The sequence below is a fragment of the Pseudochaenichthys georgianus genome, chromosome 11 (genome assembly GCF_902827115.2).
Source record: "Pseudochaenichthys georgianus chromosome 11, fPseGeo1.2, whole genome shotgun sequence".
NCBI lineage: Eukaryota > Metazoa > Chordata > Actinopteri > Perciformes > Channichthyidae > Pseudochaenichthys > Pseudochaenichthys georgianus.
Window position 1 is genome coordinate 10,895,175 of NC_047513.1, and position 142,677 is coordinate 11,037,851.

General features: G+C 41.8%; 6 protein-coding genes across 14 annotated transcripts in view; 3 read left to right on the forward strand and 3 right to left on the reverse strand.

The window, feature by feature from the left end:
• Positions 1-504, reverse strand: part of LOC117454779 (protein FAM131B-like) — a 53,293-nt gene extending 52,789 nt beyond the window's left edge. For all 4 annotated transcript variants that reach the window (XM_034093957.2, XM_034093958.2, XM_034093959.2 and 1 more), the window contains exon 1: positions 243-504. In XM_034093957.2, coding sequence (XP_033949848.1) covers positions 243-270 — 28 coding nt within the window. In that variant the 5' untranslated portion in view covers positions 271-504. The remainder of the gene's footprint in view (positions 1-242) is intronic.
• A 24,788-nt stretch (positions 505-25,292) lies between these two features.
• Positions 25,293-34,306, forward strand: LOC117454959 (glyceraldehyde-3-phosphate dehydrogenase-like). The gene is made up of 12 exons (XM_034094261.2): positions 25,293-25,397; positions 25,706-25,754; positions 30,021-30,120; positions 30,490-30,599; positions 30,698-30,788; positions 31,212-31,327; positions 31,534-31,615; positions 32,257-32,408; positions 32,919-32,997; positions 33,300-33,383; positions 33,762-33,859; positions 33,952-34,306. Exons 2-12 carry the CDS (start codon positions 25,732-25,734, stop codon positions 34,019-34,021), a joined length of 1,005 nt encoding a protein of 334 aa, XP_033950152.1. The 5' UTR covers positions 25,293-25,397; positions 25,706-25,731; the 3' UTR covers positions 34,022-34,306.
• A 1,367-nt stretch (positions 34,307-35,673) lies between these two features.
• iffo1a (intermediate filament family orphan 1a) lies at positions 35,674-54,515 on the forward strand. Of its 3 annotated transcripts, XM_034094662.2 has the most exons (10): positions 35,685-35,772; positions 36,095-37,230; positions 44,241-44,301; positions 44,632-44,727; positions 44,940-45,080; positions 45,148-45,335; positions 45,701-45,818; positions 52,319-52,420; positions 53,557-53,687; positions 54,320-54,515. In XM_034094662.2, exons 2-10 carry the CDS (start codon positions 36,248-36,250, stop codon positions 54,459-54,461), a joined length of 1,962 nt encoding a protein of 653 aa, XP_033950553.1. In that variant the 5' UTR covers positions 35,685-35,772; positions 36,095-36,247; the 3' UTR covers positions 54,462-54,515. The 3 variants fall into 3 exon arrangements, with proteins under 3 accessions (XP_033950552.1, XP_033950555.1, XP_033950553.1); XM_034094661.2 differs by having other exon boundaries at positions 35,674-37,230; XM_034094664.2 differs by having other exon boundaries at positions 35,674-37,230; positions 45,151-45,335.
• Positions 54,516-59,688: 5,173 nt separating this feature from the next.
• On the forward strand, positions 59,689-70,176 carry LOC117454834 (vesicle-associated membrane protein 1-like). Its single transcript, XM_034094039.1, has 5 exons — positions 59,689-59,735; positions 61,722-61,830; positions 62,034-62,192; positions 64,839-64,890; positions 69,078-70,176. Coding segments are annotated over exons 1-5 (339 nt in total). The 5' UTR covers positions 59,689-59,733; the 3' UTR covers positions 69,095-70,176.
• A 741-nt stretch (positions 70,177-70,917) lies between these two features.
• Positions 70,918-95,153, reverse strand: chd4a (chromodomain helicase DNA binding protein 4a). Of its 4 annotated transcripts, none has more exons than XM_034094038.2 (41): positions 94,901-95,153; positions 94,224-94,385; positions 90,958-91,067; positions 89,976-90,233; positions 87,865-87,983; positions 87,451-87,716; positions 87,182-87,312; positions 86,935-87,073; positions 85,965-86,134; positions 85,345-85,575; positions 85,008-85,211; positions 84,503-84,717; positions 83,936-84,067; positions 83,744-83,843; positions 83,229-83,420; positions 82,402-82,602; positions 82,167-82,304; positions 81,680-81,801; positions 81,192-81,365; positions 80,935-81,076; positions 80,697-80,828; positions 80,388-80,505; positions 79,902-80,026; positions 79,576-79,668; positions 79,289-79,436; positions 79,013-79,188; positions 78,177-78,366; positions 77,273-77,362; positions 77,052-77,143; positions 76,789-76,922; positions 76,224-76,368; positions 75,591-75,744; positions 75,361-75,485; positions 75,002-75,275; positions 74,547-74,618; positions 74,193-74,405; positions 73,983-74,091; positions 73,726-73,858; positions 73,431-73,626; positions 72,740-72,933; positions 70,918-71,301 (listed from the first exon to the last, which is right to left on the reverse strand). In XM_034094038.2, the coding sequence occupies exons 2-41, from the start codon at positions 94,282-94,284 to the stop codon at positions 71,206-71,208; spliced, it is 6,114 nt and encodes a 2,037-aa protein (XP_033949929.1). In that variant the 5' UTR covers positions 94,285-94,385; positions 94,901-95,153; the 3' UTR covers positions 70,918-71,205. The 4 variants fall into 4 exon arrangements, with proteins under 4 accessions (XP_033949929.1, XP_033949927.1, XP_033949928.1 ...); XM_034094036.2 differs by having other exon boundaries at positions 74,547-74,621; positions 95,007-95,151; XM_034094037.2 differs by having other exon boundaries at positions 74,547-74,621; positions 85,965-86,131; positions 94,901-95,151.
• A 24,813-nt stretch (positions 95,154-119,966) lies between these two features.
• LOC117454985 (cell division control protein 42 homolog) lies at positions 119,967-135,220 on the reverse strand. Its single transcript, XM_034094303.1, has 6 exons — positions 135,133-135,220; positions 131,805-131,909; positions 123,430-123,502; positions 122,673-122,782; positions 122,164-122,361; positions 119,967-120,713 (listed from the first exon to the last, which is right to left on the reverse strand). Exons 2-6 carry the CDS (start codon positions 131,907-131,909, stop codon positions 120,624-120,626), a joined length of 576 nt encoding a protein of 191 aa, XP_033950194.1. The 5' UTR covers positions 135,133-135,220; the 3' UTR covers positions 119,967-120,623.
• Positions 135,221-142,677: the final 7,457 nt, after the last annotated feature.

Genomic DNA, 142,677 nt, shown 5'->3' on the forward strand with positions numbered 1-142,677 from the left:
CACACCCTAAAAAAGACCCCTGGTGTTACAGAAAAAGCGCAAAAGAATTATTTAAAAGCGCAGCAACTCCCTGCAGGAATTGTCCTAAAAGTATGATATCTGCCGGTGCCTCCTCTCTCATTCTGACCTTTTTAATTTCCTCAACATCTCCACCCTGCAAACGCACGGTCACGCATTCCTCTATCTTTTCATGTCTACCCATCTCTACCTCCACATGGCAAAATATAAAGCGGGGTGCTTACTGATGGTCCGGGATCCTATGCAGCCCATGTTGTCTTACAGAGGCTGGTACAGCTCGGGGAAAATAAAATCCATCCGTCCAGCGGGCATTTCTCCCCGGATTTGTCTCTCTGCGCTTTCCCCTCTCCTCCTCTTCTTCTTCTTCACCTCCTTCTCTCAGTGTCTTCTTCTTCTTCGCTGTCCTCTCCTGTGTGTGTGAGAAAGAGAGTGTGTGTGCGTGTCATCCGCGTCGCTTCCTCTCTCTAGCTGCCGCCGTCACACACACACACCGATTCCCCTCAGTCATTGTCCATGTCGCTTTACCACCCTCTCTCTCTCTCTCTCTCTCTCTCTCTCTCTCTCTCTCTCTCTCTCTGGACTCGCACACTCACATATTAAGAAACACACATGCATGAGCACAATGCAAATATAGATTAGATGCACTCATTGAGCACCTGGTTGGAGTGCAGCTCTTTGAGGGATCACTGAGAGTTTAATTAATAATCAAATACAACTTTATTTATCCAGAGGGAATTTGCTGCGCAGTTGCAATACTAAGTGGAACGAGTCGAATGCACATGTACAAATAGATATCTTATGGCCTACAATGCAAAAAGCATGTTAACAGTATGGATAATTGACAATATGCATTCTTGAACGATTTTGCAGATTGTAATTTAAATGTTCGTATCCTACGAAAGAACTTTGAAAAGGGTGTCCCTCAATAATGTTTTCAGTCAAGCATTCCCTGAGTGAACTTTTGTGAAATAAACCCACAGCGCTTTTCCATCAGTGTCTGACTACAATCTTGTAATAAAAATCATTGCTACATTCTAAATCTAGTTCATAGCAAACACTTTTTTTTTGTCTTCATGCAATGTCACTATCACGCCATAGATTGAACTATGTCGATTTTCTCGATTTTCGTATATCATTCAAATGAAAACTATAGCTTCCCGGCCACGCCGAAAAAAACGAATCGTTACGTTATTGCGTTTGCTGCAGAACTTCAACTTTATGGCAGTTAATGATTGCATTTGCATTGCCAATTGGTATATAACATTTACCTGTTTTTTTTATTAAAACAAATTGTAAACGAACTTGCTACAATCTACCACTAGGGGTGCACCTACCCCACTGCTTACAGGGTTCTGACACGAAATCTGACCGTTTGAACCTCCAGTTTTCCTGTGGTTGTAGTTGAGGTCAATGTTTTATTTGTTTATGAATATCCCTTCATTTACTCAATATACCAAGTGCCTACATCCTTATTCATCATACCCTCTCAGGAGCTGCCTTCGGATAAACAGTCGAATGTATCATTTGAACGTTTTATTATGCTTGAGTAAAAGCGAACCAGTGTTGATGCGAGCGATATCTGATGCATGTCATTTGTGTCACCAGCCTGTTAAGGTCTGCAGCTGGGCTTTCCTCTCTAACAATGAACTACAGCTGTTCTCCAAACATGCCCGCCCTCCATCTCTCTCTCACACAATATGAATATGAAAACACAGTGATTCAACTCTAAGGAGTGCATGTGAGGAAGGGCGGCGCTCTTAACTCCATTAACTCCATCTCAGACGGAGAGCTGAACTCTACTCTGAACTGCACACTCCATAAATACACAGACGGATTGACTGCAGACTGGAGCCTGGCACCGTTTTAAAGCTTTTACAACCAAATTAGAGAGTTTAAAGCATACAAAACCTCTGCCCTTCATATTGAAAGACTTCAAATGTCACTCAGATTACAGTGCACACTTTATTTTTAATTTCCTTCTAGCACAACACCAAACACAAACTAAACATTTGTGTCTTCCATACAGTTACAAATCACTGTTGCAAGCATAAAGAAATGTCCTGATATGGGTTTGCAATGGTACAAAAAGGCACAAAAAACGACTAGGTTAAGAAAAGATGGTGGCTTGGTTCAAATAATGACTGGGTTATTGAACAATCATCTAGTGTTAACTGTCAGGAAGAAACAGAAACTAAATAGCAGTCAAAGGCAGATCGTTTTTGCGTTAAGCAATATGTTGACCTATTGCACGAGAGCAATACATTTTCGAGTTTTGTCACTAAGGATGTTGTTTCAGGGTCTTTTTTGGACGCGAGGACAGTATTAATATGCACCTAGCGAACCATGATGTGCAAATAATGAGTATTTCTGATGTATTAGCCATTGGCTTTGTAGTTTTGGCATTCAATATAAATTGTTATACATTAGTGTCATCATTGCTCTCACTTAGGTCATTGAGATCTCGGAACATCGCAACATAACGAAGGATGAAAGAGTAAGACACAAAAAGCAATATCACAGAATGTTATAAAGCTAACACATCTAAATCATATTTATTTAGAGCACAGAATAAGGAATTTGAGGAGTTCAGAGTAAACAAATGATGATGATTGATTGATTTCACACATCTAGAAGCTTTTGTTCCTAGACATGAGGTCCCAATGAGAGAGAAACACGTTTTGTGTTTTAGTTTAGAGGACTTGGATCCAACCTGTTTTACCCGACAAGTCTTCTTTTTAGCAATGGCTCCCTGTTCCTAAACATTAGTACTTAACTTGGTGATCACATAATTCAATAGAAATGCCAGGTCCATGAAAAATGAGAAAATGTGTAATAAACTATAATGATGTGCCTTGAGTCAAATGTTTTAATGCCAAAGAAAGGAGCATTGATGTCCTGAGATCCAGAAACATTTAAAATGACTACTTTTGAAGATGTATGCTTTGAAAGTATAACATAAAACCAAAAAAGCCCCAAAATAATACTTATTTATACCTTCACATATATACAATATGTAATGAATGAGACTTGTGTCGCTACTAGAAAAATAGTAAACATGACCTAAAAAATAATAATGTTAATGGCTGAAGACTTGGATCCTGCTTTTATTTGTATGTTCTTTAAGTCATTTTGTAGATTAAATTCAGCTGAAACAAAGTGTCCAGCCTTGAACTAGTTCACGTCTGTAAAAAGCTGCATCATCCCCTCAGGTTTTATTAAAAGCGGCCTGTTGCTGTGGCAGCTCTTCATCTGGACTTTTAATTACAGCTGGCCCATCAGACCAGGCAGTATAATTCACCTTAACGCCAGCACGCGGTGCCAAACTGTGAATGTGTCATCCTTATCTGTCATCACACCAGCACAGTCTGAGAGGTTCGACAGATGTACAGTCTCCACTGCCTCGCTGACGTCATCTGATGAGGAGAAAAACCCATTTGCTTCTGCTCCATTGAATGCAGCCATTTCTTTAAACACGTAGAGGTTATGTCGTTCAAACAGGGGATAATCTAATCAGAAAGTGAACACATCAATTAACAATAGCAGCTATATATTTAGAAGTCTGTTCTGTGAAATAACTAAATAGATGTTAAAGTGTATTGACCTGTTTTTCTTGTTCAAGTCACACTACATTTGAGTGATTCAATCAAGTAGTATTTATTTGCACTGCAGACTGTCTGTAAATGGTAACACAATCAGAAACCTTTATTAGTCCCACGGAGGGGAAATGTGCGTAGTTACAGCAGGACAAAGAGCCACAGGCAGCTTAATGTTACATATGTTAAATATGTGACATGCATTAAAAAAAGGACTAAGTTATGATATAATAAAAAATATAATAAAAAATAAAAAAGTTACATAATTAAAAAAAATACACATCCTGTAGCAGTTCTTAGGATGTAGGTCAACCTGATCTCACCAGAATGCGTGACTCCACCACGACTCCTTAACACTGCATTGCGTGGTGGAGTCACGAACTGTGTTACATTTACGTGTCTGCACCACGCAAACAACCCCAATGTAAAGTGAATGAGGCTCCTTTGTCGTGGTGCACACACGCATTTCTACCACATCCTGCAGTGAGCTTTTATTCTATAAAACGTTTTTAAAATCTACTTTATAGCTTGTAGTAACTCACGGGAGGCTTCTTTTATTTTATTTGTATTCATAATAATTTTCATTTTTTGTCAGAATGTATTATGGTGCATTAGTTACGCATTTGTGTTCTCAAAAAACAGTGCATTGTGTGTAATACAACTGTGATTTTTATTACATTAGTTTGTTTTTAAGGAAGGCCAGAGCTTCAGCTGTGTCAAATAGATTGTTCCCTTTAGTTAACGTTTTTTAAAAGAACATTATATTCCGATTTGATCATGTCCCCTTTATTGTATTACGGAGAGCAATGTGAGCGTCCATTCCCATTGGATAACGGAGGATTTTACACCCGGAAGTAAGTATTCCCCTTACTGTCGATTGATTTTACAGTGATATCTGCACTACTCATCAACTCAAAAACACCAGATTATCCTTGTTGATTACACAACATTGGTTGGTTTAAATTGTTTTCAATGATTTTGTAATTTCCCCCTTCGATTCGGAGAAACAAATATTTGTTCAGTTTAGGATGGCCGAAGACACTACACTACCCAGAATCCTCAGCTATTGTTCCACGTTGCCTCAAGCTCTGTGATTGGTTGATTGGTTGATATTCTGTACACACTGTGAAGTCCACTGAGACAAATGTAACATTTGTGATATTGGGCTATATAAATAAACATTGATTGATTGATTGATTGATTGACCTCCAACTGCATTCCATAATGAAAAAAACGTTTCGTAAAAGAGAAAATCATACTTTATTCAGCAGTGCTTGCTTTACTCTTTGAAAGTCATCACATGAATGCATTGTAATAAATGGTTTGGCTGCATTAAATATTACACATCTGTCGTAGTTCTTTATTTGTATTTATCTACAGAGATCGGGCTCAGAATAGACCGGAAACTATTCTTTTACCGTTCTGTTTTAATTTCACAATAAAGTTAGTAGTAATTTGTTTTGATATTATTGTTTTTTATTAACTACTAGACCGCTGGGTCATGTTAAGACCATTTTTTCTGTGTTGCTGTGGGTTTTTTCCATCGCTTTTGTGTTACAAATATCAAAACAATAACTAAATATATCCGTCGTAAACTAAACCAGAAACAGCAGTATATTTTATTTTGTTAACACTGTAAACTTGACAGCTTTTTAACCCAAACCACCTACTGGTTAAAGCACGTTATTACACGTTTAGAGTAATATTGAAATCTTGAAAAGGGATGTCCAAAATAGCAATTATATACAGTTTTTAATTAACTATTTGTAGAGAATAACGAGTAATGTATATACTTTATAGGGATCTGCAGATACATATTTAGTCTTCTCAAGCACCAACAATCATTACATTGCATTTAGCTGACGCTTTTATCCAAAGCGATTTACAATAAGTGCGTTCGACCAACAAAATACAACCTTGAAGAAAACAGAATCATAATAAGTACATCAGGTTTCATAGAGCCAAAACATTTCAAGTGCTACTCAACTGGCTTTATCAAATATCTCTCCTGATTGTTGGCACTTGACAATCACCTTCCCTGAATTTTACTCAGGTGTAACTAAAGTCTGCTTTAAGGGGTGTTTATATTTTACATCATTAATCAGAATCTGTAAAGTAACTAAAATAAATGTAGTGGAGTAAAAATACCAGGTTAACCTTAAAGAAAGCCCTCAGGATTATAAAAGACCCCCATCACCCCAGCCACAAACTGTTCTGTCTGCTGCCATCTGTCAAAACAGCCGCATTCTAGGAGAGGATGTGGCTGTTGTGGAGGACTACAAGTACCTGGGAGTGCACTTATGGGCTGAACTGGAGGATCAACACTGACGCTGTGTACAAGAAGGGCAGCATAAGAGCCGGTGACACCAGCAGGATCAATAAACTGATCAGGAACGCTGGGTCTGTCATCGGCATCAAGCTGGACCCCTTTGAAGCTGTGGTGGAGAGGAGGACACTGAACAGGCTGTTGTCCATGATGGATAACCCACCCATCCTCTCCACCTGCAGCTGGACAGTCAACGGAGCTCCTTCTCCAACAGACTGCTGCAGCTCCGCTGTCACAAGGACCGATACCGGAACACATTCCTGCCCACTGCAATAACTCTGTACAGTAAATCACCTCTGGCTGGAAGAGAACTCTCTGCTCCATAGTTTCTCTAATACAACATCGCTGTACATTGTACACATATATAATCTGTTCAATATTTGATATTGCATATTTCATTGTCATATATTTTTGAATATGTATATTTGCATATATAATATCTACATGTATGTTTTCTATTTCAACACGTAGCCTATATTTTCTATTTTCTTTTCTTTCTATTCTTGTTTATTTGTGGTTTTGTTTTATTGTAAAATGCCTTGTCTTTTATGCTGCTGCAACAAAAACAATGTCCCAAATTGGGATCAATAAAGTACCATCTTATCTTATCTTATCTTATCTTACATCCGGACTAAAACCACCAGACTCAGGGACAGTTTTATCCCACAGGCCATAAGACTATTAAACATCTGAACTTTGAAATAACATTCATAGCATTAATCTGGCTGCTACTTAGAAATGATTTGTCTAATATATCATATATTCCAATCACTTGTATAGACTCTTATTGCACTATTTCACTTTTTACTATTTTACTATTTTTCTTTTTGTATTGACTTGCACTATTTTTTCTGTTTATCTGTTTTATTGTGTTGCACTGGAGCCTGTGACCTAAGGGGGGGGGGGGGGTAGGAGACGTTCGATTCCTGTTTTGAATAGTGTGGCGTCGATGGGTTTCATTCCATTTCAAAATGCTGTTTGTCGCTCAGCGTACACTTCAGCATCCAATCACAGAGCTTGAGGACAAACCAGGGGTTTGTCAAGCAAAAAGCACATGGTGTAGTCCCAAACGATAGCTGAGGATTCTGGGTAGTATAGTGTCTTCGGCCATCATAAACTGAACAAATGTTTGTTTCTCCGAATCGAAGGGGAACATTACAAAAGCATTGTACACAATTTAAACCAATCAATGTTGTGTAATCAATAAGGATAATCTGGTGTTTTTGAGTTGATGAGTAGTGCAGATATCACTGTAAAATCAATCGACAGTAAAGAGAATACTTACTTCCGGGTGTAAAATCCTCCGTTATCCAATGGGAATGGACGCTCACATTGCTCTCCGTAATACAATAAAGGGGACATGATCAAATCGGAATATAATGTTCTTTTAAAAAACGTTAACTAAAGGGAACAATCTATTTGACACAGCTGAAGCTCTGGCCTTCCTTAAAAACAAACTAATGTAATAAAAATCACAGTTCTATTACACACAATGCACTGTTTTTTGAGAACAAAAATTCGTAACTAATGCACCATAATACATTCTGACGAAAAATAAAAATTATTATGAATACAAATAAAATAAAAGAAGCCTCCCGTGAGTTACTACAAGCTATAAAGTAGATTTAAAAAACGTTTTATAGAATAAAAGCTCACTGCATGATGTGGTAGAAATGCGTGTGTGCACAACGACAAAGGAGCCTCATTCACTTTACATTGGGGTTGTTTGCGTAGTGCAGACACGTAAATGTAACAAAGTTCGTGACTCCACCACGCAATGCGGTGTTAAGGAGTCGTGGTGGAGTCACGCATTCTGGTGAGATCAGGTTGATTTAGGTTGTGATTTATTGTGGTTTTATCATCATACAACTAAGCTGAAACTTTGATATACACTCATTAAATCATAATCCCACACCATTGTGCACCATATTTATTTATTCGTGACCATTTGGGCTGCAGTTGGTTACTTTATTTAACAAATAACTGTCACAATATCCTGACCGTAGTGAATGAGATAGAGAATCTGGGGGTGGAAATGAAGTGTCTGCCCCTTGCAATAACTTCAATCAAACTGCCACACTATAAGCAGCCATGATCAAATAAGAAGCAAGATGATGTTCCTGAATTGCATCTTTCTCTCCTCAATGTTCCAGAAACACATTTTAGTTTACTGTTTACCTCAAATATAAGAACATGACCTGGTTGCCATGTTGAAAGCAATCGATCCAAAACCAAGCATCAGATAGAGAAAAGTTTTCATTTTCCATCTACACAGTACACTTAAATATGTTTCCGCAACATTAGAGGGGGAAAATAAGCAATCCAGTACCAACATCTTGATTTATAGTGAATTTAGTACTGCCTAGTTTGACAGTTTGAACAGAGTTCACCAGCAGCCATTCTTCTGTGCTGATTGGTAGCTTTCTGTTAAGAAAAGTGACCGTTTCAGCAAATAGGACATGAAAGTTATAGAATAAAGTTACCAACTGCCTATTTTAAAGTAGCATTTACACTTTATAAATACTAGGTTGCTGATCTCAAGCAGTCTTTAAAGTTTTTTTTAAGACTTGACAAAGACTGTGAAGAGTTAAAACTTTTAAGCAATCACACTTTCTGTACCTGCTTTCAGAGTCCAACAATGGACTGCAGTTGTCCAAAAAGGAATGAGTCATTTCAATTTAAGGTTTCAGAACCAAAAATAAATGTAGTGGGGGGGTGGATTTATTTATGAATACAAATGTTCAAATCGCAGATAAAGACAGTCACGTGATGAGTCATGCAAACACTTTAAATTCACAGACAGACTTCACCATGATAACATCGCCTCAAAGAATAGTTGTAAATCCAGCACTTTACTCACATATCAAAGTTAAAATGGTGATTCAAATTTAAAGTTGGGGAAGAGATGGAGAGCATGCGGGTGTATTTCAGTAATGTGTCTGTATGGAAGAGAATAAAGAGGGAAGATACAAAGACAGTGCGGGAGGTAGAACCCAGGCATCAGCGGATGCTTTTCAAATATAGAGAGTGAAGGAAGGATGGAAATGGGGGGATGAAGGGAGGAGGAGGATAAGTCTATGAGTCATGCTGAGAGATGAGGACAACGAATTCAAGCAGGGAAAATATATGGGAAATATGAGCTTCTTTAAGAATAAAAAACTTGAGAGAAGAGAAGGAGGTATATTAGTATTCTGGCTGAGAGTGGAAATGAAAGACAAGAAAGAGAAGAGGAGTTGGAGAGGTAAGGTGAGAGCAAAGCTAGAAACAGGGAGCTGACAAAAAGGAGAAATGTTATGTATCTGCATCTGAAGACAAACACGTAGCCTACTATTTATAGCTGTGAGTGTACAGCTGGTTGGTTTTGTGTTTGTGAGGGGACGTATGAGGACAAAAGACAATGATGAAAGGCTCTTCAGTGGACAATGGTTGTGAAATTGCTTTTTACTTTCGAAACAAAAAGGAAAAATCACATGAAGAATTACAATTTTCTGTCTGTGTTGAAGCAGTTTCCCATTTGTTTTGTCTTTTCTTTCTCCCGCAGCCCAGGTGCCTCACAAGGATAGAGGTAGAAGATACCTCACCCATCGTGAAGCATTATAGGGCTGAGGTAAGGCTGATTTTATTTCATAATTTTGAAATATGAAAAGACCAAAACCAATAACATTTCAGTTTGTCTTTAAATCCTCTCTGACTTCCTGTCTATGGCTCTCAGCTCAACAAATGCAATGTCATTGTCATAGTGTTTATCAAACAATGAGGAGGAAAGTGCATTTGTTTGGGACTATTTTCAGCAGCTGATTATGCCACATTTGGTGCTCTAGTAGTGAGTAGAGGACCATTTGCTTCAGTCTGAATAAACTTCAGTGTGTTCATGAAGGCAACATGTCACATGTCACCCAGTGCAACAGTATAATGTTTTAAACAACAATGGAGGTTTGATATCAGTTTCATTTGGTTTCTATTAGCTGATCAGTTCTTATTATGTTATTAAGTGTGTCGTCACAACTCCTTAGTTGTCCTCAAAAAACAACAGCTATATAAAACCTGTTAACATATAACAGATGCTGTAAACCTCATTACAGTCTGTCTCAATGGAAAACACAGTACAACTGTATGTTATATCTCTCACAGGCTCCGCCCTCTACTGGACTCTATGGGTACTCCCCTTGATCCTATCATGCAAGCATTCATCCACTGAGACTTGCTAGACGTAGCCGGCCCCGGGGCGGGCCTACCTGAATGCGCGCGCATCTCACCACATAAACCGTCATCCCTTTCTCTTCAGCGAGCAAGAGAGACACACTGAGTGAAGAGAGACGGATACATTTAAGCAAAACAACGAAGAAAATGGACTCACCATTGCTGGAGCAGCGGCCCTGTCCTTCGTGTGCGGACGCCATTGCAGGCGCCGACCTCCACCGCCAGTGCATTGAATGCCTGGGGTCCGACCACGCAGCAGCCAACCTGGGCTTGCTTACGGTCTGCAGCGCCTGCCATCTAATTCCTCGGCTCAACCGCCTTCAGCGGCTGGCGCAGTTTGAGGACTGCTACGTCTCGCCGGTGGAGGACCCAGAGCTCTACGTGGTGGAGATGGAGGACCACGAGGAGGGAGTGCCCTTCGTATTCGCCATACCAGCGGACCGGGCGGGTCCGCTCGTCGGGGAGAGGAACAACGATGGCGACACCTCGTCGTCTGATGTTTCCGGCGACCGCCAGGAAGGCCAGTAGCACAGGTCTGCGCGACAGGACTTCCCGGCGGTGATGACTATGGCGGCGGAGCATGTGGGCTTACCGCTCCCCCCACCGGTGAGCCGCCTACGTCAGGGCTTCTACCGCCCGGCCCGTCCGGCGCAGCCGGCCTTCGTTTCACCCCCCCCCACCTCGTCCTGCCATGAGGGATTTGACGGTAGGTCAGCCTTTTCTCAGCCACTAATGTTGCGGTTTTTACGGGGGGTCAGGAAGCTGCGCCCAGTAGTGCACGCCCCGCAGTGGGACCTGCCGCTGGTGCTCGAGGCTCTGGTCTCAGAACCATTTGAGCCTCTGGAGCTCTCCTCCCTGAAAGCACTGTCGTGGAAGACAGCGTTGCTACTTGCCTTAACATCAGCCAAAAGAGTGTCCGAGTTAACCGCTCTATCGGTGCACCCGAGTTGTTTGATGATCCGGGGTGACCGGAGCAGTGCGACACTCAGACCGAATCCCTCCTTTTTGCCCAAGAGCCTAAGGAGTGCGTTCAGGTCAAGGGTTATTCAGTTGGGGGGTTTTAGTCTTCCCCCCCATAGTGGGGCGAGGGAGGCTAAATTGCACCTCCTCTGCCCGGTGCGTGCGCTAGCGTGTTATGTGGAGCGCACGGCCCTTAGATGCACTGAACAGCTGTTTGTGTGCTTCGGGGGCGGGGTGATCGGGAAAGCCCTGTCCAAGAAACGCCTGGCAGGCTGGCTCTGCGAGTGCATTGCACATGCCTACGGACGGGCGGGGAGAGCCTTCCCCACGGGGGTCCATACGCACTCTACACGGGCTGTAGCTGTGTCAACAGCCTTATTTAACGGCGTGAGTGTGGAGGACATATGCACGGCTACATCTAGAAAGTCTCAGTGGATGAATGCTTGCATAATAGGATCAAGGGGAGTACCCATAGAGTACCCATAGAGTCCAGTAGAGGGCGGAGCCTGTGTTTATGACAAGGGTTACCATACGTAACCCCTCGTTATATTACGTATTTTATTAAGAAATTCAAATTGATGGTGAATTACCAGCTGATGTGGTTTCCAGAAAAGCCTTGCAAAAAATAGGGTAAAATACATTACAAATTACAGTAGAATTGCTTATGGTAAATTACAATGGCAAAAAACAATAAGGGGCACACTCAGGACTTAATTATCTCAAAGGGTCTGAATATCTCTAAGGTTGTGGTGACTGATGTTGCACTCTCTGACCATTCCTGTGTTTTCTTTGAGAGCTCTATTTCTGTTGACACAAGTGTTCAAAAAGAGGTAACCACAAAGCGATATTTAACTGAAAATACTAGGGAAATGTTTACTCAGAATTTTTCTTCCACACTTGCCCCTGCTAACATCTCAGTAAATGAGCTAGTAGATCATTTTAATTCAAAAATTAAAAATGTTATAGATGCCATTGCTCCAACTAAGGTAAAGGAAGTGTCTGGCAAGAAAATATCTCCATGGAGAAAGGCCATGACCGTGAAAACAGAAAAAAGAGAATGTCGAAAAGCTGAACGCAGGTGGCGAAAAACAAATCTCCAGGTTCACTTTAAATCTATAAAGAGAGACTCTGCCTTTATAATATGGAATTGAAAAACGCACGACAGTCTTTCTTCTCTGACATCATTACCAAAAACAAAAACAACGCACGTGCCTTGTTTGCTACCGTCGACAGACTAACTAACCCCCCAGTGTCAGTTGCCTTTCTATCCACCAGGGCGTGCAATGATTTTGCCTCCTTTTTCACTGACAAAATTCAGAAAATCAGACAAGCAGTCAGTGCCTCTGCATCAGGAACAGCAAATGTGTTGTCTCTGTGTCTACCTAATAACAATTCAAGCACCATGACACAATTCCATCAGATTAATGATAAAAACCTAGAGGACATTATACAACTTCTGAAATCCTCCTCCTGCTGCCTTGATATTATTCCAACAGGATTTTTCAAAGATGTTTTGCCCTGCATGGCCTCAGATCTACTTCATATAGTAAACAAATCTCTTCACTCAGGTATTTTTCCACAGGCCCTGAAAACTGCAGTCATTAAACCGCTCTTAAAAAAGAATAATCTAGATGCTTCAGTAATGAACAATTACAGGCCCATATCAAACCTCCCATTTCTAGGTAAAATCATTGAAAAAGTTGTTTTTCAACAGTTGAGTAATTTCTTGCATTTAAATAACTGTTTCGATGTGTTCCAGTCAGGCTTTCGTCCAAACCACAGCACTGAGACTGCTCTTGTAAAGGTCTTTAATGACATCCACTTAAACACAGACAGTGGCAGAACTTCAGTGTTAGTATTATTAGATCTCAGTGCTGCGTTTGACACTGTTGACCACAACATATTACTGGACCGACTGGAAAACTGGGTGGGACTTTCGGAAACAGTTCTAAATTGGTTTGAATCCTACTTAAAGGACAGAAACAACTTTGTTTCTATAGGTAAATACACATCTGAGTTGACAAATATGACATGTGGGGTTCGTCAAGGCTCCATCTTGGGGCCTCTTCTCTTTAACATCTACATGCTACCACTGACTCAGATAATGAAAAACAACAAAATAAGTTACCATAGCTATGCAGATGACACACACATTTACGTAACAATTTCACCAGGAGACTATGCTCCAATTCAAACACTGAGTAAGTGCATTGAACAAATCAATGACTGGATGTGTCAGAACGTATAAAAGTTAGCGCTGAGCTTCAGCCTGCAATGTTCAAAACAACAGATAAAGCCAGAAATCTAGGTGTAGTCATGGACTATTAGGAAGCTGCAGCTGATTCAGAACGCTGCTGCTCGAGTCCTCACTAACACTAAGAAAGTGGATCACATCACTCCTGTTCTGAAGTCTTTACACTGGCTTCCTGTGTGTCAAAGAATATATTTCAAAATACTGCTGCTGGTTTATAAAGCACTGAATGGTTTAGGCCCAAAATACATTTCTGACCTCCTGCTAAATGATTAACCATCCAGATCTCTCAGGTCTTCAGGGACTGGTCAGCTTTCTGTCCCCAGAATCAGAACTAAACATGGTAAAGCAGCGTTCAGTTATTATGCTCCAAATATCTGGAACAAACTCCCAGAAAACTGCAGGTCCGCTGCAACTCTGACTACTTTTAAATCCAGGCTGAAGACTTTTCTTTTTGTCGCTGCTTTTAATTGAACTATTCATATCTTAGACTGCACTGTAACTTTTATCCATGTATTTTTTCTTTTAATGTTTAATTGCTTTTCTTTTTAATGACTGATTTTAAATGCCTTTTTCTTAATGTCTTTCATTTTTTGAAAAGCACTTTGAATTGCCTTGTGTTGAAAAGTGCTATATAAATAAACTTGCCTTGCCTTGCCTATATTCTGTGTTGTAGTAAAAAGAAATCGTCACAAATGCTGTTAATTATTTTTGGCAGTTTTCAACTACTGATTTTGAAAACTGAGAATTCAAACATTGAAAAAACTAATATTTACTTTTTAACTTGCTGTGTTGTGTAGCTTTGGAGCAATCCCTCTCAAAAGCAACTCATTAGAATACCTTCAACATCAAGCCTAATAGAGTTTGAGAAAGAAAATCCTAAGAGTAACTGATTTCTTATCATGGTTTTACCTCCAACAAGTAATCTTATTACAAAATAGTATCAATCAGGGGGTAATAGTATGTGTATTTACTTACTTTTGGTTCATTTTGCTAGTATAAAGCATCACAGACTGACCTACTGACATCTCAACTCCAACAGTCACGTCTGGCTGCCATGCAGAGGCTTAAGGTTAGCTTTAGGATTAGCTCCAGGTTAAAGGTGTTGAGCGTCTTAAGAAGTTTCTCTGCAGATGGGTCAGGACCGGGACAGCAGCAGAGTGGCGGTCCGCTGGGTAATCCTCTCCTGGCAGTGGGAGAGGAGGACTCAATCATTGCTGTTCCAATACACTTCAGCATTGTGAAACAGCAGATATTAAAGAGGCCCTATTATGCTTTTTGGGGTTTCCCTTTCCTGTAGTGTGTTATAGGTTTGTGTGCATGTAAATGGTGTGCAAAGGCTGAAGTCCCAAAGGTCCCTCCAGAAGGAGTTTCTCACCCACACAATCCCCCTCCTGCCTGAAACGCCTTCATTTCATTCCTTTTACAGTAACATAATGACATCACTATGTAACATGCACGCTTCTATTGGCTAGCGCTCCAACACATTGAACGTGATAGGCTAAGGGGCGGGATATCTCTAAGCAGTTGACCAGAGCCAGCCAGCTAACCAATCAGAGCAGACTGGGCTCTGGTTTCAGACAGAGGGTGAAAAGAGGTGCTGCAGTATGAGAAACGTAAAGATTTTTGAACGTTAAAGAAGGTAAACATGTCGCAATCGAGGCATGAAATACAAATATGAACCTGAAAATGAGCAGAATATGTCCTCTTTAAATATTTCTCAGTATGTATTGATGTATAACCTTTCTCTATTTGGCACAGTAAAGGCTGTGGCTTCAGTTCAGCCTTCACACAACACATGACACATCAGTGCTATGTTTTCTCATTAGGAGTCACTGGAGCATCATGACATGAATGATGATATTCACACACAGATCACACAGTCACATACTGACACTCTCTCACTCACACACACACACACACACACACACACACACACACACACACACACACACACACACACACACACACACACACACACACACACACACACACACACACACACACACACACACACCACACACACACACACACACACACACAGACACACAGAGAGAGAGAGAGAGAGAGAGAGAGAGAGAGAGAGAGAGAGAGAGAGAGAGAGAGAGAGAGTCCAGCAGCAGCTCATGGCTTCACAGAGCTCATAACGATTGATCCCACACTTGAGTCCGGCCTGATCGATACTCCTTGTTTTTTCTGCTCGCTGCTCGGATCCTGGCTGCTGAGCAAAGTTCTCTGAGCTTCATCTGGGCTGCATGTCAGGCTTCTGTGGCAAAACAAAGGACTCTCTGAGGGTTCACTGCCTCTGTGCATAGCAGGAAATCACAGCTATGTAATGTCAACTCTAAAGTGCTTATAAGGTAGGAAATAAACAATTGAAACAAGTTCCCAAACATTAACAGAAACTCTCATTTCATATTCACAGGAAATAATCTGCCAAATTTGGAATCAAGGATTATTATTAAACTTTTCGGTTAGAGCAACAAGCTTTTTCTTCTCATCTTTCTTCAGCTGATCTGAAAAATCCCCAAATCTGGAGATACTAAGTGAAACTAAGCTCAATGTTTCCTCTCCTTCACAGAAGACCTGCATAATCCATTCATCCATTTCAGTAATACACAGAATGTATTTTATTCGCAATATATCTTCCAGTATGGTAGTGATCATTTAACTTCACAGGATTTCTGTGTATTATACAAATGTTTAAACTTGCTTTTTTCCGGAGCTAATAATGTGCAAAGTGCCTTTACTGCAGTTTAAGAGTGTTCTTAAGTAATAGCTGACACGTATTTTCCTCACATAAAAATAGAACATATGAAGAATGTTCCATATTAGAGGATTTATCCCTCATGTTGTCCTCTCAGCGGCTGAAGCGGCTCTTTACTCGCAGGAGACGGCAGATAAGCTGTGGAGCTGACAGGCTCCTCGACACCTCAGCAAAAAGTCTGACAGAGGCTGAGACAACACAAAGCCCAGGTGACACACACAGTGGCAGGTCAAAGTGTGTGTGGGTTATTACTCTGTGTGTAGGTTGTCGCGATTCATGACCCAACATGTGTATTTATCCAACTGCAGAAATAATTATTTACAACAATTATGTGGATAAAATAGAATTTCTTTACATTTGTAATGATAAAGCTACTTGCAAATGACAGGGCAGTACAATGTTTGGTAGGTTTAATTCGTACCTCTTCACTTAAGATTTCATTCAAATAATGTATTTTATTGTTATATTATAGTTATTTTATAATAATTGTTACTTTAATAATTGTATTCAGAGTTGAGTCAGCGATTCTGTATAACAATTAATGACCCAAACTACATTTCAAAAATCAGCATCCCTCTTGTTCCAACCCAAGGCCTCTCAGCTGTGCTGGCTGGAAAAATATAGTTTGAGTCATTTAGTTTGTTACAGAGCCAGGGTTGTGTGTGAGCTTTTTTTCCAGAGCACACACATAGAATGGCAGGTAGTGACTGTGAGGAAAGTCCCTGATTTTCCCTAAAAGAGAAAGTGTAGTGGATTGGAGTTGCTGTCCTTAAACCTTTTCTTTTGTAATATGTCAGTGCATTATGCATTTTTATTTCGGTATATTCTTGACTATATTTGATAACCTCAAAGAATTGAGGCAGATAATGATACCTTATCCAACCGCATCTGCAGTTAAAAAAACTCAAGGCAAGTTTTAAACTGGGCTTAAATCATTATTTTACAAAATACGTTGTTTTGGAAATATTGTTATTTTATTCCACTGGTAGATATATCGTCTTGAGACGTATGCGACTAAATTACAGACTAAAGGGGCATTCTTTTGCTCATTTTCAGGTTAATAATTGTAATGTGTGCCTCTGTCACATGTTCAAAACGGTCTTTATTCTTCTCCTACTGCCTCTTTTCACCCTCTGTCTGAAACCAGAGCCCAGTCTGCTCTGATTGGTTAGCTGGCCGGCTCTGTTGTGATTGGTCAACCGTTTCGAGATGTGACGTACATGTTGGAGCGCTAGCCGATCTAAACATGTTTTACAGACTAAAGACTTTTCTTTTTGCCGCTGCTTTTAATTGAACTATTCACATCTTAAACTGCACTGTAACTTTTATCCATGTATTTTTTCTTTTAATGTTTATTTTATTAACTTTTCTTTTGATTTTAAATTCCATTTTCTTAATGTCTTACATTTTTTGTAAAGCACTTTGAATTGCCTTGTGCTATATAGGTGCTATATAAATAAACTTGTCTTACAGTATGTCACTATGTTATGGAAGTAAACAAAGGAGTCCAATGGAGGCATTTCAGGAAGGGCGCAAGTGTTGGAGAGAAACTCCCTCTGGAGGGAACTTTGGGATTTTAGCCTTTGCAGACCATTTACATGCACAGAAACCTATATAACTCACCACAGGAAGGGGAAATCCAAAACGCATAATAGGGATCCTTCAATTGGATACATAGATTAAGATAATAAAAGAATGATCAGTTATTGGCAGCGTAGGGATGGGTTACCAAGCATGTGAAATAAACCCTTTGCCATCTGTATATACAGTTTAATAATGACAATTATTAAGATCTGCAAAAGGCTCCTGGTTATACTCCTCTCTCTCCAACATTGTAAACCCCATACCTTCCACCTAGTCAGAAGTAAAGAAAGATTAGCAGCCTTTGTATACAAAATGTTACACCTGATGGATTTCTGTGAGCTTTCATAATGAAAATCCAGGGAAAAGGCACTCTTTTTCTGATACTGAGTGCCAGCCTCAGTATCTTCAGCATCAGCTGGTAAGAAGCTTTTCTCTCCTCTTCTTAGCGCGTGGAATTAATTCATGTATAAAAGGCAGAATTAAATAGTTTGATAACCTCGTGTGACCTAACATAACCGTGAAAAGGTTGAGCCACTTAAGTATACAGGGACAGAATGAATGAATACAATGGTGAATGAGTCGACAGGAAATCAATGAAAGAAGAAGAAAAGAAGAGAAATTATGAGAAATTACATTTTATGTAAGCGAACAAAACACTCTGTGCCAGTGTTGTCGATTTTACAATTCTTTGAATGTCATTTATTTTAGATGTCAACCTTTTCCAAATGCACAATTCTTGCAGTCTGAACTACCAACAACTAAGTGAATGAATTATGAATGGAAAATACCACACTGCCCACCTCAGCAGCGTCTCATTTACCTCTCCTCACCTGGTTTCCTGCCAGTTCTCCCAGCATCCTCTCTGAGAGCTGATTAGAGGCCCCTTCCTGTAGCAGAGGACGAGACAAGGACACTCCGTCTGCCACAGAGCTCTCAGACTCTGGGCTGCAGCTGGATGAAGACGGATGATCTAATCCTGCCAGGCGAAGGTGGGCTGAGATGGCCGCCTGCGAGGTGACAGTCACACAGGTCTTCATTTGATCAGGTAATCACAAACCCCTGGAGTTGTGATAGTTGTTTAATTTACGATTTTCTCACGCCAAGCGTTTTATTTGACCTCTGTGCCACCTAAAACAATTATGTCTGTTTTTGTTTGCCCAATTTATCAGCTGTTTATCAAAATGAAACAGCCTCAGGAAATGATACCAGGGGAGAAAATGTGTCTGATAACTGCAGCAGTTTCTTCTTTTGCAATTTGTCATCCAAATGCATTGATGCTAATGAGGGAAATGTATTGCAAAGTTTTACATAACTCACCAAAATACGACATTTCATTCACCTCCCCAAAACCTTGGGTATATTGCCTGTTTTGCTTGCCTGGTTGAAAAGGTAAGGTTCTGGTTATGAATTGAAGGGGCAATCTTACACCACAAATACAACAAGTAAAATCAAAGAGGTCTTACCAGAAATCATTTCTGAGTATTTGTTGGAGTGTCTGTTTTTTTTGGTGTTAGAGATTATTTTGTTACACATTAATTTTCTAAAAGTGAAGGATGAACTTGATGGTCTCCGGATGTCTTCACTAGAGGGCGCCACACAGCAGTGGGAGAGGACGCTCGGTACTTTTCCCACTTCTTTAATTGTGCGGGTCACTGGAGGCACAGTTCTGTTTTCCGAGACTTTTGCTCTTTTTGTATAATATATTTTTCCTGACAGTTTATCAATCTTTTCTTACACCTCTTTCCTTCCTGAAAAGCATCTTCTCTCTTCATACTCCAGCCTGTGGGATCATTTCACTGCCTCTTTCAGTGCCTCTCACTGACTGATCAGTCAACACACAAAATCAACAATAATCCTAAAGGAATCATTATTTACCTCAAAGCATGCATGAAATTCAGATTTCTGAAGCAGACTTGATCATATCTGTAATGCCCTCCATGCTCTTGAGGCCTTTTCTATTTTTTACTTTTAAGTCACAGATGTTTAGTTTAGACATAAGGGTATATCTAATCACGCTTTAAAAATGCCACTTTCTATATATATATATTTCTATATATGTTATAACAAATATATTTATTGGCATCGGTTTTTCCAATACATTTACAAATGTTTACCCCTCACCCCCAAATTAAAAAAAAGTTACCAGCCATTATCATACTAAACCAAGTATTTAAGTAAATATACAAATAATAGTTTAAATAAACATGTAAAAATAAAATCTTAAGTTAAATACATAATTAAATCAGAATGATGCCAATGGACATGTGAAATAGTTTTTTTTGTACGTTTTAATAGTGAGTTATAGTGAGGTAAACAAGAGGCTTTCCATAGATATTAAATGTAGGAATGTCCTCCATTGTGCCACTGCCTTTATGATGGAGGAGTGAGACATGCAGATGCTCACCAGACTCGTTGTGGCGTCCCCGCAGGTGTTATCGCCCGCTCCCTTCGTCTGCTACTTGACCTTTGGGGTGCCTATTTCTCTTTCCTTTCCCCCACATCCTCTGTCAATTCCATTCTTTAATACGATGAAATGTTATAAATGTCATCAGCTTAAAATGAAATGATTAAAGGTCATCTCCATAAACAGTTTGAACCTCCTGGGGCAACCGGGATCTAATCATTTCTTGGGGAATGATAAAGAAAAAACGCAACATGAAAGGATTTCATTTGATTTCTAACTTTGGTGCAGCTTTTTGTTTGATACGACCCTCATTGTTTTCAGGAGAATCCTGCCTGCCTGCTGATTTCTGACTTGACTATACATGTTACTAAATTCATAAATGTCTTTGTATGGTTATTTATTTATTTGTTTCCTGCATTTTCTTGTAATCCCCTTCTCTTAAAGACATGAGACAGCCACACAAAACAAGAACATCCCATGACAAATCATAAAGTACAGCTAAATCTGCATTATATAAAGTAAATGTCCTTTTATAAAGGTCACAATGCTCAGTACCAACCTACAGTAACATGTGCCCAAAATAATCAGTATTTGGTCAGCATCACTCAAGTTATTTATATATTTGCAGAGACAGAAGAGAAACAATTATATCTTAAAATGAAATGTAAATGTCAGTAAAATCATTCAGAGTTGAGGGATCTCAAAGAAAATATAACGTGATCATTTTTAGGAGACACATACCATATCTTCTGACAAGACACTGTGCTCACACAATGTTTGGAGAGGTGCAGTCCAACATAACAATGAATGATATGATTGAGAATAAGTGTGATGCTCTCTCAACACCAAATGGAATCTTCTTAACCAGGTGTTTATATTGGGTACTCCAAGAATACATGTGAGCATGTGAATGTATCAAATACAAATGAAAAGGATACTGGGGAAGTAAGGTGCGTTACAATCGTAAATATAAAACTGCTTCTTCAATGTACCTTTTCATATCAATAGAAAAATGCTGACACTGTAGGCATTATTGCTAAACAAATAGCTAAACAGTCTGAATAAAGAGGCAAGAGTGCGGGAGGGGAGAGCGGGGTATTGTGAGACATCGGGTAATGTGAGACACCCCCTGTATCTAGGCAACGGAACACAATTGTGGTCATGTGACCATTATGTTTTCAAGCCCCTCCCATTCCCCCCTTGCCAGGAAGGTGAAGTTGGTGCTGGTGCTGTGGTAAGTATGTTTTTTTCACAAAAATGTGTTTTTTGCATGTAAAAGTAAATGTTCTTGCTATGAACTTAATCAACTATTGTGTCAAAGCAAATTGATTCAGGTAGAAAAACTTAAATCATACATGTTGATGAACTTCCAACATATAAAACCATGTGATTGATGCTAGTTGAAGATTAGCCTGAATTGCTAGAGATGTTGTTTTTTCTAAAATGGTGGCTGTGAGACAAATGCTGTGGGGTAAAGTGAGGCAGTGTCTCACTTTACCCCACCATGAAGCACAAGTTAAGTTTAGTCTTAAACATATTTTGTGTAATATTACATTACATATGTTTTATTTGTAATGTCATCAACATTGTAGAAAAGCCATCATGCCAAGAAACTACACAAGAAAGACAACCTGGGGCCAAACACCCCTCGCAGAGATGGAGAGTGCAGCCACTGAGGTCATGCAAGGAAAGAAGTCCTTTAGAAAAACTGGAAGGGATAGAAATATTATTTTTATTACAATTATTGAGTTGGGACAAGTCATTTGTTCAGTTTTGTGTGCAAGTCGTGGAATACCAGACAATATTACACTCTCTACGAAAAGTAGGGCAGCACAGTTTCACATAAAATAAGTTCAAACACGAGAGGAGTTAATCACAATTTGCAGTGAAAAATCGAACGGAGAGCAACAGTAAAAAATGTGTATGAGAGATGGGTCTCCATGATGGAAGAGCTTTGCCTTCACCAGAGAGAATCATGAACATGTTAGAGCCAGAAAACAATCTGAGCGGCAGAAACAAACATATCAGACAGGAGAGGCCGAGACCTGAATTACTAACCTGCTGTGTAATCACTGGGGTTGTCATAGCAACCAGGTTTGGAGACCGCATGGCGGTTGTGGATCATGGGAGCTAGAACTTGTATAAACTGCAGGTATGAACACCATCACATGCACGTGCTGAAAATAAACGCACATTTACTTGGAACTTGTGTTTTGTTTTTCAAACATTCAAACTAACCTTAAGGCAAATCTTGTTTTACAGACGGTCTCGCTCCTGACAATGTTAACCTTCGACCCCGACCTGCGATGCCTGGCTTAGCGTGTCGTCCTGCCAAATGTCACACCCCCTCACATATTGATGCCATATGAAGAGAGCTCAGGCTCAGCGCGTGAGAAGGTTGGATGTAATATTTATAGGTTGACCTTTACTTCACCCTGCAGGGACTAGTCTTAAAGAACTGCATGTTCATCTGCCCAGAGCATTGTGGGAACTCAACATGTCTCAGGTTTGAATCCCACCTATGACTCATGTTGCCCATTGTCGCATGTGTAAGGGTCACTCTTGGACTCAAATTGGATTAAGAGGTAAATTAGACTTGATTTGGATTATTTTCTCAAAACCAACAATGAATGTATCCTACTAACAAATAGTGTATACATAGTGCTCTGTTGTTGTCAATAAACTATTAAAAAACACAACAATGAGCCACACTGTTGCACTTGGACATATTACCCAAAACACATAAACACATGCTTATTCGAACTCAATTCCAAAAATATAGGGACAAGATGTTGTAGGGTTTGAAAATAAAAAATGTGTAAATAAAAAGTTATATTCATTTTCAGTAAAAGCCACTAAGTTTGTAGATGAGAACCACAGACAGGAAGTCACAAAATAGTGAGGGACAGACTAAGACACTGATTGCTTTTGTGTTTTTATGGAAAATTGTCGACTGTCAGAGAATAACAACAGCTAGTAAATATCATGCTTTTAAATTGACCGACCATGCCCTTGTACATCTGTACCTGAGCAAATGCCAATTAAAAGTCTTGAATGTTTATTATGTGTTTTGCCACAAAAGGCGTGGCATCGTGAAACAGCTTCAAAATAGCATGATAAGCACTTTATGTAAAGAACACAATCACAGCTATATGAAAATCCAATCACAGGAGACACCTTTAACCGTAACCAGTCATCCCTGAGGAAAAGGACTAGAGAGATGACTTGCACCGACTTGAAGGGCCAAGAGGTAATGAGAGTTTCATGATGAACAATGGATATGTTTTTTCTGCATACGGCTGGGATTGATAACCAAAGGTTATTTGTCATATTGTCATTGACACTCTTCCAATCTATACTTGTCAGTTGGGCCCGGTCATGTTGCTTAATAAACTGCCCTGCCTACACCATAAATAACAGACTAGACAGATGTTGCTACATTGTGTTCCAACAGCACATCGACAGAGTATAATGGATGTGAATTATGATCTGTGAGAATCTAGGCCTGCAGTCTGATTATCCAAGAATAGACCTAGATAGTCTCCGTGCAGGGTACACAGGAGAGTTCAGAGAGATCAGGCTATCAATCAACAGACACATCACAACATTTGTCCTCGTCTCTTTTTGGTTTGGTTGAATAAAAATGAATGATCCTTGTTTACGGAGTGTTAGGTTTCGCATGGATTTGGCGATTCATGAGGCTAAACGTGGAGGTCTTATTGTGTTGTAATACAGTATTCAACCAAATGTAGCAATGTTAGCATCGACCTCAATAAATGTTTTGACCTTAACTTGTTTATCACGATTAAAAAAGAGTGACAGTATAAACTTTCTCATAGAAGTGTTTTATGTTCATTGTTATTCTTTTCTGCTACTTCAGGACTTTTTGCTACATGACCAAACATGAATATGCTGATTATGATTTAATCCATTTTATTGCAAAAACGTGCAGCTGCAGGGGAGCGCAGTGGTTGCTCTAAGTGCTCCTTGATTACAACACTCAGAGCCTGAGCTTGGTGGAAAGATCACCCAGCAGGCCTCCAGCTATCACAGACACACAAGAAACACACAGCAGAAAGGGACAAATGATATTCAAAACTACTTTATATCACTCGTACTTTCATAGATAAGTAGGTCATTCATTACTTTTAATACCAATGTTATCTGCTTATCAGAATTCTTCATTGATTTCCTAATGATTACTTTTTTTGTTCTTTGTGGGGACTTACAAATGAGTTTTTGCAATGCACAACTATAAACAACTTAAATAAACAAATAACAACAACAACAATTTGAAACAAGTTCTCAGCTGAAAAAGATTTTTGCTTCCCAATTCCAGAGATGAGTGTAATGATTTGAGTACTAAAGAAAATGTACTGCTAGGGACTAAATAAGGTCCACCCCATGGTTATCTTGTGAAGCTTTAGTCAATTATACACATGTGTAAATATGACTGTTGGCAGAGAAAGCTACATGACATAATGGGATAAAACCATAAGGCAGCTTGACATTTCCTATCCACCTCCCCAGTGTGCATGCTGTGGTTCACGTAGCAGTGGCTCCACAGCATCACATGACTATTGGTGTCAAACACTGAACATGAGACAGGTGGGTGGGGGGGGGGGGGGGCTTGAGTGGTCTGGTTTTGGACTGAGTATCAGTAAAAAGATTAGATACAGTGGAAGCATCAGACAGACTTCAAACTAATGAATGTTCAAGTGCCAATGGCTTGTATTTCTTAATCAATGGTGCTACATTACATCGGATGCTTGCATGTACATTGATGACGCTAAATGTAAAATAATAATATGATATGTAAATACGTTTATTTTGTAGGTTAGTTAGTTGGGTTAGTCTTTTTAGACATATTTACCTGTTGCATTGTTTTTTATATTACACAATGACCTGAAATCAACCCCTAGTATACTGTGGGGTAGGCCGTTGTCGCTGAGCAACTGTGCATCTCCCTCCGCTGGAACTACTTTTCTTTGCGGAGGTTTGATTTTTATGGAAATAGACCGTTATAAAACATCCAGTCGAAATAAAAGTGTTTTTACCGGAGTTCAAATGGGTTTGGTACTGTTGTATTGCTCATAGACGGTGCATTAACCTCTGTAAACTTCTTGTCTCGTGGTTTAAATAAATTATTTGGCAGGCAGCTGCACGGCACCTTGAAATTGTGAGGGGGGCGTGCCCGGCCGCGCGCTGCGGAGATAAATTCGGGGGACACCTCAGCTCGTCCCCCGCTCTCTCTCCCCCCTGAGGACTGACAGACTGAGGTGCCTTCACAAACGGTACATTTACCTCTTCTCGTTTCCAGTTTGAATTAAGTTGTCAAAACTTTTGAATTATGAGAGTTAATCTGTCATTTTGATGTGTGACACACTGTCAAAAAACGGACATTTCTGGGACCTCATTTTATAATTCCTGTCATTTGGTCTTCTAACTCGTCTGCATGTTGCTTCTATAACTTTTAAATAGCTTAAAGTTCGAAGTATTTGTCAAGCAGTGCAATACGTTTTCTGAATTACTTGTTGCAGGATGCCCAGTTTTGTGTTGCTTTTGAAGAAAAATGCATTAAATGTGTCTATTTACCTTTCAGTGACGACTAAGACCATATCAGACAACATGGTGAAGATTGGAATCAATGGGTGAGTTAGTGTTTTTAGATTGTAGTCGCTATCATCATTTCAAAACATTATCTCATTATTTGTCACCGTCTCCACTGGCATGCATTAGTCTCCAGAAAACAACAACAATCACTGAGTGCAGTATAATTGGTATGGCTCTGAAAACCTAAAATGGGATGGTAAATAAGCAGATCTGTAAGGAGGAGTATTTGCAAACAAATAAGGTGGCTTTTATTAATAAATGTGCATGAAATAGGACAAGAATGCAAATAAGTAATAGGAAAATAACTTTCATAAATGTAACTTGATAGGGGGCAATGACCTTTTAGGCTGCAGGTTATGGTCTCCTGCAGAGTGTGTCTGATGTTTGCTGAAATGCTGCAGCATACACAACCTCTCCGGTTTACTGGACATTATTAACAGGCTTGTTATTTTCCTTAGCTGCATTTCTATTCAGAGCAATGTGAGGGCAAGTGTCAACTCTTCATTTCCTAAATCACTCATATAGCAAGCATCCAGTTGCTGGCAGTATAAAGGTCTTCCATCCTCAGGACCCCGACACTGTTTCTGAGACCCTCGAATTATGATCTGTGCTCAGAGATTGTATTTTAATTAAAAGAGCATAATAGAGTCAGTTGAAAAGAGGATTAAATCATATACAATTATTTTTCTCTAAAAGATTAAGTAATTTATTATTTGGGCATCTTATAAAGAACATGTCAATTAATGACATTGCGTACAATATATACATGACATGCCAAACAACAGTGCAGTATTATAACTTTAAAAACTTAAATTATATTAAATGTAATAAATGAACAACATTACATAAATGCAAAATAAACATAAAGTCCCCCTTGATAAACTTTTTAATACATTTTATTTTCGGACAATCTCCTCCAACACATTTCTTACAAGTGAAGTTATTTGCCCTTTATGTGAGACTCCTTCTCTGAGTCAGTGCTGTTGGAGAGGGGTCAGGCTCTGGACAGGACCCGTCTATTCTCTGGTTATTTATAGTCGGGGTGGTGTTGTGTTGTCACAGTTGTCGTCCCCTCTTCTTCCACACCCCCCGTCAGACCCCTCCGATCCCCCCTCTGTCTGTACTGCTGCCCTCCTCAGCTGTCACATTCCTTTTTATTCTCCACTTGTCTATTTTTAACCCTCTAACCTTTCCGCTGAAGTTCAGGGATCATCCGGCCGGAGGTTTTAGGCGCTGCTCACACTTTGAGATCTCCAGTTAAACATTTCCTCCTCCTCCTCCTCCTCCTCCTCCTCCTCCTCCTCCTCCTCCTCCTCCTCCTCCTCCTCCTCCTCCTCCTCCTCCTCCTCCTCCTCCTCCTCCTCTGTGAAGCAGCTGCTGTGGAGCTGCAGGAGATTTAGCTCCTTGATTCTGGGCATCTCTGAGCCTCAGAAACTGAAGATGGGCTCCGGTCCATGTTGGCCTTGAGCAAGGAAGCACTATAGTTGAACCCATGGCCCTGCACTGTGGCATTCCACTGCTACTAAATAGTTATTATGGTTCAAAAACAGAGGAAACTATTTGTTTAAGTCCAGTTTAAAGCAGTTATATTGTGTATTGTCATTAAATTACCAGATATTTCCGACTTTTGGAAATACATAGACTACACGGATTAGACTGTGAGCGTGCAAACTTCTCCTCAGATAAATCATCAAACCGAAGAAAATCAGTTGCTTCAGTTTTAAGTTAAATGCATGTTTTTCTTTAATCGGCAATCCCCTTTTTTCGCCTTTCTCCAGATAACTCTCACAGCCTTACTATGGTATTTAGTAGAACTCAAGAACAATTTGTTTTCCTGACAAAGAGAAGATAAAGTCAATGATAACATATTATAGTAAGCACACAAATGCATACAATAATAATAATAAGATTATTTGGATAAAAAAGATCCATTAAAGATTGCAAATACCCAGAATTGATTCCAAAAATGAAAATAGAATTGTAATAATACTCCCACCATCAGTGACAACCTTGTTACTGGAAACTTTTTTATCTCCCCGCCGGTGCACCTTTCTAGTTCAGATAGAGACTGTTATTTCGGAGTATGTGATTGTCTGAGTCTTAGAGTTAAGTTTCAATCTGTCGCATGATTACTTACAGTAATGTGACTCCTGAGCGCTGGAGCCATGTGACCTTACATAACAGGGCTCAGTCTGAACATGTGAAGCAGAGACTGTGGAGCCACTTTTTATCCCCACTGGCCCCTGTGAGTGCCATTGAGCAAGGCTCTAACCCCCCGTATACTTCCCTCTACTATCAGCTTGATTATTATACATAGACACTTGCTGCTACACCAAATAGTCTCGTATGCTGTTATCGGGACACATTGGGCTGCAGCTAGCGATTATTACAGTAATCGGATACAAAAAAACTTCAACAAAGCCTAAGACTTTTAATAATCAGGTTATTATAAGTTGATTGATGAATAGTTATTGCCCTATAACGACACAATGACTTCTGGAACCGTCGTACAGAAGTGCAGTTATGAATGAGTTATTTGCACACATTTGCATATATAGTGTTACGTGAGGTTTGTTCCAGCTGGAATGTTAAATACTTTTTTCAATCACAAAAATAAATGTAACTAAAGGAAAGTGCCGCAGCCTCGCCCCTTTGCTCTTAGAAAGGTCAAACCGTATGTTAATATCAGATTTCCATCATGTTGTTTTACGCACAAACAACTATTACCAGGTGAACTTTACTGTTTGTGTGGCAACTCTGCTCTCTGGATGTAGATTCATTATTCCTTTATTAGCATTAAGCTTAGGGGAAAAGCACAGGTTGAGCTAGGTCAGTCAGACAGTATCACAACGGCAGCGAGCGCAGCAGCAGTGAGCGCAGCAGCAGCGAGCGCAGCAGCAGCGAGCCGGCACCCAGACCCCACGCAGCATTCTCATCTGTTTGTCCTTACTGGTGTCATTTCCTGGTTGCTAACAAACGCCATTGTAACACATAATCACTGATGTTCCGCTGTAAGGAACAGAGTGGGCGAGCTGACCAATCAGAGCACAGAGGGCTCACAGGGAGGGAGGAGGGGGCAGGATCTCCAACAAGCCGTTTAGGACAGAGAGTGAATACACATACTATACAGAGATGCTGTGAGAAACCAATGTGAGTTTGGAACATTAAACAATATAAATCTATTCTAGTAGACCTCAACAATGGAATTATGATCAGTAGAAATGGCCATGACATGGGACCTTTAAGATTAGGACTGTGTCATGTCTTCCTTTTTCCATCCTTCAAACACCACCTGTCTTCAGGCGCAACATTGCGTTACTCAGGCTATCACATGTCCCCTTAAGCCACAGTGCACCCGGACAGTTCTCCTGCAGTGCATTTCTATTTAACTGCTAATATGTGACCTTTAAAAGTCATTCAGTGTCTGGGAGTTAACATCGCCCTTCTCCACACATCCTCCTCCTCCCTCCTCCTGCGAGATGAAAGGAAGAGATTCCTCCTCTCACGCTCTCTCAGATGATCACTCATTATGAGAGCCCGCTGTTATCTCTTTCTTCCAGTGAAGTGGTTAATATGAAACTGTGTCCTCCTAACATCCTCCGCTCTCTGGTTTCAGTCCCCTCGCTGTTTGACCTGCTGTGACGGCAGCCATATTAGGCGTAAACAGGCTTTCAGTTGCCGGTGCCAGCCATTGTTATCTTCAGTCAAGGTTGGCAGGCCTTGTATGGCCCTGCTGTCCTCCACTGTCACTCTTAAGTTAGTCTTTCAGTGCCACCTTCTGGTTGGCCAGAGGCGATGTGGCATGAGACGTATGGAGCAGTCTTGCACAAAAGCCGCTCTAAATAAAAACAAAACATAAAAGAGGTTTCGAAATGATTCGATTTGGACGCGTCAAGATTGGCCTAAGGGATTTTTCAGACTTTACAGAGAAGAGGAATCAGAAATCAGAAACAGGTTTATTACCAAGTAGGTTGACACGAACGAGGAATTTGACTTGGTGTCGTGGTGCATACATAAAAGTAAAACAAAAATAAAAAATACAGATAGAGAACTATTTTAAGAAAACTATAATAACATTACAAAATAATAATAAATATAGTAAAATAAAATATAGCAGTATTTACATTGAAATAGAATGTAATAAAATATGTGCATTCCCTTAAGAGGTGTGTGTGATATATAATCTTGTTTTATTTATCCATTCTTCACGACCTGCTGTCTGTCTTTGAATGACCTTACAGTCAAATAAAAGGGTTTTCCACTTGCTGCCATTTTGCTAAGTTTTCTCTTCTCTACCTCTTTAGATTTGGACGTATCGGCCGTCTGGTGACCCGCGCCGCCGCCACTGGAGGCAAGGTGGAGGTCGTGGCCATCAACGACCCCTTCATCGATCTGGAGTACATGGTAAGAAGACCACCTGTACTCCATTTTCCTCCTGACAGTTTGTCATGATCATTTTGTATTTCTCAAAGCCTTCCAAAGTCCACTCAGGGTCAAATATAGTTTCGGGGACCGAGTTTAGTCAGAAATTCATATTTGGGTAATAAGAGGTTACAAAATAATGGGTTTTAAAGCATTAAGAAAAGACAGAGAGCTACAGTAGTACAAAGGTGTGAACGCCTACCTGTGGAGAAGCATGTTACAACTACACTTCAGACCCTGCTTTTCTTTTTTTTATATATATATATATATTTTAAATACTTAGGTATTTTCCTGTTAGAATCAGGTGTTCATAGCTTTGGTTTTAAATGTTCCTCTTCTATCTGCCTGCAGGTCTACATGTTCAAGTACGACTCCACCCACGGAGTGTGGAAGCACGGAGAGGTGAAGGCAGACGGCGGCAAGCTGATCATCGGCAACATGAGCATCATGGTCTTCCACGAGTACGCACACTGTTAGATTTACATTTCTTTCAGCGTTCTCCCTATGAGTGTGTGACCAGCACAGTCTAACCTCTCCAATGGGTGATCTATTTACACAGGAGGGACCCCGCCAACATCAAGTGGAGCGATGCTGGGGCTGACTATGTTGTGGAGTCCACCGGTGTGTTCACCACCATTGAAAAAGCATCTGTAAGTTTACCATCTGCCTCCCACTTATTTCACTGGGAGACGGTTATAAGGACAGGAAGTTACAGCGAGAACGTTTTAAATTGTTGAGAATGGACAAAAAAATCATACAAATGTATTTTCATCTGTTTGTATCTCAATGAAGTAACAAACATTATGCTGTGTTGGCCTGCAACGCCAGTTTTATATAAATATTTATTTCAGTCTCTTCTTGTATTTCAATAGTGTAAACCGTAGAAGGTCACACCAGAAAAAGCAGCATACACTTCATTTACAGTCAAATGTTTCATTCTATAGCATGCAGGGAATTACAAATGACTGTTTGATGATATATTTTTAAAGCTACATCATTTCTAGTCTTAATTCAAATGAAATAAATATTATAACATTTTTCCTTTGACCTCTGACCTCTTTTGTGTTCCTTAGGCTCACCTGGCTGGCGGTGCTAAGAGGGTGGTGATCTCCGCTCCCAGTGCCGACGCTCCTATGTTCGTCATGGGCGTCAACCACGAGAAGTACGATAGCTCCATGAAGGTTGTCAGGTGAGTCGCCACCTTTCTCCATGTTCCTAGTTCTAATCGCAGCTTTAATTAATGTTTCTGACCTCAAGTGATGACTTTAGATGCTCTGCCAATGAGAAACAAAAGTCAAACCAAGCTCATCTCCTAAAATAAGCTCTGAGTGTATGTGCAGTAATACCTTAACTTTGTGTCGTTGGTTAAATGTAGTCTCCTTCTTGTCTCCATAGCAACGCCTCCTGCACAACCAACTGCCTGGCTCCCATTGCCAAGGTCATCCACGATAACTTCGGCATCATTGAGGGTCTCATGGTAAACAGCTCAGACATTCTAATGGAATACAATCTGTTATTGATGAGCACTTAAGGATGAATGGAAAATAGTTTGAAAATTACATTTAAAGATATCTGATCACAGTTTGAACTTAGTATTTAAAACATAAAACTGACTGTTTTTGTAATGACTTTATCTATTCCTTTTTTTTAAATGATTTTCTAATTGTATAGCCCTAACTTAGAAATGCTCATTTCCAAGTAAGGGCTATACAATTATAAAACAAAGTTCTCGGAGCGCGACGTGATGTTCTGTGATTGGATTACTTGGTGTAAGCTGCAGCCAAAAAGCCAAGGAAAACACAACATGTTTAAAAAGCTGAAACTAGCAAACGTTTTTCAATCGTTTTTTTAATTAAAATCATACATCATCACACAGTGGTTTATTAACCAATATTCTTCTGGGAAATTGTATTTCCTAGCAGAGCCAAAATGTTTAGACTAGCTTCTTTCCACAGCTAAAACGCACTAACTTGAGGATTTCTTAGATCACTGTTAAGAGTAGCCCGGTAAAATGAAATGCTCTGTTGTTATTTAATAGTTTGTAGCTAGTAACTTAAAAATCCTATTTAATAGATACATTATAAATCTGTAATGCTTCCCTCTGCTCCCTCTCCTCAGAGCACAGTCCACGCCATCACGGCCACACAGAAGACCGTAGACGGCCCCTCCGGTAAGCTGTGGAGGGACGGGCGCGGCGCCTCTCAGAACATCATCCCCGCCTCCACCGGGGCCGCCAAGGCCGTGGGCAAGGTCATCCCCGACCTCAACGGGTACGAGCAACTTTCAGATCATTTTATATAGGGTTGTGACCAGGGTTATCACTGTTAACTAAAACTAAATAACAAAGACATCCTTGAAGAAAAACTACAACTAAACTGATGCTCCCAAAAGTGAATCTAAGCTACGAAGCAATTGAAACATCCAAACTAAAATAATTGAAAATAGAGACCAATTGAAACTTTGGTTGTGACTTTAGGAAGCAGTCGTCAACCAGGAGGACATTTAATGTATGTATGTGAGCTACACGATGATCCCATTGATAAAAAGTGGCATGTCCCCACACTCTAGAAATATTTCATAAAAGTAGGCAGCACATGCAAAAACGGTTTGCATTGAGGCTGATCATATACTGTATGGGACGGACCAGAGTTCGACTTTTGACCTTCCTTTGGAGGAGATCATCAAGGAGACGTCACCAAGAGGAATAAAACAATAATACACGATCATCTGTTTTGATGTTTTTACTTTGTGTCTGATTGTTGACGGTCCTGTTTTTACAGCAAAATCACCGGTATGGCTTTCCGTGTCCCCACCCCCAACGTCTCCGTCGTTGATCTGACTGTCCGTCTGGAGAAGCCCGTAAGTATCTTCTAACTTTGATTAAATATAAAGGTTTAACCAAGTGGCTGCTTAACTTTGGAACCAATATACAGATGAAAACATTCTTATTCAGCTATTAACTAGATCCCACATCTTTATTTTGTACTGTATGTTTGGGGTCGGAGAGGAAGAAAACTTGAGCTCAACCATCCACTGAATTTCCATACATTTTAATTCATAACACTCTGTAGCATTGAGGCATAATTATGTTACTTAGACTTGCACCTATATAAAGCTTTAACACCTTTAGTTTAAATTAATAAAAATATCTCGCCCTTCAGGCCAAGTACGACGACATCAAGAAGGTGATGAAGGCCGCTGCTGAGGGACCCATGAAGGGAATTCTGGGATACACAGAGGACCAGGTACGGACAAATGTCAACATATTCTCTTACTATGTTTAATTATAGACGTGTCTGAACATAACAACAGTCTGATGCCATTTCTATGGGTGTGTGTATAGCAATACAAAATCCACTAGATGTCAGCACATCTATTCTGCTACAATATGGTCTCAACTTAATTAAGAACTCATAAGGTATATTTAAAGTAAAAAGAAAACTATTTATAATCCATAAAGCCAGATGTGCAGATATTTGTAATTACTTATTCATCCCTATGTTGCTGCACGGCCTGCCTTATAGATGAAATGACATACTGGTGATGAGTTTATGTCAGACACTAATCTGTATTCACTGACCCCCTGCCTGTATAAACATCTGTGTTCCTCTCTTTCTGCTCAGGTTGTGTCCACAGACTTCAACGGCGACACTCGTTCCTCCATCTTTGATGCTGGCGCCGGCATTGCACTGAATGAGCACTTTGTTAAGCTGGTTTCATGGTGAGTTAAAGCACACCAAAAATAGGACATGATTCTCCATTCCTAAATATTCTATAATGCAACTTCAATCTCTGCTCACTGTTTGTCTGCAGGTACGACAATGAGTTTGCATACAGCTGCCGTGTGTGTGACCTGGTCCTGCACATGTTCTCCCAGGAGTAAAGCCCCGTCACGACTCGTAGTTTCCTTCCCATGATTCCCTCATGCTTCACCTATGCATGGTGTGTCATCCGCCCAAGGAGCAAACATCTTCCTCAACAAACGTCTATAATAATATAAATAATATGATTCATAGATTTTTATATGATAAAGTCGCCTCTGCTCAGTCCAGCAGTGAAGTCTGCACGAAGCAGTGTTTGCAGAGAGGATGTTCCATCACTGAACTGTATTGTACTGAATGGTCTTGTTGCACTTGACACGATAATAAAGTCCTCAGTTTGTGGAAGAGTTTGTTGTAGAGTGCATCTCTCTCTAGACATATGTTTATTTGTAATTATTATAATAAATACAAATCAGTGGGCTGTTGAACATTCCCATCCAGGACCCTAAAGCTGTTAATCTAGTGCCCAGACAAATGACTTTGAGTTTGGTGCAGAATACAAAATTAATAATTTCTGGGATGGCGGCCAAAATCTAGTCCGGAAGGCAGGAGGAGAGTTAGGAGAAAGCCATACAGGAAGTGTACTTTTCTGGGGCGACATGTCACTCTTGATCATTTTATATAAATAATGTGTCTCTCTTATTTACCTCTGACAATTGATAATGACAGTCTCGCCCCTCCTCAGACTATGAGGGTGGTTTACACGTCATTTTAAATTCACACATTTGTATTGCAACAAATAGATTTGTATCTGGAAATGTCTATAGTCCTATATGTTGTATAAAGGTAGTGTAAAATTAAATTAAAATATATTTTGATATGTCAAATCAAAGATTTAAATGTCCAATTCCCAGGGTTTACAAACAAGTTAATTGCTTTCCTTTCATTGTCTGTAGTCGATTGTAGCCAAACTTAATTTAAAGAAGTAGCTGTTAAAACCAATTTGAATCCAGGATCTTACAGCTTTTTAGTTGGAGCTGTTGATACCGGCCCAGGCAAGTGCCATTGAGTTTATTTCAGAATATCCAATTAGTATTAGGGATAAATATAATCAGCTGGCCAGTGGCAACGATAGTCAAAAGGGAAACAGGGAGGAACACCTCCAATGTCTGACAACTGAAATAACTTATTGTCACCAAAGCCCAGAAAGTTAATCATCAATTAAGTCAGAATCATTTTCATATTTCTTTTGATAACCTTTTTCAAATGTATTGGCTGTTAAATGTAAAAAGGATACATGTTATTGTTGCAATATAGTGAATAAGAAATTCAGAATGCTAGCTTACTTAAGTGTACTACTTGTAATGCAAAGTGTTTTGTAGTCACTAAACATGTATTAAGAAGGATGGGTGATTTGTGTGAGAAGGTTAATTGGTTACCTATCAAGCTAAAATCCTGTAAACATTATTCATGTGTGCTACATAATGCTTCCTTGGTAGAAGGAGTTAGCTAATAGTTTATTCAGCTGCAACCACTGTTAAGTCTGGGAAATATATGGATATTTGTCTTTAACGTTTTTATTTTAAAACACTTTCCTTTATGTAACGTTACCATCCATTCACCATATCCAGGAAGTTTTAAATCCCCCTGGGCTGCTTTACCACAGGTGCACCTCTACTTTAGTCACTACGGTATCTGAGCCAGACTGCACACTGATCACTGCTCCTCTTCTACAGTCAGTCTGGTAAGTGAACGCATCATTCAGTCATTTGTGTTTATCGCTGAGCTCTGCTGCACCGCTGCTACACTCTCCTCGGGCTCATTCACCTCATTATCTGGTGCCAAAGTGAATGCTTCCTCCTCGGTCTGGCAGGTGCGTACATTTTGGTTGTGGCTTCAATAAATCTTCATTCTAGGGGCTTAGAATAAACAGTTTGTGATAGTGCGCGTCGCCACTGAGATCTCTCGACTAGAATTTAGTCCTGCGTAAAAGTAAACTCAGTCATCTTATTTTGCTGCAGCGACCAGCGGTGTGTCTGCGAGTTTAGAGGCTTCTATTTGTACTTTATTATAACATTTATACTTCACAGCTCATCGCGATAGGTTTACTATAATATCCTATTGGGGGGTTGTTATTTTTGCTGCGATTTTAGACCCGTAAAGAATCATTTTTAACCCCCGTCATCTGACTTTAGGCCACAGCTCCTCTGCGTAAAGGTGAGCATCTGGTGTGACCAGTAAGGGGGGCAAAAACAAGGCAGCTGGGCCTCATTCCGGTTTGGGACTATAATTAGTTTATAGACAAAACAATTTGAACTGTTGACGATAGACTGCAGAAGTCTGGGTTCATGCCGGATTTCGAGCACTTCAGATTTTCCTATTCGAGCATGAATCTGGCCCTGGGGGATAGCGGCTTCCTGGCCCCGCAGCAGCACCACCACCAGATGCCGGGCCAGAACGACTCCGCTATGATGGAGCCGGGCTACTTCCTGGGGGACCACGGAGGCTTCGGGCCTGATGGGTTGTCCGGGCTGGACCTGGGCTCCTTGCCGCCGTCGGGCCTCACCTACCTGCACCTGAGCAACCCCTTGCACCGCGGACCCCCCGCGGCCACGGCGCTGCGCAACGACCTGGGCTCCAACATCAGCGTCCTGAAGACCCTGAACCTGCGCTTCCGCTGCTTCCTGGCCAAAGTGCACGAGCTGGAGCGCAGAAACAAAGTGCTGGAGAAGCAGCTGCAGCAGGCTCTGGAGGATAACGGTGGGGGGGATGGACACCAGAAGCCGCAGACTAAAGACATGGGGGTCCAGACTGGATTTATCGGGCCTATCCAAGCCAGACCGGGACTCATCTCGCTCCACAACGCCAACAACTCGGCCTACCTGCCCGGCGGCCTCCTCTCCCCCACCCTGAACCCCCATCCTCTCTTTGACAACAAACACCTGCTGGGGAATAACCTGAACCCGAGCTCACTGTCCATGGATTCAAACTCCAACCTCACCACTTCCGGCTTCTCCATCAGCCCGGCCCTGAGTCCAATGGACCCTTCCAAAACCTTCACCAACATCAACGAGAAGTACACCTCTCACTCCGGGACGAACACCAACTTCATCACCGCGCCGCCCCCCCGCTTCCTCCCCGGGACGCTCTGGTCCTTCAACCACAGCCGCCGGTTTGGCTCCGGGAGGGAGTCCTGCGCCACGGGCCCTGGGGCCCCCTGGACACAGCCGGACGGGGTTGGGGTCCAGGTCGACACCATCACACCGGAGATCAGGGCCCTGAACAACGTGCTGGCCAAGGTGAAGAGGGAGAGAGACGAGTACAAGAGAAGGTAAGGGTTGTTTTTAACCTTAAAGTGTGTCACATGTACACTTTTAACATGACTGGATTGTTTGATTCATAGAATATAATGCAGACATTTTAGCATTCAAGTGTCTGATTTCTGATGCAGTGTAAACTTTAAGTGACTTTGAGTTTCTTGGTATGGCTTATTTTTGTGGGTATACTTTATTGATCCCAAATCGGGAAATGTTTTCGTTGCAGCAGCATAAAAATTCAAACATTTCCCAAATTGGGATCAATAAAGTACATCTTATCTTACCTTAAATCAAGGCATTGCACATAAGTAGAAATTAAAAGAGTAGAAATAAACTATTCTAAAATGTGAACATCTCAAAATAGGGAAAAAAACAGCATTCAAAAAAATATACAAGTTGGCTGTGAAGATTATAACACACAAATATGAACACCTGACTAATAGCATACACATTTGAATTAGTTTGCCTTGATATTCAGGGAAATAATAAGTGGATATTACAATAACAGTGATCCTATTGTCATGATCTAACTCAGAGAGATGGTATGGAAATATTGGTCATTTCCTTTATGGGGGTAATTGTGAACATCCCCAGGGAATTCAAAAAGCTGTATTAGTACATTTTATTTTTTTGATATTATCATCTTCATATTTTTTGTATGCAGGGATACCTTATTTAAGATGTTCAGTTGCATCTCATCTTGGTTGGTCATCAGCTCTCAACAACATATTTATACTCTTATTGTACTCATGTTGTGTTTCAGGAACTTATTTGTCTTGCTTCATGTTGTATAGATGTTCAAAATGTAAAGTCTGTCAGTGGCATGTATTTTATTAGAGCTGATTTCCCACCTTACTGCAAAGGTGTAGCTCCCGCTCCACCATTTATTTTGAGGTTTTTATCCACCAATGGCTCTGAAGAGCTGAACTATAATTGACTGATATGAATGTGTCACCCCACACAAGGATGTTGCCAAACAGTTTGCTGAGGTAGCAATCACTTCCTCTGCTTGTATTGAGTCATCGGCAGAAGTGCAGCAAAATGCTGAGCAGGCCTGCTACTGTAAGGCAAGGTTTACAGGATGTGTACATTACATTTATTTCACAGATGATTTTGCCTAAAGCAACCTAATAAGTGCATCCTCTCAAAGCAAGGGCATTTATTATTGCATGCATGTGACATTGATTTGTTCTACTGTAAACAGTTCCTCACTTTTAATGTGCATCTTTGTACTTTAAGGTCTATAAGGAATAGTGGTATTATATATACAGTATTATTGAACCCATATACTTTGTCGCATCTGTTTTACTAGATATTATAGGTTTGACAGAAAGAACAACAAAAACAAAGAACAAAATCTTTGTGTGCCGAGCAGAATGTCATGAATTATTCATAAAGTATATCAATACAAGGCAACTGTTTTAATTTGAAGTGTTTAGGTCTATGACACACAAACCTATTGGTCTGAGAGGGGTTTTGCTCAGCATGCAGTTTCTGTTTTGTTCGCACTGACCTGTTTCAACACACTCTGCTGCTTTATGCTAAAAAGCACTGACCTCAGTGCTTTTGCTTCAGTCTGCTGAGGTAGGACGCCACTGCAGGACAAACCCTCAGTCACATCGATTTCAGAGCGAGCAACAGCAACACTCTGGGTGTTGTGCTTTTCAAGGGATCTGGAGATAGAAAAGGTTCACAGTTCCTTCAATTTGGCAGCATTTCACAGAGTGCTGCTTTTATAATCTCTACCATACAAAATGAGTTGTAAGCACAAAACAGATCATATAAATATTGCCTTTGAAACATTTACTTTTTTTTTCCTAAACATTTGCACCTGCCGAAGAGCCGATAAGGGCTTGAAACATAGGCTATGTTATTTTATTTGTTTATAAAGTTAGACATACTTTAAGGTTACATTGTATGAGTCATTAGGAACGCAGATGTGCACGTTGCTATAGTTTGTATTTCACATCATGAGGTCATCATAGAGTTGTGATTTAAGGACTTCCAGGTGTCCATTCCACGTGAACAGCTTATGTTAAATGATTCAAGTTGGTCTAATTCAAGTTGGATGATACAAAGATACCCCGCTTGACTCATCAGTAAAAAAAGATGATCCACTGTATTTTCAAATAATGTGTCTTTTGAAAAAAACCTGGAAATGCAAGATAAAAGTCAACTATAAGTCATTGACACAACCAATCAGAGAGGTTCATTTTGCTGCATGCTCAATTATCGATAAGTACCTCATATAGAAACCTAATTAAGAATCTTTCTACAGTTTTGATTTGTTGACTCTCGGATTCTGAAATAAAAGATAAACCTAAGATATTCTTAAAATATCCAGGAGCCTTTTGTGTTAATATGTAGGCTGGAGCCATGTCATTTAGAACAACAGAAGACATGAGTCCATTATGACACCCCGACGGAGCCCTGGAGGGTTCATAGAGAGAACAAATAAATAAAACGAGGCCACGTTTTATTAATTTGTGCGCACGAGATGTAATTCGTGGCCTCAATTTAAATAAAACGAGGCTTATTAATTTGTGCGCACGATACTACGAGAACCGGCACGAGATAATTTTTTGTGCGCACAAGATAGTTTTTCGTGCGCCAAATAGGAAGTGGAGCGCACCGGAGACAACCGTTTCATTGCAGACTGTTATGTTTATGTGGGGAAATGGCAGTGCATACATTATTTGAGATATATTTCAAACTCGGACTTCATTTTAGGGACATTTCGGCCAGACGTGTAGAGCTATATTTGTTTAAGCACCGGATTCGCAAAACAGGAGAGTCTGTGAACCAGTCTGCCTTGATCTATGAATTCATGTCCGTGGCTCTCAGAGTATCTGCTATCTGCGCGCAGAGAGCTGTGTCTTTTACGCAGCGCCTTCACTGTGTTTACCTTCATTAGAACAGCTGAATAGAGATCGAGGCTGCTACGTTTTAAGGTCCTTACACACCGAGCGGATTTTCGGCGTCGATAGATGTCGGGCCGTCGATGAGCGTCCTGTCGCCCTACTCAGATTGGTGTTTACTGCACCGTCGTGTCTTTTCGGCCGTGCAGACACCTTCCGCCACCAATTCGACATGTTGAATCGGTAGGCTGTCGGCCAAAGGCCGTCGGCTAAAAGAAATCACTCTGATTCCGATTGGCTGTTCAGCTAGCGAATCAGAGCATGAGAAGCGAAATGGAAGTGAGGGACCAAAACAAACTATTAAGAAGGCAAATCTGAGATTTCATTGAACTCCAGCTCTCGACACAGGTTCGGGAAAGCCCCATGAGCTTCTCGCTGTAGAGTGAAAATGGAACGCACACGCTATTTGTTGTTTGTTTATATCAAGCAGTCTGTCGTCCGGTTGTTGCCTCTTTTGAATGACGAATACACACTACCGCCGCCTGCTGGTAAGGAGAGTTATTGCCACTCACGCATGCGCAGTCCGTAAGTGCAACTTGGCCGTCGGCTGAAGTCTTTGCGGTGTGTTCCAGTGCGAAACATGGCCAAGACGCAGGAGACGTGAGGCGACGTGAGGCGACGTAGGGACGTGTTCTTTGGTGTCAGTTTGGTGTGTAAGGAGCTTTAGCCACACACACACACACACACACACACACACACACACACACACACACACACACACACACACACACACACACACACACACACACACACACACACACACACACACCTCGAACTGTCCGTTTATTCCCCCTATTACTCGTTTTATGAAGGAGATAATAATAATCCAATTTGTGTTCTGGGAAACTGAAAAGGATATGACATTGTTTTTGTTACTTTCGTTGCAGTTGCATAATAGTCTTAAATGTAATTTAGGTTAACTTCCTGTTTTATTTAGATGCTTTTATTTTGAAGGCGAGTTTACGCTGTTGACAGGAAGTTGTTGTTGCTATGGGTGAAATGATACATGATGTGTTTGTGCTCTGCTCAACTCAGCTCTGTGTGGATGTGTGTGTTCGGTGTATGTGTGTGTCCGACACCGACATTTGTTTTCAAATGACCATGAACAGTAATTTACACACATCTTGCTAACTCCATATGTGTATTCCCAAGTGAAAGAAGTTTGTTTAATCTTAATCTCGATGTAGGCTAGTGCTAAATGCTGTCGGAGTGCACCGGAATGAACGCCACTATCATAATATCTTCGGAAAACAAATGCGCAAAAAATGTATTTATTTAAATTGAGGCCACGAATTACATCTTGTGCGCACGAATTAATTAAACGTGGCCTCGTTTTATGTATTTGTTCTCTCTATGAACCCTCCAGGGCTCCGTACACCCCAGACAATTTGACAAAAAAACGAAATGGCCTTCTCTAAACTGCTAGGAATAAAATACTGACAGAGAAATCAGATAAAGAGCCATATTTCGGTAGATAAGTTGTCAAATGTAAACTCATTTGACCTAAAGCACTGGAACTTACTCATAAGTATATCCCCTGGTTATTAACCATAGAATATAAACTATGATTTCTAAAAACACCAATTTGACAAAACTAATATCAGAACTGATTTACTTAAGAACACGACCTCCCTGCCCTTGATTGAAGTCAGAGCTGTGTTTCTAAGTATTTCTGAGAACCAGCAGCTTCCTCCGTATCACAACTTTATTATTATCAATCCATTAAGCTGAAAAAAAGAGTGTCTTAATTCAGCTCCGAGTGTTTTGCTGCCTGTGTGTCTGAAGGGAGGAACTGTCTGTCCTGATCGTCCTCACACTGCAGGCTCCCCTCTTCCTCTCCTTTCTTTCCTGCTCTTCTTCTTCCTCTTGTCTTTCTCCATCTCCTCTTCTTCTTCCTCTCAGCTGGGTGTTGTCCTGCTACCTGCAATGCAGCACTAGCCTGTGAACGCCAACAGTGATGTCAGTCTGCCATCTCTCCTCTCTGCTTTATCTCTTACCCCGTGCCTCCCTCTCAGTGTTCTCTCTCTGTCTCTCCCTCTCTGCGGCCTTGTTCTGTTTTCTCCTGAATTGTTTGCTACTGTCCCTGTTGACTCCTCATCCATCTCCCTCACCCTTCTGCCTGCACGCACCTTGTGTCACCCCCTCCCCCCCTCTCCTCCTCTCTGTCCCATGTGAGCCTCTGCAGCGTCAGCCCAGCACTGACATCATCATCACGCTATCATCCACATCCCCAAACCCCACCACCCTAAGGTTTTATTTTTGTCTTTGATTCAATTCAGTCCAATGAGGCTTGTGTATTCCAATACACTGCTACATGGCAAAAATAAATCCATATGTGATTCAAAACACCATGCATTCACCACCATGCATTAGCCTACAGGAGGTAGAGGTTGAATTTACGTCATCCTCTTCATGACACACTATTTGCTGACATCACATAGCTCAAGTGTGCAGTGCAGCAGCCCGGTCTCCTTATGACAGGGGAACATCTCAGATAAAACACACAATGGGTAGTGAAAATAATGTAAATGTCTTTATTTTTTGGAAGGACCTTTTGCTAAATGTTAGCTCTTGCATGAGTTTTAGATGAGCCGGCTTCTGAGTGCCCAGTCTAACAGAATGACAGCCTGCAGACTCACTGCAGAGCCACGTGTTGGGACTGACAAACAGAGAGAGCAATACAACATGTCAGCTCTCTCAATGTAACACAATCTGCGCATCACATCTGTGTCTGAGTCCCTCTCTGAATGAACCAGATGTGATGCTATCCTCCTCATATCCAACACAAGTCTCTCTCAGCACGCAGCCTCCCTGTGACTTGTAGTTGAACACACACATTGGAAATCATCTCTGTTGACATGGAGACAATCTGATCTGAGGTCGTCCCCCAGAGACATGATGTCATCATTTCAGTGCTCCAGCTGAGCATTGTTATTGTGAAGGACAAAGAGGACTCAAACATGGGAAAGAAGCCAGAAGAGCAGAGATGATTAACAGCATATAAGGAAATGCACCAATTTATTTTACAGAGACACACATTCGATACTGACCTCTACATATGGATTGGATGCCAATCATAACATGCAGGTTCACATTAAATGCTGTTTATTTGTGAATGTCATTATACATTTAGTATCTGTTTTGCGCTCAGTGACAGTCATCATGTCACATCTACTTTCTACTACTTTTTAGTGCCACAATAATATCTGGCAAATCTCTGAGGTGTAGAGATACTAAACATGGGACAAAGAAGGCTCTGGTGTTGGATCGGTATAATCAGAGACCTTGAGTTTTAGAAACGAGACACAATTTTACAATAAAGATTCAGTCTCTCTGGACCTGGAGTTCATTCACTGAGAAATATGATGATATGAATGTCATCAAAGTCTAACAGTTGTACTTTACTCAGGACAAAAGAGCACCCCCTCAGTCGGCCCTTTGTTGTGCTAATGCGGTGTCTTTGTCTCCTGTGTTGTTTCGCTTTTATAAATGTACATTGTCCTGAGATCACATTTCATTAGAGGGACAATCAATCAGGAATAATAAGTCTTGCATTTCAGAACGCCCGTAGTCCTGCAGTGTAATGTCGGCCTCGGCCTCGTCACTCTGTTATTTCTGTCTCCTCTCCTCAGGGTTACAGCTTGCTCTTCTTACTGTTCGTGCTCTACATGCACACCGCATGGTTTCCTTTATGTAACACCTGCTGAGTAATACTCTCGCTGGTAAGAGGCGCGTTCATGCTGTAGGTCAGTCAGGAGGTAACATGGAGTGTTTGCCTGAAAGCTGCAGAGAGGAAGACCAGGAAGCTTCACAGGCTAAATGTTATCCCACCTCAGCTGACCTGATGATAAGCCAGGAGTATTCCACATTCAACTGTTATCTGCTGAGATTCAAATGATCTGTTACAATCAAATCATTGTTGGATCTCCTATTGGTTTAGAGGTCAGCTGAAAAATAAAAAAGATACCAAGATAACAAACAGGAAAAAAGAGGGGAAAAGTACCAATAGTGTGTGGTCATCTTAGTCTTTAGTTTTGCTACAAAGATAAGATGCAAGATATGCAAAGTTCTCTCTGAATTATGCCATTGATATTTTGTGTATGTAGATGGGAAGAGGAGTACACAGCCAGGATGGACATGCAGGAGAAAGTGGCTGAACTGGAGGAGGTAAGGGGACTCGTGTTGAAAACCTTACTCTATATATTCCATTTTATAAATGAAATGATCAAAGCGGTCTGAGCTATAGCTGCACCTTCAGTTATCATCTTACTCAAATATTCAGGATGTGTGTGTGTGTGTGTGTGTGTGTGTGTGTGTGTGTGTGTGTGTGTGTGTGTGTGTGTGTGTGTGTGTGTGTGTGTGTGTGTGTGTGTGTGTGTGTGTGTGTGTGTGTGTGTGTGTGTGTGTGTGTGTGTGTGTGTGTGTGTGTGTGTGTGTGTGTGTGTGTGTGTGTGTGTGTGTGTGTGTGTGTGTGTGTGTGTGTGTGTGTGTGTGTAGGACCTGCAGGAGAGTGAGGTGTGTCAGGATGAGCTGGCGATGAGGGTGAAGCAGCTGAAGGCCGAACTGGTTCTCTTCAAAGGACTCGTCAGCAACGTAAGTCTGCTGCCAGCTGTGGTTAGCATCATTTTTTTTTCAAATGTTTAAAACTGACTATCGGATTCAGAAATGTAGAAGAATTTGGATTCCATAATCTATGTTTTCCCTTTTGATCAATTTATTTGTTATGCCTCTATCCAATGGCCTACTGTTTCAAGTTGTCAGAAATGAACACAAATGGAAGAAGTAATCCGTTCTCTCTCCATTAGAACCTGTCAGATCTGGACAGTAAGATCCAGGAGAAGGCCATGAAGGTGGACATGGACATCTGCCGCCGCATCGACATCACCGCCCGTCTGTGTGACGTCGCCCAGCAGAGGAACTGTGAGGACATGGTCCAGATGTTCCAGGTATGTGAGGGCTGGTAAAAGGCCTGAAACAAGCCCTCCACCTTTAAACCAACACGCGTCCTTTCAGCAGGTGGCCACGCCCCCCTCCACTCTGAGTGGCCGGTCCAGGAAACCGAGCGGCCAGACGGCGAAGGGCGGAGACGGAGACGAACTGAGCATGTCCGAGAGCGAGGGAGGCGGGGCTAAAGACGAGGAGTCCTGTAGCACGTCGGCCAATCAGATCAACGAGCAGATGCAGAGGATGCTGAATCAGCTGTAGGTTTGTTTGCTTATAATTCACACACATACTGATGTTCAACCATTTTGATTACATGCCTATTGTGTGTGTGTGTGTGTGTGTGTGTGTGTGTGTGTGTGTGTGTGTGTGTGTGTGTGTGCGTGTGTGTGTGTGTGTGTGTGTGTGTGTGTGTGTGTGTGTGTGTGTGTGTGTGTGTGTGTGTGTGTGTGTGTGTGTGTGTGTGTGTGTGTGTGTGTGTGTGTGTGTGTGTGTGTGTGTGTGTGTGTGTGTGTGTGTGTGTGTGTGTGTGTGTGTGTGTGTGTGTGTGTGTGTGTGTGTGTGTGTGTGTGTGTGTGTGTGTGTGTGTGTGTGTGTGTGTGTGTGTGTGTGTGTGTGTGTGCAGGAGGGAGTGTGAGTTTGACGATGACTGTGACAGCCTGGCCTGGGAGGAAACAGAGGAAACCCTTCTGCTCTGGGAGGATTTCCCTGGATACCCACTGGGAGTGGAAACACAGGGAGAGGTGCGTGCACACTAATCCTGACAGGCACAAATAGAGTTCAGTTTGCCTTTATTATTCTGAAATAGCTCAAATATGATTTACATATTGGGCTTCCACAACAAGAATGTAAAACAGGTAACGCAGTTTTCTGTTTTTACTGTGTTTAGTCACAGACAGGGCCGCCTTAATGCACGGGATGACCTGGGCTGAAGCCCAAGGGCCTACGGAGATTGGGGGCCTCTCATGAGCCAAAAAAAAAAAAAAAAAAATTGTTTTATTTTTTATTTCGTGTGTTTCTTTTTTATTTTAAATAAACAAAGTCTTGGCTTTCAGAATATGAAACTTTTATTTCCAAAATCACGCGATAAATACATTTTTGAAGCTTGTAAAGGGAAGAAGACAGCTCTCCCTCCCACTCTGCTCTTCCACAGCGCCGCTTCCCCTCCCTCCACTGAAATTATGAATGTAAGGCATATAGTAATCATAGATAACATGGCAGGGTCCGTTACAGTTTGTTTTCATCTGATTTCAAATGAACAAAGTCTTGGCTTTCAGAATATTAAACTTGTTTCGGCAAATTCAGATGATAAATACAACTTTGAAGCTTTTAACACACATTACAAGCGGAGAACGGAGTAACTTTACGTCACAGCAGGCATAACAACAGCATAAAAGATGATGACTCCGTAACAGTCAGTGGGCACCACTTAACAGCCAATCAGAATGAGAATATGTTTCACATGTGACTTATTCAAATTGCGAGTGATTGAGTGACAGATGAAGGTTGTTTAGGAGAAAATGTCGGAGAAGAAAAAGTTTGAGAGTGGCGCTCGGAAAAGGAAATTGTTGAGGGAAAAGGAGTTTCGAGACAAGCAGCTATTACAAAAAATGCCGAAGCTTACAGGTTATTTGAAACCTGTAAACCTGGATGAGGAGGAAGGACAGATTAGTTCTGTACCGAGTGGCAGCGGTGGCGGCGATGCCGGGCGCGGGGCCTCGGAGCCAAGTAGGCCGTCTGGTTCTGATAGCGATGGAGTAGCGGGACAGGAAAACAGACAGGAGGGACGTTATCTGTTGGAGGAGATGGAGAGGACGACGAGGACTTGCTACGTGGAGAGGAGCCAACGGCATCCGGACAAATACACGAGGGAGGCCCGATACGTCACTCATCTGGAGCAAAGGACCAGGCGCGCGTAGAGCAGAGTGGAGAAGACAAGCGGGAAAATGAGGATACAGGAGAACTAGACGACCCCTACAGCACTGACCCAGGTCTCTGGGGCAACAACATGGACAAACAGGTGCTTCTCTACTGGGCGAAATTGGGTCCGGAATTGTGTCAAAACAGAGAAGCTGACCTCTCTGCCTCAGAGCAGCAGTACAAGCATCAGAAGAGATACTTCTCCAGAAGCTTATTCAAGCGCAAGCTGGGTAACGGGGAGTGTATGCTCAGGGAGTGGCTTTGTTACTCACCATCCCGAGGTAGTGTCTTCTGCTTTGCATGCAAACTATTTGGTGATAAGAGAGACACGTCATTTGGCAGCGTGGGATACTCTAATTGGAAGCACGCAAATGAACGGATAGCCGAATATGAAAGCTGTGATATGCACAGGAAAGCCAGGTATCCTTCATTAATCAGACAGCTGACCGTGGAACAGTGGATTCAGAACTAAAACAACAGTGAAATGAGGAGTGTGAGTATTGGACACAGGTGCTGCAGAGGGTTGTCACTGTAGTCAAGTATCTGGCAGAGCGGGGACTTGCTTTTAGGGGTGACAGCCACAGGTTTGGGGACACCAACAATGGCAACTATTTGGGTAGCATGGAGCTGATCAGTCAGTTTGATCCTTTTTTAAAAGCCCATATTCAGAAATACGGAAATGCCGGCAGAGGAAATCCATCCTACCTCTCACTAAATGTGTGTGAGGAATTCATACAGCTGATGGGACAGGGATTGCTGGATGAAGTCATCAGCAGAGTAAAACTGGTAAGTATTTCTCTGTCAGTGTGGACTCCACGCCAGATATCACACATGTGGACCAGCTGACATTCATCCTGCGGTACGTATCACCAGAGGGCTGTGTAGAGAGCGTTTTGTCAAATTCCTCCCCATTTCCAGCCACACCGGAGAAGCGCTGTTCAATTCAGTAATTGGTGTTTTAGGAGACATGGGCATTGCCATCAATAACTGTAGAGGACAGTGTTATGACAATGCTAGCAATATGTCAGGCACATACAAAGGCGTGCAGGCCCGCATCAAACAGATGAACCCACTGGCAGAGTGGAATGCCATTCTCCAACGTTTCCAGGGCGTGAGCGCTGCACTACAGGCAGTGGAATTGGACCTCTGCAATGCTGTGGATCTAGTCAGGTCATTACGTGAATATGTAGCAGGCCTACGGGATCAGTTTGACAACTTTGAGACAGCAGCAAAGAACATGTCCCCCACCGTGTCCGATGAGTACAGAGCAGACACTCAACGAAAGAGAAAAAGAAAGAGCCAGGCTGATGATCCATCTGAGCCGCGAGCTGTCAGGCCGCAGTCGCTTCCGTACATCAGTCTTTATCCGTGTGATTGACCGGCTAGTGTCAGAGCTGGACCGAGGATATCAGTCATATAATGACGTGTGTGAAAACTTTGGGTTTTTAAACAGATTTCACTCGATTTCCCCCCAAGACCTGCGCTCAGCAGCGCGGAGCCTGCAACAAAAATACTCCAGTGACTTGGAAGTAGGGTGACCAGATGTCCCGCTTTGCGCGGGACTGCACAGCATTTTCACGACTTTTGGTGCGTCCCGCAAATTGAGACGATGTCCCGCATATTTCATTTTGATTGGCTAAAACGCTTTTCTTTAAAATCAGATTCATCCAATGGCTGTTGAGAAAGCAGGGTTTGCGTTTGCTGTCAATCAAACTGTAACACACGGCGGGTGCTGGTCAAGTGTTAACCAATGAGAGTAACTCACTCACACACCCCCCCCCCACCCGCCAAACAACAACAACGAACGCAGGCGACGCAGCAGGTTATGGAAAATGGAGGAAACTGAAACTACAGCTAAGAAGATGCACATACAACAAAGACTGGGAAGACACTTACCCGTGGGTGCAGCCAGTGCAGGGCGACTCTCAGAGATTTTTTTGCAATCTTTGCAAGAGTAATTTTTAAATTTCACATGGCAGTGAATACGACGTCAAAAGACACAGAGAATGCGATTCTCACAAGAAACGTGTCGCTCAAAAAGAGACATCCCACTCTATGGAGACATTCCTCCTCAAACCAAAAAATGATGGTCACTCAGACAAGGTAACAGCAGCAGAAATAACCAGTGTTTACCATACAGTGCAACACTCCCATCATACCGGTCAAATGACTGGTAACAAGCTAGCGCCGACCATTTTTCCAGACTCTGAGATAGTAAAGAAAATGTCATGTGGTCGTACAAAAGCAGCGTCCATAATAACAGATGTGCTTGCCCCTGCCTCTGTGGAGAGTTGTTTGACAGAGTCAAAGACACCAGTGGTTCTAGGTGACAGAAGGCCCACCTTCTGTTGCTGTGATGGACAAAACTGAAAGCTATTTTATTTTATGTATTATTATGTTTCTGTTCCCTCCTGGCCAGTGTTGGTTTTATTTTATCTATTAATTTATGTTGTGCCTACTTGTACAGGTAATACACTAGTTGAATTAAGAAGATGCATTTCTAAACACTTGAAGTGAATAATGCCTGCTGCCTTGGTTAGCCTTAGTTTACTTTTCTTTATTAAAAAACTGCATTTTGACTTCACTTTCTGCTCTGTTGTTATATATTTGTTACGGTTTTTTTCCGGGGGTTGGGGGGTGCTGTTGAGAGGGTGTCCCACATTGTCCCACATTGTCCCACACAACCATACTCCTTGTCCCACATTTGGTTTGTTGGGATCTGGTCACCCTACTTGGAAGAGGAATTTGTGGAGGAAGCTGTACACTTCAGGGAGTTGGTACGAAATGAGAAGTTGAGCAGCACGTCTGCGGTGGAGTTACAGAAAATGTTAAGAAGGAGAAAACTCCATACAGTGTTTCCCAACACAGACATAGCTCTACGGCTCTTCCTAACTTTGCCAGTGACCAACGTGAGCGGAGAGCGTTCATTCTCAAAACTGGCCTTGGTGAAAAACAGACTGCGCTCAAGCATGCAGCAAGACAGAGTCAGTAACCTCACACTGATGTCAATTGAGCATGACATTCTTCGTGAGATGGATTTTAAGAACATCATAAAGGCTTTTTCTTCAAATAAAACCAGACGGAAGCACTTCTAAAGGGGTTAGGCAATGCTTCCCATTGATTCCCAGTAGCCTGCAGGTTTAAATGTGTTGTGCATCGTTTTACATAACTAGGTTTGTGTTAATCTGATACCTGGCATTGAGGCCATATGTTGCTGTTCATGGTGCTGAATTAGTGGTGTGTGTGCGTGTGTGTGTGTGTGTGTGTGTGTGTGTGTGTGTGTGTGTGTGTGTGTGTGTGTGTGTGTGTGTGTGTGTGTGTGTGTGTGTGTGTGTGTGTGTGTGTGTGCGTGTGTGCGTGCATGCGTGTGTGCGTGCGTGCGTGTTCAATGGCATATTCAGCAGCTAATCTCCTTTTCCGTTTCCTTTCCTATCAGCACCACAGAACAAACAGCTGCACATAAACAGTCCAGTCCCTGCAAATACTTTTGAATGTTTGTTGCTACAATATGTTGTAGATTTTGTTATCAGACAGCAGCAGATACAAAAAAAACGTTAAACTAGAGTGTATGGCTTTATGTAGATTAAGAACTTAAACGTTGTATTTAAACTTTAGTAACTCAATAACTAAATAAAAACAATAGGAGATTATCAATGTTTTACTTTATTATTTGGGTGTGCAAGAAAACTACTTCCAATGTTATATCGTTCAAGTAATATTTTGAGCAGTAATCCTCATAAGCAAACCCAATATGGAAACGTTTTTTGTTATAATAGGATTTGGTATTAGCCCAAAAAAATAAAGACTATTTTTGATATGATGAGTCATGAATTATTGCTGTGATGCAGGCCTTTCTTCTGCTTTTTTGGCCGCTCCAAGTACTGCTGCGGTAACAACATGAATAGTGCAGTGTGTGTGTGTGTGTGTGTGTGTGTGTGTGTGTGTGTGTGTGTGTGTGTGTGTGTGTGTGTGTGTGTGTGTGTGTGTGTGTGTGTGTGTGTGTGTGTGTGTGTGTGTGTGTGTGTGTGTGTGTGTGTGTGTGTGTGTGTGTTGTGTGCGATCACTGAGCCTGCCGAGGCTAGAAATGACTTTGATTTGTTGTTTAAATACAATAATAAAAAAATAATAATAAAAAAAAATAGGGGGCCTACAAAACCTATCAGCCCCAGGGCCTGAGGGCAGGTTAAGGCGGGCCTGGTCTCAGAAGCACTTAATTGTTTTACTTTCAAATCATATTGACCCTTATTGAAGCCAACATAAGTGTTATAAGTTAAACCTCTGTCATAAAGTAAATAGAGTACAATTCATTGTTACCCTCAAATATTTCATCTTGAATTGTTCAAAACCACAAATAGTAATAGATAGACTTTTTGCACTACTTTTTATTTTGTATTTTTGTATTTTACTATATATGTTGCATTGTTGGAGGAGCTCAGGTCAGAAGAATATCATTGCCATTTCTACACTGAAGCGTTGTGCATATGACAATAAAACCTTTGAATCTTTGAAGAGTGAAACATAGCAACATTAGAGGAAACTATACCCTTCAGCAGTTTGAATGCGTGCTGTGACGCTCGGTGTTCCCTCTCCGTTCAGATGTCCCCTGTCCCTCTGTCCTGACCTGATGCACTGTGGTGTTTGAGTTCAGTCTGGTGACGCTCCAGTCTTTCCTTGTGATCCGTTTTCAACCAGATAATCCAAAGAGGCTAAGGACCTGATCTGCTTAGTGAGGAGCTGAAAAGAAAACAGATTATCTTAACTCACCTGTGATACACTCACACCGGTTGTGTCTTCTTTTCGCTGCTCAAACATCACTTTTTGACAGTATTATAGTATTTCAATTAATCTGTCAACTCTTCAATATTTGTGTTTCTTTTAGTTATGATCACTTATTTAAAATAAATTGGTTAAGACCAATTTGGATAGTCTGCCACCTACAGTTTATTAGACAGTTAGAAAACATACTTTCATATACTTGAACTTCTCAGTCGCTATATAATTAAGCATGGGTTGATTGAGTAGTTCAAGTATTTTGATGTCAATGTTTTCCTGAGTTGTCACATCATTTGTGAAGCATCTAAAGACCAAGCAAATCGAATCAACTAATATACTGTTGGACTTTCATAAATACTCCAACATTTCAAAAAATGCTTCCCAAGTTTGTAAGAATGCACTCTTTTGTTATTTGGCTTTACTCAATAAACTACCTCAACATGGACTTTTTTTTCTTTTAACAGCCGTTATCTGCAAAACATTTTATAAATATTGAAATATAATGACTGCTGCTAACTCCAGTCCTATTGTTTCCACTCTCTGCCTGCAGCTGCAGCAGCAGGAGGAGTCCATCGAGGAGGTGATCAAAAACACAGAGTGCATGTTCAGATCCAGAGAGAAGGAATACCAGGAGACCATCGACCAGATAGAGGCGAGTCTGTTTCCATGCATTCTGTGTGTTACGTTACATTGTGAGGATTCACCTCTCATACTGGGTCCAAAGGCTGGCGTCCATAATGTTTTATTATTGGAACTGACGTATTCATGTTTTTATTAGAATATTAGAGTTAACATTTTGTTTGGACGGTTGTTGGGTTTACCATTTAAATGTGTTTCTCTCTGTCATTTTGGCATGTTGATGTTGATGTTGAAATCATTACCTGTCACCCACAATTGAGGAAGAATTTAAAATGTAATGTATTCTATCTGCAAACTGTGTGTTACGATTGGGTGAAGCAGGTAGGACTCAAATGCAGAATTTAACGAAAAGCGAGCTTTATTAAATAATATAAAGCTGTGGCAAAAAAGGCAGTATCCAAAATATCCAAAACCAACGAGCAGCACAAGGAACACAGACCGTGGAATCACATGGAGGGGAAACAATGAACCGACATGGAACACAGGGGAAGACTAGACTAAATACACAGAAGGGTAATCACAGGACAAGACACAGCTGGGCAGGGGAGGGAGAAACACAAGGGCAACAGGTGAACACAATGAGACAATCAGACACACCAGGGAAACTAATGACAGGGAGGAGGACCAGACAAAACACAGAATGAACAGACTTACAAAACCCATAACCAGACAGACAACACTAAAACCGTGACAAACCTGGGAGTGTGACAGAACCCCCCCCCTCAAGGGACGGATCCCAGACGTCCCAAAACAACAAAAAACCTGGGAGTGTGACACTGTGTCTGTGCAAGTATCCAATTGTAAACCCATGATAGGATGTTTCCAGCTGATATGCACCTTGGAAGCCATAGTTACCATCCACACTTTTATCCTTGTCTTTTCCAATCAAAGAACCAGATATTTTCCAACTCATTTCTTAATCTTTTGCACTGATAATTCCACTGAAGAGTTTCAGGATGAATGTCATTGAAGTGCTCCAACTGCGAGTCACGTTACAATTCCTTATGGGAAAAATGACTGGCTTTCACTTCTAGAAACAGAGGAGCAAAAATAGCTTCTCCCATTTCACAACATAAAATAGTATCAATGCTGAGTGTCTAGTGTCAGTCATAGAAATGTAACTGTGGTTTTGTTTCCCCTCCTGTTCAGCTGGAGCTGGCTACAGCTAAGAGCGACATGAACCTCCACCTGCACGAGTACATGGAGATGTGCTCCATGAAGAGAGGCCTGGACGTCCAGATGGAGACCTGCAGGAGACTCCTCACACAGAGCGGAGACGGGTTTGTTTTATATAACTTCCTTATCAATAAACAACACTTCAGTTCATCATGCTTCTAGTTAATAAGAAAAGTAGCCTACTGAGCTTTTTATCAATGCATTGTATCAGGTCCATCCCACACAACCATCTCCGGGAACACCCAAGTAAACTTGCTGTTGTGTCACGTGGGCCGGATGTCGCCAATGACGTTATAGGAGCGAAACATCCGGATCTGCTTGTTAGCACCCCCCCTTGAGGTGTGGGTACGGAGGAAAAGAGGGAGGGGTTTGTTTTCTGACACTTTGTGAGACAAACACACCGGGGACACATATTTATGTATAAAAGACATCAAAAAGTGCATTTTGCATGATAGGTCCCCTTTAACTAAATGTGTTAGCAAAAGTACACAACATTAAAGTTTTAGAAATAGGTAGGTTGTATTGTTTACCTTTTGTTATGGGTGAAGGTCATGTTACCTATTTAAACTAATGAGCAGTCCATCATATTGAGATGATTGTAAAAGGCCAAATACATAACAAATGTAGTGTTTGAACTGAAAAAGCAAAGGTAAATTATTCTGTGTGGATTCAATGTGGAGGAAACATTTATGCTTCAGACAAAAACTAGAGTTCAGATACTCTTCTCCCTCTGCAGGAAGTCGCCCTCGCTCACCCCCCTGACGGTGGACGACTCCGACAGCGAGGAGAAGAAGATACCCGCCCTCCCCGGCGAGTCTGAGGCGAGCAAACCTTACCGCAACGCTGCCACCCCCCTCCTCACCTGGAGGAAACCCTGAAACACACACACACACACACACACACACACACACACACACACACACACACACACACACACACACACACACACACACACACACACACACACACACACACACACACACACACACACACACACACACACACACACACACACACACACACACACACACACACACACACACACACACACACACACACACATACTGCTGGTAAATAATCACTCCAAATCTCTTTTCTTCATTCAGTGATGAGTTTAAATGGTGGTTGTTTTCACTCACCATGAAACTTCCACACACCGAAAGTGATTAGGTGTACATCTGCTGCTTTAAAACCAGCAGATGTCAAATGTTCTCTTTGAAAGCATCCGGTCTGATGTTTGGTCATTTTCACTTGCCGCCAGCCTGAGCAGGAAAATTAAAACAAAGAAAGAAAACCGAATGTGCTTGCAACACTTTTACCTTATGGTAAAATATAAAAAGATTTGAGCTTCATAAAAAAAGCAAAAAACAATTCTCTTGATGTCCCACTGCTGCCCTCCCATGACTATCAGCTGTAACTGCACCTCAGTGAAGGTCAAACAGAACAAAATGGCACTTAGACATTTTTTTACTGGTTCTGTTTGTTGAATAAAAGGACCATTTTTATTTTGCACAATGAGCTTAATATATCTGATTGTTCGCACAGTTTCTGTTCTCATTTATTTCAGCTGCAGGCGCACAGAGAGGCAGCGACGCACACGTTAGCACACTAATGCTCTTTGAACAGTTTTACTTATTATTTACCATCAATAAGTGCTTTTTCTTACTGTGTGATTTTATTTCATTGTATGTCATTCTGTCATATGCAAGTATAGCAGAGACCCAATTGCCACTTTTCTGGGATATTACTGAACGTTAAGTTAGGATCTAAATTAGAAGATCCTGTTTGACAGATGTTGAACTATCAAAGCCTTACTTGCCTTAAACTGATTCCCCACATTTTAGAAGTATCACTCCTTCTCTGCACTAAAGTGAAAGTTATTCAGGAACACTGTCCAGAAAATGCATCATTAAGCAATTCATCTTTCTATTAATTAGTAATCATTTAAAAGTGCATATTTGAGAACTCCACCTCAGATTTCTGTATATGAAATAGAAATTCACGATGATAAAGTAGCTGCTTTGAAAGCTTTAAATCGAGTGTCGGCCATATATGAGGCTTTCCTCTGTTATGACAGAATTTGAAGTAGTTTTCTTATATTTTGCCCGGCGAACATTTTGCATTGTATTTTATGTCTGTATCTGCCAGTGGGCCATCACGATTACAGTAGGCATATTAATATTAAATTCCTCAACAGAAGTTTGATAATTAGGTGGAAAAAACATCTGCCTATATTGGATATCGGCAACGTCCAATGTCAAGCAGTCCTAATTTCAAACAATGATTTATTTGAGGAGATATTTAGATAATGTTTCTTTAGATCCGTCACAAAAACTCTTTAAACCTAATCTAATAGTTTATCTTAGATTTTGGGAAGGCAACTTGTATAAAAGGACAGATATAGGATTGTAACTAATGTTTAATTTGATTTATTAATCCTGCAATTACTTTCTAGAGAATGTCAAATAGGAAGAGTAAAAATGACTTGATAGCCAAAAGCTTATTATCTTCAGTTTACTACCACAGAAGACTCAAACAAGCAAATATTCATACTTGAGGGTCTGGAACCGGTGACATGTGGGGCATTGTTGCTTAAAATAATTACAAACAATTCAAAATGCTTAGAAATTATTGTTCTGTCAATTGATTAAACAACTAATTGTTTCAGTTCTGACAGACCAACCTATACTTAATATGCTAATGGAATTAATGTGTAAAGAAAGCATTACTCTTGAAATCCTATGTGATATGTTATGATGTGATATGCTATTTAAAGTTGTTTGGCAACAACAGGCAAAAAGGTATTAACATTTTTTATTTGACAAAAGTTAAAACCTATTTTAAGAATGTACAGTTTGCAAAGGATACATAATACTGTAACTAATGTACATAACAGGGCTGTGTTTAATGCTTGTGAGCTTCATGTTCTATAATGTAAATTAAGCAAAGCTCAATGCAAATAAACATTGTCTTTATACCTTTCATTTAGTATTTACATTGCTATTACTCTCAACTAATGTAGACATATTTCAGTTCATCTGGCATGAGTACAATTTGAAAAGGGTTTCAGAGCGAATACACCTGCAACAATGATAAAAAGTGAATTTAAGCTGAGTTTCCCAGTTTCCTGTGAGTTTATGAGTGTAAATACGCAGAGGAAAGAAGCCATTTTGCAGGAGGTGTTTTGAGAAATAAGGAATATTTGTTCAATAGCTTGTGCCTGCTTTTCTGTCTTTGTTGATATGAGTGTTCCAACGTTCCTCCCTTCAAACACTGAAACATGTTTCATCCAATGAATGTCTGCTTAGTTAATAACCCGCCATGTTCACCTGGTAACCAGATAAAATAGATGGACTTCAATGTAAAATAATTCCTTTTATGTCAAGGGAAAGCAAAGCTAAGGCAAGTGAACACTTAAAGCGAAGCAAACATCACCCACCTCATGAAACTGTGTAAGTGCTGCTTTAACTGAACTGTTCTATCTGAATGTAAATAACATCTGAAAAGTGAAATAAATCAAATTGTGTAAAAGATTTAAAGGCCTCACGAAACATACACGGCAGGACGCAATACATTGTAATGCATTTGAGCAAAGCACGAGGAACACTGCTGTAATAACCAGATTGTTGTCAAAATACTGTATAATGTGCAGATTGGATCGCCTTCTCTCTTCACAACTCAAACAACATATTCTTTTTTAATCAGGTCTTTAATGTTTTCTTTCTGTCACGAGACTGAATGTTTGATCAATTTAATGAAATATCGCACAGAATAAAAAACATTGAAAGAGAGTGTTTGAATGATTAACTCAATGACTATAAAATGTACAATTTGTCCTGGATTGGTTACTTGATCCTTAGATTGGATCTACATTTCCTTTACAGACTAAAATGTTAAATGTATAAAATAACTCAGTTATGTCTCATTGCCTGTCTAACAATTACAAAATGTATTTTTATATCATGCTTATTTCTTTGAATTGCTTTGACATATTTATGTTATTTTAATAGCATAAAACATATTTTGTGTGACTTTTTATTACATCAAAACCTTTTATTGCATACACTAAAATACTTTAAATATGTTTATTACATAATAAAACATTTCATTTTATGATTCTGATTAACTACATACAAAACTTCTTATGTCGTTTTTCATGATATTTACAACGTACTTTTTTCGACATACTATACCAGGGGTATTCAATTAAAATTCAACGAGGTCCAGTTCGAGAACATTTCCTCAAGCAAAGGTCTGGAACATCATAATGTATAGATATATTTGAAAATAAAAGCAAATCGACATACACATGCATTGCACACACAGTGACATTTGACCAGGAGGTGAACTGAGACCTCTCCAAGTAGCAGTCCACACTCCATATTAAGGTCTGTTCGGAGACTTCAACCAGCTCCCAGTCCAAGCCTGAACCACTGACTGAACCACTGCCTGAACCACTGACTGAACCACTGCCTGAACCACTGACTGAGCCACTGACTGAACCACTGACTGAAACATTGACTGAACCACTGACTGAACCAATGACTGAACCACTGACTGAACCACTGCCTGAACCACTGACTGAGCCACTGACTGAACCACTGACTGAACCACTGACTGAACCACTGACTGAACCACTGCCTGAACCAATGACTGAACCACTGACTGAAACACTGCCTGAACCACTGACTGAACCACTGCCTGAACCACTGACTGAACCACTGACTGAGCCACTGACTGAACCACTCACTGAACCACTGACTGAACCACTGCCTGAACCACTGACTGAACCACTGACTGAACCACTGACTGAACCACTGACTGAACCACTGACTGAACCACTGACTGAACTACTGACTGAACTAACACTAACTGAACCACTGACTGAACCACTGACTGAACCACTGACTGAACTACTGACTGAACTAACACTAACTGAACTACTGACTGAACCACTGACTGAACCACTGACTGAACCACTGACTGAACCACTGACTGAACCACTGACTGAACCACTGACTGAACCACTGACTGAACTACTGACTGAACTAACACTAACTGAACTACTGACTGAACCACTGACTGAACCACTGACTGAACTACTGACTGAACTACTGACTGAACTACTGACTGAACCACTGACTGAACCACTCACTGAACCACTGCCTGAATCACTGACTGAACCACTGACTGAACCACTGACTGAACCACTGACTGAACCACTGCCGGACACATAGTATAGTTTTGTCGAAAATATCAGAAAAAAATACATAGTATGTCTAAAAAATAAATAAAATACATTATAGTTTGTTGAAAATCCCAAAAGAAGACATGGTATAGTATGTCGCAAATAAAAAAATTAAAAAGGGATATACTATCCCTTTTTAAAAAAAAAAAATTTGCGACAATAAATTTAAAAAATACTTAGTATAGTATGTCAAAAATATCAGAAAAAACGACATAGCTGCTGAAAAACTGAAAAACAAAAATTACATTGTATATAGTATTTTGAAAATATAAAGTATAGTATTATTCTTATATGAGAGTAAAATCTACGTCACTTTACAGCCCCGCTCACTTTTGGGGAAACCAACGCTGTCATTTGAACGGCGATCAAGCCTGAAGCCACATCTTCTTTTACTGTCCTTTGTTCTTAGAGGAAGTACAGAAACACGTAACTCTGGATTTGTTTTAATGTTTGAGGTGCAATAAATGACACAGCAGCTTTTTGGCACGTTAAAAACTATTAGTTTCTGCCTCGCTCATGAGAGTTACAGCTGGCGAAATTACAGCCTCGCCTACTGATTTCAAATGTGTGCTCAAAAATGATATTTATAAATGACTATTATCATTATCATAAGCAAGACAATAAATAGCAAAGATATGTAGAAAATAAACGTATTTGATACGTTCATAACGAACGTAACGTGGGAGAAAATATGTTTCAAGCTAAATGTAATTGAGAATGCAGTTTAGTTCTGTGGGAATGTAATTTTTAGGAGACAGGGTTGAATATCGGGGCAAGAGAAGACTGGACTCAACCTCCATTTACAATTGGTCTCTCTCTCTCTCTCTCTATCTCTTTATCTCCCTCCCCCTCCTCATCCCTCTCTCTCGGACTCAGATTATCTCCATCATCCTGCCGCTGAGATGTGAGTAACATATTTCATTTCGTTTTTATATAATATGCGAAATATCTGTTTACTTGTTCACATTACGAAGTGGTCAGACGGCTGAAAGCATTTTGTTACATTCCGCTCAATGCAGTTAAGCAACTTTTCTTTCATTTTAATGTGTGTTTCCGAGATGTTGACCTTTGGTTTAACATCGTGTTTGTTGCTTTAATACAACTCGGTACTGTGGAAAAACTGGGAGGCGACGAAGTATCACAATGATTCACCTGCAAAACTATCATTACTGCGAAAGTGCGTTTCTACTCTTCACACCATCAAACCAATATTCAGCTGAGCATAAACAAGAACTGAATGAAATGTGTCGCTTAAAATGACCAGTAGTTGTTTTTCGAAAAAGCAAAACATATAATAAAGATTGTTTTATTGTATTTGTTCAGTGTTGTGGGGAGGAGGGGGAGGTATTATTGCGTGCACTAATCTTTCTCCATTTTGCTCCTGAGAGGAGAGCAGAGAGAGGGACCTGCTATGTGTGTCACCATCACATGAAACCACCTGCTGTGTGTGTGCATGTGTGTGTAAAACAGCTTTACATAATTGTTCGGAATGTATTCTTTCTTACACTCTCTTATACTTTAATTATATGCAGGGATGCTAACGTTTGATGAGTCATGTTTACTATTTTGAATTCATGTTTTAAAATGAATTGTCTCAGGACAGTTCTGTTGCCTTATAAGGTGCTGACTGGTTACAAAAGAAAGACAGTGGAGTATGAACTCAAATCGTGTACTTAACTACAAAAAAAAAACACAGCAATACCTTTTGAAAATACAAGTAAATAGTCCTTCCTTCAATATTTTACTCGTAGAAACCCAGCAGTAGGATTACTCATTGTGCATATCTACCCATTTCAGAATATTTATTAAGCGTATAACTGGATTCAAATATTGTATGCACCAATGCATTAATCTGTTTTTATAATCTGGTTTTTATTCTTTTATTACCTCACACAGATTAATCGAACTGTCATCAAAACTGTCTTGGTGCAGAGCTGTTGCCAGTTTCCCAGATCTACCCTCTCTTTGGTTTCTGTAAACACATCACAGAATCAAACATCAGATGTAATCTGTTGATGTTAATACATTTGTGGCTGAGTTTCAAAGTTGTGAAAAGCAACCCTATAACTTTTGTAATACAAAATATCTCATCCTCCTCCACAATAACACAACGTTTAATTTATAAACATTCAAATGCACTTTTAGACATTTCAATACACTTATGAGTTTTTCTGCCAAAGCCTGAACCGCTCTGACCGCCTATGGGGACTGCTATGATTAAACTACTTTTACACTATGTTTTATAACTTAATATGTCCTGTAATTGTCACTTTTGGCAGTATAACACCAAATAAAACATCTCTAAATTAAAAGACTAAAAGTGATGAAGATTCATTATAGTGGTCCAACATTATGTCAATTGAATGGAAATGATAGGAACTTCTTTGATAATCAGTTGATGGTTCAAGTCATTTTTCATACAAAATGGCCGAAAATGTTGTTTGTAGCCCTTAAAATATTGGAAATTCCTGCTTTTCTTAGTTTTACATCATATTAAAGGGAATATATTAGGTTTGGGACTGACAAAACAAGACATTTAAAGACATCACCAATAGAATAAAAAAATCTGTCATTTTAACATACCAAACTATTGGTTTAGAACATAATCAGCATAATAATTGATAATGTTTCAGGCCATTCAGGTGAAGAATGACTTTTACTGTTACTGAAAGGTTTCTGTGATGAGTCGCACACGTTCCTCTCAAATCAAATCAAATCAAATCAAGTTTAATTTATATAGCACATTTATAAACGATTTTTGGTCGAGCCAAAGTGCTGTACATATAATAAAAATAGCCTACAGTAGAGACACTTTACAGCAAATACAACAGCACAGATTGTTCAGAATATCAGTATGAGATATCAGTCTGTCTCACCTCTCGCTCTGCAGGACGACTCCAGAAGGTGCCGGTGCAGACGGTGAGGGGGGCCCCGCGGCCCCGGCCCCCAACCTCACCAGCAACAGACGACTGCAGCAGACACAGGCACAAGTGGACGAGGTGAGGAAACCGGCCAAAGACGAGGAGTCACATTTGTATGGAATAATCTCAATGGAAACAAATGGTTAACTTGAGGCTTTTTTGGAATATTTTAGCACAAAATCAAATCAAAAAGCTTTAAAAAAGACCAATGAATGAAGTTATAACACCAAATTGATCCCAGGAGGGAGGCTGTGATGCTGACAGGTGTTGTTGTCCCTCAGGTGGTGGACATCATGCGTGTGAACGTGGACAAAGTCCTGGAGAGGGACCAGAAGCTGTCGGAGCTGGACGACCGGGCCGACGCCCTGCAGGCCGGAGCCTCGCAGTTCGAGAGCAGCGCCGCCAAACTCAAGAACAAGTACTGGTGGAAAAACTGCAAGGTGGGCATGTGTTGTATCCCATCATGCATTGGCCCTTCTCAGTACTTCATAAGGAGTATTTCTGCACCTTGCCCCTTTTGCTGATCATAAAAAAATGCGAGACGAGACACCACTGGAGATCTAAAAGGCAAAAAATTAAGTATTCACACCATTTTATGCTCCCATAGCTTCAACATATCATTGATTGATGCAAAGGTGGAATAATCAGATCCTTTACTCAAGTACAAATACTACACTACAAGTGAAGTTGTGCACTCAAAGGTGCAATCAGTAGTAATAAATGGCTAGAAAAAGTACAATCAGCAGTAAAATGTTCCCTGTCAGTGTTTTACTATAATACATGATATTGATGGTATACTTTCAATGTGTGTTTACATTTGTGCTCGATTTAACTCCTTAATATACTGTTGGATTTTAATCTACAGCAGTGCATCATATTCTTTACTCTGCTATAGAGTGAAAAGTTACAATATTCCTTCAATATATAACCTCTGAGAATTTACAATTTATAATACTTCAACACTACATCTCAAAGTGCAAGTACTTCGACTTTGTAATTAATAACTCGATTGAATGTTCTTGGTGACAATCCACCATTGAAACATATCTAAGGACAAAATTGTGTATTGATATAAACGAAAGCATTCTTTAAAATATGATGATGATGGTAAATTCATCAGCCGAATGGAACGAACCATCCGGTGTGAGATCAGCCGCCATCTTTATCCCTCGTTCCCCTCCCTCGTCACATCTCGCTCTCCCCTGGTCATTCATCAATCCGGCCTCGGCTGCCAATCCATTTTTATCTCACTCTGTCCGTCCATCGCTCCGCCTCTGACGGACAGACTGTGCTGGTTTCACATCCACCAATCAGAAGCTGCTGTTTAGAGAGGCAGAGGAGGATTACTGACAGTGACCAGGAAGTCAGAGAGAGAAATCCCAATCTGGATTACAGTGTCAGTGTGGGATTATAGAGCCAGCTGTGATTTGTGATGTAACTCCACCCACCCCCAATACACACTAAAACACACGCTGATGTGTACGTCTTTACAAGTGAGGACATAAGCATTATAGCCTTTAATATTAACGCCAATGACACCCAGGCCGTGTTCTTTGTGGTGTGTTTGGTGAAGTCTTTGGGGGTGTTGATGATCTTTAACCCTCCTGTTGTCTTCGGGTCAAATCTGACCGATTTACTACTTTCATCAATCATAACTTTTTTGTTTTACATTTGATTGCATTAAGGCTTCATGACATCCTTCACAGTATACATTTGAACATATACAATTGCTGATCACCACTTTCACTGCATTTTGGATGATTTAGTCAACTTTGTAACACCCATGGTGTTCCCGGTCTGGTTTTCCATAAGGAAAAGGAATTAGTAACCATCCAGATCAGATAAAACACACACACAAACACGCACACACACACAACAATTTGACACATTTCCCGCTCTTATGTGCCCATCCCCCCACATGGATCACACCTGGCACATGCAATACATGTTCAGTGTCTATTCTTTGTATATTTACTGCAGTTTTTCATGTACCAGTAGTCTGATACAATGTTTAGTTTGAAAGGGTGTTCAATGACATTTGTTGATGATCAATGGTTTTTGTGTTAATGTAATAGCAGTTAAAACAGGACCGGTCACATTTGACCGCGAACACCAAAGTAAGGGGGGGGGAACAAAGACAATAGGAGGGTTAAATGAGTTTTCAACCAATGCCTTTAGAACATAAACACTATATCCTATTATATATGTATCAAATCCTGATATAACTTATTCCTCTGTGCCATTGTTGTCTACAAACACATCAGTAAGCCGTCGTGATGCAGTGGGTGACAGGTTCCTTCGTTACCATTCTACTCAATTCCACACACACCGTCCCAAATACTCACTAGAGCCCCAAATGCAGATTAATCCGCCGCTGGAAATAGTCCCCGGAACAAATCCATTTACTCACTTACTCATCATTTCCTTGTGTTACATTCATTTTCGACTAACATCTGGTTTCTATTTTTGCTTTGTTCTCAGTAACCCACAACCCCCCACACACACACACACACACACACACACACACACACACACACACACACACACACACACACACACACACACACACACACACACACACACACACACACACACACACACACACACACACACACACACACACACACACACACACACACACACACACACACACACACACACACACACACACACACACACACACACACACACACACACACACACACACAGCCACACCCACACATCAAGCCAGTACCAATCTCTCTCCCCTGTCCTCTCCTTGTTCCTGTTAATCTCTCTCCCCCTCCCCCCACTGAGGTGATGTGATTTCCTGTCTGTCACTACTATGTCATCATGTTCATTTATTTATTGAACGTAGGTCCATAATGTGTAGCTTTGCCTATTATATTTGAACCAAAATACCCCACACTAAAACACTATCACGTGTTCGTGGAGAAAAGTTCAAATGGAAACAAATTAAACAACAACATTTGTCCCCTATGTCCCCTCTAATTTCAAGGCTTTGTTTTAGCAGATTTCAGACATAAAATATATTAAGGTTATTCGTGAATTTATGATGTGACTTTGTTTGTCTCTTTTCCCTCCAGATGATGATCATGATGGCAGTCATTGGTGTAATTTGTTTTGGAGTCGTCTTCTGTAAGTAAATAAACTTCAGTTTCAAATGGTCTGCCGTTTTATGAAAGGGGCTCGCAGGCTCCTCCCTGTTTCCAGGTCACTGGTGCCCTTATGGGACTTGGCAGTGGTTTTAGATGGGCTCACTCGACCTCCATTTGAACCCCTGGAAGAAGCTGACATGAAACACCTGTCACTGAAGACAGTGTTGTTACTGGCTCTGGCATCTGCCAAGCGAGTCAGTGACATTCATGCGCTCTTTGTACATCCTTCATGCACTCAGTTTGCCCCGGGGAAAACGAGAGTGTTGCTGAAGCCCAACCCTGCCTTTGTACCTAAGGTGGTTGGCTCATGTACCCCCATTGACATTGAGGCATTTCCTCCGCCGCTGTGTTCCTCTGAGGAACAGCGGCCGAATTTGCTGTGTCCAGTTCGTGCTTTACGCACCTACAGTGGGGCAAAAAAGTATTTAGTCAGCCACCAATTGTGCAAGTTCTCCCACTTAAAAATATGAGAGAGGCCTGTCATTTTCATCCTAGGTATACCTCAACTATGAGAGACAGAATGAGGAAAAAAATCCAGAAAATCACATTGTCTGATTTTTAAAGAATTTATTTGCAAATTATGGTGGAAAATAAGTATTTGGTCAATAACAAAAGTTCATCTCAATACTTTGTTACATACCCTTTGTTGGCAATGACAGAGGTCAAACGTTTTCTGTAAGTCTTCACAAGGTTTTCACACACTGTTGCTGGTATTTTGGCCCATTCCTCCATGCAGATCTCCTCTAGAGCAGTGATGTTGTGGGGCTGTCGCTGGGCAACACGGACTTTCAACTCCCTCCAAAGATTTTCTATGGGGTTGAGATCTGGAGACCGGCTAGGCCACTCCAGGACCTTGAAATGCTTCTTACGAAGCCACTCCTTCGTTGCCCGGGCGGTGTGTTTGGGATCATTGTCATGCTGAAAGACCCAGCCACGTTTCACCTTCAATGCCCTTGCTGATGGAAGGAGGTTGTCACTCAAAATCTCACGATACATGGCCCCATTCATTCTTTCCTTTACACGGATCAGTCGTCCTGGTCCCTTTGCAGAAAAACAGCCCCAAAGCATGATGTTTCCACCCCCATGTTTCACAGTAGGTATGGTGTTCTTTGGATGCAACTCAGCATTCTTTCTACTCCAAACACGTCTAGTTGAGTTTTTACCAAAAAGTTCTATTTTGGTTTCATCTGACCATATGACATTCTCCCAATCCTCTTCTGGATCATCTAAATGCTCTCTAGCAAACTTCAGACGGGCCTGGACATGTACTGGCTTAAGCAGGGGGACACGTCTGGCACTGCAGGATTTGAGTCCCTGGCGGCGTAGTGTGTTACTGATGGTAGCCTTTGTTACTTTGGTCCCAGCTCTCTGCAGGTCATTGACTAGGTCCCCCCGTGTGGTTCTGAGATTTTTGCTCATCGTTCTTGTGATCATTTTGACCCCACGGGGTGAGATCTTGCGTGGAGCCCCAGATCGAGGGAGATTATCAGTGGTCTTGTATGTCTTCCATTTTCTAATAATTGCTCCCACAGTTGATTTCTTCACACCAAGCTGCTTACCTATTGCAGATTCAGTCTTCCCAGCCTGGTGCAGGTCTACAATTTTGTTTCTGGTGTCCTTTGACAGCTCTTTGGTCTTGGCCATAGTGGAGTTTGGAGTGTGACTGTTTGAGGTTGTGGACAGGTGTCTTTTATACTGATAACGAGTTCAAACAGGTGCCATTAATACAGTTAACAAGTGGAGGACAGAGGAGGCTCTTAAAGAAGAAGTTACAGGTCTATGAGAGCCAGAAATCTTGTTTGTTTGTAGGAGACCAAATACTTATTTTACCGAGGAATTTACCAATTCATTCATTAAAAATCCTACAATGTCATTTCCTGGATTCTTTCCCCCCATTCTGTCTCTCGTAGTTGAAGTGTACCTAGGATGAAAAGTACAGGCCTCTCTCATCTTTTTAAGTGGGAGAACTTGCACAATTGGTGGCTGACTAAATACTTTTTTGCCCCACTGTATATGGACAGGTCAAAAGAGTTTCGATGCAATGACCAACTCTTTGTATCCTGGGCTAACCCTCATAAGGGCAAGCCCGTTACCAGGCAACGGCTCTCCCACTGGATTGTGGAAGCAATTGCTCTGGCTTATACGAGTCAGGGTTTGCAGGCACCAACGGGCCTGCGTGCTCATTCTACTCGTGGACTGGCTACATCCTGGGCTTTGTTCAAGAGTGTTTCCATCCAAGACATTTGTGCCGCAGCGAGCTGGTCCTCACCGCTCACTTTTGTCCGCTTTTACAGGCTAGATGTCTCTGCTCCAAGTGTGGCCCGCGCAGTGCTGGGCCCCGTGTTGAGAAAGGGTTCTACCTGTTAAGTTCTGGTTGTTTTGGTGATTTTCGAGATAAGCATGTCTAGCAATACGGGAGTTTCAATTTCGCATAGTGAGACATCGAACGGAGTGTTATGAATGAGAACTATAGGTTACTTACGTAACCCCAGTACTCAGAGTAACATGAAGTGAGATGTCTCACCAAACGGCCCTTCTTGTTAAGGCGAAGCGAGAAGAGGTGCTTATTTTTGAAGGATGCTGCGACGTAGCGCAATCTACTTAAAGGGTGGGTGGATTCCCTGACGTAGACGTCAAGATCACCAGCCAATCAGGATTGGCGTAATGAGATTGATGCTTCTGTTTGCATACGCATTGAGGCGCATCCTCCAACATCCGCATCCTCCAACATCCTCCAACCCTAACTCCTGAACAGAGTGGAGTCAGAGTGTACCAAGGTTGTACCTATAACATCTTACCGGAACATCCACCTCTGACAACAACAGAAGGCACTGTGTCAAGGACTTCAATTACCTGGGCTCATGGGTCAACTCAACCGAGCAAGATCTTAAGGTGAGGAAGGCACTTGCATGGAGGGCCCTGAACGACATGACCAGTGTATGGAACTCCAACCTCCCCCGTCAAATCAAACTCAGCTTCTTCTATGCAACGGTAGAGTCTGTTCTCCTCTATGGCAGTGAATGCTGGACCCTGAAGCCAACCCTGCAAAAGTCTCTAGACGGATGCTACACCAGAATGTTGCGAGCAGTATTTAACATCAGCAAGAGTGTACATTTAACCAACAACATCCTGTACGAGGGAATACCAAGGGTGAGCGAGAAAATTGCAGCCAGGAGAATGAGACTAGCAGGACATTGCCAAAGGCATCAAGAGCTGCCAGCCGGCAAATTGGTGCTGTGGAAACCAACACACGGGCATCGGTCACGAGGACGTCCCGTACAAACATACGTGGACGTACTCAAGAACGACGCAGGAGCACAAAGTACCAATGAACTGGCCAGATGTGTGAAGAACCGGGATGACTGGAAGCGACGATGGAGGGCTCTTCTGAGGACGACCTAGAGAGAAATAGCAAACTTTCCTTATTTTTTAAAAGGGTTCTCTTCTTTCAAATATCTGCTACCTGATTTGCAACAGTATTTCTTTCTGGTATAATTCAGTCAGATGTTTCCTGTTTCCTTTTTTTTGTGTTGTGAAAGTGCTCCTGCTCTGACCACCACTTTGATTTGTGACTCAAAACAAGAGTTTCATTAAATTGGTTTTTGATATTCGTGGCACCCTCAGGATGAATAAATCCTCATCATTTAGTTTTACCCTCTGGTCTTTGCTATAGGGTCGACATCATGATTCCTCTAAGGAAAACATTACGTTTATGGGCAGAAATGTACTAATAAATGTAATAATCTTGCACACAATGGATGTCTGAATCTAACAGGAAGATCAGTCACAGACATTTGCTCAAAGGAACTGTTTTTATGACCCATTACCTTTCAGCTTGTGTAGAATTGTTTTCAGACCAACAGGGATTTAGGCTTGTATTTCTGTTTGAGGGAGACAGAAAATAATTGTTTTAAAGATTTTTTTTTACAAGTGTATTTAGAAAAAAATAACATATTATTGACTCTAAAAAAATACAAACAATTGTCATTCAGAATATGAATGATGGCAAATCAAACTACTGAAAATGTTTGATATCAGAAGTGTTTGAAAAAATGTCTACAAAAGAAGTATCAGGAGATGCAGTTTGTCAGTTGTTGTAAAATTGTAATAGTCAAAATCATTCCTAATCGTCCCATCCACTCTAACTCCTCTGCTCTCCCTCCTCAGTGTATTTCTTCTACTGAGCAGCTCTTCAGGGATGGACACAGAGTTGGAGTCTGCACCAACGCCATTGAGCCGAATCCCAGCCTCTCCTCCCGCTCTTCATCCTCCTGCTCTTCACCCTCCTCTTCCTCAGAAAAGCTCCATGCTCAGTCTGTAATGTGCTCCAGTCCAGTGCCTCCTTCTCTTCTTTTCTCTTTTCTTCTACATACATTTATCCGGAGTGAATGTAATATTCTTGTTTCAGGACAGTTAAATTATGAGTACATTAAAAAACACGATGTTTTTCTTCCTGGTTCTTGTATTATCCTCTCGACAAAATAAAAGGAAGTCATATTTATTGTAGCCAAGGGGTTTAAACACAAAAAGAAATGTATTTTTAAACTTTACTGCATGTCATAAATCCATTGAACCAGGATTTGTTCATCTGGTACAATATGCCATATATGGCTAAAGCGCTCTGGATTATATTATATGATTTTTTTTCTCTCACCTACATAAAGGGATTTACAAAAATGGGTCTCAGAAAGTTCGATACAACATTTTATAAGGGACAGGAAGTGTTATGTGACTTTGTCTTCCATTGCTTTGTCACCTGACCATTTATTTTGTGTGCCAGCTGTTTTGTACAGTATTGTTCAGGAAAGCTGCCCTCTTGATGTCAGTATTGGTACTGCTACTGATGTATTTCCGTTTTAAACACACGAACAATTTGGATATATTTTCCTCCTGCGTGTGTCCGTCCAGCCTCAGTTTGAGTTATGTAACAGTTGTGATGCAGCACTTCCTGTTTCTGTTGTCTCGTGGACCTGTTCTGTGTATTTCAGCTGTGGTTCGAATGTTTCTGCTTGAATGCGACTCCTCTGTATATTTCTGAGGCTTTTTCTGAATGAAACGGTGAGACTGTAGATATCATAGGTGGATTATTTAAAATGTAAAGAGAAATATAGATTACATCTGTGAGTGCTTGAGCTTTCCCACTGCGTTAGCTGATGTTTCTGTACTGCTTAAAAATCAAGAATACATTTGACATTTAAAAAGCAGTTTGTTGATTGACGGGGATCTCAAATAAATTCATATTTCCAAAATAAATGCTATGTTTTTGCCCTGGTTTATCCATAAAATGTGTCCATGTTTTTTTAATGTTATTGTCTACTGGTGACAAATAGGAATAGCTGATTGATACCAGTATTTGATCAAAGATGCTTTTACTGCACATGAACTCAAAGCAGGTTTTGCAGTATTGTGTTCTACTTCAAAAAGTCCAAATCTATACTTGAATCACCCAATCAAGCAGCCATCTAAAACAAATACAATTTGGGTGGTTCAAAACTGGTATAAAGTTAAAATACATTCCAACTATCTTTGAGACAGAACAAGGAACATGGTATTTTTCTTAAATATTTTGAAAAAATATTTTGTTCTCTTATTTGTATTCCTACACGGACTTCTGAGTACTAACAGAGAGAACAGTATACTATGAAAACATTTTGTACTTCTATTATATCCGCATTTTGTCTGAGTGTTGGACATAAACTCCCTACACATTAAAATATAAAATAAGTAAAAATTGGAAAGATGGGTACATTTGTTAAAGCAGATCATCAGTTAACATTAAATTAATGAAGAAGTCCTACAATGAATTTAACATCAAAAAGGTATATCTGAGATACATTTACAGGAGGGTCCTGTGCTTAGAATTGAAGCCAATTTAGTTATCCTTCCCTTACGGAAAGTAAAAACACCTAAAAACTAATGAATTCAATTATAGCATTAGGTCATTTTACTCTAATGTGAACACAGAAGGCCCCCGTAACCCACCTCCCCCAACTGACCACAAACAAAATCTTTATAACATTTTTTTATTTAGGTCCCAAAAAACCATCATAATAACATTATATCAATAATATTAATACAGAAATTGAAAAAAGGAGAAAAAAATAAAATAGCTTTTCTGTCCAGTCTCAACGTTGGGGAAGGGATTCGATCCTCCAGAAAAACTCTGTTTAAAGTCTGTTTAGGGGGGGGACGTGAACTGGGCGTGGCTTCAAGCTTGAGCGCGCTGTCCGTCGGTCTGCTGTGCACCAATCAGGAATGTCGAGGTGAGGCAGGGGGTTGGTTTTCGAGGTAAAGTCTACTGCTGCTGCTGCGACATCTGCTGCTGCTGCTGCTGCTGCTGCTGCTGCTGCTGCGACATCTGCTGCTGCTGCGACATCTGCTGCTGCGACATCTGGAGGAGGAAAACAGGAAGAAGAATGTCACTTTTATTAATCATTGGATATAAAAAAAGGGAATAGTTCTACATTTCGAGAAACGCAGTCATGATCGTTGCGGTAGGTATAAAAACGAGGGCTGTCAAGTTAACGCAATTTTTTTTTAACACCACTAATTTTTTTAACGTGCGATTAGCACATGTGTATTTGTCCTCGGCCCGCCCCGTAGTTTCAGAGCCCAAAGGCTTGACGTTGTTGTTGTTAGTTGGATGGTGGGAGACTCTAGTGAGATGGATACAAAAAAGGTTTTTCAAACAGCAAGCCAAGCACACAGCTGATGCTGACAGCCTGGACACTTCTACGAGCAGCAAGCTTTCAACAGCGATAGCTAAATGGGCGGCTACAGCTTGCACTACAGCTTAACATCGTGGAGGACGAGGGACTGTGTAAGATCATTGGGATCCCATCCAACGTGTCGACTGCACATCACAGCGCATTATTTTGACCCTAGGTGGGAACTTCAGTCTCATGCTTTGACTGTTATGAAGACAGGGGAGCGGCATTTCGCCAACAACTGTAAACAGGCTCGTCTGTTTGAGCAACTGGCTCAGTGTTAAGAAGTACACAGGGTGGGGAGAGAGTGAAGAGAGAGAGAGAGGTTCCAGGTTGTTGTGTTGAAAATATTCAGGAGAATATTTGTCATTGTTCCAATGATAATAAACATTTGCATAAAGCATATTTGTCCACTCATATGTTGATAAGAGTGTTAAAGACTTGAAACATATTCCTCTAAGGTACATTTAGAACAGATACAAAATGTGCGATTAATCACGATTAAATATTTAATCGACTGACAGCCCTAATAAAAATACAACACAATAAAATACATGCATACAAAATGTACGTTCAAACAACAGCTCACCTATGTGTGTGCGAACTTTCATTTACCATTTACACAATAAACCTATATGTAATAATCCATGGAGTGCATTCCTCTGCTTTTCATGCTAAGAGCTGCTTCGCTCCTCTCCCATGTTCTGACCCAACATTTGGCAGGGTAGTGAAAAAGTGTTTCTACAAGCAAAGACAATTCTAAATAATCTATTGTAGCTCTTTTTCTGAGGTAGCACTGTTGAGTGCGTTGCTTTTTATTGGCTTAAAAGCTACAAAATATGGAAAAAGTTCCAATATAATTTAACAACAAATAATTGTCTGTAGACTAACGAAAAATACTAAAGCTCAAATTCTTACATTTTTAAATGTGGCATAGTTACAATAATACATGTAAACATCCTCTCAAACTCCTTGTTCTAAATCGTCTCTAATCATGTGAGTAAGAAGAACCAAAAGAAAGCAGAATGTGTTTCAGCTGGTAAAGCTCCACATGTCAGGATGTGTACGTTTTACTGCAGAGTGATCCAGCTGAGATAAAGACCCGATCCCCCGGCTCTGTACCTGTTGAGTCTGTGACTGTGTCTGTGACTGTGACTGTGTCTGTGTCTCTGATCCTCGACTCGCCAGCCGGCTCAGGATATTCCTTTCTGACATCTGGAGTCGCACGGCAACCGGCGGTATCCGGGCGATGGTTGCCGGCAGGCGGGTGACATCCGCCTTCATGTCGCTCAGCAGCTCCTCCAACTGCTTCAGCACTGAGAGAGGGGGGAGATAAGAAATTATAGACACTCACCCACTGTACGGTTTGTTTGATCAATCAGATTTATGATTGCTTATTTTAGTTCCGTTGATTTTATGCAACATTTTTAATTATAAAATAGTTTAATTTCCTTCCATTGCAATAGATTCTATCTCTAACATTTCCTGTGGCCCTCTAATTGTCTACATGCTTTTTCACCACCTTATCGTCAAACTAACTTTTGCAATTTTCGTTATTTTCAATATAGAAGAGAAATGTGTCTTTAAAAAAGTGTACAAAAGGAGCAGCAGCATAATTAACCACAAGTCAGAAGTAAGAGCAATTCACTCGTTTGAGCATTATAATGTTCAAATAAAACCAAAGAAAAGTAAAAAAGCTCTTAAAACCTGAGGAATAGGACGTGACTTTTTGTAGAAATAAACCTGAGACTTTATCAAACTGGCCAACAAATGAGTTCCACTTGATCTGCTTTTGCATGACTTCCTGTGTCACCTTTGTGCAGGACGGCGTTGGCCGGCTTGTTCCCGGACATGGACTCCTTGCTGAGATGCTGGTGGGACTCGGCCAGACACTCCACCTCACTGAAGCGGGTGTTGAGGGCCATGGAGGGGTGGGAGGGGTCCTCGGACATGTTGAGGTAGGCGGCGCGACGCAGCTGCTCCTCGATCACCAGCGCCTGCTCCAACAGCTGGAGGGAGAGAGCAGAGGGTTTTAGTGAAAAAGGTCCTTTTAGATTAACTCTTCCGTTATCAGTGTTTTCCTTCAATTCATAAAAACGTGAACCTACCTTGAACCTCCTGGCGAGGAACTTGTTCTTTATTTCCAGGAAGTTTCCTCGGTTCATCTCTCCCTTGAAAGGTTCGTTGAGGATGGCGAACTTCACGTCGTTCTGGATGTCCTGCCAGCGGGCATAACCATGTCTTGGGGGGGGGGGGGGTCAAGGGCAACAACCACATGTTTTCATCTCAAAACAACAATTCTCAATTTACAACACCCGCCTTTCACAGTCACATCTAGAGCCAATCACAGGTAGGAAAAGGATACTGTATGATGCCAGCCAGCAGCCAGTAGTCATGACGACGGTGCCAGATCTCATTGGTTTTCTTGGTAACGGTGGCCGCGCGCTCCTCGTTCTGCCAAAGAGAGTGGAGCTCTGCGAGAGGAAAAAGGGCGATTAGGAAATGTGAACTTTGATTGAGTTACAGTGTGTGTGAGTTTCAGTGTGTGTGATTGTCTACGTGTGTTGGTGTGTACCCGTGAATCCTCCGTCAGCGATGTTGAACATGAATCTGGTCTTGGCCTTCTTCTTCTCCTCGCTGGCGGCGGCGGCCAGCACAGCGGCAGCGGCAGTGGCAGCAGAGATGGCGGGTGTGACGGCAGTGGAGGCGCTCTCCTTGCTGCCGTCTCCGTTCTGCAGCTTGGTCACCTCCTCCGGCTTCTGAGGCTCCTTCTCGTCCTTCAGGTCCACTGCAGGAGAGGGAACACGGTTAATGAGGGGGGGTGAAGCAGATAGCTGAGGCCTACTAACAACAATATACCTGAGATCTGAGAAGGTTTCATTTGACTTTCTGTTTTGTGAGAAATAGACATAACAAAAGGGTTCATTACCTTTCTTATCATCTGCAGGAGCGGTGTCCATCTTCTCTTCTTTCTTCTCTTCGTCTTTCTTGTCTTCTGCTGCTGCTGCAAAAAAAGACGAAAACATGATTAAAAAAATGAGAAATTAAAGACTTTGAGGCCATAACAACAGTACCAACATTTAAAATCAATACAAAGTAAAATATTTAAATGAATATGTATAAGTTATTATTTAGTTAAACGATATAGGAAATTCATACTTTTCAATTATTGCTACAATTTCTTTCTACAGTTTTCTTTTTCCATTTTACTTCAGGTCTTCACATATTCTTTCATTCATTATTCATCCTTTGTTTGAGTCTAAATAAGCAAGTTAGGTTTTTATTCTGCAACGACAGAATGTCTGCGCTGGCCACCTTTAGAAAGACGATGAACGTGTGATGAGAAATAGTTAAAGAACGTTAGAGTGGGAGGAAGAGTTTTACCTTTGACCTCGGCGTCCTCAGGTTTGACCTCTGACCCCTCCGCCTTGGCCTCGGCAGGCGACTTGGTTTCCTCTCCTTCCTCTGGACTCTTCTCCTTGCTCTCTCCCTCCTTCTCGCCTTCCTTCTCCTTCTCTCCCTCCTTCTCCTTAACGCTCTCCGTTTCTCCGTTGCTCGGTTTGTCCATCTCCATCGGCTCCTCCCCGTTCTTCTTAGCCTCCGGCTCGGCTGATGGAGTTTTCTCGTCCTCGTCGTCGTCGTCCGGGATGGAGATCACCTGGGGAGGAGGGGATTTTGGTGAAACATCTCGGAAAACTAAATGCGGTTGAATGTCACGTATCTCAAATGAATCTCGTCTTTACCTCGTTGCTGCTCTTTGCCGACTCTTTGCCATTCTTCTCCACCTCGCCCTCTTTCTTAACCTCTTTCTCCGTGTCCTTGTCTGCATCCTTCACTGCCTCCTCGTTCTTTGAAGAGGATTCGTCAACTACACACAGACAGACCGACAGTTATGCATTATGTTGATTTGAATCCAACACCCCCCAGGTAAGTTAGTGGAGAGTGTGTTACTGTGAGTGGAAGTGTGTGTTACCTGGAGCAGGTGTGTTGGGCTGCGTGTCGGCGGGGGTGCCGGTGGACGGGGTTTTCCCCGGGGAGTCGGGCAGAGCTGCGGCCTTCTTGCTTTCCTCCAGCTCGGCCATCCAGGGCATCGACCACTGACCGTTTACATGCTCGAACTCCTGGACCTGGAACCATGAAGCACACGGACGTCAGGAGAGCTCAAAGGACTCATGACCAACAGACGTCTATTAGGGCAGCAGCTTCTCTTTGTGCCATTTCACAAAACTGCTTTATTAATGGCTCTAATCGTTTTTGATCAATCAAAACACAACTTTAAAATGTCAGAAAACATAAAAAAATTATCCTTAATTTTCCATTTCTTCTTTTTATTCGTGTTCCTACAATTTCCTTAATGGGTAATAACGAAGGGCAATCACAGGACCAAAAACAAAACCCAACCTACTCAAATTACAAAGATATAGGGCAAATGTATTGAGCTGAAACAATTATCAATGTTGCCAAGTCGCAAACATTTTGGTAAACGTTTTACTCGGATGAACAAAGATGATTTTAGGTGCTTCGTTTAGTCGTTACCGTTTCTTTCTCATTTGCTTTAATAACAAATAAATGAAAGTAAAACTACTGTAAAGGCTGCGGTCGTTACCTTCTTGCGAATGAGTGACATAACCCCGATGCGGGTGAGGACGTGTTGCCGTGACAACCCTTCTCTGGGGACACCGTCTGCGAAGGTCTCGGCTCCGTCGGCTCCGGGCTCACACAGGTGACGCATAAACAGAGAGACGTACGCCCTGAGAGGAAGACGGAGGAGAACAGAGTAATGACGGATACACAAAGACAACAAATGAAAAGAAGACAAATATATTGGGGAATTTAAAATATGCAGAGGATAAAAAGGCTGTTGCTTGTAATATCAGTGGTGTAAAAGACAATTATAAAGCAGGTCATATCTGCAGGCTACAAACATTTCATAAGATATATGATTCTACACACAAAGTTAGGTCTAAACAACAAAAGCTCAACAAATAAAAGTAAATCCAGTTACATTTGTTATCGTGAAATAAGTATGGAAGTTTGAAACGTGTATTGAATTATGATCCACATTTTTCCAAATAAATACTAACTTACATATTGTAACATTTTAATTGTATGTCTTTAAAGTCTTAAATACCTAATATTTAGAGTTGGGGGTTCATATTTTGGTTTCTTACTTGAACTCTTTCTCAGATTTCCCTCGCAGGTCTCGGACCAGCCACTGGGTGGTGAATGCGTCTTGGGGAGGCATCCCATAACGCATCACTGCGTTCAGGAAGGCCTTCCTCTGCCGAGAGTTGAAACCCAACACCTGGGAAACAGCAGGAAGGGAAAGGCTTTATTTAGAGACACAGGATGATGCAACACTTTCTGAACTGTGGCTGTCTGATGCAGTTGTTGTGTAAGAGAGGAAAAACATATAATCCCGGGGGATGCTCACCTCGATGTTGCCTCCCACCCTGGCCAGCAGGGGGGGCAGCGGCTTGTCTCTGTCATTCCTCAGGCCCTTCCTGTTCGGCCTGCGAGAGTTGGCTGCAGAGGAAACGGATGTGATTAACAGAGAGATAATGACAGGTACTCTGCCTTTTTATATACATCAATATGTGATACACCTTGTGGAGAAACATTTAGACGGCATATTGTTCTGTTAACAGTTTGTACCTTCTGTTCGCTCATCAAAGTCTTCGTCTCCCTCCTCAGATGCCACAGAGTAATCTGATTGGCCGTCAGACTGGTCATCCTGCCAATCAGCTGCAAGAGAAAAACAACAAGACAGTCAAATAAGACTTCAATGAAACCATTTTGTAAAAGCTCTTAAAAAGGATCTGGAAACATGCACGACTTAAACCCTTAGGTAGGCAGGGCGGCGAATTGCATTCATTATCATCATCTTGTTTCTGGGTCAAATAATCACGCCCAAGACTGAATATGGTTAATAAAAGGGGAAAGAGATAAAACTACTGTTGTTGATTTTTGTTTTTTTATAACCCTGTCTTTCCTGCTGTTACACAAACAGCTGCTGTGTGTCTTGAATGGCCATATTCCTCACCGAGTGTGTGTGTGGGCGGGAGCGGCATTTTACTCCTAAACAAGCTAAGATCATGGCAGTTCTGTGCAGTGCATTATGGGTAATGTAGTCTCTTGATTCAAGAGGCGACACCCACCCAGCTGGGACATACAGTAAAGCATTCTCAAGTTATGCAAATACAGGCTGGTACTGTACTTCAAGCCCCTTGAGTACAACATGTGTTTGCATGACAGATTATAGAAGATGTCGGGTGCATAAAGTGTCTGGCTAAATTGTTCACGTTTTGATAAGGATGAAATATATTATAATAGAATGTGTCCCATCTTGAGTATTGTTTTAGCAACAGTATACATGTATTTGTGCAACCCAGTAGTTAAAAAGAGGGTTTAGAGGAAAAGCCTGATGGGTGAATAATATCTGGAAGGGCAGATGTTATTTGCACTTGTACATTTGTAAGTCGCACGTTAAAACAAAGTTGGCAGAATGAACTTAAACCAACTTGAATGCTAGTAGTAAAAAAAGAGCTCCCGTATTTACCTCTGCTCTTGCCCCGGTCTTCCTGGGAACCGTCGTTGTAATTGACCTGTTTGCGGATACGTTTGCCTTTGCCCAGGTTGCGGGCCAGGTCCTCCTGCTGCTGCTCGTAGTGGTGACGCAGCAGCTTCTCCCAGTAGTCCGGATCCACGCTCTCCTCCTGCTTGATGACCTCTCGCTGCACCTCCTCCTCCTGAGCAAAGGGAGAAAAAGATGGAAAAGGTTGGGAAGGGTGAAGACGGAAGTAACAGCTGAGATAAAGCTATGTTTCCCAAGTTCCTGTTGGAATCTGTGAAGTCAATCTTTCTGTACATCAGCAGATAGGAGGCTAATTTCAGAAGCCAATACAGTCTGCTCTGTTGAAATCAAGAGGTGGTTTGTACTTCTGGCTGAACACGAAAGGTAACATTATTTGTGTTAAAACTGCACAAATAAAAACATTTTTACTGAACAGTTTTTAGTATTTCTCAAACGACAGTGACCTCATAAGTAACAGCTTCAAGTTATACAATACATTACAATCTTCCCACTTACATCAATAAAATGAATATGCATATGGCTAGCTGCCATTGTTTTATCTTGCCAACTTCAAAATGATGCCCAAAAGGACCGTTAAACAAATAACAGAATACTGCTAAGCCAAACTTTGATATTTTCTTTGGTACAGATACCTTCTTGGCATCGTTTCAGAATTGACTTTGATAAGAATCTCATTTGTTATATGAATTGTTAGTATATACATTTCCACCTCCAAGCCTGATCCCTATACTAAGCAACGTCAGACTTCTGCTGTAGTAAATCAGGACTCCTGAGTACATCTTCGCTGCGCAGGCACTCACCTCCTCCTCCTCGTCTTTGACCACATACTGAGCCACCTTGAAGGAGCTCAGGTACTCGTTCATGCTGGCCAGCTCCGTGTCGTCGGTGGCGTCCTGGTTCCTGTCCAGCAGGCGGTCGATGGCCCTGTCGTCGTAGTGGATGACGCTGCCGTCGTCCTCCTTGTACTTGTTATCTCCTGCACAAAAAAACAGTTAAAAAAAACCCCTCACTTTCAAACCCCTTCAAGCACCAACACATATGACCTCTGCGCATTTCTGCATTGTTTCAAGCCTCACCTAAAACGCCATACAACTCGTCCTTGAAGAGCATTTCTGTTCCAAACTTGAGGATGTCGTCCAGTTCCTGCTTGGACATGGAGCCCGTCTTGGATCCGAGACCGGGTCGGACCACTAGGTGAGTCAGCATCATCTTTTTCTTGGCAACCTGTACAGAGGGTGGTGAGAGGAAAATTAAGCCAGCTCTCGGCAACTATTCAGCAACACTTGCCAATCAGTGGCTGACATTTAAAATACAAAGAAAAAGAACATTGTCAGGTTTCTGTGTGTCGCTCCGTCCTGCTCACCTGAGTAATCCTCTCCTCCACCGAGGCCCTGGTGACGAAGCGGTAGATCATCACCTTCCTGTTCTGACCGATACGATGAGCTCTGCTGAAGGCCTGGACAGAGGGAGAGTTTATTAACACTTAGAATAAGATGTTCACAAAATGATCTTGATTAACAAGTGTGCCCGGAACTTTAGAGTAAATAGGAAAAATAGTTATTACTGTCAAACGATACAAACTGTACCAATAGGACAGATACAAGTCAAATGTTCACTAAACATGTCTTCCCTACGCTTCACCTTGTTATCAATAAACACGAGTAGGAATAGATGAAGTAGCCGCTGTACCTGGATGTCGTTGTGGGGGTTCCAGTCGGAGTCGTAGATGACGACGGTGTCGGCCGTGGCCAGGTTGATACCCAGACCCCCGGCCCTTGTTGACAACAGGAAGGCAAACTGCGGAGCGCCAGGAGCTGAAGGAAAAAAATTAAATAATAAGTTGACAAATATTCTATAAGAATGTTTAAACTAGCACGTTCCATTTAAGTGATTGGGAACTTTGATGACAATAGATCAAGTAAAGCGTAAATTAAAAGGGGCTCTATTATGCTTTTTGGGGTTTTCCCTTCCCTGTAGTGTGTCATAGGTTTCTGTGCATCCAAGTGGTCTGCAAAGGCCAACATCCCAAAGGTAAGGGGCGGGACATCTCTAAGCGGTTGCCCAATCACAACAGAGCCAGCTAACCACCTGAGCAGCTGAACTCTCCTTTTAAAAAAGGATTCTTTTACAAAATAAAACAACCAAAGTTGGAGTTCTTCTTGTCCCCGTTCTCACCGTTGAAGCGATCAATAGCTTCCTGTCTCATCCCGCCAGTGATCCCTCCATCAATCCTCTCGTACTTGTAGCTCTCGTTCTCTAGGAAGTCTTCGAGCAAGTCCAACATCTTAGTCATCTGCAGCAAAACAAAGAGGAGACAGTTTGTTGAGAACAGCTGGTGAGATATCTGGCTTTTAAAGGTTTGGTTGCATTTCCTATTGGGAGTTATAAGCATGTACTTGTTGGTGGTGCAGGCAGAGTCTGCAACACAAGTGTTTCCACTAATTGACCATCTTTGTTTTCCGAGTCAGTCCTTAGAAGTGTTACCTGAGAAAAGATGAGCACTCTGTGTCCTCCATCATACAGCTTCCTCATCATCTTCTGCAGCAACGTCAGTTTCCCAGCAGCCTTTGTGAGAGCGTTGCCATCGTACATCCCGTTGGGAATCTTCGCAGCTTCCTGTTGGAGTGAGCAATCAAACATTAAGTAAGCAATTGATAACTTTTCATCTCAATGCAGAATTGTAACATTCACTGAATCTTAAGAGTCATGATTTGGCTCGTACAATAGCAGCAGCGGGGAAGAGGTAGGGGTGGTTGCAGCATTTCTTGAGGTCCATGACGACGTTGAGCAGAGAAACCTGGTTTCCTCCTCCTTTGCAGTTCAGAGCCTCAAAGTTTTTCGTCAGGATAAATTTGTAGTATTTTCTGTAGATAAACACAGACAATGTATACTCTCCTTTGAAATATACACTCCCATATTTGTACAACTCTGGATCATTTAGAAAGAACATCTACATTTTGAAAATGAAAGGCGACTCACTTCTGCAGAGGGCTGAGCTCCACTCGGACGATGAGCTCCGTCTTGGAGGGCATGTGTTTGAAGACGTCGGCCTTCAGCCTCCTGAGCATGTGAGGACCCAGCATGTCGTGCAGCTTCTTGATCTGGTCTTCCTTTGCGATGTCAGCAAACTCCTCCAGGAAGATCTCCAGTTTACTGCAAACAGACACGTGATATAACATAAAGTTGCTTGAGGTACAGCTGACAACATAACAATCTGAAAGGTCAGGAGAAGGTAAATATGACAACAATCTTTCTGACACACAGTTAGATAGATATTTCTAACAATTAAGATCCTATGCGCCTCTGAAGCACACCTGGAAAGTCAGTTTCATGTGGGGAAAAGTTACAAAGCTGTCTAAATCAAAGTTAAACCCTGACCAACTTCACCACTGAGACGTATGTTGTAGTTTTACACCTTAAGGAAAAACCATAAAGAAATATATTATTAAACCGGGTCTAGGACCTACCTGAATCTCAACGGTGTGAGGAAGTTGAGCAGGTGGAACAGCTCCTCCAGGTTGTTCTGCAGAGGCGTTCCAGTCAGCAGCAGCTTGTGCTGCAGAGGGTAGTTGTTCAACACCCGGAAAAACTACACCAGGAGAAATAAAAGAACAACCGTTATCAGCTTCAGTTCAACAACAGTAGCAGCCGTCTGCATCGGCCTCGAGATTTGATCACCGTTTTAATCCAGCGATTCACAAGAAAGAAATTGCACAACTTTCACATTTCTGGCAGGTTATAGGTTCAGCTTTTACGTGATTATAATGAAAGGATCTTTGTTTATGCAGAACAATGTAAATGACTGAAAAGAAACTATGTTTAATGTAAAGGTACAAATGCAACCATTCATAACTTTGCATCTTGCGGGGCCTGAACTCTCCATTCTGTCATTTAGGGAGTGCTTTGTAAAAAAAGTGTCCTAACATTCTACCAAGTCATCTGGTGTGTCCGTACCTTGGACTGGTTGTTTTTCAGTCTGTGGGCCTCGTCCACCACCAGGCAGGCCCAGTCGATGGAGCCCAGGATGGCCATGTCGATGGTGATCAGCTCGTAGGAGGTCAGGAGGATGTGGAACTTGACCGACGAGTCTTTCTTTGGGAGGTAATTAACACAAAAACATGTTAAAGCAAATATTTATGTGAATGAAATGCATTTCTTTTAAAAGAGTTCCTATATCCGAGTCTCTTACCCTCATCCTGGAGGCTTTCTTTCCTCCTCGGATGGCGTTGTCCTCGAAGGAGAACTCGTTCTCTCTGATGACAGCTCGGCTGTCTTTGTCACCGACGTACGTCACCACGTACATGTCGGGGGCCCACATTTCAAACTCTCGCTCCCAGTTGATGATGGTGGATAGTGGGGCGCCGACCAGGAACGGCCCCTTAGAGTGGCCCTGCAGGAGAAGAGAGGAGGTCAAGTCAACTCCATCATTTCAAAATGATAGAGACCAACTCTGTGTTTCAAACTAAAAACTTTAATTAAGAGCGCAGAATGTTATGAATTAAATCAAATTAAAAAAGTACGCTTTGCTAAAAATCACAAAAACAGGTTTATAGAACAAACGGACAGATTACATCATACAAATATCTGTGGTTTCAAATGAAATCATCAAATTAAGTTTGAAACCGCCCAAAATGTCTTGCTGCTCGGACAGGAAGTGTCTTCTGGCCTCCACCCTTTAGATGGCAGCAGCCGCAAACATGATCAGAGTCAGTGACTGTTTTCTGTTTGAGATCGAACTTAATGTCGTCATATTTCACCTGACTTAGACAAAATGGCTGGATGGCTCCTGGCCAATAGGAAGACAGCTACCTATTGACAGCTCTACACAGGGAGGCTCAGACAAGACTCGGAAGCCAAAAATGCAATAAAAAGCCAAAATGTATTATTTTAAACTAAATATGAAACGGATACCATGAAGACAATGAAGAGCACAACCGTTAGAGTCAAAGCTACATTTAAAGTAAGTTGATAAGAATTATCTCCAAAGCATTTCACCAGTATCTCACTGCCACCCACCTCTTTGTATAGCGAGGAGAGGAAGACGGCGGTCTGCACCGTCTTTCCCAACCCCATCTCATCGGCCAGGATGGTGTCGGTGCCCTGAGCCCAGGAGAAGCGCAGCCAGTTGAGACCCTCCAGCTGGTAGGGGTGCAGCGTCCCCCCCGTGACGTCCAGGTAATCAGGCTGTCGGTCAAACTTAATGGTCGGCTGGGAACAGAGAGAAGAGATGGGACGGATTAGCAACCAAAGATCAGCCACCAGGAAGCAGAGCTTTAAAAAACAACTTTTCTATAAGCTACTTTGATTTACATTATCGCAATGCACACATATTGGCAATAACTTGATCATTAAAAATGGTAATATTGATTTTATGGAATAACAATTACGCACGGTTTGAGAACATTTTGTATTTTGACTGAAATGTATTTGTTAAATGAGACTAATTTAACTACAAACTGTTCATATTTATAATTATTTTCCAGCAGCTACTGTATGCGAGTCCTAATAAAAAGGCAGCTCAAATGACTTACATCCACAACAGGGTTCTCTGGAGGTTTGTCGGGCCGCTTCACTCTTCCTTTCACCTTGATCTTCTTCCCGGGCTTCCCCTCATCTCCCATCACCATCTCTCTGAAACAAACACGAGTTGGTAAAGTGTGGGTTTGGTGTCATCGTGTTTCGCGCTTCAGCTTGAAAGGTGATGATCTGCGTCTGTATCTCACCTGTGGTTCCAGTACCGCACCTTGAAGATGTCAAACTCCGGGACGTCCATGTCGTCGGCCTCCCAGGTGGCCTGGTCGTACGCCAGCTCTCTCCACTTGATCAGGTAGTGGACGTTATTCTTCCTATCCAAACTGGGAAAAACAAAAACAAAACATTCCGATTCAAGTTTTTGTTCCAGGTTTGGCTGATGACTCACGACGGCAATATCTACAATACACATTGAAAGTCGGGATATAATAACTCGTAAAGCAATGGCTTGTCGAGTGAAACAAAATGTTGAAAGCTGTGGTAGGAAGTTGTTTATGTCACTGATCGAAGGGTATCATGGAAAGCTGGTCACTTGTGGTAAAGCCCGTTGTAGCTCAAATGAATGAAATGAAAGAGGCACAGAGAAATGAGAAGTCTTGCATTCTCCTAACAAGAACAAGTTACTGTGGCGATTAATTACAGATAACAACTCCTATCTTTTTGGCTGATAGAAATGCTAAAGCCGTTTGATTCTTACTGTATTATTAGTGAACTCTGAATTGAACAAAAACTCTCCTCGTCTGTAACGATGTGTTTACCTGTGGTTGATGATGCGGTGGATCATCAGCCACTCCATCTTGATTCCAAAGCGGAGGTATTTCTCCTCCAGCTCTGCGTACATGGGGTTCTTGCTCTTCCTCTTAACACTTGTTTCGGCGGCCTCCTCGCCTTCCCCAAAGTCGATGGGCGGCGGATCATCCATGTCATTCTTCCGCTGGTAGTTTCTGAACATCACCTGACAGTAAATCTCAAGCTAGAGGGGAAATAAAGGGAAACCGGTAAGTGAAGAATATCATGCAAACGAAACACGGATAACACCAGGGTATCCACACTTTATAAACAGCTTGTTCAAGGACTTTTCAAGGCCCATTTCCTTTTCATGTAATGATCCAACAGGACATTGTTTGAGACACAGATCGAGGGTACTTTGAAACACTGAGAAATCTATAATGAAAACCAGCAGACCTTACAGAAACTCAAGTCCAAGACCTATCGATATTACTATTTCCCTCTGTTTAAGGTGTGTTGGTGCATTCCACACACCTGGAGCTCTGTGACCCAGGAGCAGTGCCAGTACGACAAGTTGGACCACTTGGCGAAGAACTCCCTATCAGGCCGCCCTGCCAGTGGCGAGGGATCGGGGGCATCTGGCGCGAGGTCATGGGGTCGAGGGACTGGAGTTGGAGGAGGAGGTTCGCCCCACCGCCATGTCAGGATCTTCTGAACCTTCCCCTTGATGGCCGGACACTGGAAGGGAAAAAAGAGAAACAAATATATTATAGTGTCATCTCTTTTCAATCTCAGTTGAACCGTAGCCCCCGTAGATCAAACGCGATATCAATCATCCCTTTTGACCCCTGATTGGCTGATGGCGACTCACCGTGCATCGGGGGCAGATCCACTCTCCGTTGGGGATCTCCGGGAGTGGCGGGTTGAGGCAGTGGATGTGGTATGACGAGGGGCACGAGTCGCAGCAGAGCAGCTCTCCACCGTCTTTACACACCCTGCAGAACTCCATGTGGTGGTCGTCCTCCTCCATCTCGGGCTCGGGGATGTCCTCCTCCACTTCGGAAACCTCTTCTCTGGCCTCCCACTGGATGCCCTCCTTCTCCTGGAATGAAAGGGAAATGCAGGTGTATAAATAAATTGAGTTCAACTAAAAAAAAAAAAAGGTGTTACAGGATTGGTCATTTCAACGCTTCTCGATGTGTGCCTATGTAAGCAGTGGTGCAATGCATTCTGGTCGCAATGCAGTGCTTTTCAATTGGCCACTCTTCATTTGCAATTAGATGAAGTTTAGGCTGCTTTTTGTAGATCACGGTTTTCCAGTTTAACTCTATTTTTGTCTCAAAGAGGAAAAACGTTTCTAAATGAGGCGCCATAATAATCCGGCTTGAAATCTGGGTGCAGACAGCCAACATGTTGAGGTGTTCCGAAGAGATTTGGATTAAAAGCATCAGTAATGTGGTTAAACCCTAAGAGTCCAAGTATGTTGCTTACACAGTGGGGGCAGCTCCAGGTGCCCTCGGGGGCTTTCTCCATGTCGGGGTCCAGGCACACCATGTGGTACGCTCGGGGGCAGGTGTCGCACAGGATGATCTCTCCGCCCTGCTGGCAAACCTCACAGTAGTCTTGGTGATCCGTCTCATAGCCGTCCCCTTCCTCTGCTTCTGAAACCAACAGAGACAACGTTTTAAACCAAAACACCTCGAAACATTTGTCCTCGAGGCACAGAATGTGATATCTGCTCTGATCCAGGATCTGTTGTGTGTCGTTGATGTTGTTTGTGAGAGGGAACCCACGCGGTGATTCATTTGTTCCCTTTCAACACATTTGACTGAAATTCAAGGGTTTTACGATGAAATCTATCTGGGCGGATAGAACTCAATAAATATAACTTTATCAGAAGCGATGGGCAATTTTAAAAGATTCATTTGCCAAACACTTAAAAAGAAAAGTCCTCCGAGACTCAACAAAACACCACAGCTACCGTTAAAAGGGTTTTCACACAGAAGCAGCGGCATCTCGTGGGGACTTGATGACCTCTTTAGTTTCAATATGAATTCCTGTGACGTTGTCTTAGCTGCTATCGAGGATGCGTCAGTAAGCAGCCACCCAGAACAAGATGTCGCCCTTCTAAATATACTTATCACTCAGCTGACTCATTCACAGTGACTAATGCCTGTGTGTGTGTGTGTGTGTGCATGACACTTCCTCCAGTTGTTGTGTGTCCCACAGGCCTTTAATGGTGTAACTTGAACGCAGTCATTACTATCCACCACTACGTGTTCACCTGCAATCTGTAGGCTTTCTGCAGCTGCAACAGGTAGAGCTCTGACGCCGGCTCACGAGGCAACGCATGAACCCGTCAGGGTAACGAGTTCAACTCCCACCGGTTATACAAAACTGCATATTCAATGAAACTGCGTCCACATGCTCCTCGTCTCACACCCAGAGCATGCACACGTACCTTTCTTTTTCTTGGGTTTGCTCTTGGAAGGCTTCTTTTTGCTGCGGCTGCTGCGGCTGTTGGATCCCTCCGAGACAGAGACACTGTTCGTGCTGCCGTCTTCGAAATCGCTGTCTACTTCAGGCTCATCCTCCTCGCTCTGACACGTGGGAGAAAAACCTCTCGTTTAGAATACAGTTCACTGCATTCATCACAAAACACTTTTGTTAGGAAGCAAAAGACAAAGCAAAGTGGAGGTGGAACGTACCGATGAGCGCTTCCGCTTGCTGTTGAAGCCTCCAAGTTTGATTTTGAGAGGAGCCACTTTCTTGGTCTTGGCACTATTTTTCTTGTCTGCTGCTTTAGGTGTTGGTTTTGACTTTTTGCGGCAGTTGGGGCCTGTCGACACGAAACAGAAAGGCAGAGGTCAGTCACACACAGAGTCGAGGATAACGTAAAGGTCCGACTGAAACCCACCAACTGTTCCGAAAATACAGCTCCGTTATATCATTTAACCCCTCCTCGTCCCCACTGTACCTTTGCCTTCCTTTGTCTTGGCCTTGCGTAGAGGCGGTGGGGGGGGCTGCTGAGGCTCTACTGGAGGGGGCGGTGCTACAACGACCGGGGCGGCCTCCGCCACCATGGTCTCGACCGCAGCCGGCACGTTGGCGGTGGCCAGGGCTGCGTTGGCAGCGGCGGCTCCTCTCAGGGGGTTGTTGGTGCTGAACTCACGCCACTTGGCCCCAAGAACCATCATCATCTTGGACACGGCGATCTTAGGGTTCTTGGCTGCGATGAGGGGCCTGGAGGTGAGGGAAGCACACATTTAAAATGTAAACAAACATGAATCGACATGAGCACTTGGCCAACTTAGCACCACAATAATCCCAAAACTGGTTGAAGAGCAGAAATAAATAAGAAGACTGGAATAAAGTGTATTCGAGTCTCTACCTGACGAATTGGCTGAAGGCCTTGTAGTTGGTCAGAGAGCGGTAATCTTCCTCAGTGAAGATGTGGTCGATGTCCTCCATGCCCCAGTCATCAAGGAGCTGGGATGACGTCTTTGGCTCCTGCAGGAAACGCACACCAACAATTAGCTACGTTGTACAATTTAAGATTGTACTGCTAGGACTAAAGGCTTTTAAATTGACATTGTACGTTTCAAAACCATCTGTTGCCCAACAAACCAGCAGGTAACATAATGATCATATGCAGGTAAATCACTGGAAACAATTGAACTGAATCAACAAAAAACAACATAATAGGTAGAAGTGTAAAAAACGGAAAGAAATCCAGAGACTCTAATAATAGCCTTAGTCTGTGCAACGCTGGTTTCTCACTACCACTTTAAATCAGTAAGTGAGGCGTAATCGATACCAATCTCATCAATTGATTCGATGACCAGCGTGGAGAAGAACCTGCTCGAGCAGACGAGCCACAACATGTGGGACGCTGTAGTTTTCAATATGTGCATTAGACACCACATGGTGCCAGGTGTGTTTCTGACCAGCATTACTCAAACATCTCATGTCAGAAGCTGGATGAGCACAGCGGTGACTGATCCTGCTCTGACTCTCTGAGGGACCAGCTGCAGCTTTTCAGCGTAGATCTCGAGCATAACAGCTTCCATGTATAGGTTTTAAAAAGCCCTTATGCATCAGAAATAAAAACTATCAGAGCTGTAATAATGATGGCTCTATCAGACTCTACTGGACCACATTTGCATGGATTTAAGTGGCTACTGAACTGAATAGGGTTTAGAATCAGATACGAGCTAACCAACAAAGGCAACAAAAAATCAAATGTAATACGTCCATTTGACTCATCTGACCCACTTCTTTTTAAAGATAATGACATCAAACTGCTTGGTGTTTCTAATCTAGCGACAAAGGTCAGGATTAAATCTTTTCTGTTTTGCAGTCCAACATTTTTCATCATATTCACTTTTTCTGTCACAAAAGACACGAGTACGTGGCTAAATATTTGGGTTATCTAGAAGAGTTGTTTCATTTCCTAGTACTTTTAAGTATTGTGGGCAATTCAACCGATTTCTTGCAGATAACTGCGCCTCTTCAAATCATTCGCATTTACGCTGCCTTCCAGAACTGGCTGCAGGATAGATTGAGGGCGGCTTTAACAATGAATCAAAATGTGTTTATCTAACCAAAAAAAGGGTCAAGAGCGCAGTGCATTGTGGTGCTAGGCGAGGTTGCCTTGGTAACAGCATATATGCCTAAAACCGCCCACCCCAGACGCACACACCCCACCCCTTGCATAAGTGTCATTAACTACAAGGCCTCCTATTGGCCGCCGGGCTCCGAGTCCACCAGACACAGCTCTTTGTGTAACCGTCTCTCGTATCGTATCTGCGTTTGTCAAACCGCAACATTACAGGTACGCCGTCAATAGGCGATCATCATGGAGCCAACAAAGGGCTGTGACAGAAGTCATCTTACTAATAAAGACATTTGGTTGGTAGAAATTGGAGTAAACAATTCAACTGAAAAAGGGTCCATGGAGCACCGTTTCCTGTCTTTTCTATATGTACATTGTTTGGTTGTCACACAGCACACAATAGAACTACCACGCCAGCGGTTTTAGCCAATTGACATCAAGTCGCATATCATTTACATCGCTGCAAATCATTTAGTAAATATCACCGATGTTTTAAGACATTTTACATGCACTTTTTGATCAGGTCAAGGAGAATTTGTGTGACTTATATTTTTGATATAATACAACATCAGTATGCAGGGGGTCGTCACCTTTACCCCACTTATGGTTAGCCCAAAACGTGTTCCACCATACTTCTTATACTGTACATATCCCTCTTTTGCTCAGCCACGTGAGATGATGAGGTTTGGTCAACAATTTTAGACATGGCAGGCATTACTTAATTACTTTAATCAGTCAGTGAAGACTGTGTGTGGTTATGGCGTAAACGTGCTTTCAGGGGCTTTTTAAATCCTTCACTAAGATGTACGCCATCATCAGTGCAGATGTGTGTGTTAGAGACTTCACTTTAACACTACTAATCCCCCTCAAAGCCCACTTTTCCTCACCGAGCTGTCGTCATCATCATCATCGTCGTCGTCATCTTCTTCTTCTTCCTCTGGCTCCGGGTCTTTCTTCTTGGAGCTGCTCCTCTCTGCCCCCGAACTGCTCCTCTTCTTTTCTTTGCCGCTGCTAGCTCTCTTTTTCTTTTTGCGTCCTGGAGTGTAGTCACTGCCTTCGCTGTCAGAGCGCAGGATGGCGCTGCCTACCTCAGCCTCCTCCACTGGGCCCACGTCCATGGCCTCCGGGGAGCTAATCGGGACCTCCTGGAAAAATGAGAGCAAAGACACAAGTTAGCAAAGACAGAACACAACGTTTAAGAACAATGGGAACGGGACAAAATATAGGTTATATTACGTTGAAAGTCTAAATGTAGAGAAAAGCAAATGTCTTTCGGTTTGTTCATTACATACAAATATTTTACAACTCCTATTCTTTTTAGTTTATTTTCTCAATTCATATAAGAAAAAAAAAAACACATGTTACGGAGTTGTGCTATAGATAACGTTTTTAAAAAGTAGGACAACTATTATTTTTATAGTTAATTTTTGAAGAATGGAGGGGGGAAATGCAAATAAAGAGTGGACTAGAAAGTTTTGAGATGTACAATAAAATAAAATGTGCCATACGAGAGCCTTAGCGGCATCTGTATGTCTATTATTACCTTTTGTTTTGTTACTTCTCACTGTAAAGCGTCCTTGGGTTTCGTGAAAGGCGCTATATAAATTTAAATTATTATCAAGTATTTTACAATCATAACTACTTTTAGCAAATTTTAATGTGTTGTTTTGCCTATATCAAAGTCCGCAGACATTTCTGCTTTCAATTGTGTGTGAAGCTTAAATTCAGGTGTTATGGTAGGAGTTGTTTATTCCTAGTTTATGTTGAAGACATCACCTTGGATATAGGATTAAAAAGTTGTAATATTATTTCTAATATTTCCTACTTGAAGCTACAGCATTGACACCACACAGTAATGCCCACGCTTACCTCTCTGCGTGAGCGCCTCTTGCTGCCCTTGCTCTCTTTGCTCTTCTTTGCCTTCTTCTTCTTCTTCACCTTCGGAGCCTCATTCTCCGAGATCTCCTCCTCCTCATCGTCTGCAAATCACACCAGACATTTGATGGAGTCAATTTGTCAAGTTAGCAGCAGGTAAACAACTTCCTGTCATTGAGCAGCTTTTTCAGTGGTACTCATATTTAAAAAAAAAAAGTAAGTATACTTTACTTTTAAATGTCTGTCTTTTCTGTTTAGCTTAAGTTCTCAGGCTGAGAACAATTGAATTGCTGTTTATTAATAACAAGTAATATCTTTGTTGCGATATTCAACATTATGACATGCAGCTTTAGTAGTATTGTTTCCATCATAGCTCAAACCTGAGGATGTTCCACCTAATATTCACGGTCATCATGGATATGAAACAGATTGATTAATGGTGCCTATTCATGTTTGAATTATCACTACTAACAGGATGCCACATTTTCACTTTTGCAGTGGCCAACTAGCTGGTTTTCAACACAAGTCAGGGAACAAAGTCTGGTTTTAAACCATCATTTAGCCCCATTTCCACCCCTACCAGACTGCAACCACATTCACTTGGTGTCAAATAACACTAAGTGCTCCATGATTACATGGCTAGAATGAAAACTGGCATGAGATCCAGGGACCAAGACTAGTAGAGGAAAGCTAGTGGTTTGGGTTAGTACTCCATTTTATAAGTTACCCTAAGGGAGGAGATTCAAATCAGTTTTGCTCTAGTGGTTAAAACTGTAATTTACAACTGATGAGTCATAATTTACCACACCCTCCTGCAGGGCCTTATGACAGTGGGATACAAGTCCAGTGTTCAGCAAGGCCGCAGTGGCTCCAAAAAGAAGTGCACTTCTTAGGCCCCATTAATGTAATCAACTACAGTAAAAACTAAATGGCAAGCAGCCATTAAGATGTACCTGGTCAGGAGGACGCTCAATGTGATGAGCATTTCGGGTCATATAAAGGAGAACAAGCTGTATGTGAGCATGTGGGTGAACAACTGAAAATCCCAGCAGAGAAAACATCTTTTTTTCCTACTTAATATTATGAGAAGTCAGTGTTTGTATGAAAACCAGTGCCCAGTTTTTGTAAAACATTCTTACGGACCTTTTCACACCTACATTATTTGATCCGGACGTTCAGGTTTCAGTTTGATCCGGACCAACATTCGAGATTCAAAGCCAGATACAGACGTTATTGCTGGCTGTCATCATGTTTTAAGAGTATAGAAGCCCCTTTGTGGAGCAGCTCAGTGTGTAAAGATTGTGTAGAAGAGCATTTCATCTCCTAAACAAAGAAGGTAAAGTAATCGTGTTTGTACGTGTACATACGAGAGGAAAGCCCATCTACAAACCACTCAATTGCATGTTTAGGGACATTCAGCTCACATAGGTGGTGATGACAGGAAATAGATACGTCACGTAGAGCACTTTAGTTTTCTTGCATAATTGCAATGTGAAACCAAAACTAAATAGATAAAAAGTGTAAACGCCCCATCACTAAAATTATCTTAATCAACAGACTTACAGTGGGTTTGGGTTTAAGAACCGGAAATAAGATACGATATACTGGAGGACTGAACTGAACTGAACTGCAGGACTCCGTCCTGCAGTTCCACATACATGTACATATACAAACATAGTGGACATTAAGAGACATACACATATCATCAGTCAGAAAAGAGGCCCTGAGCTATAGACTAAAGACGTGGACTCGAAACGTACACAAAAACCATATTTATAGTTTAAAAAAGGACTTTCTATTTTCTCATGATAACTTGTTTCTGTAATTCAAATTATCAGGATATTACGTTTTGACACTTTCCCCCCCATTAAATATCAATACAATAATTAAAAATTGGACTGTGATGGACATTATTTATCTGTCAATATAGATACCACATTATTAATTATAAATCAAAGATAGTGACAGCTTTGCCTGTGACTAGGATTTGTTTCAAGCCAAACTTCTGCCTAAGACAATAAGCATTTTAGTGGTTGAATGAAATTTACTCAACTCTGATATTCGACAACAAAGAAGTACTTGTAGTTTACCTTTATAATTCTGCATTTCAGAAGGAAAATATTGCTTCTTTTCTTTCATTTATGTATCTACTACTTAATTTGACAAAGGCAGTTCCTTTGCAGCGCTCAAATATATATATATATATAGTGTAAATAAATACAAACACAAATCTTTATCTTCTAACATTTTGGGACTATGATGGAAATGAAGGCTTACAGTTTAGCATGCTATTATTTGGATGTTTGTTTCAGTATATTGTATGGTACTTGTATGCTGTGCTGTGTACGGAGTGTGTTGTTTTAATTGCCAGTGCCATACACATTTCCATTTTATGAACAATAAAGTATTCTGAATCTGATAATACATGAACCCATCAATCAAATTGACTGTTCAGAGGAACAATAACCTGCCTTGATATCCAAAAATGTAGACGATTTAGCATCCTTGTTGAGGCTCCTGTCTCTTTTTGCACACCGTTTTGTTTATGCAGCATCGCTTGACATATTTAATGAAGGTTTGTTGTCTGTGACAAGCGTTTAAAATGTTCGAGTAGATTGTAGCTATTAAAGCTAACGTGCGGGACTACTTGTTCTCAACGCTTCCACCGTGTACGCCGCGCGTGCTCGTCGGTATTATACAAACTGTAAACAATGCGATCTTACACCACATCAGTTTACTAGCTTTTTAGAAGATATAACAGCCAGAAACGATTAATAGTATGTTTTACTATAATGTATTATTTGTACTTTTTCCACACACACTCAAAACAGAGTGTGCCGGCCATGAGGAGGGGAACGCAGCAGAACGTCATCCGCAGCTTCAGCGCTAACTGGCTGCTGCCTCCATCTTGTCATCGACACGTAAATAACACCGGTAGCAGGCTAACGCTAGGCCCCGGGAACATGCCGGTGAGTCGGTGTGACTTGACGATAATGCAGCTTTCAGTGACATTGCATATGGATGGTATTGGGGTAACAGCTATTTTTGTTTAGGTTTTAAAGCTAAACAGCTGAATAGCCGCGGGAAAAGTGTGTTTGCTGAGGTTGCCGCTAACATTAGCCACCCGGTAGTTAGCAGCATTGACTAGCAGAGCTAACGATACATGATTGATATGAATGCAAAGAACCCACATCTGCTCGTGCTAACATACAACCAATGTGAACATTAGCAATTTAAGCTAACAAATGAGCTTGTCTTACCGTGCATTAACCGGTCCTCGGGGGCTCCATAATCATCTCTGTCATCCTCGCTTCCAGACATAGCGGACAGCAGAAAACTTTATATTTAGTTAGCTAAGAGTTTAGCTAACTAAATAAAGTTTTTTATCGGTAGGATAATCCAGAGTTCTGACCCAGTTTTGACTATGTCCCAGGTCGTGTTGTATTAGTGAGTTGAGGGCAGTCGGCCAGGATTCGACAAGGGAAATAAGAACAAAAAGAGAAAACGGAAGTGAATAATTGGTACCAAAAAAGCATTCAATACAAAGCACCGGATAAAAGCAACACAGACGCTCACTGCATGGACTTTTCCAGACAATACATGCAAGTTTATCAAGCTACCAAGTGGGACAGCGCACTAAGATGATCACCCTCACTCACTCCATCTCTGCTGACATACCATCTTGCCACACTCATTAGTTTCCGTGCCATTAGCATGCATGCTAGCCGAGCTTGACCGGCGGCCAGCTTCAGATTTGAGACAAACTAAAAGAAACCCAAGCACTCACTCTTTTACATCTAATTTTAAAAATACATCGGTTTAGCAACTACAGGAGAACTCGGTTATCTCACACACACACACACACACACACACACACCATCCTACCCTTTCTCAAGTAACATTTTCAAACAATAAAACCAAAAACTGAGATACTCACAACTTGATTCACACAGCTTCCAAAAACAGTAACTCCAGGCTCACTTTGTCTATCAATCAATACTTGGAAGCTTTTTATGTTAAGGTAACGCTAAGGTTATACATACAATTTAAATATATTTCCGTGTTTTTTGTAGGCAGCGTGTGCGCACGACGCCGTCTCCTCTTTCTCTCCCTCGCACACTACACACACCCCGCGCGCGCGCACACACACACAAAGAGATCAGGGGGCAGGCATCCCATAATATTCCCCCCCCTTCCGCACACACATACACGCACTTAATTCACCCCTCCCCCACTCTGCATAGTTACCTTGCAACGTACAGACCATAATAGTCAACTCACCCCCTCCCTCTCCTACAGTCTCTTCCCCATTCCTCCATGCACCCCCCCACACCTCCACCCCTCCCTTGGCAACCAGGGTTACCATGGAGACGCTCACCCCCCCTCCCACACCGTGTGGCATCCCATAATAGTAATGAGCGCAGTCACTGACATCCCTCAATAAGCATAACTCCAAAAAAGAGAGAGATAGGAGAAAGGAGGGGAGAAAAAAGGAAAAGCCGTCACATGGCAACTGTGTGTGCCACATGACTGCTTGAGTGTGCATGTTTGCATGTATGCGCATGCACTGTACTGTATAGAGCCCGGCGGCACAAGATGTAGATATAATGCAAAGGCTGATGCCACCTTTAAAAAGCATAATAGGTACACCAAAAGTTTGGAGACACTGAGGGACCCAGGTGTAACCCCCATCTCATCCATTTGAGTTATTATGAGCTGATAAGGTTTCTTCCTATGCATGACTCACCATAAAGTCAATATTTTCATCAGCACTCAAGGCCAACCAGGTACGGCTGATTAAGGGGGAAAACCAGTTTTGTGAGTGTGTGAAGTTAAAAAGTCAGTTTATGTGCAATGCACTCTAGGGAAGAGGTCACAGAGGTCAAACTGTAGCCAAAACCTTCAAGTCTGCTGCTTTAAGCCCCCCTCAAAACAAGAAACAGGGAGCCCAGAAGTACAAGAGCCAAGCCAACAGCTGAGTTAAGCTGGCTGCACACACACACTCCAATACACACACACTGGCTTGCTCCACATGCTGCTTGGAAATACATTGCAGTCAATGGTGGGAAAAACGTCTGGGTCCTAGACAGTTTTTTCCCACCATTAACTTACTAGTGCATTCAGCCTGTGGAGCAAAATACAGAACTGTAGTGTGGCAGAAAGGCTTCTGAATGACGTTTTACCTCATGGGATATCAACATTGTACATGTCAGTTAATGGGGAGTCCTGTATTTAGATTCTGTGAAGCATCCGAGTGAGTTATGCATTGTTATTGTGCCACTGCAGGACAAATCTGCTCTCCTGATGCTGCCCGAGTCACCCACAAGGGTGCAAAAAAAAAATCCTGAAATCAACAGCTGTTTTGCCAGCCCCAGTAGAGTATATAGGCAACAGTATGTCGACATTACATTAGAAAATACATAAAAACACCTGTAAGTTCCAGGCAGCATGCAAGAGCCTCACATGCACACTGACATTTCAACCAAGGGCATGTTCTCATAAGGTCAAACTCATAGAAAACATAATACTGTTTAACATCTTACCTGCACATGGTGATTTACAACTCAACATGATGAACATTTTAAGCATTATATAATCAAAAGTTACGCAAAAGAACATTATCAATCAATCAATCAATGAATCTTTATTTCAGACTCAAGGTCCATATCACATACAAAATGACAAGATACAAGATTAGACAGCACAAAAACAGAAATACATCAATACACAAAATAGAAACTCCTGTTAGTATACTGCAATACAAAATAAAATCATCTTAAGTTGTTTTTTATCCATGCTCCATGCAGACTCACAGCACAGCGGTTTACAAAAGTATGAAATTACATTTTACAAGCAATTGATCACATGACTTCACATTACAAAGCAATATCCTAGGAATGTGTACTTGTACGGATGTAATAGCTCGACACAGTATGTTTTTTGATGACGTTATATTGTCATGCAGCTAAAGTAGAGCATCCTCCTATTGGATGTCATTCTGTTATGTTAAATGAATGAAGGAAGTTGCACAAGCATCGGCCACTCATGGAGAAAATTATACCTTTTTTTTAAACTGCTGAAGCACACAATCTTTTTTATTAAAATTAAATAAAATATTTGTTGTAATTTAAATGACATTATTTAGCCCAGACCATGACAAGAAAACAGCCTGGGAAATGATAAGATGCAGGGATTTCCACATATTTTTGACCATATATCAATGTGTTTGAATATGAGGGATGCAACTAATAAATCAAGTTTCTAGGTGATGTATTTGTGCACTTGCAAGCCAGCGAAGACAACAGCTGCTGGTAATTTAGCAGGTTGAGTGTGCATTAGTCAGTCATTATGAATGACCTATTGTTCAGTAAAATACCAGTTTCTTGTACTACCAAGGCCACTTCACCGTGGTATAAAGGATACATTATTATATTGCATTGCACACAGACACCATTGTGTCATTCAACTTGTTAAAGTGCAAAATTAATATCCGTATGATGAGATTCTTTTAATGTATGGAGGATTCATTAATGCAATGACAAATTATTCATGTCAGCATATTGTTGCAGTGCCCCGACACTCTGGCTTTTAACCCTTTTCAAGCTGTCCCCCTCTGCTCTCTCTTGACTTTAGCTAGAGGCCTCTCTCCCTCTGGCCTTTTTCCTTACAGCCGGACCTGAAGTCGTCTCTGACTCAGCACACCCGCATTTGGACTGTCTCTCTCTTTCTCTTCTGGACTTCCCTTTGTCCCACGGCAGCAGCAGCAGCAGCACTCCTTTCCCTCTGCATCCTCTCACACGGGCCGACACAAAGAACGAGTTAAAAAACAACTTCTCTGTCTTTCTTTTCTCTGCATTTCTTCCTCTTTCGCCCTCCCTCAGTTGGCATCTTTTCCCCCCTCCCCCACACTTCTCCTTTTACTTGACTATGGACACAGTGTTCATGTGTGCATTTGGGGAGGGGGGGGATGGGGGGGGTATCATCTTATAATCACCAATCAGAAGGATACTGGGGGCAGTTGTCATAGAAACCTTGTGCACGGCTCTAGACGCCCCTCCTACCCCCCCACCACCAACAGAATTGCATATCACATAATGATAATAATATCATTTCTGAGGCAAAAAAAGGAAAAAGAAAGGGTGGAGGGGTGGGGTGCAGACTACAGACCATAATAGTGCTCCTGTGCTGATGGTCGCCATGGAGATAAGCAGAGGGGTGGCGGTGGAGGAGGAGGGTTACAGGCGGGGTCAGATTATCATGTAAGTCATAATGCATACCATAATACTTCTTGACTGCTCCCCCCCCCCCTCCCTGCCGCTCAGACACCATCTCCGCTCCACCTATCGTGCCCTACAGGACACGCTCTGAAGCCGCTGCAGATAATAAAGTGCAGATGGATCTGATCAGAATACAACATGTCTGCCACATGAGATAACACACAGTGGCAGCTGACAGATGGAGAGAACAAAAAAAAGCTACAAATGTGAGTTTTACCTGGCGGTTGTCGGGATGTCCCAGATAGCTCATGTGCTGATGAAGTTGGGGAGTTTAAATCTGCGCCATGACCTTTTCATTTACAGTCATCTTTCTAAACTCTGCCATATTTTCTATCTCACTTTGTACATAACAAATAATGATAAAATACTTAGTTGTTATTTGTAATGTGAACTCCATATTTTCATGGGCCACAACCTTTGTTGTTCACACTGCACACATGGTTACACTTAAGATAACCAAGGGAACCCCAGTAAAAGACAAATGGCTCCTTAAAAATCCCATTTAAGTCAGAAAGGCAGCATTACTCTTTGCAATCCGATGAAAGAAACATCTTGCTAGAAGATGCAGACAATATGATAAATACTGTTATCTGCAGTAATTCAGTTTTATATTACACCAAATTAGCCGCTTTCACACCAAGTACTTTGCCGTACTTAGTTCCCAGCACTTAGTTCCCCCATGGAACTAAAGAGCAGATCGCGTTCACACCGGAATAAGTCCCTGAGGGAAGATTATGCAAATGAAGCCGCTGACGTCACTTCTTCTTCTTCTGCTGCTTTGGGTTTACTGGCAGGCCAACTTCACGGCACCGAAGTCCCCGGCCGGAAGTCTCCCTAAGTTGGGGACTGGCTTCACAAAACTTTTCAGAGTTTTACGGAGCGTGGTTTGCAATTCGCCAATCAGAAATTGGAACTTTTTTCTCATGAACTAAGTTCTCTTTTTGGTGTGAACGCAAAATTCCAGGAACTATCGGAACTAAAAGGGAAAAGTACGGGGAAAGGTACTCCGGTATGAAAGCGCCTATTAGGCGGAGTACACAAATGGAGTCCACTATGGGCCAAAACTAACACTTAGGTTTCTGTAGGGTTCATGGCAGAACAAAATAAAACAAAACTAAAAATATATATTTTTAGTTTTTCTTAGTCATTATGTTAATAACACCCTAAAGACTTGTATGATCTAAGAAAAAAAAGGAAATTTGAAACCTTTTTCTTTCTGGGTCCCAGGAGATATAGCAAATATGTGTGCCTATCCTGCTATTTGTGTTTATTTTTTTAATCACACAGCGTTAAGATGAAATAAAAATGTGCCTACATAACTGTCAGTTGCAGCCGTAGCATTATTATTGGTTTAACTAGCCTAACAGTATATTCTTAAAACATTTAAAAAGACCATCTTGAACAGCTACAACATTAGAATACTTCTAGGCAGATTGTGGACAGTAACAAAGTACATTTACTTAAGTACTGTACTGCTCCACTCCCATTCAGGCAAATAGTGTTTCGCTAAGCTGAACAGCCAATCAGAGTGATTTCTTTTGCTGATGGCCTTTTACCGACAGCCTCCCGATTCAACATGAGGGCTTCACAATTCTCTAATTTCCCCTCCTGGACTCCTATCCTCGTGTCTTTGTCCCGCCCACAGGAGATGCGAGCGGAGGAGTCGAGGAAGGGAACCGAGGAGAGAGGAGGGGAAGCAGCAGGCGTTTAGAGAAATGAGAAATCCTCTCCTCTGAGCGGTCATTTTAAAGAGACGTCCATTAATGATGACAGGAGGCAGTGGCACAGCAGCCCTCTGTCTGATGGACAGATGTGTTCATGACAACTTATATATTTACTTTTAATTCATTCACAGTGCGGAATAATAAGACAATAACAGGCTACAGATGCGGACATATAGACACACATATATTAATATAAATATATACAATTTCAGAATCAAACAAGTATGAGAGCACTCTCATAATAATGTAACACAATCAGAGAGGGGATATATCCCCCCCCTCTCTCTGGTCGCTGAAATGGGGAATTGAAATTACGGGCCAGAAGTTGTACAAGTATTAAAAGTAAGCATAGGACACCAAACCAACTGAGACCCGTCTGTCCGCCGCATCTACGCACTGTACAACACACACACACACACACACACACACACACACACACACACACACACACACACACACACACACACACACACACACACACACACACATACCATGTATACATCACTTTACATTACATTGACTTACATGCATTTCCTGGAGACTTATCCTAACCTTAACCATAACCTACACATGCCTAACCCTAACCCTTACCCTTACCCTAACCCTAATCCTAAACCTAACCAAGTCTTCACCCTAAAATTAATGATTCCCCTTATGGGGACCTCCAATTTGTCCCCATAAGGGAGGCGAGTCCCCACACGTGACTGTGTAAACAGATTTAGGTCCCCACAAGTATAGTAATGCTAGGCCACACACACACACACACACACACACACACACACACACACACACACACACACACACACACACACACACACACACACACACACACACACACACACACACACACACACACACACACACACACACACACACACACACACACACGCTACACACTGCACAACACGCACCTACAGCTCCTAAAGCATATCATATATTTAAGCAATAGCTCACGACAGGCCGTGGTATATGGCCATTATATCACAGTTAAGGGCCGTGGTTCGGCCCAACGCGAAGGATACAGCCGTTGTGTATTTTATTATGTGAAGCACTAAATGGTTTTAGAAAAATATCGACTCTTTGTTTGTAGATATCTACTAAACTAAAGCAAATAAAGAGAGTAGGTCTGTTATACTGAGTGATATATTATACACACTGCTCTGCTTTCTGCACGGACCTCACAGCTGTTCTCACTGTAAACATCGCGTCGCGATGAAAGCAGTTATATAATATCCAGGGGATGCATGCAGAGCTGTCATTGGCTGAGATAAGTCCGGCCGTGCGTTACGACTCTTTGAAACATCACGGCCCGTCCACACAGCGGCGTGCGTTGACGCTTCCCCATTCACTTTGAATGGGGTGACGTCACTTTTAGCCGAAATGCATCGTGGGAAGCGACATGGAGCGTAGCTGGCGTGGCTCGCTGCAAAAGTTGAGCAATGTTCAACTTTTGACGCCTCGGCGAGGCGTCAGCCAATCGAATCATATGCCAGTACAAGCTCTAGCCAATCAAACCGCTGCTTGTGTTTCAGGGGCGGGAGATTCATGTGATTGGTTGTTGGTTGAGTTTCAGACACGCCCGCCGGCAAGCGTCAGCGCACGCCGCTGTGTGGACGGGCCGTCACTGTTGCCGGAAATACATCCGCGGAGGAGCCGTGGAGGAACCATCAGTGTATCCTCGATTATGGCTCCTCCAGAGAGCCTCCTCGATGCGCGGTCCTCGATGTGCATTTAGAGAAATGAGATGTCCTTCAACATGGCTCACTGAAATCCATTTCCGGGTCACTACCGGAGGACCGAGGAGTCGAGGATGGGAAATTAGAGAATTAAGAAGCCTTCCATGTCGAATCGGAGGCGGAAGGTGTCGGCAAGGCCGAAAAGACACGACGGTGCGGGACACACCAATCTGAGTAGGGCGACACGACGCTCATCGACGGCCAGACAACTATCGAAATCTATCGACAGCCGAAATCGGCCCGGTGTGTAGCGGCCTTTTGTCTCAGTCAGGACCACAGTTTTTGCCACAATAAGAAATTCTACTATAGTAATTACGGCTAGCTCAGTACAACCAAACAGCCAACTGTTCATTCAATAGACAAATTGTTGATTATTCGGGCAATCAATCAGGTAACACACACCTCGAATTACAATCAATCTGGTCTAAACCATAACGTTTGTCTTTTCTTTTAAGAGTCTACTGGCTCTCTTACGCTATACTTCAAGCGCCCAAGAGTAGGAGACAGGCTTTAAAGCGAGACTGAGATGGTAGCCATTAGCTGAACTGTGGATTTGGGAAAGGAACATCTAATTTTTAGGTAAATCCAAGTACAAACAATTGTACGCTTATGCTCTTGCTATGAATGTAGAATATCCAGGTTATTTTATACTCAGGAGCTTTTGGGGGAAAATGTATAGAAAATAACACACTTTTTCCATTTCTCTTTTCACATACATACTGCGTTTAGGTGACAGCAATGCTTTGAGCTAAATGCAAGCTACCTACTTTTCAATTTTGTTTTGAGTTGGACAGTGAAATACTGCCATTATTAACATGATCAAAATCACACATGACACCTGAACAAGAATCCATTAAACATTTAAGAAATGATAAAGATTACATATTTCGTGGTGGCCTGACCATAGAGATGGACATTTTCCAACTCCCTCATATACCGTTTTTTGCTTTTCAAACCTCAATTGGAGTATATTCAGTTTGTACACATTGGAAAACGATTAGGGTCGTTTCCCATCGGCAGTAGACAAGGGCTTTTCTGTTTTTGTGATAAGATCAACGGTGTGGAGGTATCAGTCGTCATCGTTAGCGGTCGTCATCGTTAGCGGGGTTAGAAAAAGTGTGCAATCGAGTGTCATGTTTCCATCATTACCAATGGGAGCATGAGCCGATACATATCCGTGAGTCATGCTAGTCAGTTGTCCCGGGAGTAAATGCAGATGATATATCCAAAGACAAAAGCCAGATGTTAGCTGGTCTTTTTGTCACTCATGTCCGTGGAAATGATTTTTGAAACCAATTATTGTGCTGTTTTAATACCATACTGATCAAGCTTCCGTATCAGGTTACATAAAGACTACCTGGTGTCCAGATGTAACAGCAGTGAATACAACGAATTCCAAGAGAAGCTGGCACAAAAGGACACTGCAAAGGATCCGCTGTGGTAAGAGTAAACAAGGCAAACCACTGCACATAAACACGCTCAGGCTCCATCGCTGCCTCAATAATTTACATTACAGGGGACAGGGAGTGTATTGTGCTCAGTGTACTGCTCAGATAGTTTGCCCGTGAAGTTTTTTTGATGACTTCCACAGTTGCCACTCTGCCTCTGTGGCTTTGTGCTGCCTCCTCTTTTGGGTCTCGCTACCTTCTTGTTCGTGAGTCACTCTGTACCTGAAGATAGATACTTATTCCCCGACATACATTATAGACTGCGCACGTTTAGGTGTCAAGTTGACGCACGCGCACACACACACACACACACACACACACACACACACACACACACACACACACACACACACACACACGAAAACTCATGTGGACTGGAGGAGGGAGGGGGAAGGAGTTGGTGCATAGGGGGGGATCCACCGCACACAAAAAAAGGCCTACGCCAGACCATAATACTCACCCCCCCCTTCTTACTTCACCGCTTCCGCCCCTCCCCCAGCCTGACATCCTATAATATGCGTTTGCCTGCCCCCCCCCACCTCCTCCTTCTTTCTTCAATGCTTAGCCTGCCACTCCATAATAATAACACTGCTAATTCGCCTTCTCTCTCAAAGCCCCCCCCCCTCCCTCTCCCTTCACCACCGCCATCATCATTTCCTGTCTTATAGGTTCCTGAAGTGCAGAGTACAGTATGTCTCTCAAAACAGCAGCAACTTATAGAGGCTCAAAATAACCAGCCTTCCTATCTGTGACGTCTTCATCACACCGTGTCAACCCGGGGTTCCTCTCCCTCTGCTGCTACACAGTAGTACAGATCATCGCGGATACTAATAGATATGAAATAGGGCCAGTTTATACGGCCTGGGATACAGGGGGGGAAGTTCATCGTCTTGTTGGCTATGGCTTGGTTCTTACAAAATCAAACCAGACATAATTATATCTACTTAATAAGGTCACTAAGCACAGCGATGCCGGATTGGTGCAGTCCCAGGACCTCCCCTCGGGGTCCCAAGATGAACAAATTGTGTTACGCAAGGATTGTTCTTGCAATATTCTGGCCACATGAATCTTTTTTAAAGACTTAAATGATCTGAGATAGAAAATGAAATTACTGCTTACAACTTATAGCTACTCTAAGGCCTGTGGAGTGTGGTCATAGACCAACAAAAATGTTGGCTGTGTTCAGATGTATTTGCGGTGTGCAATCCATTTATATTAATCATTTTATATTGTATATTTATGTCGAACTGTAAGAAGAATATGCAATTAAGCTTAGAATTTGTATTTCTGGTGCTCCAGCAGAGCAAGATGTTGCAGGCCCTAATGAAAGCGCTGAGACCTGCTTATATTCATGAAGCTCTGAGGATTATCGCTGTACGCTCTTACATCTGTTGAACCACAGTGCATTATACCCAGATATGGACACATGTGGAGACAGGCAGTTGGACGTTTCAAATAGAGCTGCCCCTTGGTTGGATTTCCAACCAGAAAGGGGGGAGAACGTAACAACCCGGACCTTAAAATCAAAAATGGCTGTTTGATACTTCAACTACGTGAAAGCTGTAGTAATATACTGTTAATCAGCTCTTCTGTCTTATTTGTGCCCCATTAAGGGTCCCATGCAGGTCTCCCTTGAAAAAGAGATCAATGATCTTGGGACCTACCTGGTTAGATAAAGGTTTCCCAAGGTCAATGGATTGCAGCATGATTACAATGGCCCTCAAAAAGGTTTATTCACTAGCTTCTCAGATTTCCCGAGTTGAGCAGTTGTTCTTCTTCTGTTCGACTTTGGTGTAATCACGTTTAATGTGGAAACAACATGGACGCTACAAAGAAGATATGTTATACTGTATTGCTCAAAACGTTTTAACAACTTTTTAGTTTCGGACAGGGGGATGTGAGGAACAAATGTTTCTGATTGTTACTACACTGAAGAAGAACACACAAGACCACGGTTGTTTTGGAGAAAGCCCCAGGTCCGTATTTTTTTCATATATCGAAGTTAAACGAGTGAAAGCTTCACATTCCCAATTAACTCTAAACTTGTGTTGTGAATGAAGGACATATTTTTTAGCTTTTACCTCAATTTTTTCAGCGAGGTTTTCATCAGGCTGTTTTACTTCAGGTCTTTGAATAGCTGCAGAAACAGATATCCCCTCCATGACTGTTAACCCTCTTCAAAAAGTCCTTCATCACATATGGTCATTTTAGAAAAGAGAGGCGTACTTCTGGCATCAGTTATCGTCATAATTCCACGTCACGTATAGTGGTAATCTTACTCAGAACAGCTTGTATCCTCCCGGTGTAGACGCTATGGATTCATCATGTGTTTACAGCTTCATCAAGATGTCAAAGTCATGGTGCAAGGACATAAAGAGATGTACACACTGACGACTGAAGAAATCAATGGCAGAGTGGCTGATGGGAAGTCTTTTAGATGATGGAGCAGTGACGCTATACAGCAGCTGAGCGACAAGCCAATGAGGCCTTCTCTCTCAATCTGTGAGGTCTCTTCTGTCAACTGTGTTGTCATGCAGCAACGTTATTTAACTTAACATAATATCAGCCAAACTAGCTGTTCTTGGTTTGTCTCAGCTTTCTATCCCCAGCTGTCATCTGTGAACATTACTTATTACACACTTTTTCCTTATCTTAAAGGGTGTCTGGGCTACGTTATGAATAGCAAATGTCACCTTATTGAAAGGTTTAACAACACTATCATTTGATTTTGATAAAAATATGCATACATTTGAACGATATAAATGGTTTTGATAAAGCAAAAACTATTTAGATTTGATTCTTAACTTTCAGGCCACAAGCAGCCATAATCCTGAGCAGAGTTACCATTCTTCCGTTTGACTGCAGACAAAATGATCAAACATGTTCGATAGTCAAGAACATACATGGGCTCACCAAGCCTCTGGCAGCAGGGGACAACTAAACTCGCTTTTGACCCCCCTGACCTGCCAATTCTGGACGCGCCTCTATGTTATCATGTGAATACTGCCTATGAAGTTATCTCTCATCCGTCCGCCCGCCTGTCTTTCAGCCAGATTCTCAAAAGTGAGATATGTATTTCAATAAGGCGAGATCGATTGGAAGTGTGTAGCAATACAAGTTAGATACAAAGGAAGACTTTGCTGATTAGCTAATTCGATGTAATAAACATGGCCCTTAAGGAAAGAACAATTGTCTGGGGAAAGGTAGGGAAACATTGGCAGAAAATAGCAATGCCAGGATTGGGAGTGGTGGGACTTTGACAGCGTGGGAAAAAGAAAAAAAAAGCCCCCAGGTGAATCACCTGAGGCAAAAAGACGGAACGTGAGAGAAAATGTTTTCCCTATTGAACATTTGCTTTAGCTGTTACATTTGGTGGACAGATTTGGATACAATAAAAATATATGGTTGTGACTCTCTTGCCAGATGTTCAACTTTTTAATTGTATGGCCAAAACTGTAAAAGTAGAATTAATCCTCCCGCATCCGTGTTCCAAGTGTTTTTGCTCCTTCATAACAACTTCCAATGTTTAGTTCCTAATTATCTGACAATCATGATCTTCACTTTAATTAAGTCTGTAGTATTATCAAAACTATCACAAGTTTATTAGCAGATTGATTTGAAAAGCTTGTGCTTTTTTATGTATCACCAAGAACACACGTTATATCCAATATAATGCACTTTTTGATGGATCATACGGTGGCTGAAAGGTGCAGACGCGTTACAGAAACCCCGGAACGTCAACAAACGCTCCGGTCCAAGCTGTGCGCATCACTTTTTAGTGTCCCCGTTTCCGCTGTGTTTTGAGCTTCTTGCGGCGTTTTTGTAATTGCAGCGTTTTGTGTTTGCAGCGTTACGTTTATGCAGATTTGAATGAACCCTGAGCATTTGGTGCTGCTTGTGTTGTCAACTTTGTGAATATGTTTCTTCATTTGTATGTGTTTTGGGAAATTTGTGTTTTCATTTTTGCATTGTTTTTGAAAGTGTAAAAGTCTCCTAATGTAAGCGGCTTGAACCGTTCTAGCGCGTTTCCCCCTGTCGGCCACCGTATGATGATACAGGTCAACAAAGTCAATATTCTGCACAACCAACTTTTATAACAAACAGAAATGAATGGAAACCAAAGGCTGTTTGGCAGGAAGGAGGCATACATAAAAGAAACTCCAGTGCACAGGCTACAGAAACGCCAGTATATTATTATTATTATCATCATGGTGTTCAATAAGTATAAATCATGACAGATCACAGGTATGGTGCTGTAAAGGGACAGCGAAGTCAAGACAACCCTTTAACCTCTGACAGGAAGTGATCTATATCAAGTTCTAGTTTACTTTTTGCTCTCTTTAAGATGTCTGTTCCCATGCTTACACTACTGAGTCCTATTCATGTCTCCTCTCAGGTTCTGGTCAGGCAACACATCAGAACTCTTGAATATGTATAATAATACACGCTGAGTAAATGGTTAATGATGAGATGATGATGTGAGCAGAAGTAGAAAAAGGCAGTTTTTCTTTAAACTTTTAGATTTCACCTCAGAGGCCTGCATGCACGCACACACCAGCCGCCATTTCATCTTACCCCCTTACCTACTCAAAAACACATGCATGCACTCACTCACTCTCTCTCATGCACACATTATATGCTCGCACGTCCGCGCAGACACGCACACCCAACCCCCACCCAATCCTCAGCTCGACATGCAAACACACACCCTTTTCCCTGCTACCCCCCTCTCCCCACACACACACGCACACACACACACACACACACACACACACACACACACACACACACACACACACACACACACACACACACACACACACACACACACACACACACACACACACACACACACACACACACACACACACACCAAAACACACACACCTCCCCCTCACACACATATGCACCCCCCCACTCCGTGCACACACTTGCACGTGCACGCCAACACACACACCCTGTTCCCCTCCCCCTCCCATTCCATACCAGGGCACATCGTGACAAAACAAAGAACACCCCATAATAGTCAGTCGCACAGTATGCATGGTAACCAGTTATGTCAGAGATGAAGGCTCAGTGTGCGTGTGTGTTTCACTGTATTTATGAACACACACACACATGCAGTTGCACACATTCATATAGCTGTGTTTCTGCAGATAAAGCTCACTTCATACATAAATAAAGACACACAAGCACACACTGATGATACACACATACATTCCGCAAACCCACGTCTACACACACAAACCTTCACAAACACGCAAAATTACAGGCTAACGTGTACGACCCGATACACATACTAAAACACATGAGTGCATGGAGTCACATGTACACACCCAGAAACACACACATAAAAGCACACGTCCATATATAATGGCATACGTGAAGAAGAACATTGAGGCAGAGGAAAGAACACAACACACACACACACAAAAGACGGAGACAAAGAAACGAAAAATTCCAAGAAGGAGCAAGGACACAAGGTTCAACGCTAAGACAAAGACAAAAAACATATAGATTAAAGACCAGTCGTACACAGAAAAGTACACATCCATATAAACAATCACAAACATAACCAAGAATAGAACAACAAAAGGCAGACACACACCAAGACACCACAAATGTATTGTGGAAAAACAAACACATTTGACAACATGCAGAAACAACTACATTATGTCATTTATTATCAAGCACAAAGACAGGGGAAGGACAAAGAAAGTGCAATGACTACAAAACATATGCCACGTGCACACCTACAAATGATGTGTGTTCACAATATAACACGCAAAAGAAAGATTGTAAGAACAGAATTTCAAAACTAAACACAGACATGTCGCACTCATACAAACATGAACACAAACACACATATCCTCCTGGGACCCAGCCCATTGAAAATGTCCACTGTAGTGGACATTTTGTTAACATGCATCTCCTTTTACTCTTTTGAGCTACTCTATCAATCCCTGATGTGCTGTACAGAGGACATCCTGGTCTTTCCAGTGATATGTCATTGGTTAAAATTGCATGCTGGGAAGTTCCTCTTTCTTTTCATCCAAAATGGCTGGCATACGAAAAACAAAATTGTATAGAAGCAGGAGAAGTCAAATATTGTTGAATAATTGTCATTTTTACCATGAAAATTATATATGTTCTTGTTTATTAACATGTGAGGAACTATATAATTAGTTCTGAAAGCAATTAAATAATTCAAGTTTTCAAATAACAGCCCTTTTATAAATGTCCATTCTAGTGGACGTCAGGACTATCTTCATGGACTTTATGACACAATATTGTTGCAGGAGACGGAACTGAAGCAGACATTTTCTGTACCAGATAGTTCAGGGAGATTCAGATGTTGAGCTCTCAGATGATGAGAGAGATGCGGCTTTCACACCTGGGATAGAAGAGGGTCAAGAAGAAGGGGGGAAAAATGCAGGATGCTCCATGAGCGCACAGATATACAGAGAGACAGATAGGGACGAGCGGGGAAGACATGGCCCCCTGTGGGCCAAGAGTAGCACGTATGTCTTATTGTTGTTTTTATTTTAAGTGGAGCCATGGAAAATGAGAATTGCCTCAGGAATGCAAGCTTTGAGCATGGTCAAATGGAGACCACATCCATAGAACTAGTCAAGATGACCCTACAGCCCGTGCTGACTGGAGTCAATGAGGTACTTTCCCACTACATTGACTACAAAGTCTCTGAAGATCTGGAAAGATTCACCAAAAAACAAGCTCGTTTTGTATTGACCAAATAAACAGCAATGTTCAGATCAATTACTTAGTTATGTTTTAAATAAAGGTGAATGTATTATTGTATTAATATCACTCTATAACCATAATACGTTACATAGTCTATCTGTTAATTTTGGCTGTCTTTTCAAACTAATATGGTCCCGACGTCCTCTACAATGGACATACTGTAACATTTTAAAATAAAATAAAATAAAAAAAGTCTAAATTGCAAGATGTTTTTTTAACGCTAAATAGGTAGGAAATCACAAAAAAAAGGAAATATGAAGACACTTTTTTTCCTCGGGTCCCAAGAGGATATGGACACAAACATTGTGGACACTCAAATACAAGACTTGGCAACCAAAGCACAAAGTCAGAAACACGTCAATCTAAAAGTATAGAAATACACAAGTATAAACATGCACCAACATTTTACGCATCATCATAAACAACCTTCATAATACAAACATAACATTGGACACATCCGATTTTGTAAACAGGCGAACACTTTATGATAAACACACTAACAAAAAGACAGAAATGGTCATTTCAACAGTGTTATACACACAGGCAATCACAACTTTGCCACTAAACTCAACATAAAATCACAGAAACACAGAATTGCACCTGTATATAGGCAAGGCAAGGCAAGTTTATTTATATAGCACTTTTCAACACAAGGCAATTCAAAGTGCTTTACAAAAAATGAAAGACATTAAGCATTAAAAAAGAAAAGCTAATAAAATAAACATTAAAAGAAAAAATACATGGATAAAAGTTACAGTGCAGTTTAAGATATGAATAGTTCAATTAAAAGCAGCGACAAAAAGAAAAGTCTTCAGCCTGGATTTAAAAGTAGTAAGAGTTGCAGCGGACCTGCAGGTTTCTGGGAGTTTGTTCCAGATATTTGGAGCATAAATAATAACTGAACGCTGCTTTACCATGTTTAGTTCTGACTCTGGGGACAGAAAGCTGACCAGTCCCTGAAGACCTGAGAGATAATTTAGCAGGAGGTCAGTAATGTATTTTGGGCCTAAACCATTCAGTTCTTTATAAACCAGCAGCAGTATTTTGAAATCTATTCTTTGACACACAGAAAGCCAGTGTAAAGACTTCAGAACAGGAGTGATGTGATCCACTTTCTTAGTGTTAGTGAGGACTCGAGCAGCGGCGTTCTGAATCAGCTGCAGCTTTCTAATAGATTTTTGAGTGAGACCTGTGAAGACACCATTGCAGTAGTTGAGTCTACTGAAGATAAAAGCATGGACAAGTTTTTCCAAATCCTGCTGTGACATTAGTCTTTTAATCCTAGATATATTCTTTAGGTGATAGTAGGCTGATTTAGTAACTGTTTTAATGTGACTGTTGAAACTCAGGTCAGAGTCCATGACTACACCTAGATTTCTGGCTTTATCTGTTGTTTTGAACATTGCAGATTGAAGCTCAGCGCTCACTTTTATACGTTCTGACTTGGCTCCAAAAACCATTACCTCAGTTTTATCTTTGTTTAATTGGAGAAAGTTCTGACACATCCAGTCATTGATTTGTTCAATGCACTTACTCAGTGTTTGAATTGGAGCATAGTCTCCTGGTGAAATTGTTACGTACATTTGTGTGTCATCTGCATAGCTATGGTAACTTATTTTGTTGTTTTTCATTATCTGAGTCAGTGGTAGCATGTAGATGTTAAAGAGAAGAGGCCCCAAGATGGAGCCTTGAGGAACCCCACATGTCATATTTGTCAACTCAGATGTGTATTTACCTATAGAAACAAAGTTGTTTCTGTCCTTTAAGTAGGATTCAAACCAATTTAGAACTGTTTCCGAAAGTCCCACCCAGTTTTCCAGTCGGTCTAGTAATATGTTGTGGTCAGTTGCAAACGCAGCACTGAGATCTAATAATACTAACACTGAAGTTCTGCCACTGTCTGTGTTTAAGTGGATGTCATTAAAGACCTTTACAAGAGCAGTCTCAGTGCTGTGGTTTGGACGAAAGCCTGACTGGAACACATCGAAACAGTTATTTAAATGCAAGAAATTACTCAACTGTTGAAAAACAACTTTTTCAATGATTTTACCTAGAAATGGGAGGTTTGATATGGGCCTGTAATTGTTCATTACTGAAGCATCTAGATTATTCTTTTTTAAGAGCGGTTTAATGACTGCAGTTTTCAGGGCCTGTGGAAAAATACCTGAGTGAAGAGATTTGTTTACTATATGAAGTAGTTCTGAGGCCATGCAGGGCAAAACATCTTTGAAAAATCCTGTTGGAATAATATCAAGGCAGCAGGAGGAGGATTTCAGAAGTTGTATAATGTCCTCTAGGTTTTTATCATTAATCTGATGGAATTGTGTCATGATGTCTGAATTGATGTTAAGTGGACACAGAGACAACACATTTGCTGTTCCTGATGCAGAGGCACTGACTGCTTGTCTGATTTTCTGAATTTTGTCAGTGAAAAAAATATACAGAACATAGGGATATATTCTTGGGTTTTGGCCTTTTAGTTGGACATGTTCACCCTTTCATGCATGAATTATGAAAGCCTCAGTCAGGATTTTTTTTACCAAGTGTTATTATTACTCTTGGTGCATGAAAAACAAGATTTGAACTTTTTTTTTTTTAATCTAGTTTGTTCAAAGAGATTTTTATATGTCCACTCAGGTGGACAGTATGCGTTCAGGGTTTGAACTGAAGAGATGTACATTATGAAAAAATGATAAATAAAGATGTGCAAACTTAAAATTACATTATAATAACATAAGTATATTGATTTACGGCCCAAATAGATATTGCAGATGAAGTATTTTCAAGAATAACCAGGGCCAGGGGCCAATTTGAGGCCCCACGCACAGTTATTTGATGAGTGCTAGTGGAGCCTCGCAGCGGCGAAACCGTGCCGCGCCACCCTAATTGCGCCACATAAGCGCATAGGTGCGCCTCAGATGAGGCCCCCCTCCGCAAGGTGTGGCCCCCTCCACAAGGTGAGGCCCCACACAGTCTTCATGATCTGCCTGACAGAAGCAGTACCAGTATGAATTGTAGTTGAAATATAGCCAGTGATGCATGACGTCCACTGTAGTGGACAGGTGGTTAATCATGATTTCCTGCAAACATAAAATCAATACTTTGATAATTTATGAATTATATGATTCCTTAGTTGTTACTTGATGTCACCACCTTTTTTATACCTGCAGGAGACGCTTTCCATAAAAGGATTGGCAGGATATAGATGGGTGACTTGGTCCATGTGGCTTTCTGTCGTCCATCTTGGTTTAGATACATGTATCATGCACTTACACTGACTTGGCACTGAGTGGCAGTGTATGGGATGATGCAATAGGGTCCTATGTAGTGGCTGATGGTGCAACTATGCAAAAAAAAAACAATGCATACAAGAAAACACCTTTTGTATAGCTGTCCACTGTAGTGACCTCTATGACACGCTGGGCTCTGGGACTTTGTGATGGATATTCTTCACTATTCTCCAACCAACCAAATAATTAATTGAAAATATGTTGAACATTTTTTCTTTCTTGATGCAAGTTTTGTTCGTTTTAAACTCGAGTTGCGCAAAAGTGGACCATTGTATCAGATTGTTCACAGTTAAATGATAACTAAATGCTGACACACACAATGTTAGTTCTCTACAACAATAGCATGCAGTGTGAGAGCATCAGTACGTGTTTTTCCTTTACATTCGGCCATAAACAAATGTTGTATTGTTGTTCAGACTCAGAGTGAAGAGGCTCGACGCACTGGTTCTTGTATCTTTGTTTAGGCTTACTGTGTGTGCACTCTCTGCATGTGTGCACGTGTACACATGTGCATATGTGCACGTGTGCGCCCTCTGAGGGAGAAAAAAAAGAGTAAGAAAAAAGAGAGAGGTCAGGTTTCTATCCCATGATGCAACTGTTCTATCCCCCCCCCCCCCACAACCCCTCCTTTTTCTCCAAGCTGGTTGCCCATGGTAACACACTTATAATGAGGTCAGATGGACATCCAATAATATTCACCAGCCAAACCAGCAAGCAGCAGAGTGAGGCGTGTTGGGACCGGTTGGGACCATAGACTGTATGGGTTGGGACAGACAGCAGTCAAAGTGTCAGAGGCTGAATCAGCAGCAAGACAAGATGGCCGCCAAATAAATACAATAAGTTGGCTCTGATTCGTCAAGTCACACAGAGTGCTGAAACTGAGCTGGAGTCAGTTAACTCACTGTGGTGCTTACCTTTGTTTACCTGGAAGACGTCCAAGAGGTTTGACTTTAGTGGTTGAGTCTCAGTATTGAAACACAAATAAGAACTGCATTTAAAAGTTATGTAATGATAAGGAATGATCTTAATTCCAATCAAATGGAAAAGAGCAAACATGAAATCTTAGTCAGCTAAGGTACAAAGTAACATTTCAAACATTGAGGTAGAGGGTTTACATGTTAAACATCTTTTTGTTTCAGAACGTTTTGGTTTGCAAGTTGTAACAGATAAAGAACTGGCTTTTGTTGGTTCCTGATGCTGCGGTGAAGGAAGTAATTATAACTATTACTCACGTAAAAAACATAATTAAAACGCTCTGTGACAAGTTCAACATTTGACTTTGATGGTGACTTTAAACTGTGTTCACATCAATGGGCAGCTTAATCTAAACAATGTTTTGTATTTTTTGAAATTACATGTTTAGGGATGAAATGTTTCATCTGAAATGCATCTAAGGTAACTCAAATAAAAAAGTGGAACAAAAGGTAAACTACTTGACTCTGAAATACAATTTAAAATGAGTTTAAAGTTATATTTAATGGTGTAGTACATTTAGAATTGTACTTATAGCCTAAGCATATGGGTAAAGTTAGCCGGTCACATTATACACTCTGTTTTTATGGCTCCAAACTGTGGAACAGCCTCCCATTGGATCTTATAACAGCAAACTCCATTGCAAGTAAATGAAAGACATATCTTTTTAATGTAGCTTTTAATTTGGGGTAATTTTAGTGGTATCACTGTTCATCTTTTATGGTTCTGTGATATAACTCTTTCTGTTAGTTTATAACCTGTTTTTAATGATGTTCCTCGCTCTTTATTTGGTATCTTTTCTTACTCTGTAAAGCACTTAGTGCTGCATCTTGCATGAAAGGTGCTCTAGAAATACAGTTCACTGTTATTATACATTAGAGAAGAAACTAGTAATACATTAAAATGGTAAAATAGAGTTTTGGGAATAATTAAAATACGTGATTTAAACACCACAAGCTAGGCACATGTGGGTAAACACAGCAACATCACTATAGTAACCAAGTGTCCTCCGTCTGTGAAATGAAAGTCATGCCATGAATCAAGTGATGTCAGTTTAAATCTCAGATATGCTGACATGACAACTTTGTATATGCAAACCAATTCAAATGCAGATTTAAAACTAAAGATTATAGTAATTTTTTTTAATTGCACAACTAATTGTTTTACGAAAAAAGTTCTGTAAATGGCTTTTCAGCTTGAACCCATAAACGGTTCTGTTTTGCATCCCAGAAAACGCTCTGACAGGTTAGTGTCATTGAGGTCAATATCTTCTTCTAAGAACTCATATTTAGAGTCAGACAAAGGCTGTATCACTTCTATTGAGTTACAGACGACTTAATAAGACTCAATATCTTAACAATATGACAGGAAACTAATTGTTATCAAGAGGGATTGAATATCTTCTATCAAAATGATGTATATGGCAGTGGAAAAAGGGATTTGAAACAACATTTAAACCACAATGCAGGGAGATTTATAGAAATATAGTTATCATAGGTTTTGTATGTAATGAACTGACCATGTTAAATGACCTTTAGGGGTAAAAATGGTTCATCAATTGCCATAAACCTGCCATATTGTTTGCCTGATACCCACAGTGCCATAGGCATGTTCCCATATTAGCACAAAGCACTCCCAGTGTGAAGTTCAGATAAGAAGACAGTGTTGCAACAATGAGCAGCACTGTTGTAAGAAGCTGTTGTGAAATGGAGGTGACTCAAATGTGGAGAGGACCTTAGGCTAAAGACATTGAGGGGGAGAGAGAGGGGTGATGGGAAAAGGGTGCATGATAGAGGAAGACTCCTGTGAGAATGATAGTTAAATGTGTTCTTTTCAATGCTCCTTCATGTAACTGCCGACCGTGAGACAAAGGATGGAGTCTCTGAGCCTCCATGCCACGTCAGTCTGAAGGATCCATTTTAGTCTGCCAATCAAAATGAACCCAGGTCATTTACATACTGTATTCACTGAGTGACGAGTGACTCAAACCCTGGGGCACAGCGCCCCCCAGTGGTCACTGTAAGGTACCCAATGCCAGAGTCAGAATCAAGGTTATTAAATACATTTGTTTTGCTGTGTTGGTGCATGAAAAATAAAGATAATTTATTTATTAAAAAAATCTACAAATACAAATAATTTTAAGAATTATGTACGAAGTGACCGCTTGTAAGAAAGAGCAGAGAAAACAGACTGTATGGAGTCAAATGAATACTCGTGCACTAAAACATAATCAGCTAATTAGTAACCATTTATGCGTGCTTCATGTATTGTTTGAACTACTTATAAAGTGGGACGTTTAGGCCATTAGGGGAAAAAAAGGATATTTAAATAACATTTTGTTATAATACAATTTATACTGTATATATCCTATTGTCCATTCTACGATTTCTAACATGGATTAATGAATACTCATGGCTCAATTTTGAACTTACCGTGTGATGTCTACGTGCTAAAGTGAATCTCTATTTACTGTTACAATCTATGTGAACCAATAGTATGCCCCTCACCTTCTGTTGAAAAGTAATACAAATAAGGATCGAACAATAGGAGATTGAAGAATAGAGAGAAACAAAGACATTTTAATTTGTTTTTTACCTAATTTATACTGAAATGTTTATGAGACTGAGGAGAAATATGAAATATCTGGATGGGAGTTTCACATATAGCTTCAATTAAAATGGAAAGAGTAAAAACACAATAGTTAAACAAATTCTATTTATGCATTTATGTCCTTAATAACTTATCCTTGGGAGATTAATTTCCCAGCATATATTATTAAAAGAATACACAATTTAAGACTTAAAGGTGGGATAGGTAATTTTGGAGAAACCAGCTCGAGTGCGCTAGAATTTGAAAATAGACAGCCGGAAAAAATCTGCCACTTCCTGACAGAGCCCCTCCTCCAACACACACGAACGCGCACATGACCAATGAGGGAACGAGATAAGTTTGTGCACAGATGGAAGGCTGACAGGCAGGTAGGCCATCCAGTTACTTTAGCCGGGCCGGCTCAGATGATTGGTCGTGCTTTTAACAGCGCTACGGCTTCCACAGATGATGTTTGTTTATGGATTTTTTTGTCAAAGCATTTAAGATATTCATTGCTATCGGGATGATGTTAAGAGCATTCCATGAATATAACAAAAAGTGTTTCTGAAATAAATTACATACCCCATCTTTAAGTTCCCATTTTTCAAAAGATTACTACAAACAAAAAACTTTAATTCAAAATAAACTAAAAAGTACATATTATAAAAACAGCAGGAAAGGTTGGAGGAGAAGGAAGAAGTGTCTTAAATGTGAATTATATCAAATAAAATCGAGTCAAGGTGAAACAACATTCAAGTACTGTTTTTATTATTTCCAAACACCCATCACTTCTAACATTCATCTTTTTATACAGAGCACTTATCTGTAAATATTGCTTCAGCTGTTTTGTCCTGCCACTAGAAGCTTCTCATGAGAGTTGTTTAGTTTGTGATACTCACTCAAACTGTTGGTACTCAACCGTCAAGTAAAAATATCTAAAGAGAAAAGAAATAAAAACCTCAAATGTCCAAAAAACAGCTAAAATAATGTTCCCCAAGAAACAATAAGGAGCAAAGAAAATTATATATATAATACTTGTAATCATCCATACATTATCAGAATAAACGGTCATCTCCAAAATAGTGGAAAAAATATAAGCAAAGTGGAATTATAGTTAATTTTTACAAGGAAATCTTCTCAGTTTAAAGATTTTGGTTATTATTTGGCCGTGGTTAATCAGTATTGAAGAGCTTAAAAAAGTATACCAAAACACGACATAACATTGGTTATTCCAGATCCTTAGCTAATGAACTCTTATGGTTTAGTACTTATAGTTTAGCTTCATAACACAAAGGTAATTCAGGCAAAAACGCCTAAACAGTTTAACTCCAAACAGTTTGCCTGCTTAAAGATGGCTGATGGTATATCTGATGATAATATAAGTTTAAGTGTAAATTATCCTATTTTAGGCTCCAGTGGAGATTTCTTGATGCCCAAAGAAACAACACAAACCTTTAAACTGAGCAGTATTCCCCTTTAAGGCCTCTAGGAGGTGCTAACACGCCAAACGAACGAGGAGAGCGAAGCAGGAGCGAACAATACGAGGAGGTCACGAGTGAAATGTTTTGCTCATTAGTCACATCTACTATCCACAGCATAAGGCGAGTTAGGATTCCATTAACCGGTTCATCAACAGGTTAGGTTACTGTTCAGTGTTTCCCATACATATATATTTTTGGTGGTCTAATGATGATCGGAAGGTTGCGAGTTCAAATCCCGCCTGGAACACCACTACTAGTGTGCCCTAGTAAGGCACTTAGCCCTCAGTTACTCCAGGGAGAATGTCCCTGTAGTTGGTCATTGTAAATTGCTCTGGAATAAGGCGTCTGCTAAATGCATAAATTGTAAATTATATTTTTGGGAGAGTAAACCCCACAGATCCTCAACTCCGACGTGTCTCACTCATTAACAACGCAACAGTAGCCATGAACTCGCATGTATTTTCTTATTTGAGGGGGGGTGGATGCGTGGGCCACCCGAATAGGTTAAGGGGCCTTTGGCTTTTCTTTCTGTGGGAAACACTGCTGTTTAATGTGTTGTCTTTGTCACAAATGAAATAGCCTGCTAAAGAAGAAGGGCTGGTTGGTGTTACTAGATTTCCAAAGACAACAAATGGTCCCAAAGCTGGGAAAATATGACTTATTAGGATCCTAAGCAATAAGGCAGAAATGTTTTTGAGAACGAAATTACAAATGTTAAGGCATTACTACTCAAAGTTTCCACACACACACACACACACACACACACACACACACACACACACACACACACACACACACACACACACACACACACACACACACACACACACACACACACACACACACACACACACACACACACACACACACACACACACACACACACACACACACACACACACACACACACACACACACACACACACACACACACACACACACACACACACACACACACGAGGTGCATTCTGGCATTGGTGCTGCAGTTAAATTAAGGCCTTCTTTTTTGTGTGAAACATTTGCATTAGATGATGTCTTGATAGGACTCTAATTGAGATGGCTGTTTGGCAAATGTTTCATGGACTTATATCTGGGGTTTCACTCATCTGCATCAGGCCGACACTCTTCTGTTTCTTTTGCATTACACATGCTATTGTCTCTAAAATGGATGTAGTTTTGGTTGATTTGGGATGGGGTCTATATGGAACACCTTAAATACTTTATATCAGGTGGTATGCAGTTTTAAAGAGTTACAGCCAAACATAATGACTCCCCTGTGACGGCGGAGTGTGAGAATGTCCACAGTGAGACGGCAGGAGAGAAAAGGCAATGTTTGCTGAACACCAACATATTTCTGTCAGGTGACCACGTCATGAAACCTACCAACCAACCTACTCATGTTCCAACTGAAAGATTTGATTGATCGTTTTTCTTAAGGACGTGCAAGTTCGATCATCGCTCCTGTTGTTGGATTATTGCAGGTGTGCATCATTAACTGGTGTGTATGTGTGTGTGTGTGTGTGTGTGTGTGTGTGTGTGTGTGTACATCGTCTTTTATACTGCAAAGCCGAAGTCAGTGAAACTCTAATTAGCCCATCTGAATCTCTTTGTGGATGAACTCAGGTTGCCGTGGCCTCTCAAACTAAAGCACTAAATAGACGGCAGCTGCAGGGCACGATGCTCACAAACTGGGTTTTTATATCTCTTTCAATAAAAAACATAACTTGTTTGTAGAAAGTGTTTATTTCTGATCCATTTTCTCTTCTTCTAATAGTTTTAATCAGACTGGTAACAAATATCATTAATGCCTTGTTTTTTTACTACTATTTCTTTGGTGCAAATGCAACCCGCTTTAGACCAAAGAAAGACATGATGTAATGAAAAGGATCATTATTATAACCGTCAGCTCAATTTCAAAGGAATAATGCGAGCCAAACTTCACCAAGAATCTCCATAAATGTAAGAGCGAGCACAATCTACAACGGCGTGTACTGACCAAAGACATCTTAAACGTTACAATGTGTGACTTGGGTAAATATCTTTTTCAGTTGGTGGTTACCAGTTGGAGCTGTAACCGTGACACTGTTTGTATCTTTAAGGCGTGCAACCCTCTCCTCCTATTATTGAAACCTGTTTCCTGGTTAGTGAGGAGTCCACATGTGTTAGTCATATTATAATGGACACGTATCTATGATGAGAAGAAAGCCTCTTCCAACACCACACCCCATGGTAAGTCACTACGGCTGAAGGCACTGTTTACAAATGACCTCGTCCACTCCACTCCCACACCCTCCTCTCCGTACTGCCTCCCTCCGTTCCCATCTGGGTCTGTCTACCTCCACCTCCTCTTCCTCCTCCTCCTTGTCCTCCTGTTGTGGCGTCTATAGCAGGACGCAGCGCTTCTTGGGTTTGTTGTCTGGAGGCTCCAGAGCTGCCAGGATGGCCTCGTCAAACACGTTCTTCAGACCCCTCTGAGAAAAGAGTAAAAACTCATGAGCTATGTCTGCTAGTAAAAAAAAGAAGGAAAAAAGAGACCTGAGGGGTTAGAAACCTTTGAATCATTTTAAAGCACTGACCTCATTCACTAACAACCCGAAAATATGGTGCCAAAGTACATTTTATGGCCCATTTGTAACCCTAAAACCATTGTCCTTTACTGTGAATCTTACATAAATATAGTAGACATAAACGGAATAAACATATATGCATCTCTTTATTCAAATTCAATATTTAAATTGACCCACATATTTGCGTTTTACTGCAGCGTCATGTGAAGCAGCCATCTCACATTTAAGAGGAAGAAACAAACGGTATGGTATTTGAGCTAAAATGATGTATTCCTTATACCAACTATTACTACAGGGTATCATCATTATGTAATCCAAATTACTTGGATTTGAACTGAATGGCAGTGCTGCTTGAAATCCTTTTTTATATCAATTAAAAAAGTCGGAAATGACATTGTTTGTCCTGACCTGCCGCAGAGCAAATCAATAGAATACAAATCAGTAGGGTGCAAAGTGACCATTTTGTTTACCTATAAACTGAATGCATTGTGGATGTTCATATTGGTTTTCGGCTTATGAGTATCGTTTGAAATTTATCGATTCCGGTTCTTATCGATTCCCCGTTTCGATTCCAAAATTGTAAAAGAAAGAGGTCAAACGTTTAGATAACAAACATATCTTTATTCTTTTTAGCTTTAACTGACATTTTTACAAATAAAAAATATACATGCAATACAAATGTATTGCACAATAGCTGTGCTTTATTTTAACTGAGCTATGCCTGTGGCAAGCTATTAACAGGCATTACACCGTGCCTTGTCTTTTTTAGTGTAGTGGAGCCTCACGTTAGAGCGTTTACCGCGACCCATCTTTGGTGTTATGGAGTGACTGAGCTCGTGAACTGTCTACGAGAGGGCGGGGGGAGCCTCGCTGCGGGGCAACTGTGGACCTCTGTCGCCTGTCAGCGCAACTTACATGATGCCGTTTAAAAAACTTAAGGCCGGTGCCGGCGGTCAGCGAACCGAGCCGGCCGTCAACGGCCCGCTGGCGACCGGCCGTTCTGTGATTCTCCAGAACACACAGATGGCCAGTCCGCCCTTACCCTGTATTCCACCGGGTCACCGGGGCGCAGACGGACCCGGTGGAATACAGGGTCTACTGCATTTAGGAACCGTTAACCAGAACCGAAATTGTGTATTTTGCATGGGTACCTGGCATTCTCTTATCGGTTCTCATCTGGAACCGAGTTTCGGTTCCCAACCCTACTTATGAGTGATTTAAATCTACCAGCCACTTGCATATCGTACCAGCAATTGCCTTTTCCCCCCATAATACTTCACAAAAAGTCTTTCTCTCGAGAGACATTTTAAGTGTGGACCAGTTTTAGATGCAGAGGCCTTTCCTCTGTGCGTACCTGTGTGAGAGCTGAACACTCCACGTATTTGACGGCCTTCAGCTCTCGGGCCAGTTTCTCCCCGCTCTCACAGCTCAGGGCTCGCTGTTTGTTCTTGGCCAGTTTCTCCAGAGTGTTGCTGTCGTCTCTCAGATCCACCTGAGTCCCGACCAGCAGGAAGGGCGTCCGCGGGCAGTGGTGGGAGATCTCCGGCACCCACTGTGAGGAGACACGGACAGAGAAGCATGAGGCATTTCATCTGGGAGTCTTGAGTAGCACCTCATTCTCAATGCCATAGTTACATTTGTGTAAACATTTCAAAAGGAATTCAAATATGTGTGTTGATTTGTTCTTAATTGTCATCCTTTAACAGATTTTCTGGAAGTTTATGACCAGATTATTAGTCATTTCACATTTACGAAACGTTTTCTTTTAAAGATTCGTTGTTGAAAAAAGTACGACCTCTTTTGTTTGTTTCAATTAAAAGCCCAAACTGACAAATGCTGACTGACTTTACTTCACAAACTCACCTTCTCTCTGACATTCTCAAAAGAGGAAGGCGATACTACGGAGAAACAGACGAGGAAGACGTCGGTCTGAGGGTAGCTGAGGGGTCGCAGCCTGTCGTAGTCCTCCTGACCTGCAGAGGGAGAAGCACATACACTCTGATCAACGTTTTAGATGTAACAAGTGGAGTGGGCTGCAACAGTTGTCAATGAGAGTGGTGCAGGCAGGAGTCCTAGCACTTCTGAGCTTCCTCTTCTTGATGTCAACGGGTTTTTGAATGCGTTAGATGCTTGAAGTATTGTCTGGTGTAGACACAAGCTTATGACGTTTTCACGTTTTGTACTCCGTCATAAAAATATTCCAATAAATACCTAACTGGTGAATGTCTGAAGCTTCAATGTATTAAAAATAGCCGTTGTTAAGAAGTGTCCTATTGGGAATACAAAACATCATCACGCCGAAGATTAGACTAGTTAGCTTAAGGCGTAAGGTCAAGTGACAATTATGTAGTTTGTTTATTTACCGTCAAGATTATCCTGCTGAACAAGATGTGGCAGCATCATATATGGGTGTGTGTTACAGATCTTACTTTCTGCAACAGTTCAAAACAATATGGAGATATCCCATATCTTTTTATCAAGGGACCTTTAACTTGGTCGGCAGACAGAAAAGCGTGATCCCTGCACCACTCTATTGTCACTCCTGCCGTTTCCGTCTCCTTTCAGTTCTATTCATATGAACACAAATTGAATATACAAACTACATGCACATTTTTTTTACCTGCAGTGTCAAACAGTCCCAGAGTGTACGGCTCGCCGCCGATCATCACTGTCACTGCATAGTTATCAAAAACCTGAGCGGGGGGGGGGGGGGGGGGAAGAGGGAGAACAAAGGAAGGAAGTACACATGTGAAAAAGGCATATGACCTTTCAATCAAAACAGGAAGTACACTTCTCATCTTTAAGAGGCTTAAGAGTGTCCAACAAAAGAGACACATATATTGTATGCTAGCCAGGGGTGGCCAACCCGCGGCTCTTTGCCTAGTTTCATGCGGCTCTTCAGTTCATATCGAATTGTATAGCCTATGTGTGAGTTTGGGGGAGAGACACTGACTCCTGACTAGTGTTGCACGGTGTACCGATACTTGAAAGGTACCGCGATACCCTGCCGTTAAAAACGTTACGATTCCTCCGTTTCATTAGTATCGGTACTTTAAGAATGACGGGGAAAAGTACTCCGGTGAGAAAGCACCGTTTTAATATGAGCCGTGTTCGTTCAGCGCTCTGCTTCCACTCCCTGCACTGCAGCCGTGCCTGCAGTCCCTCCCCTCTCAAGCACGCTCTAAGTCCCTCCCCTCTCAAGCACGCTCTAAGTCCCTCCCCTCTCTCGTGCACACGCTAGCTGCCAGAGCATGTGAGAAAACGAGAAGCTGCAAGTGGGAGTACAACTGCCGCTGCGCCTCGGCTTGTTGCCAGAAAAGACGCCAGAAGCGAGATTTGGAAGTATTTGAGCTATATCTCTGACAGTGAGGGCAAGCCTACGGACACCACGAGGCCTGTCTGTGAGAAATGTATTCATTTTATTTAATACGAATTCTTGTCATTTATTTTATTTATTGTTCTCATTGTTTAAAAGTTTGTGTTATGGTTCTGTTGTGAAATAAAGCACAATAATTACATTTAAGACTGTTTCCCTTTTTTTAAGAAAAGTATCGAAAAAGAATCGGAATCGCAATTCTTGACTTGGTATCGAAACCAAATGTTGGTATCGTGACAACACTAGCTACTCCTGACAGGAAAACCTGATATTTAGTAGTTCTGTTAAGTACTGAAAGCTGATAATTCTGACGTCATTTGGCCGGTCAAAGTTGTTTGGGCTCGGATTAAATCGCTCCGTTACTTTCGTCCCGTGTTACTTTCGTCCCGGCTCTCCCTACGTGTGTATGTGTGGTGTCAGTATGAGAGGATGACAGCGTGTCTAATTTTGATGTGGCCCAAGAGCCAATCACAATAATACCTGCGATGCAGTGAACCAATCACCTTTGAGGGGGGGGGAAACCTATCGTTGATTAAACACTATCCAGTGTTTCCCCTACCATTGTCTTGGAGGGGCGCTGCACCCCGCCAACGGAGCCCCACGCCCCCCCCCTGAAATTCAAGGTGTTTAAAAAATATATATAATTTTGTTTTTAAAATATATATATATAGCACCAAATTGCAAATAATCTATAACTACTGTCACTTTTCACATTGAACATGTGCTCTTTTATTAAATAAACTAAACGCTTTCATTTTAAGTTGTGAGTTTAATCAATAACAATAATCCACAGCTCCTCTCTCTGCTCCAGAGGATTTAAAATATATATCCCAATGCCACAAAAATGAATGAAAGTTGAAATCTTGTCTCCAGAAAACAAAAAACGGTCTGATGTGGCTCTTTGCAGTAACATAGAAAAAATTTGGCTCTTAACCTCTGACTGGTTGGCCACCCCTGCCCTAACCCTAATTCTCAGAGTAAACAACCCTTTGAAGAAGTGAAGACCAGACACAATGTCTTGACTTTCCAAATGAGTCCTCTTCTGTCAGAGACACACACACACACACACACACACACACACACACACACACACACACACACACACACACACACACACACACACACACACACACACACACACACACACACACACACACACACACACACACACACACACACACACACACACACACACACACACACACACACACACACACACACACACACACACACACACACACACACACACACACACACACACACACACACACACACACACACACACACACACACACACACACACACACACACACACACACACACACACACACACACACACACACACACACACACACACACACACACACACACACACACACGATTTTAAGAGGATGTTGCTTCTTAGTTTGCTCGTTTCTAGACCAACAGAGTAAACAAGTCAGAGTCTCTGGCTGGGGAAGCAATGCAAATATATATGTTCTTTCGAGTCCACAGTTATAATAATGATATAGTTTCCCCACCCTGCACATGTCTAAGGTTAGAGTTCTTAAACAAGAAAGGACATGATGTTTCTGAGGCTGGTTGTTAGTTTTGGTTTGGAGAATGCTCCTACACTCGGGATCCTCTGATTCATGGTAGTACTACTGCAGCTTAAAGGGGCCACATTACGGCTTGGGGGGGTTTTCCTTTCCTGTTGTGTGTTGTCAACCCTAACCCTAACCATGTAAATGGTGTGCAAAGGCTCAAATCCCAAACTTCCCCCCAGAGGGAGTTTTTCTCTCTTTCTCTGCTATGAGTCATGATACGTTCTGCAAATACAATTGTGCATGTAGAGACTTTTCACATAAAAAACAAAACACAATTCAAGAATGTGTAATCCCTACAAAGATGTGGAAACTACAAGTCATAGACCTCGGCCTAGACTCTGTTAGAGCACTTTCCGTTTTAAATGTGCAAAGAAAAAAAGAATTGAGATTTAAAACGTTTAACACTATAAGCTGCTCAGGAGCAGTTCAGTGATAGCCTGTGGCCATTTTATTTTACTGCATTAATTCAGCAATATCTTTGAATGCAAGTTTCGAGTCGCTGCAACAGCAGTTTCTAGGATCAGTTAACTTATCTGGTTTGCAGGTTTCATGCCTGGAAATGAAATGATGAGTCCATCAGAAATACATTTCGTCATAGATCGTTGTCAGAGGTTATTCCTGGAAGACAAAGCTGCATTTCCGTCGCTCAGATATGAAAATGATGCATTGATTCACTCAAATTATTTTTGTATATCAAACTCTTCTTGGCGTGTTTATTTTTTTTGTCTGTCAGAATATTTGTATTTCTTTGACTCTGTAGAACAACCGTCTCTTGTTGTATGTGAGGGACTATGAAGGGAATTAGCTCAAAGCAAAAATCCGGCATATTTACACTTGACGCATTATTGTTTTAAGTGTTCATTAATGTGCATTGTCCCTGTTCAAATAAACGATTAAATGAAATGAAATTGTCGTGAAATCACCATTTTGACATATGAAGCGTTCCACATATATAATGACTCCTGCGAGTTGTGTCTTGTACCTGTCCATATTGTGATTCTGATTCATTGTTTGATCCCATTTGACTGGAAGTGGTGTCTCAAGGGACATCAACTGTTTATTGCAATCATTTGAAGTGGATGTAAGCATCAATACTATCTTCATGAATGAATGCTAAGAAACTGTAACTTTAAATCATGTGAAACTGGCCACATGCTACCAGTACAGGGAGTTCTGTGTTGAGGCTGTTCAGGTGAACCCACTCTGTCATCGCTTCTCCCTCCTGTTGCATGACTCTCGTACCTTCAGGCTGCTTGCCATGAAAAACAGAAGCAGCACGGTCCCAACGTGCCTGCCAACCTCAGCTCTGAGTGGAGGTGAGCTGCAGCAGGGAGTGTTTTATAGCCGCCACGCCTGCTGCCTACAGAGCACGGCTTCAACGCGTCGAGCTGCTGCAGACAGTGTTTGAATGAAGCTCCGTATGCACAGACAGGCTCCAGATAAACAGGAGGCTGTGGCCTGTGGGAGAGGAAGCTCCATCCTACAAACACTGATTCCTGCTAGGTGTACTGCATATATCTGTTTAGTCTTTATTTATACAGGCAGGCTCACAGCGGGGGACTATAAAGGATCTGTACTCTCCTACATCTACGGCTGAGCGGAATATGTCACCATGGTATCAAACCTTCAGGCAATAAAAACCTTCAGTTTTTTTTTATTTGGCGAATATCATTTTTGAGAACTCAGAAGAAAATGAGAACACATTATTAAAACATATATATACAGCCTATATGGCCAATGCAGTACAGTTTTAAATAACTGTAGTGAGACAGGTCAATCGTTCCTGCTAAGCTATGGAGGCGACATCTCGCATCAAAGTGCATACAAATATCAAAAAGCAACACAAATCACATTTACATTTTAAGGACACAGACTAGATTAAAATGCATTTATTTCGTGAACTTAACATGAAATAAATTGCCTTGATTTAACAAAAGCTTGTACAGATATGACTTTTAAACTAAATTAAACTGATCTGAAAGTATATTATTAATATATCAAATGTATCTTTAGCTGTTCTGACAATTTCAAAAAAACACAAGCATATTTTCCAATTAATTTATTTTAATTATTACTTACTTTTGTAGTAGTATAATCTTGTAGGAGTTAATTTATGTCTAGCAACACTGATAAGATGAACTTATATATTTACATTTAGAACTGTTCAGAGTAGAGCAGAGGATTGATATGATTTTGATCAGTACAAATTAAAAAACTATTTTCCCCTGAGATATTTATCTTTCAAAATGGCAGTCTCTCTCTCTCTGGTTCATTTCCTGTTGTAGAACCAACTCATACAAAAAGGAACTGGCTGTCTGAGGCCTTTCTGAACCCTAAATGACCAAGGTTTTTTTGACTTGTTTCTCATGGTAATAGTTTGTTGTGTACTTTGTGTACTCGTTGGTGTTAGAATTGGTCGTTGGGTAGGATGCAGACATAAAAAAGAGCTTTTTATTGTAGTCGTTCTGTAAAAGGCTCCTTGACGTTACTTTTTTTCTAGAACTTAGAGTCAACTTCACACACACTTGAACACACACACTTGAACACACACACGCGCACACAGAGGTGCATTTCTAGTGATTTCAAGTTAAGACAGAAACACTGAGTGATGTGTTGAGGCACGAGCCATAAAGACACACACAGACATATTTAAATAAAAGACAAAGTACACACACATTTGTGATGATAATGCATTTGGACAGGGCTCAGACTGCAGAAGCTGCTAGAAACAAGCTGATCACCACACGGGTACAGTAGGAACACACTGCAGCTACATGGAGAAGCAGCTAATCAGCACTTGTGTTATTTGGTGTTACAATAACTTTCCTGTCTGACTGATTTACATTCTGCTTACTCATTCTGCAACACTTGGTGTATTTACATCGTATACAGGACGTGAATGTATCTCTCCAGATAAAATGTTACAGAAGGCGACATGAGGGATCTGAGAGATTGTTTCCTGGAGGAGACTTCCTCCCTCCTGATTTTTCTTTATTGTTGTCTTTGTCGGCTGACTAGCAGGAAACCGTACAACATGTTGCAGCACTCGTGAACATGCTCAACCCAAACAATGAAAACAGAGAGTCGGCAGTGGTGGATCTCATACCGAGTGTGAAAGAGAAAAGCAAACAGTAGCAGATGCTCAAAGTAGTATCACTATTATTTAAACAATACCACTTTATTATTGAAATACTATTATGAGACCACATTATTCTCAACATATTACCACTAACGAAATATTTCTATACCGACTACAAGTTGGCTCTCCATTTAATATCTCTGGCTTTGTTTGGATTCTTGCATATCAGTTAATAAGAACTGTGATTTAGATATATTTACAATAGGGCTGCTCAATTAATCGTATTTTAAATCGCGATTACGGCTTGCAACGATTACGAAAACAACGTAATCGAAATAAAACGATTATACCCAAATAATCGAGATTATGATTTTTGCCATAATCGAGCAGCCCTAATTTACAATATCACATAAACGTATATGGATATTATGACAAAAATAACATTACGATAATATTTTCTCCAATTGCCCACCACAGTAGGTTGCTTAATATCTAAGCAAATTTCTTTATGCAAAGACATATATATTGCGTTGTTTGAAATGATGTGATGGGGGGGGGGGCTGTGTGAGAGACAGACAGACAGACAGGAAGAGGATGATAGAGCTGAGTCAGCACTGTTGCTTCTGCAATCCTCTGATCAAAGTGTGCTGACTGCGGACAGAGGGAGAGATGGGGTGCCCATAGAAAACAGTAGAGAATTACTCAACAAATTCCAGCCGGCAGTCAGGGGAGCTGCCTGTCAATTAGGGGCCTTTACGTTATTTCCAGCAGGACAGTCCTGTCTGTCAACAGTCAGTCAGCTGTTTTCTAAAACGTCAGAGTTTGCAGGATCAGTGGAGCTGAGGGGACAGTCTCTGGACCTCCGTTTCTATCTGCAGAGCCTGAGAGGCAACTTCCTGCTCCAGCAGACCCCAGAGAATCTCAAATATGTTAAAGGTCGGGTAGGTAATTTTGGAGAAACCAGCTCGAGTGCGCTATAATTTGAAAATACACAACCGGAAGAAATCTGCTACTTCCTTACAGAGCCCCTCCTCCAACACACACGAACGCGCACATGACCAATGAGGGCAGTCACGCAATTAAGCCATATCTCACGCAAATAAAGTGAAGGAACAGCAAACCGAGCGGTCTACGAAATGAGACGGTCTTCTGGCTTAGTTCAGTAAAGTTGGAACGATATTGGGAGATTCTGATTTCACGGATCAATAACTCATGAACAAAACGTTATTCAGACACAAATGACGTCTCCTAAGTACCGTGGTAAGGTTATAAGGTTGACAACGAACTATCAATCAACTACAATCACATTTTGATAAAAAAAAAGCCAATACGCGCCGTCCTCCGAGCTGGACACATTACATTGGTCTCTATCTGCAGCCGGAGAAGAAACGAGTGCTCAGGGACCGTCTGCAAATTGCAACTCCGAAAAAAGAATACAATAATATTCAATCACTATTATACAGCTTATTACTACCAAACTCACTACACACATCAATAGTCTCCTGTGTGTCATACTATAGCAGTGGTTCTCAAACTTTTTCTGTCAGGCCCCCCCTTTGGAGAAAAAAAAAAGTCGGGCCCCCCCAACACAAATAGTCAGGCTCAGTGGCGGCGCAAGAGATGTATTTTGGGGGTGCTGTGGGGTAGCTTGACGTTTCATAGAGGGTGCTCAAACATTTAGGGTTTCCCATTAATGTACCGGGCGCTACAGTGGAACTTTCTACTGCAACACTCCCCACGCAAATACACAGTGTGACAGTCACAGTTACAATGAAGGCTCGATATCAGCTCACGGCATAAGCAGGGGTAAAGTGCTATTTTTATAGGTGGTGTGTGGACCTCACATAGGGGGGTCCGGGGGCATGCTCCCCTTGGAAGATTTTTAAATATTGAAGTTAAAAGCATCAATCTGGTGCACTTTGAGAGCAAAATGAAGAGATCTATGGATACCTCTCTCAACACCCATATGAAACAGAACTGTAAACAGATTTACTTTTTCTTTATGGATATTTTACAAATCACCCTTTTAAACTTTATTCTTTTTTTAATGTCATATAGTATTTCATACCTGTTTTTCATTTATTCTCTTGTTTTTTTACAACTATGATGATCATATAAATGTGTGCCTTGGAAATAATTGTTTACATTAATGGTGACCAAAACGTTTGAGACCCACTGAGGTGGGGTAGATAATTTTGGAGAAACCAGCTCGAGTGCGTTATAATTTGAAAATACACAGCCGGAAAAAATCTGCCACTTCCTTACAGAGCCCCTCCTCCAACACACACGAACATGACCAATGAGGGCACGAGATAAGTCTGTGCACAGATGGAAGGCTGACAGGCAGGTCGGCCATCCAGTTACTTTAGCCGGGCCGGCTCAGATGATTGGTCGTGCTTTTAACAGTACTACGGCTTCCAGAGATGACATTTTTTTATGGATTTGTTGTCAAAGCACTTAAGATATTCATTGCTATCTGGATGTTAAGAGCATTCCATGGAATAAAACAAAAAGTGTATCTCGAGCCGGTTTCTCAAACTTCTACCGCACCTTTAAATGTTTAAAGTTGATTACATACCGAGTTTTACTTTTGTAATTTTGGCAATGATTCCTAAAATGATTATAAGATTAGAGATCAGGGATCCATAATCTAGACAGCAGCTTTGCAAGAATACATTAAATCAGTCGGACAATTAAAGAGGTTGTAAGCAAGCAAGCAGTTTAACCACATTATTTTAAATGTTGTTTTTTTAAAAGTAAAACCAATAGTGGCTAAACCCTTATTGTGATTCTTCTTTGACTACCATTAGGCATGTTTTGATTTGGTTGATATAATTGCAAACAGACTTTAGTCTGTGTAATGGAAACAACCAATCAACAGGTCTGACAGTAGAGAGCTATGTGTGATTGCACTGAAGTGCCAGTTGATGAATTAGTGTGTAAAAGTGACTCACCGTTGGGACGTATTCAGAGGGAAACTTGTTGGTGGTGTAGGAGATAAGCAGGCAAGTCTTTCCCACCGCACCATCACCCACCACCACACACTTTATGGTCTGCATCTGAGGAGGAGGAAGCAGACAGGAAGTGAAGGAGAGAAGCGACAGGTGGGAGCCAAGGAAAGACTTCTTACTCTTCTATTAAAAAAATGCAATATTAAAACTTGTAAACATACTGGTGTATTTGTGTCATTGTAATTAAATAGACAAACACTAATTAATCTGAGTGGACAGCTTGACAAATAACATGTATTATTATTCAGTTACACATCTGGACACATGTTATATTCTGATATTTTAGGTTTCTGTAAACACACATTTTATTCAAATAAGTACCCTGAATGTTTGGATCTACAGAGCACATGGGATCAAATTGGTGCTTTTCCTCAGACAACAGTAAATGTGGGAAATATGATGTTAGTGGACCCTGGTGCATCAACAGTATGCGCATGATGATGTCATCACGCCAGAGAAGTCTATTGCTCTTAAGACAACTCAATAGTAATAGGCATATGTCCTTAATGTATTTTTACATTAATGTCAAACATCTATAAGAATAATAACTTCCTTTTTTTATTTTTATAAATTGGACGAGCTCTAGTTGATAATAAAGGAATCATTTGCTGCCATTGGTATCTAAATCATGAATCAATAATATATTGATGACGTACATTTTCTCTTACACATTATTGTTGCCCTGACATTTGATCAAACTGCAGAACCTTGTTTCTTTTAGATATTGAGAAGTGTATTCTCTTCTGCATTGTGTCTCCCTCCAAAGCTGTAAAGATCCACAGACCTTAACACCTAAATCCTTAACACTCACAGATTGCATTTACCAACATTACAAATGTCACATGCAACCTAAACAATTGTTGTTTTAAGATGTAGGCCTTTAGAATCACTCCATTTGAACATGCATACTAAAGTGCAGCTGGAAATGATCAAACGACAGCTGGATGACAGTATATTAACTAAACTGATCATTAAGTAGCCAAACATCCCCATCTCCATGCTCCCTTGAAAATACTAATATCCACTAGTTTAAGAAGATATTTCTGTATCTAGACTCTTGGTCAGGCAAGAGGTCAAATGTAAGGATTTGTCTACTTGGGATCTGTAAAACTGTGACTTGTTTTCTGGTCTCGAAGGTGTAGCTGCATGTAAACAACCTGCATTAGCCTGTATCAGGTTGAGTGGGATGCCATGAGCGTCCGTAAGCAGAAGCAGTGATACGGAAACAGAGGTAGCTGTGTATCGCAGTGACACACTGTTGGAGATCCTGTGACCAAGCAGACGCTGAGCCGCTCGCATACCCAGGCTGGCGCTTCATTAGGGGGGACAATGGTAAAGGGGTATGCGCTGCCACTTCATCACTGGTCCTTTGTTTGGGCCTTTTGGCCGTGGCAGCACTCCGCTGAACTCTGATGAGTCAGGACCAACTTAACTGGTCATCTGCAGAACCCATTCCTCTGAGATATTTGTGCAAACACAAGCAGACTGGAAAACGTAGCCTAAAGGGGTCAAACGTATGTTGAATGCACTATTGTTTCTTCTACATGTCTGCATCAAGCTGGTTCTGTTTCGGAGATGCAACAAGATCACTTTAAAGCCACTTCTCTTTCACTCTATGCCGTTTCATGCTCATCAGAAGAACCTGTGGACTCTAGAGGAATACTGCTGGAAACAAAGGTGACAAATGTCATTGTCAAAAGACAACATGTATGACTATCCTTCCTAGTAATTAAATAAGAGGGTCAAATATTTAACGTCTTCAGCTCATCAAATGTCAGGGTGTGCTGAATGTTTCTATCTAATTTTCATTTGAGTTTCGGACTGTTTGTTGCATAAAATAACCATAATCCAAAATGTGATCTTGTTTTCAGCAAACTGTTATACACTAAGCAATTAATCATAAAATAAATATGCACATTAATATTCACAACAATTGTAATCACGTTTTCAAAATAGGATTATTTGACTCAATCAACCTTAGGATGTGGGTGTGTGTACATCTGTAGGTATAATCTTAATTTAAAACAATTATACATTTTTCTTTTTTTTCCTTTATTTAAGTATTATTTATTTAGATTTGCATGTGTGAGCTATTGCCCCATAGACTTTAGATTATCTGGTTGCAGCTCTCCTTAATCTGAGGATTTATTATTTAAAAAAGGCTATTTTGGTTGTGGGAAATTGATCTTTATAACGAATAATCAGCCCAAAGAATATACATTGCATGCATCTATATTTCTACTGTAAGACATCAAGATGTGCAGGCACTACACAAACATTTTCTAAAGGTTAAATAATATGCATCTTAAAAATAAATGCATATGTTGTATACAGTTAGCAATTAGGCAAATATCAAAAATAATAACAAATACAAATCTTGTCAGATATTTGTATTTGTCTTTCTTTATCTTTTCTGTGAGGTTGTATTGGTATGTCATTATACTGTCGTGTTTGTTATGTTATGTTGTTGTAACCTGTTTAAAAACATATTTGAGATAATTGCTGATTCATTTTTCTGTCACTCAACTTCAACTCTAACTAATGTTAAACTGAACCGATATCCATTAGCCGATATCCATTAGCTAAACTCAGACGGCTTAAATCGATTTAATCAGAAGTTGTTTTAGCTATGAATGATGTGAAATCCCTCTCATTTCAATCATGTTTTACTGCTTTTCAGTTACTTCCGCATAGAAAACAGTGGTAAAAACGTAAAGAAAATCGAATTAGTGTCTTTATCCTAGGATATTAGTTTATTTGTATGGAGCTAAAGTTATGAAATGGTGATGTTACTACTTGTTGACTTCATTTAAAAAGGTCACTAAGTGTGGAAAAGTTTACTCTTGCGAAGCTAGCCTACGTTAGCAAAGTTGGGTTCGTGGCTAACGTAAAAGTTACATCCGCCGGTCCCCCACCCATAACAGAAAAGCCTGTTTTAAACGAGTTTCCCATGAAAATAACGAGAGCACTATTCAGGGGCTTGACGTGTATTTTGTCATGAATACGCAGTCCTATAATTTTTCAGGTTTGACCACACCGGTAACTTTTCTAGCAGAGATTTAACTTAACAGCACAAGCTAGCAGAGTTCGCTAGCATTAAAGGAAATCGTTTGTTTTGACAGCTGTCTGTTATCCGAGTGAGCTGTCAGCAGGCTAACAGCGACAGCTTTTACAATAAAAATACTAATTTTTACTTAAATTGGTGTCTTTCTGCTAATAATTTGAAATGGTTGGTTAGTAAATCACAGTTAAAGAAGGTGACAGCCACTACCTTGTTTCTTCTCACCGCTGGAGTGCTGTAATGTTGTGCTACGTTCAGGGTGCTTCCCGTAAACTCCCACTTCCCCCGACGCGAAAGCCGGAAATATGGCTTGTGGTATATTCAGGTCCCGCTGGAATTACCAATGTTAATATGATTTTTGTTTCTGCAATGTATTGTTTGGTTACGTCAATATTTTCTCCTTCTACTGTGACCCTTAGTTCTAATTATGGTTATTTTTGATATGTTAAGGTGAACAATTCCCAACGTATTTGTTTAAATAATTTAAACGTTTTCAATGTCTATTTGACTTCACCTTTGTTTAATTGCTGACATGACACATAAGGCACGATTACTGAAAATGACACCAGAGGACCTCAGCTCAGATATTCACAACTATAAACACATTCACAGCCTCATACCTTTTGCAAAAATACTTAACACATAAGACTCATATGTCAAACATGATGTAACTTATTGGCCTTTTCAAGGCACATTTAAAGAGTGGTATTTGGCACGATATAAATAAAAAATGACTTCCCTTGCCTTTCAAAATACATTACTTTGAACCATTAATTTAACAAAACATACTTAAAGTAATTGTAAAGTCACTTTCATTAGGCGTGAGCACTTTAAAAAGGCAAAAGGCGAGTGTGCCGCTTTTTTTGTATCTCTACAAATTATGTTGTTGTTTTTAAGCCCTATATATTATACAGAATATCATGTCTTTTCTGATTTTCAGGGCATATTACTACTTTTGTTTTGTATGAAGTATTTCATTTTGCTAAGTGTTCTGCCACTTGTGCGTTTGGAGGTGTGAATTGCGTGAGTTTTGTGTCATGTTTTGACAAATAGGCTTAAGCAATCACAAAAAATTGAACAAGTGTTAAACCCTGGAGATAATTCAAACACTCCCTGAAGGCAGCAGGGCTTGTCAATTCATTGGGTTCCTTTAAAATGTAAAGGTATCCTTTAATATGTGTGATTTACTGTATTGTAAAGTGTAACTTCCATTGACAGAATAATAATCATTATAAATGTAAAAATGTTAAACTCGTAACTCAGTGTCTATTGAGGTCAACTGAAAGATGGGTTGTTTCTCAGACACCAGCAGAGGGAGATGAAGTGCAGCCCAGTTGGTGTTTTTAGGGTTATGCATTGCTAACAGGGAAGAGCCATGTTAGCAGAGGCTAAGGGCAGTTACATTTAATGTATTTGCTACATTATGTGCCCGTTCTCTTATTTCAGGCATTTCCGTATATTGTCAACTGCAGTATGCACAAAGTAAACAGGCTTTATGTGTAATTGTACTGTATGCATCAACTATACACCCATTATGATTTTTCACATGAATATACCTTTTGGCTATAACCAATATGATACACGGTATATGCATTTCAAATAAGATGAGTTAATGAGTAATGCAGGCCAAACAGGTTGAACATGTGAGTTTAAAAATAGGTTTACCTGCATTTCTGTGGGAATGTATGGAAACATGATGATTCACTTAGTTCTGACCCACAATGTGGCACGTACATTTATCAAGGTCCACTTACCAGAAACAAGATTGTGGATGAGAGCACCAGAGATGTGAACGAGTTGGTCTTAAAAGCCCCAAAAAGTAAAGACATTGAGACATGATTCACTTAATAAGAATGAACTTTGGAGATAAAAGCATCATTTATGTTACGTCCATGCATGCAGGCTGAATTGATGTGCCTCATAATTTTTGTAATCCTGCAATTATTTAGTAATTCTAACAATGACAGATTGAAATATCATCTGAATATAGCATCTGGTATGTTGTATTAAGATAAGTGAATAAGAGATATCATCTTTTGAGTTTCTCTGTTGGCTACAATAAAAAAGTGAGTAGTGTGGTGACACGTTATGGGACATAATTCACCTCTCTTATTGTGTTGCCACACGGACCCTTTAGTGGGAACACCTGGAGAGTTAGCCTCCATTCCTGCTAGCTCGTCAAGCAGAGCAGTTGATGTGTTGAGCTCTCTATACTTAATGGATAATAAAGAGTGGAACTCCGTTCTGAATACACCGCCTCCGACTCCCTTTTCCTGGCGCTACACTGGTGACCCTGACGTTTCCGAGAAAGTTTCCGGAAAATTAACGAGCATGGCTGAACGCGATGTGTTCGTAAAGCTGCCGGAATTCTGGGAGCACGCCGCGGAGGCATGGTTCGCACATGTGGAGGCGCACTTCGCCTACCGACAGGTCCGTGACGGGGACCTGAAATACTACCATGTGGTAGCAGCGCTGGGCTGCTCTACGTCGTCCAGGTTGGTGGGATTCATCGCAGCCCCCCCACATCATGGCAAATATGAGGCGATTAAGGCCCTTCTCCTTAAGACATTTAGCTTATCTGCTAAGGAGAGGGCCCGCCAGTTACTTGACATTCAAGGCCTGGGAGACAGCAAGCCATCTCAGCTAATGGAGAAAATGCTAAATCTGCTAGGGGGGGAAGATCCCCGGATTTTATTCACGGAGATTTTCCTGCGTCACTTGCCTCCCTGGGTCCAGACGGCGCTGGCCAACACGCCTGTCACGGAGCCGCGTGCCTTGGCTGAGGAAGCGGATCGTTTTTTCCTGGCTACACAACAGGCCGGTGCAGAGACATTAGCCGCGACGCGCAGCAGCCCATCTGCAGTTAAGACAGCATGGCGGGGGCCGGACACGGCTGTGGCAAGCCGGCGTGGAGACACCGGAGAGTGCTCTTACCACGCACGTTTCGGGACAAGGGCGAAGAGATGCATCGCTCCGTGCAGCTACAAACCCCCGGGAAACGGAGGGGCCGGCGCTCGGTAGTGGCCCTGAGCGTCGGCGGCACGTGCAGGCTCCTCTTCGTCAGCGACAGCGTTTCGGGGAGCCTGTTTCTGTGTGACACGGGCGCTCAACGGAGCGTAGTTCCAGCGTCGAGTGAAGACGTCGCCCGTGGGGGGCACGGACCGCGATTGACGACGGCTAACGGCGGTCCCATTCGCACGTACGGCGTGAGGCCTATGTGTTTGTGCATCGGAGGACAGCGTTTCAGCTGGGATTTCGTGACAGCGGACATTTCTTTTCCCCTCCTCGGAGCGGATTTTTTGTGTGCTCATGGACTCTTAGTGGACGTTAAGAATAGGCGTTTGATTGATGCCTTGACGTTTTCTTCCCTCGTGTGCACACTTGGCAGCGCAGCGTACGACGGGCTGTCGGGCTCGCTGTCAGGGGCAGACACGTTTCTCAGACTGTTGGCCGAGTTTCCAGACCTGTCGCTGCCCACCTTCTCTGCGCTTACCACTAAGCATGGCGTGGAGCACCACGTCACTACCGAGGGGCCTCCTGTCTACGCCAGGGCCCGGCGGTTGAACCCTTCTAAGCTGGCTGTGGCGAGGGCGGAGTTTGCAACCATGGAGCGCCTGGGCATTGTCCGCCGCTCTGACAGTCCTTGGGCTTCCCCCCTGCACGTCGTCCCCAAACCGAACGGCGGGTTCCGCCCGTGCGGGGATTACCGCCGACTCAACGACGCCACTACGCCTGACCGCTATCCGGTGCCGCACATTCAGGACTTTTCGGCTCATCTGGCCGGTACGGGGGTGTTTTCCAAGGTGGACCTGGTGCGTGGATACCACCAGGTGCCCATGCACCCCCTGGACATTCCCAAGACGGCAGTGATAACACCTTTTGGACTTTTTGAGTTCCTGCGGATGCCTTTTGGACTCAAGAATGCCGCTCAGACGTTCCAGCGCCTGATGGATTCGGTACTGCGGGACCTGCCGTTTGTGTTTGTCTACCTCGACGACATACTCGTCGCCAGCGCTTCAGTGCAGGAGCACCTGTCCCACCTCCAAGCCCTTTTCACACGGCTCAGCGAACACGGATTAATCATCAATCCGGCAAAGTGCCAGTTCGGGGTGTCTGACATTGATTTCCTGGGGCACCGCGTCACCAAGGGCGGTGCGACACCTCTGCCAGCGAAGGTGGAGGCTGTTGCGGCTTTTCCTCGCCCGCTCACAGCCCGGTCGCTCCGTGAGTTTCTGGGGATGGTGACCTTCTACCACCGTTTCATCGCCCGGGCCGCACACATCATGCGGCCGCTGTATGAAGCGTTGAAAGGCAAGACCCCCGTCCAGGCGATCGACTGGACAGCAGAGGCGGACGGCGCTTTTGCTGAGGTCAAGACCGCGTTGGCTCAGGCGGCTTTGCTGGCACACCCATCATCTACGGCTCCCATCTCCATCACCACGGACGCGTCGGACTACGCGGTCGGCGCAGTGCACGAGCAGTGGGTGGAGGGCGCTTGGCAGCCGCTCGCCTTTTTCAGCCGCCAGCTGACGCCCAGAGAACGCAGGTACAGCGCCTTTGACCGAGAGCTCCTTGGACTTTATTTGGCCGTGCGGCACTTCCGTTTCATGCTGGAAGGCCGTGAATTTACGGCGTTTGTCGACCACAAGCCGCTCACGTCAGCAGCGGCAGCGTTCCTACATATCAGAGTTCACTACGGACATTAAGCACGTGGCTGGCAAGTCGAACCTGGTTGCTGATTGCCTCTCCAGAGTCGTCATCGGTGCCGTCCAGTTGGGCCTGGACTATACTCGCATGGCGGCGGACCAGGTCACAGATCCCGGCGTCCAGGCTCTGAAGGTGGAGGGCGCGGGGCTGCGCTTGGAGGACGTAGTGTTCGGCGACGCGGGCATTACCCTCCTGTGTGACGTTTCCACGGGCCTGGCGCGGCCTGTCGTCCCTGCCAGCTGGAGGCGCTCTGTGTTCGAAGCGGTGCACGGCCTATCACACCCCGGCGTTAAACCTTCGGTGCGCTTGGTGGCCGCGAAGTTCGTCTGGCATGGGCTGAAAAAGGATGTGAGGACTTGGGCCAGGGAGTGCGTGGCTTGTCAACGCGCTAAGGTGCACCGCCACACGAAGGCCCCGTTGGAGCGTTTCCTGGTGCCTGAGAGGAGGTTTGATCATGTCAACATTGACCTGGTTGGTCCGTTGCCTTCCTCTCAGGGGTTTTCCTACCTCCTCACCATGGTGGACAGAACGACCCGTTGGCCGGAGGCAGTTCCGCTCGTTTCGACATCAGCCGCAGATGTTGCCCGGGCCTTCATTGCAACGTGGGTTTGTCGTTTTGGCACCCCGTCAGACATTTCCTCAGACAGGGGCTCTCAGTTCACGTCCGAGCTCTGGAACGCTGTGGCAGGCAGTTTGGGGGTCAAGCTGCACAGGACTACCGCTTACCACCCTCAGGCTAACGGCCTCTGCGAGCGCTTTCATCGCTCCATGAAGGCGTCCCTCAAGGCGTCCCTCAAGGCCGGCCTTACGGACGGTAACTGGGTCGACAAGCTGCCCTGGGTGATGCTGGGCCTGAGGACCGCACCTAAGGAAGATCTGCAGTGTTCTACAGCGGAGATGGTCTACGGTCAGCCGCTGAGAGTTCCGGGGGATTTCCTCCCAAATGCTTCAGCTCCCTGGTCTGCCACGGCCCAGCGAGTTTTTCTGCGTGACGCGGTGGAGGCTTTCGCTCCAGTCCCGACTACTCAGCACGGTGCGCCAGGGTCTCAAGTTCCCGCGGAGCTACGCTCGGCTGGGCACGTCTTCATCCGTCACGACGCACACAGAGGCCCCCTGCAGCCCCCTTACGACGGACCTTTCCGGGTTTTGGAACACGGTGAAAAACACCTGGTGGTCGACATGGGCGTTAAGGCTGAGCACGTCTCGGTTGACCGGGTGAAGGCTGCTCACTTGGACGTGGACCGGCCGGTGGTGCTGGCTCGGCCGCCGAGACGGGGCCGACCCCCGGCTTTGATTCCTGTCAGGGAGTGTGGACCTGTTGTTCCGGTCCCTCCTCTGTCAGGGGCCGCACGGGCGGAGGTCGCTGTACCGACTCCGGTGCGCAGGTCTCGTGGGGGCAGGCGGATTGTTCCTCCCCGCAATACGGATTTTGTTTACACGTGAATTCTGGGGGGGCTTGTGTGGTGACACGTTATGGGACATAATTCACCTCTCTTATTGTGTTGCCACACGGACCCTTTAGTGGGAACACCTGGAGAGTTAGCCTCCATTCCTGCTAGCTCGTCAAGCAGAGCAGTTGATGTGTTGACCTCTCTGTGATTAATGGATAATAAAGAGTGGAACTCCGTTCTGAATACACCGCCTCCGACTCCCTTTTCCTGGCGCTACAGTAGGCCTATTAAGCGTGGGTAGCGATAGACAGAGTTCATCAACAAGAAATGAATCGGTAATATGAGAGGCAGGGACAAACTAATAAGGGCTTTCTGCATTATGTCTTCAATATCTTTTTGTTGTGGCCCTTCTGGCTGGCAGTGGTGTGGAGAGGAGCACGCCGAGGGAAAGGCCAGTCGACCTTCAGTGGTAACGCAGCAGAAAATGAGATCATTACAATGCAAGGCACTTCTCCATTACACTTTCCCCCCGGAAGTCTTCTCTCTTTTCTTCATCACACTTTGATCTCTACTCTGTGCTTTTTTCCCTCTTCCCTTTGTTGTTGCCTCCTGGTTTTATCTCTTCTCGCTCGCCTCTTCTTCATCTTGCTCTCTCTCTTTTTAAATATACTGTATTTGTGTGTGAGTGTCTCTATCAGTCGCTCACCCGTGGCTAACCGGGGAGATGGATGTCAAGGACGTGGTGCTGCTTGTCACCCAACGATAATCCCATTAAACTGAGGAATTTAATTATAGATTATCTCACAAGCTCACACTCACACACAAACACGTGCTTACAGGTGCACGTTGCACCTGCCTGTGCGCAGAAACCCAGATTAATACACATAAATACAGAAACTATGATCGAGATAACACATTTGCGTCATACACTATCACAAAAAAAGACATCGACGCACACACTGAACACACTTTGGCTTCACCCTGGTGCCCCGTCAGTGTGTATCAGTGTCACCCTCCAGACGGCATTAACAACTTCCCCAGTCTTTTTTTAGAGCAGGAAGGACGCAGCCCAACGCGGTTTTGCAGTGGACGAAGGACGTGGAACAAATAGCCACTGTAGCTGCCACACAGGATGAATGTGCAGGAATATTTTAGAGACTCTAACAACAGTTTTATTACACCTGATATCTGTTTTACATTTCCTATATATATGTTCCTAGTTTTTTACGAAAACATTTTGTACATTGGTCAATAATAAAGACACTTCAAAACAGTATGTATTATCCACATGCGTTTTGGCTGAACAGTTACATTTCCTCTGCAAAACCACAGAAACACTTCATGCATGCTTTAAAATGAGCTTTTTCTACCGCTATGCTTTATCTATTCTAAATTAGAAAGCAATCGTCCCTTTAACACACTTACTATGAATAGCATATTTGTGCTCAATGTACCAAAGTATATGTGAAAAGAATATAGATATAGTAACAGGTGTGCATTCAGACTGGTCTCCTAAAACAATAAAACTGCATTGACTTGTTGAATTGTTTGGGGTGTTGATTGGTTACATACTAATTCTCATCCTTCATGTTGGGGTTTTGTGAGCCACCACATCGCACACCTGGATCAGATACACCAGTTCCCCTTTCCTGCTTTC

Coding starts and splice junctions, on each gene's coding strand:
- LOC117454959 (XM_034094261.2), top strand. CDS start 25,732: ATGGTGAAGATTGGAATCAATGG. Junction 30,600..30,697: donor AGCATCATGGTCTTCCACGA/GTACGCACACTG, acceptor CTATTTACACAG/GAGGGACCCCGCCAACATCA. Junction 33,384..33,761: donor TGGGATACACAGAGGACCAG/GTACGGACAAAT, acceptor CTTTCTGCTCAG/GTTGTGTCCACAGACTTCAA.
- iffo1a (XM_034094661.2), top strand. CDS start 36,248: ATGCCGGATTTCGAGCACTTCAGATTTTCCTATTCGAGCATGAATCTG. Junction 45,336..45,700: donor CAGAGGATGCTGAATCAGCT/GTAGGTTTGTTT, acceptor GTGTGTGTGCAG/GAGGGAGTGTGAGTTTGACG. Junction 52,421..53,556: donor AGACCATCGACCAGATAGAG/GCGAGTCTGTTT, acceptor CCTCCTGTTCAG/CTGGAGCTGGCTACAGCTAA.
- LOC117454834 (XM_034094039.1), top strand. Junction 61,831..62,033: donor CACAGGCACAAGTGGACGAG/GTGAGGAAACCG, acceptor GTTGTCCCTCAG/GTGGTGGACATCATGCGTGT. Junction 62,193..64,838: donor ACTGGTGGAAAAACTGCAAG/GTGGGCATGTGT, acceptor TTTTCCCTCCAG/ATGATGATCATGATGGCAGT.
- chd4a (XM_034094036.2), bottom strand. CDS start 94,284: ATGTCTGGAAGCGAGGATGACAGAGATGATTATGGAGCCCCCGAGGAC. Junction 84,068..84,502: donor CACCGCATCATCAACCACAG/GTAAACACATCG, acceptor TGTTTTTCCCAG/TTTGGATAGGAAGAATAACG. Junction 75,486..75,590: donor GCCCAACACACCTGCTCCAG/GTAACACACACT, acceptor GTCTGTGTGTAG/TTGACGAATCCTCTTCAAAG.
- LOC117454985 (XM_034094303.1), bottom strand. CDS start 131,909: ATGCAGACCATAAAGTGTGTGGTGGTGGGTGATGGTGCGGTGGGAAAG. Junction 123,503..131,804: donor CCTCTGAATACGTCCCAACG/GTGAGTCACTTT, acceptor CCCCCCGCTCAG/GTTTTTGATAACTATGCAGT. Junction 120,714..122,163: donor AGTGTTCAGCTCTCACACAG/GTACGCACAGAG, acceptor CTCTTTTCTCAG/AGGGGTCTGAAGAACGTGTT.